Source organism: Hemiscyllium ocellatum, chromosome 17 (assembly GCF_020745735.1).
Source record: "Hemiscyllium ocellatum isolate sHemOce1 chromosome 17, sHemOce1.pat.X.cur, whole genome shotgun sequence".
Classification (NCBI taxonomy): domain Eukaryota; kingdom Metazoa; phylum Chordata; class Chondrichthyes; order Orectolobiformes; family Hemiscylliidae; genus Hemiscyllium; species Hemiscyllium ocellatum.
The window spans coordinates 48,136,450-48,280,628 of record NC_083417.1 but is presented as its reverse complement, the minus strand read 5'-3'; the positions used below and the strand labels follow the sequence as shown (position 1 = coordinate 48,280,628).

The 144,179-nt window shown below is 39.4% G+C and overlaps 1 long non-coding RNA gene across 1 annotated transcript; it reads right to left on the bottom strand.

Moving 5' to 3' along the window:
- Positions 1 to 42,183: 42,183 nt before the first annotated feature.
- On the bottom strand, positions 42,184 to 125,426 carry LOC132823731 (uncharacterized). Its single transcript, XR_009645579.1, has 3 exons — positions 125,402 to 125,426; positions 43,036 to 43,143; positions 42,184 to 42,405 (listed from the first exon to the last, which is right to left on the bottom strand). It is a non-coding gene; the product is annotated as an uncharacterized LOC132823731 (long non-coding RNA).
- Between the last annotated feature and the right edge of the window lie 18,753 nt (positions 125,427 to 144,179).

Sequence of the window (144,179 nt, the reverse complement as noted above, 5' to 3'; positions counted from 1 at the left end):
CCTCTATTTGTCGGACAGATAGGAAGTGTAAGCAGCTGCTCTTCCAAATAATTCTTCCTCTTTCATAATCACTGCTCCAGATCCTCCAATCACAAATTCTTTTCCTCCTACTCTTCTTGTTCCTAAAGAGACAGAGTCAATGATAGGAGGAGGAAAAAGGATGAGAGAGGTTAGAGGAATAGAGGACAATTATTCAGCTCTGGCCTGCTGCCACCATCCAGGAGACTTTTGGCTGCGCCATCAGCAACTGTTTCTCAACATCTTCCAGGAGAGTGAGGAGCAGAAGCAGAATGTAAAGAAAGAGGAGCAAGGCTCTGCCTTTGTACGGACGTCATGTGAAACAGGTTCTAATGGGATAGAGGTGATAATGGTGGGCCTGAGTCTTCGTTGAAGAGTGAGATGGGCAATCAACCTCGCGTTACTGGGTCAGAAGGATGTATTCAGCTCGGGAAAGAAAAATAGTGTATGAGCAGTGGAGGTGTCTAAATATTCTGGAATGCCTTATAGATCAACAAATGATTATGCAGAACATTTCCCAGAGAGAAGGGATTGCAGTTGTTTGGGGGCAAGGTGACAGTGGCTGCTGAATGAATGGAGGGTCAGAGCATTTGAAAAAGGGAATTGATCTGTGTATAGCTGTGTGCAACTGAAGGAGTAACTTTTAATTGATATTTTACCTGAAAACAATGCTTGGGATTAATATAATTCATTTTTAATTGTTGGATTTTCAGTTTAAAAATCCAGTCCAGATTCTTCATCTAACTTTGACAAATTCAGTGTCAACTGCAAAAGTTCAGGTTTTTCCAGTGCTTTATTTTGGAAACAAAGAGTGGAAGATTAATTTATCATAAATTAAGAAAATTTTGTAAATTCCAGGTAAAAGGTTTAATAACATGCATTTTTATGATCTTTGACATTTATTATATCTTAAAGAAGATAAGCCTAAATATAATTTAACACATCTACACAAGAGAATCTTATTATATGTCAGCATCACCTTGTTGGTGAGATTGAAATTAAGCCTCTGAAAAATAAAACATAGCCCCATAAATTGAAAAATAATGCTTTGGAAAGTCTCATAAACACCCCTGAAACAGAAACCACACTGCCAACTTAATCAATTTATGTATTTTTTATTATCTTATTATATTTCTGCTGGAGTGTTCTGGTGTGATATCCTAAATTAAAGTTATTATATATGGGTAAACTTTCATTAGTGATGTGCTAATATGTCATATCAATTAGTTCCACCTGTTTTAATGTCCAAATTTTGCTATTATTTACAGTCTGTGCTATAAAGTTATACAGAAAGGATATGTGTTCATATACAACAAGTAATATTAAAACTTCCTCAAATCTCCCATTTATATTGGGAAGTATAATATAAAGCTCAACTATTTTCTGCCTTTTGTGCCTGTATTGTTTGGTTAGGTTTACTGCAGTCATTAGTAAAGCTTTTAGTGAAGACACAGTATAGCATTATTCTTTACAAGACTGCATAATCACAAGTCTGAGCACATTAAACTAAGTAGCAACATATCATCACAGTGATAAAAAAACTCAAAGGTCCTTTGTGAATCATGATGAATAAGATTCAATTTTGCTTTATAACTTTTGCTTCGTAACTTTTGCTTTATAACTTTTGCTTCGTAACAATTTTTCCTTGTCTTATTGTTGGGTAGCTATAATATATACTAGTGATAAATTTGTTGCTTGTCATTCATGGCTACAAATTGTGGTATTGTGACACATCCCTTGCAAGCTTGTACTTTGCTAAAGGCAGGAATCTTGGTATAATGGGATCCAATATTGCTGGACACCCAAACCAGCAGCATGCAGAAATGGTGCACTTGAACAAAGAGAATCAAACTATATTTGCTGTCATGCCTCATGATAATTTAAGATACAATGTGAGCATTAATTATTCTGTAATACTACTTTCCTTGTCAATTTCAGTTGCAGTGAAGCCAATTTGTTAGTTCAAGGCTGAGCCAGTTGAAAGGGCATGGTGAGGGATGGATTAGTAGCAATACAAATTTTTTTTAATGGAGTCAGAAGAAGCATTTCTGCCCCTTCTGATTCAGCAAAAATTGAAATTTTGTGGTGTTAAAGGTCTCCTCTTTCGATGTCCTCCAATGGTCGCTTTAAGATCTGTTGCTTTGGTTGTTCAAGTATCCAAAATGCCAGATAGGCACATGATTGGTTTTTGAGGATGAAAAGATGTTGGTCATGATTGTTAATATAGGGATAAATGATACTTCAGCTTAAACACTCTAGATTAAGTATATCTGCAAACCACTAAAAATACTTCTTGTAGAGTGCCTATTAGGAAACCAATAGACCTGTCTGGGCAGGAGATTTTCTAATGCTCTCCAAATGCCTTTTCATAAAATTAGTAATATTCAATTGTGTCATGAATGTAGCCTTGCTAACTTTGAGTTGTGTTGTATATGGACTAATAGAAGATACATTTACTCTGAAAATAATTCTATTTTAATCAACATGAAAATGAAGTAGAGGTTGAAGATGACTTTCACAGAGTTACAACTGCACTTGTTATAGTAAGGCTTTTGTGATATTTTATAAATGCTGTTAAATTTATACTTTTTTGTGGATACTTTTTTTCAATGTCTGTCCCAATTGCCCTCAAGAGGAACCTGATGAACTGTTGTAGAAAAAGGCAGAGATATGGTTGATTCTCATCGACTTTCAGAGATAACTGTCAACTTTATAAAAGATGGAACTTCTATTTTCCAAAGTAATGCTGGGGGCAGGAGGTGCAGGTGGGACTTTGCACAAAACTTCAGATCACTGAGAAGAGTGAGGCATGCAAGCTTTCAGAAGAGTGTAAGTGAATCCAATAGATAGGTAGGGAACGTGGGGAGGGTTCTGGACTTTGAAGCATGGAAGAGTGTGTGGAACAGTGGGCTGGTCTCCTTTGTTCCCAGTGGCAGCTAAATGCCAGATTTTCTAGATCTTTGCATCAGTGCTGCACCTGCCTGACCCACGCTAGCTATGTGCACATCCGGAAGATCTCAAAGTTCAGTGAGATAAATGCTGGAATGGCATAATTCTAACATAATTACTGGGTCTTCAGATACAGATATATAGGGCCATTATTGTTTTCATTGTTTGCTAATAATTATGCATTATATATTACATGTTGCTGAAAAGAGAAATATTTTATCAAAGCTTCTCATTTTGCACTCATCAGGGAAAACGCAAGAATGACAAATTTCAAATAATCACAATAAGTTATCCGACAGGAGAAAAAGACACTGAATGGTTGACAAGTCAACTTAGCAGTGGTTTTGCCATGAAGAAAGAATCAGGGAAATAGAAGCTTCCAGAGCTCTCAGGTAATTCAGCAAACTGCAAGGCTTGAACTTTTTTTTAATTTCAGAGGATGGGTCCCTGGGTATAAATATATATATTTTCTAGCAAATATAAATGAGCCACATTGCAAGCTCAACTGATCATCTTTGATATTTTCTAAACAACTCATTCAGAGATATTCTTACACATTTCTGGAGCTGGTGAGACTTGAACCCAGGTCATCTGGCTCAGAGGTAGGGACACTTCCATTGCACCACAAGAGCCCAAGTTCAGCTGATCATCATAAATTGGTTGTTAGAATAGTTAATAGTAAACTCAGGATTGTTCAGCACATGCTGCCCAATAACTGAAGTACATGTAACAGTGGAAGCTTTGTTTTATATGTCATATTGTTAATTGCTCCAGTTGTTTTCTTTATTGATATGGAATTTTTTAAAATTAACAATCCATTTATTGAAGACTCCAGTAGAAGCAAATAGTTATATTATATAATACAATATGAATTAAGAATTTGAATCAAAAAATGCTTTTTTTTGTGGAGGCCAAAGCAAACAATAAATGACCATGAGAGCTAGGAGTTAAAATCATTAGCATGCCCAAACACTGTCTTGAAACCAAATCTGGTGGGAACAAAATCAACATTGGCAGATGGAAGTTAAAATTGATGAGCCCTCGGGAAAGATAATAAGATTGTCCTGTCAATGTAAGTAAGTACTTGGGAGGAACGAATGCATCTGCGACTATGATTGTGCTTGAGTATTTGCCAGTGATAGTAGTATGCATGGTGTATGAAGCAACTGTATAGAAGCAACATGACAAGGTAGTATTAGACCTGATCTTGCCACAAGTTTGACTTCACCTTGTTTAATTTCCTCTCTGTCCTCTATGGTGGTGATTTCTTCAATGACCTTTTCTAAGACACTTTGCCACTGCCTATTTCTGCTTTTTGCCATTATATATTGATTTGCTGCAAGCAGAGAAGCAGAATCATAAAACTGTGTGAAATTGTACAAATGGATGCATTATTTTGATAGCTTCTTATGGATGTGAATACTTGAGCATTATGCTTTCAATCACAACCATGATGATGTTTGAAGTAACTTTTTTGGGGAAAGCCCTTTAACGATGTCCATTTGGCAAATGTTATTAATGTAAGTCACAGAAATGAACTATGCTGTCCTGCACAGTGTAACTCATAATGAGTATTGCAAAACTTGTCCAATTGTCTGAGTGGAAGGAAATCCTATATAATATGTCTGTTTTCCCATCTACTTTGTGTAAGTTCATCATGGATGATATTACCTTGCTGATGTTCCAAAATCTCTAAGCATTTGTTTTATTTTACTGTTAGATCTCCTCAATCATAGCAACTGCAATGATGTTGACCTACTAGCTCCTTATTCACTCTATGCAGTTTTTCTGTTGGGGAATGTGAGGCCCCCTTTCCGAAACTCAGTTCTTCCAGGTTGGCAGTTTGTTATTCTAATGCAACAGTAAATTAAAGAGTGTAGCTTGAATCTATTACATCAGTAATTTTAAGCTGGTGAAATTTTAATTCAGCAAAACCTCTACCGTGCAATTTGCTTTTCCAGACAATTTAACCTTGCAGCATCAGATATCCCACGCCACACCCAAAAGTAATATTCCAATAATTGGAATATTGCAGATAAGTGCACGGTGTGCCTGCATAATCTAATTTCATCCCAGAAAAATTGGTAGTGTCAGGTGTATGCTGTAGTAGGCAGGAAAGTGTGTGTGCAAAATCCCTCCTTTCATTATGAAAATCTATTCCTGATTTAGGAATTAAGGAATTCTGCCAATCTTGGGTGAGAATATTCCTACAAGATATTCTTATCATGAGGATAGAGAAATAAAGTTCCAATAAATAGTAAACAAAGCGAGGATTCAGGCTTTGAGAACAATGGAGTTTCTATTTCAACTGTTTCTGAAGTACATCCGAGGTATAATGCCAGAAAGGCAATCAATCTCTTTAAGCTGGATGGATACTTTTGCTATCTTAACTGAGCCAGCTCTGCTTCACCAAGTGACCTCTTTTGTATTTTTAAAACCAAAATTGTTTCCTTTGACCTTTGGACGTTGCATAAGAGTAACTGTGGGAAAATGTGTAACACTGCACCACATGTCATTTGCACTGCCAGGAATAAGAAGAATTTTTGCATATTGACATTGAGTTGTGAACCATGAAAAGTTATAGCTCTGCCAGTTTCCAGTTTGCTCACAGTATTCCCTTCCGTTTCTGGTTAAAGAAGCTTTATAACAAAACCCGATCTGTTTAGCCTGGACAGAAAGCCTTAGCTGTCCTTCCTGTGCGACCACAGAGAGAATGAGAAATGAAGGTTGAAGGCCTAGACAGTTTGCAAGGGGAAATGCACACAAGGTCAGGAAGAAATGAGAACTTGTTCGCTTTGTGCTCCCTGGGTGATATTCAATAACCCTTTCAGCTTTCAAACTGTAAAACACAGATTCATTTGCTCAATTCAGAAAGACAGGAGCAGATTTTGTCAGAAACGTAGCTGGAGTTAAATATGTCAGACCTTTACATAGTCGAAGAAACACTTCCTTTATCTAAGCAACTGGAGGGCATGAAAATGTAAGCACTTGGCAAAAAAACATGAATTCAGTGTTTTTCTGATCTGACCCAGACCGGGTGAAAGGAATGCACCATTTTCCTTTGACGGTCTGATTTCCTGACTGACGTTTGAGAAGTTGTCTAGCCTGGACGCGAAAGTAAGTCTACATCAATTACTTAAAAGGAAGCCAGCCTTGTGTCTGAAAGCTTGGCTGGAGAAGTGGTTATTGTTGAAGTAGAGCTAATGAACTTACTCTTTTTTTCTTGTATTTTCAAGACTCAATTGTTTGACTTAAGGTCACAAGACTCTTAAGAACTTGAAACACAGCCTGCTATGGAGCTGAAGTCTCATTAGGTCAGATAACACACAGCAGGCTCCTTATGGTTTACTATGCAGCTTGCTTTTCTCCAGTTTACCATTTTCCAACTAAAATTATTCTTAATTATAATTAGCTACTTTAATATGGTTCTCATAAAATCTCACCTTCACAACCTGCAACTGACAGTTTTGTCTCATGAGTAGGGATGACATTTATTCCCCTAAACATACACAATTGCTGCTGTATGATGGAGAGTTTATAAAGTGTATATCTCCTGCCACCACACTGGTACAGGAAATTGATGCTTGTGTTCATTGATGTGTACCTGGAACTGGAAGTTGGCATCCACTGCATGTGCTTTGCCACTGACATTATCATTATGTTTGCACAGCCACTCGCTGCCCAGCCCCACTCAACACTCGATTAGCTGTCCTGATCCTCGGTGCTTGATTCACCAGCCAGCTACACTTTGGCACCTGTCTTGCCACCCTGCTATCCGTGTGGCTCACTGCCTCTCCCTGGTTCGCTGACCTGCTCATGGACCACTCGCCACTCAGCTCACTGCTCCACCTGGCTCTATAAAAGCTACAGTTCTCAACTTTGATACCAGGCTGGCAGAGGAAGTTCACATAACATTTAAGTCTCTGCACATGAGAAACCTTTGAAAAAGAAGGCATTTTGATTGTTCCACAGTTATTGAAATAGTTTTGAATTGGTCAGTGTTACTGATGACCCTAAACATTGATGCAAGAAACAGCATCTCTGGTATTGATGTCTTGGGCATTGTGCCTGCCTGGGCTGTGAAGTTTTACAAAATTATTTTCATTCATTTTTCCACATTTTGAAAGCGTTGACGGATGAGAATATTTGACAATTTGTGAACAACATATTTCCTGAATGTATATACTGGTCAAACCCAATAAGCGTCTGAAAAGTGTTTTACTTAGATTACTTACAGTGTGGAAACAGGCCACAAGTCCACACTGACCCGCCAAAGCGCAACCCACCCAGGCCCATTCCCCTACATTAATCCCTTCACCAAACACTACGGGCAATTTAGCATGGCCAATTCACCTCACCTGCACATTTTTGGATTGTGGGAGGAAACCGGAGCACCCGGAGGAAACCCACGCAGACACGGGGGAATGTGCAAACTCCACACAGTCAGTCGCCTGAGGCGGGAATTGAACCCGGGTCTCTGGCACTGTGAGGCAGCAGTGCTAACCACTGTGCCACTGTGCCACCCATAAATTCTTTTGAATTTTTTAAAAATTCATTCATGGGATGAGGACATCACTACGGCTAGGCCAGCATTTATTGCCTATCTCTAATTGCACAGCGAGCAGTTTAAGAATCAACCACATTGCTATGGGTCACATGTAAGTCAGAGCAAGTAAGGGTAGCAGTTTCCTTCCCTAAAGGATGTTAGTCAACCAGATGTGTTTTTTCAACAATTGATAATGGATTAATAGTTATCATTAAACTCTTAATTTCAGATTTTTATTGAAACTCCATTATCTGAGGCAGAATTTGAACCCAGGTCCCCAGGACATTACCTAGATCTCTGGGTTAATAGCCTAGCTATAATACCACTAGGCCACAGTGTGCACCACGCAGTTTTGGGTTGAACTTTAATTATATTCTCCCTCATGTTTAGAAGTTGAGAATTTGATGAAAATCAAATCAGTTTCAAAACGTGGTTTATTTTAAAGTCATGTATTTATTGATTTGTGATAATGACCAATAAATATATTTTAAAAATAATGACTTGTATCCCAAAAACTGCAGATAAGTGTAATCTGACCAAGCATCTCACTGAAATAAAGGAGGGGTTATTAAGATATTCATTCAAGTAAAAGATGAGCCAACAAGAAAAGGTTTTCAGGAAGACAGAGAGAAGTGGACAGACAGAGATTTAGAAAGTGAATTTCAGACCTGAGGCTCTAGGTAACTGAAATATGGCTGCCAATAATTTGTAAAGTAATTAGAGGATGAATAAGGGGCCAGAGTTGGAAGAAAACGTAGCATGAAATCTTTGAGGTCCACCTGGAGCTCTTAGAATTCCATGAATATTTATTAACACCACAGCCTGCTAGAATTACACTGATAGGCACAATCTTGTTCGGCGAAAAAGATAAAAATGTTGTTCACAAACTTGATTACATTGAAGCAAAGTAGACTTCATATGGTGAGGAGGATGCAGACTACCAGCTCAACTCAGCTCATGAACAATCTAATTCATAATTGGCCTTTGTTGCTTTCTGTTCTTAACAGTATATGGGATGCAGGCTTTACAGACTGCCCAAGTGAGGCAGCCACACTGATTGATACCTCCAAACCTGAGCAGAGCAGGCATGGGAGGTTCAATAGAAAAGTTATGGAAGGTATGACAAGTATGAGTTAAACTTAAAGAATGTGTTTGTGAATCTTGGGAAATTGAAGTAGGCAACTGGGAGTCAGTGGGGAAAGTCACAATGATAGGGGCATGGGTGACAAGGAAAAGGGGTTGCCCATATTGAAAATAGGGAGACAATAAGGGGTTCCCCAGATTGACAATAGGGATTACAATGAGGTAAGCTGGTGAGTGTGAGGAAGGTGAATTGAAAAAGGAATGATGCAAGGCCAAAACTTGACATATGGATGTATGCTCAGGGGGAAGATCAGGATGGTCATGGGAAATTGTGAATAGGGCCACAGTTATAGGGGAAAATTGAAACAAGGTAGTGGGGACACCAGAGGAAAAGAGAAGAACCTCTACAGTGATGATGGGAGGAGTATAATTTGAAGGGGAAGATTCAGGGTGAAGGAAGCAAAAGAAAAATGCCCTGGCTGAGAATGTGCAGTAGAAATGGGAGGGACTTCCATCAGTGCCTGTTTAGTTCAAATGCCCAAATATGTGTAAAGTAAAACAGAAACCAAAAACAGGTTGTGCACAGTAAAGGATTGTATGTTGAAATGAAGCATTCACTGCACCATCAAGGGAAATCAGCTACTCATAATACCAACATCTCAACAGGTCCCCGACACATTGAACTCCAAGCTGAAGGATTACTCACAGTCAAGAACACAGTGGTAGTGTCATTAGTTTACATGAAGCTTTGTAGGAGCTGAATTTTATGGACATGGGGACAAAATTATCCTGAGTAAGGCTGATTCTAAGGTTTCAATATTGAAATGCAACCACCAACAGTTGTTGGATTTACAACCATTTGGCTGGGAAGAAATGGCTGTGGTTATGGTATAGAAGATTACAGCAGGGCTGAATTTGCTGGACACCGGCTCTTTTCAAATCTCATGAGGCATCTCTGAATCAGCCAAACACAAGTGAATTCGTAAGTTAAAAGATGGTATTCTGAGGAAAGCACATTTATCTGTTCACATGGTCCCAGAGAGCCAAGTTACCTGAGTCACTGGATTTGCCTCATTTACTGGGTTCCCTAAGATTTGAGAGACTATCAAGAGCATATGTGCTCAGAGCTCCCTAGCAACATCCAGTTTCTGCCCAGCTGGTTTATGAGCATTCATCCTTTTGCAACACTGGATCCAGATTCTCCTTAGCTACTCATGACTGCTGTAGTGCGAATTCAATAAGATTTTATGAAGTACTATAAAGACATATTTGATAAGGCATGAATCTTCGTGCCCTAATTGTCTGCATCAGAAATGATGGAGGGGAACCTTGTACATTCTAAAGCCTATATCTAGCTTGAGAGCAGATTAGAATATAAACAGACTCCTGTAGACAGGACAAGAGAAAGACCTGAAGTAGGAGATTTCTGTTTATTGTAAAAGAATGAAATGTAATCAATACATTTCTATAAAGTTTGATACTTTTCTTTATGTATTGCACAGGCATCAGACCAGGATGGGACAGAGGTGGAATAAAGTCAGGCAGAGATAGGACAAGGTATTAGACAGAATTCTGTTTAAATTGAGATTGTTTGGATAAACATGAAGTTAACCTGCACCCTTGAGTTCTCCTGGGGTCTGTTTAAAGAGAATGACCAAAACAAGCACTGACCTCTGTAGCCACACCAGTTCAGTGTGGATGGTTTCCTGTTGCCGTTCCATGGAAAAAGTGTTCCCCTTCTCCTCCAGACAGCCTGCAAGGGAATATTGAGGGAGGCATCCCTGAAACATGGAGCAACTTTTTGTCTGGTGTCAGGCATCTTTTGAGGTGGGTGAGGCAATTTGCAGAAAATGAAGTGCTATCCTAGTGTCTTTTGAAAATGGTGCGCAAAAGGTAGAGTCCAGTACCCCAAGGCCTTCCGAGCTTCCTGGCTGCCTATATAAGATTTCATGTTCCACTCATGGAGGAATACACAATGAGCTGAGAAGAACATACTCATGTGAGGCAACCTGACTTGTCCCCAAGCAGAAGTAACTCCCACTTTTCTGCACCATACTAAAACCTAGTTTCTAAAATAGATTCCATGCATTTTTTGTTTTTTGGGGTAGAATGCGGGTTATGTGTAGAGTTTGAAGATATAGAGGAAGAAAGAGAGAGAGAGAGAGATGGGGAAATTGAACGAGTATGTGATTCTGATTTGAAGGCAAGAGGGAATGAAGAGCCATTGTAGGTCAGTACAGAGAGAGGTAAAATATACCAGGATAAAAACTCCATCTTTGGATGAATGTCATTCATGAAAGGTGAGTTTATGAATGCAGCTGGCCTCGGAAACACTGGAATAATTAAGGCTGAAAGTGGAAAAGGCTGCACATAGATTGAGATAATATTAGAGATGGTCTTCGTGATATATAGATTATGGAGCTCAGTTCGGTGCCAGCCAGTTGACTTCAGTCTGAAAGAATGACCAATGACGGGGATAAAATCCGAATGATAGAGTTTGTGGCAAGGGCTTGAGAATTCCCACTATTTAACTGGAAGAAATTGTAGCTCAGTCACCCAGAATTTGAAGTTGGACAAGCAGGTTAACAACACAGCAAGGTTCAAAAGAGGAAATGGAGATGTAGCACTGGATTTCCTCAGCTTATATGTGGAATGAGATACCATGAGCAGTATGTAGCTGATAAACAACCAAGGACCAAGGATATATATTTGAAGTACCCACTGGTAACAGTGTAGAGACCAGGAAAAGGAAGTCATTGCAGCAGATAGTCTGGCTATGATTGGATAGTTAGGAACTAGAACCAAGTGAGGACAGCCCCACTGAGCTGGACCTTAAAGAAGAGATGAGGAAGTTGGAACAAATGGGACCTTTAATAAATAATGCCTTTGAGATTAAGTTTGGAACTCTTACAAATGGTAGGCATAATATAAGGCCATCTAAGCAAAAGAAAGGTAAAAACACATAAACTGTCACTAGGTTTCTTGGTTCATACTTCCATGTTGATATTCCTAAATTGATAAGGTAGCATGTATATTCATACCTGCAAGTGTTTTGTAAGAGTGACCAAATTATCCTCAGCATACAGTAAATTAAGCATGACCTCAAGTTAAGTGGTAGTCCAGGAAGAGTCCTCCACAATCAACATTTTGGTACATATCATTGACTAGAAATTCAACTGGACTAGCAGTATAAATAAAGTGGCTACAGGAGTAGGGCAGGAGCTAGGAATTCTGCAGCAAGGAATCCCCAAAGCTTGTCCATCATTTACAAGACACAAGTCAGGAGTGTGATGGAATAATCCCCACTTGCCTGGATGAGTACAGCTCCAAAAACACTCAACCAGAATAAAACAGCCTACTTAAATAAAAACTGAAAGAACTGTGACTGCTGTAAATCAGAAACAAAAACTGAAATTGCTGGAATAGCTCAGAAGGTTTGGCAGCTTCTGAGGAGAGAAATCAGGGTTAATGTTTAGGATCGGTGACCCTTCCTCAGTTTTGACCTGAAATGTTAACCCTGATTTCTCTCCACAGATGCTGCCAAACCTGCTGAGCTTTCACAGCAATTTCTGGTTTTGTTAAACCATCCTGCTTGATTGGCACCACACCCACAAGTGTACTCTCCACTGATGCTCAGTAGCAGCAATATGTACCAGCTACAAGCTGCACCACTGACATTTGGTAAAGATTCTGAGGCGGCTCCTTCCAAACCCACAACCACTTCCATCTAAATGGTCAGGGGCAACAGATACATGCAAGCTCCCCTCCAAGCCACTCACCATCCTGACTTGAAAATATACTGTTGTTCTTTCACTGTTGCTGGGTTAAAATCCTGGAATTCCCTCCCAAACAGTATTTTGGATCGACCTACAGCACATGGACTGCAGTGGTTCAAGAAGCTAGTTTGCTATCACCTTCTCAAGGGCAATAAGTGATAGGCAATAAATGCTGGCCCAGCCAGCGGTGCCCACATTCCATGCATGAATGAGGAAAAAAGGTGACCATCCTTATACCTTCAGTATTTATCCTGTAGTCATTAGTTAGAAAAGTTCAAACGTAACGGTAAACTATCAGTTCCTAAGGTAAACAGTGAGTCCCTAGAAATAAAGTATATTAAATGACCATCTGGCAGCTATCTTCGGGTGGAAAAAGGCCAGGGAAGATGGAGGAAGATTGGTGCAGGTGTGGGGAGAAATCTCTAACATTTTGGCTTGAGAGCAGATTACCATTAAAACAAGCTACCATGGCATATATTGTGCCAACCATTCATTTATTCTCTGGGACCAATCAACCGTTGTCAATGATCAGGGGTCATTAACTATTCCTGTCTGCTTACCTAAGTGCCATATCTAAGTTGTTGCTTCTTAATAAATGTAATAAACTACCTTAACAATTCTTACAAATTCTCAACTTCCCACATTGTGGCTTTGGAAAGAAAAGATTTACAAAATATTCGAGAAGGATGATGCAGTCAGTTAATTGTATCAAAAACTGAAAAAAGTTTTATAAAGAGAAGGAAAGATGAATCACCAAACTTGCAAATTATAAAATTCCTGACTTTGTTTATATATCTTTCTGTGAGTGGCAAGGTGGAAACCTAATTGGAAACATTCAACCAGGATACTTAACAAGATTGACATGGATTTGAGGTGACAATGCATTTAAGAAATTTAGAGAGAGAATGTTGGAGATGGACTGGTATTTTAAGAGGAGGTGGATGGACAGCACATTCATAAAACAATCGATGTGAATTTAACAGTTAGATGAACATTGATCAAGGCTATTTTCTGAGAAAAATATTTTGGTGTGTTAACATGCTCATACACCCTCAGCATGAACCTTCCTTCATAATTCAAATCTCTGACTCCGCAAATCCTTCATGAGTAACAGGCTTAGATTTTCAGAAATTTGAGCTAAGCACATTCAGTGCTCATGGGCACTGTTGCTGGGAAGAAACAGGGGTAAACCCCTAACCATGGTATAGTTTGAAATATTGGTCTGAATTTTATCTGTCTCTGGGTGGCAGAAATAGAGATGGGGACACAAAATAGTTTCAATAAGATTAAAAATTTTGCAAATAAATTCGGGAGGGACTGAGAAGTGGTTTGGATTAGAGATGATGAATTTAACGTTAAATGCAAAAGAGAAATAAAGGGAGCAAGAGAAAGAGATATGGTTGGTTTAAGAAAGTGTTTGAAAAAGTCAAAATTGACATGGTAAAATTCTCCTGAAACAATTCACAAACCTGAACATGAGGGATTGATTGGCGATCATTACCCTTTTAACAACATGATAACTGTTTCTTGCACTGTTATTAGATGTAATGTTGTATGGCTTGTTTAATGGGTAATGAAAATCATGGGGAGGTTAACCACAAGTTCTCGTTTTCACAAAGCTAATGGCGGAGTACAACATAAATGGTCCGCCAACTCATGGTGATTCACAGTTGAAACAATTTCATCTTTGCCACAATTGCTGGCCATTTTGCATGTAATAACAGTGTATATTGTTCAGACACTTAATTTTTAAACAAAACTTGCCCCCCCCACTTTGTTTGATTTAGTCTTCTTTCATCCTTATTGCATTCACTATCGCACTTTCAATTTAAAAAAAAATAAGGTGAGAACCTGGAAGGGTCGTAAGAGTGCTGTATAAATCTGTAAAAATGGACTGTCATCATGAGCATAAAGGATGAATCATTCAGTGTACATTGTCTCTATCATTTGGTGGTTTAATGGTGTTTGGAAACAAAAGCATATGAAGACTGAGGACTGCTTCATCTCTCATGAGTAATTTGCTGTATTTTCAGTTTGAGACCTCATTTGTAGCATAGTTCTGACCTTTGGTTCCTGTAGTCTCAACAAGCACTTAGATACTTTCTCACAGAAGATGTTTCGGTATATTGAACATCATTTTCTGTAATGATTTGGTGCACAGTCAGTACTTTATGTCATTTTATCTGATGTCTTTATAGTATAGTTCACAAAGTAGGAGTGCAACAAGCTGAAACACTTATACAATAAAGTCAATGACATATATATCCCTTTGACAGTTTCAAAATAATATCTCGGTCAGATATACATATTTTCTTAGATTTTTAATATATTCTTTCCATGAAATCACTGCTTATAACAGCAGTTTGCATTTATAGAGTTCCACTGACCTTGCTTTTCTCAAACTGTTTCAATACTAGGCATAAGAGAAATGGATGTCCCACCAAGAGAATAGATTAAGAGTATGACTGAAAGCTTTGTTAAAGAAATGGATTTTGACAAAGGTTTTTGAAAATTGTAGGTAGATTCAGGAATATTTAAGGAGGGAGTGCCATAGATCAGGGCCAGTGGGGCTATGGGTGGAGGAATATACTTCAGGAAATGAAAAAAGTCTATGTATTTTTTGCAGTTGCAGTTTGCCAAGAAAAGTGGGGCAATACTATATGGGGTGTGGTGCCCTTTGGATGAAGACAAGAAATTGAAATTTAATGTATTGGAAAACAGGAAGACAATGTAGGTCAGAAGAATGTATCAGGAGGTAGCATGACTCAGCCTGAGATCCGGTAGGAGAAAGTGAGGACTGCAGATGCTAGAGATCAGAGTCAAAACATGTAGCGCTGGAAAAGCACAGCTGGTAAGGCAGCAACTGAGGAGCAGGAGAATTGATGTTTCAAGCATAAGCTCTTCATCAGGAATGACATTCCTAATGAAAAGTTTATGCTGGAAATGTTAACCCTCCTGCTTCTCGGATGTTGCCTGACCTGTTGTGCTTTTCCAGCGTGACACCTTTTGACTCAGCCTGACATCAGCCAGTAGAATTTTACAGATTGTCTTGTTTCAGAGTAAACAATTGCTCACAAACGTTTATAAGAATATAAGAACATGAAAACATAAGAACTAGGAGCAGGAATAGGCCATCCTTGGCCCCTCAAGCTTGCTGCGCCATTCAGTAAGATCATGGCTGATCTTTTTTTGGACTCAGCTCCACTTCCCCGCCTAATGACCACAGCCCTTAATTCCTTTACTGTTCAAAAATTGCTATCGGTGTCAGTCCATGATCAGTGAACAGTTGTTAAGATTCAAAGGTGCATCTGCCATTGCTGACTCCAAGTAACTCACTTGGATTTCATATGGTGCTTCATCCACAAATCCAAAAGCAAATGTGAAAACTCAGTAGTGTTTTTTTGATATAACAATATATCAAATATATGTAGCAATATGTAATTTTATTTATATAGAGGAGAACAAATGTAGATCATACTTCAAATCCAAAATGCCTGGGTTTAAGTTTTAAATTAGTATTTGACTTCAGTATTTTTCAGTAGTTGTAAACTTATTGAACAGTGGTCTTTTATTCCTGTAGATCTCTACAAGTGCACCTTTCTTTTAGTTCTTAACTATGCTTCACTTTCAGACTTTTTCTACTGATCAAAGGTGTGAAATTTCTAAATATTGAGTCCAAAAACACACAGTTTCAGTATTGAAGAATAAAGACTGTGACAACTGACAGAATTTAAATAATGCCTTAAATTAAATGCCTAATAAATAAATAGAAGGTTTACAATATGCAGCTGTTGTCAACGTGAAGTATTTTGTATACTAGAAAGAATGTAAGAAACATGGCCAAACAATATAACCACAGTCGGTTAAAGGGCTGTCTAGTCTCTATGGATTCTTCATGCTGCTCATTGTCTGAGCTTATTTTTTCCCTCCAATTCATTTGCATTTGAGGGACAAAGACCTTCTGTTAGAGACCCACAGCAGCTCTTCACATTTTATCTTTCAATAAACATTGGTATCCATAGGGTGGGGAGTTTTCATTACTTCACTCCTTAAGAGTCTACAGGAACCAATACAAATCTGCCTTTTAACACAACTAACAGCACAAAAGTGGTGCTTTCTCCAAGAATAAAGCTGATGGTTTGAAAGGCTGCATCAAGAATAGAAGCCTTTACTGTGAAGGGTTGAGATAGGAAGAATGATCAGGATGGTCAGATTGCTTACACAAACAAGATTGTTAGGGGGTCTATTCAGACTGTCTGCTCTTTAGTTTATACTGTAAGGAAGTTGTGACTTCTGGAATGACAACAGAGGATTCCCAGCTTCCGATGCTTACATGTGTTTTGGGTCTCTGAATTATGTATGTGACTTTTATTAATACTCAGCAACAAGCCGCATGCTAAGCATATCTTGTATTGGCAACCTATTAAGTAGCAAATACATTAGCTTTTAACACTTGTGAATGGACAGAATTAGATGTTTATCCATTGAGTAGCTTTAAAATAGTTGCTAGAAATGTGAAATCAACACTTTTTCTTTGTTGATGGGCTTTAGCTGCAAAAAGTATTCTAATTGCTTCATACAAGTTGCACCATAACACAATAAATTAAACTGGCGTCCACTGCTAGTCTGGAATACCTCTAAACTGCATATGGATTCTACTCGAAATCTTGAACTCATACCATAAAAGAAATGACCACTAAGATGTTATTTAAGTATCAAATTACAATCTGTTTTTCCTAATGTGCTGTGGTAAATTTCCATTATGGCCTTATTCTTGGAATTCATTGTTGCTTCGGAATTATACCAACAGAGGAACACTTCTTTTTAGTGTTTTTCAGGCAGTTTCTGATCTGTGTTAGCAGACCTTCCAACCTGATAGTAGTAACCTTTATCAGGGTAATGTCCACTGGTTGTTGAAGATATGAAGGATAAAGTGAGGACTGCAGATGCTGGAGATCAGAGCTGAAAATGTGTTGCTGGAAAAGCGCAACAGGTCAGGCAGCATCCAAGGAACAGGAAATTCGACATTTCGGGCATAAGCCCTTCATCAGGAAAGATGAAGGACTTATGCCCAAAACGTCGAATTTCCTGTTCCTTGGAGGCTGCCTGACCTGCTGCGCTTTTCCAGCAACACATTTTCAGATATGAAGGATAACCAAATTTGATGATGTTCCAGAGAGTAGAATAGGATCACAGAAAGTTTGATTTTTTTTTGTTTAATGCAAAATGAAGCAGAAAACTAAGTAACACATGTATTTGCAAACAAAATGGGCAGTTTGTTCAGAAATCAAGATTATTAGTGATTTTAATGGAATCATTGATGATTCCTCTTGGGCCATACTTTTACTTAAATTCTTATGATGTCACCTAAAAACAGGCAAGAACTTTGACACTCACACAGCATGAAGCTACTTAAATCAGGGCCTCATATACAGGACCCTGCTGCCTGCAAAATGGCTCTAATGGCATTATCTCTGGGCCTGAGGAGCAAGCTGCATAACAAAACTCTAAACACTCTCTAATGTGGAAAAGTAAAGCTAATCCCTGACAGTATAACCAAATTGCCTCTTTCTCTGCTCTCAAGCACCTTTAGGATTGAGCAAACAAAAAATTGAAAATATTGCAGAGCTGCAGCATAATGTATGTAAGCATTTCAAAGAGAAGAATAATTTAAAACTTGTGCATACCATTAACGTCATCTGCATAGCATTTCCAAACAACCTGTCTCATAGTAAAAAGCAAACCTTTATATTTTTCTCAAAATTAGCACAACTAAGAGATATCCTTCAGAGATTCAATTTCATAGTTTAAAAGTTTAAACCTAATTCCAAAATATTAAGTAATTAGTCAGTGAGTTTCAAACATGTTTTATGTTGAAGTATATGCACCATATAGTTTCTTAGTAATTACTCATAATTTATCAAGGCTTGTACAATCTTGTGTGTTCATATCAAAGCAGATATTTTTAAAAAGCAGGTTTACTTGCAGTATCCACCGCATTTCTTATGACCTCAGCAATAAAATTTTATTGAGTATCCACCTGACCTCAAATTGGAAATTTGTGTTGGAACCAACCTAACCAACTATTATGACTCTCCACTGTTGTTAATTTTACATTTGCCTAATAAAACACAGCAGGAGTTACAGTAGTTCCCTGTAACAGGCAACTTTAACACAGATTGTCTTGGGCTATTTTCTGAACTTATTACTCTCACTTCTTGAGAAGCAAATTAAAAAATACCCTCAGCTGCTTGATTATAATTTATTATATCTATTTTTTCTGTTTTGATAAAAGCAGAAAAATGTGTTCGTGGTGCATGCTAAGATTACTGTGTAGCTTGGAATGCAGTTTCAGAGTCCAACGGAAAAACATCATACAAGGAATGTAGAAAGATTTTATTTTATACCCTTTCAGAACTGTCTGCTTGTTTCCATAAGGTGAAATCAAACACAACATTTTCATTCTAATCAATTAGATCAGAGCTAAGGATACACCACAGGTATTAATTTGTGATTTGATAATGTCTCATAAAGCCAAAAACTCAGATAAATATGACAATTAATTCAATCAAAACAAGCAACTTTTTATAAGACCAGAAATTACACACTTTTTGGCATAAACAATTTCATGTCAGTGTTTCAACTAGTTGATTGTCATTCTTATTCAAATTCAAAAGCATAGTACTTTAGTACTATTGTACTTTTTCTCTCAAAGCTACATGAAGTTTGGACATTTGAAAACTTGTACAGTATTATTTCTCTATAAATTAAATGTATAGTAAAATGTATTGAGACTTCAGAGGATTCTACTTGCAAATACCAATTTAGTCCTACAATGCAATTGAATGTTAAAGCATTACACTCAAAATGCAATCATAGCTTTTCCTTCTAAAACCAAATGAATGAGATTTTTCATTTGAGTGCAGATTAGCCCTAATTTTTGCAATGCTATAATAATTTGTTTCCCAATAATGACTAATACTTGTTATTCTATACCAGTTCATACAAAGCTCTTTTTTGCTTGATTTGTCTGCTATGTTCCTGAGACATAAACGAAATTATGTCAATGATAATTTTTTTAGGCCATGACTGTAGAAATGAACATAATTTGTAAGTAGCAGAGAACGTCATAATGGATTACAAAGTAAATTAAAACAATCAACAATTCAGAATAAAGATCTAAAAATTGTAAAGTAATTTTGTTCTCTACCTGTTCAATTTTTTTTGACTTGTAAATAACCAGAAACATATATTCATAAAGAATTGCCTGAGGATTTTCTTGGCTCAGACAGGATTGATGTGTTTGTGTGCTTAATTTTCATTAACAGTTCTTTATCATTCAACAAATCGAGTACAGGAACAATGATAGCCTTGAGACTTCTCTGGGTTGTTAATGACATAAAATCGCTCACTCAATTTTGTGTGCTTTCTCCTATGAAAACTGATCTCACAGTGAAACACTGATGAAAAAAGTGACCTTGTAATATAATTCAAAATTTCACTATTTATCATCATTAGTGTGTGAAAGCGTCTTTGGATTCAGTTTCCTGATATGAGGAAGAATGCTGTCGGCAGTAAGATGGGGCAACTATCCAATTTAGAGGAAGGCAGATTTGAAGAGAAATGATCCTTAAAGGGATGGGAGAATTAATACCGGATTGGGACACACATTCCATAGTTGAAAGTTTCCCTACTTGTATTTCTGCACGTGGAAGAGCGTTTTAAAGAGAGACAGTTTTTTTTCCAATTCTTGCCACATATTGTCACCATCAATCATGTTCTGTTTGTTGATTGAGCAACATGTTGTCAGTGTTTATTTCATGGATGTGCTAATGGGGGTACAGAACAAAGAGCTCTCCTCCCAGCAGGCATTTGATTTTTACATCTCGCCTTTTGAATTGTTGGTTCTCTTTGTTTCTTGATGATTTTTTTAATGAACTGATATTGATATTTTCATGATTATTTTTGTATTATGGTATTTTTAGACAAACATAAACTGTAAAACAAAAGGATTCTTTTTCATTCATATTTCATTTAGTGTAGTAACTCTTTAGGTAGCAGAAAGGCCCCTCAAAACCAGCTAAGTAGCTTCATAGATATGTTCTCAAGTGCCCTTTCATCATATTTGTAAAAAAAAAGCACTTTTAGATGTCAGCACTGCATGCATGAGATTAGTTCAAATCAGCATCACTTAACTAGTTTCATGGACTGTGTAGAACATTCCACAAAGGAATAGGAGAGGCTGAAAGATGCAAATTTTTTTTAGAAGAATCTTTAGAAAATGTGGCTGGTGAAATTGGAATACCTGTGTGTTCAATATTTTACAGTTAAAGCTCTATGCAGTGAAAGTGATTGTATGGATCCCTATGAATGAAGAAGTTTTTCTGCTCTGAGCTGAGAATAAGGCATTTAAATCCATTAAGAAGGCAGTTAAGTGTTTATAAACAAAAACGGTCAGCTGCTTTGCAACTGATTTGAACAATTTCATGGTAAAATACAAGTAGAAACTGCCATGGGTTATGCATGTGTACCTTTAATATTTGTTCCTAAACATGATTATTTATTACTTTCTTTATTGTTTTAAGAGCCTGGTTTCTTGTAGGATGTGTTGTATCAGGTCAAACATCTCCCCTTCCTCAATTTATCAAGCTTTTGATCTCTTGTCAGTTCTATACATTGGCAAGTCGTAGCTCTAACAGTATGTTTCAGGGTCGCAAAAGGGCACTATTACATCTCAAAACTTACGGGCATCCTGGTGTTGCATCCCCACATAGCTGTACAGATGTGGTTTTGTGTTGCTATTAGGTTGCTCTACCTTGCTGTCCATTATATTTTTATAGGTCTGTTCTGCATTCCTTTGAGTCAACCCCTAGGAGATGGAGGCCTGTTAGTTTATTACTTACATATGTCTGAGACCCTTTACCTCAGCAGGGAAAGACAAAATATGAAGGAGTAACTGTAGATTTGGGACGGTCGACTAATCTTTCTCCACCTTGAACTAATCGACAAGCCTATGTGTTATTGCACTGAATGTTGTTCTGCAGTGCATAGCCAGTGGGGTTTCAATTTGTAGAAGCATAAACAGATACTAAACTAGAAGAAATGGTGCAGTGATTTATTAACAGAGCACAGATCAAATTATCACAGCAATTCCCTGCTGTCAAACCAACAATTGCCTCCTTATTCCAGTTACTGCAGAGTTTTTCTATATTATTGTCTGATTTTCTTCTGTGAGACTAAATCATTTGACCTGTGCACCGGATCATTAAAATTAACTTCAACATTTGTTTCCACTCTTTTCTTCCCTCTCCTTTTTTCAACCCTTGACTTTCTCCCTCTTGTAGTTACATTTGTATGTTTCTTACAGTTCTTCTGGGACTGATTTATCATCATTTGTGAACATATACGTCTCAAAATTTTGGCTTTGATCATGTTGTATTTTATAACCTGTGTCTGTTGTAGGCTTAACCTTCTGATATGCAGTTTTTAACATCCATCTTCTAAGACGTAAGGGAATTATTTAGTTGAAAACAATTAAATTCAGTCTTTAAAAACATCTATTATCCTCATCTCCTACCTCTTTATCTGCTGTTGTCATTCTTGCTGGCATTCTGCTTACATCTTTTTGTCTTCATTGATCTTTAAGTGGCTTAACTCTTGTCACCTACCAACTATTCTTAAATCTTTAAACTTCATACTTCCAATCCCTATCCCTTTTCCAATGCTTACAGCTTGATCCACTGGAACATGATTGGATTCGCTTTGCTGCTGTGGGAAACACAGCTGCTTTGACCGACCTTTTGCTCCAGGATCCAGCCTTTGCATCGTAAAAGGTAAGACACACAGAATAAAAATTCAGCAAGTTGAAGTATGTGGTTGAAATTTACTCCAAAATGTTCAAAAACAATGCATTTCAAAGCTATTTTTAAAAATGTATTTGATATTAGTTGTAAAGGACATTAAATCACTGGCTGAAATGAGTGAGCCTCACAAATTAATATAAAGAAATTATTTATTTCGGTACCAAGATTTTTGTATGCATAATACTAATAAGAGAAATGATACTTCAGCCTTGTGTTGATACTATCTATTTGATGACGATTTGGTAATTCCTGCAATGGATACATTAATAAGTATGGTTAATGAATTTTACATTGACATAATAGACTATGGTTCACAAATGTAGGTTATATATTTTTTAGATCTCCTGCAGTCAAAAGTCAAATTCGAGGTACTTGTGCATGATTGCACAGCTCAGTTCTAAGAATCTCAGCTCCGAAACTTGAATGAACTTGGGGGTGCCAAAAGCTACATTTCCATGGCTACTTACAGTGTGTGAGGTTGATGTGCCAACCATTTTAGTATCAAATTTATCCTCAATCCCATTAATAATCTGAAAACACTGGCATTGCTCTGCTGTGAAGTTGGCAAGTATTTTTATAAGGAATATAAATAGTCATGAATTGTTAACACTGAAGTTGAAGAGAAGAAATATTGGTAGCGAAATGTTTATCGTGAATTATCTGCAACAAAACTAAACTGAATAAAAAGATTATTCTGAAGATTTGTTATAGAAACATAATCTTTAGGTAAAGGAAAAGAAAAGCTGTGTCTCCATTTAATATCAGACAAAAATGATGCATTAAGGCTTTCCAGTGTGATTTACTGGGCTGCTTGTTTGTATACAAATGAAAAGAGGCTTTTCAAACCATTTTTCATGAAGACAGTACCCCTTTAATGTTATAATCAAATGAACAGATAAGGTCTATTTTAAATTATTGTTTGATGAGGGCTGCAGGTGTAGGGATCACGAAGATATCATATTTGTCCAAATAATTTAAGGGACAGACATTTTGATTGCATTTATCTTAAAAAGAACACTTTGAACATGCCGCTTGGTGCAGCTCACTTATGCTTTTGCAAATCAGTAAAGACTCTAGTTAGTAGATAAGGGTTTTTAACCACTAAAGGGCAGATGACTGCCTTTCATCTTCCATTTCAATGTGTAAGTGCAATGTTTGCTCACCCTAGCCTTGGTATCAGAGGAGGGTTTTTAAACTCACCCCAATTGTTTAGCTTTTAGACAGTATGCAAACAAATTATGTGAATTGATGTTAATATTAAGTAAAAATCTCAACATAATATATTTTACTGCATACTTGACCTTTACATATTAAGTAGCATAATAGTTAACACCATAATAGTTAACATCAGTTGCTAATTAGATAAAGGAGGAAAGTTACACTCAAACGTTTTAGTTTATAGAATACATTTCGCTGGGAAACCAATTGTCTTTATGATAACTAAATGAATATTCCTTGTTTTGAACATTTCTTACCTAAGGTAAGTATGTGAATAATGAAATGTTCATTTCTATTTCAACTTTTTGCTCAGTTTGAGATTAAGGGGATGTTTTTAGAACAAGCTATGGGTTGGAAAATATCAGAGAATAAGCAAGAATAAGCATTTGATGCGTTTTTCACAATGAGTGGACAGATATAAATAAAATAGTTGGCAGCAGTTGTGCTAACTGGGTCTTTTTTGTTTTGCCAGAGGAAAATAATGTAATTTCTATGAGCCTAAATTGTGCTGGGCAGCATTATCAGCTGAAAGACCCTATATTTTGACAGGCTGCACTGTATAATGATTAATTACTTCTCAGCTTCATTGGACTTTTCTAATTTCCTTTTGCCATTTGCTGGAGGCTACAAGCGATAACTGCAGCTCTTATTACTTCGTGCAAAAGGGAAATATCTATTACTGCCCTTATTCTACAAGTGATCAGAATGAAAAGTTGGCCAATCAGAGGTTACTGTGTTAAGTGCTCCTAACAGTGTTTATATGCCCTCCATCCTTGATCATCTCTTCCACATATAAGATCAAGTTTATGAACTCAAATGAAAGTTGGCATATACAAGCTTTGAAATCTTTACCTGATTCAAAGAGAACAATTCAGTTTACTGCTCAGGGACGCTGTTCAGAAGTAAAGTATCTTCCAATACTCCCTCACATTATAAATTTCATTAGGAATCTGGTAAAAGCAGCATTTTTCTAAATGTTATCATTCATTACAATGTGGAATGTATGAATTAAAGAACAAGGGTATTAAGTATTTACTGTAATCATTCTTGCAGCGTTAATTTCTTTTTCTTAATAGCATCCATTATTTTGAATTTCTTAGTGCATTAAATGTTGCCAGGTCGATTAAATGTCAATTTCAGTTTCAAATTTGAAGTTATTGGGTAGTTTCCTGTCTTTTATTTGGAAACGGAGAGGCTTCATGTCGGTGTCAAAGTGAAAATATGTTACATACTGAGCCAATCAAAGAAAGCAAAATGGACTTCAAATTAGTGTAACATTAACAGATTTTTTCCAGTCTATAATTTAATCCCATATAATTAAGATCATGTTTAATAAAATCTTAAATAAATGATTTAATTAAGAAAATAGCTTTAAAACATTTTCATGAAAGGTAAGTTGTCTACTTTGTTAGTAAGTCTTCGAATTTTAATTGTACCAAATTACAAAATTTGAATAGTCTTATAATTGCAGTAACAGATTTTAGAAATTGCCGTAGCATTGACTTAACTTATGTCAATAAGATGCACATGTGCAATGTCTTAAAAGTGCGGTTTCAAATGTAAAACCCAGTAAATAAGGATGCATTTATTCCAGTGCCTCCCTTTTCAACCCCCACATTCATTTTCTAGCCAAGTTACGATGGATACAACATTGCATTATACTATAGAACAAAAACATTCCACTTAAGAAAATGACCCATGTAGCTTAACGACAAGATTAGGAAGCATTGTATAAATCCAGCTACCTTATAATTATTATCAGCTGTGTTAAAACTTTTATTTGAAAGATCCACAAAAGAAGAACAAGCTCTACATTTATAGTTCAAAATGTGCAGCTGATTGTATAACTTGTTGGCCCAATTTGCAGTAGGAAGATCCACAGCTAGTGTTACTACACTGATTGCAGATATCAGATATAGATATGATCATCATATCAATATTCCAACTCAGGAAGAACCTGACACATAAGATGAAAATTGTAAATGTTGCAATGTCTATAATAAAAACAGAAACTGTTGTGAGTACAAGTGGTCAATCAGCATCTGAAGGTCTTAGTCTTTTGTTGACTGAATGCTTGATCAAGGAGAGAACTACACTTGATAAAATGTTAGTTAATCAAAGGAAAAATATCTAATAATTTCTATTATTCCATTTATTTTGCAAGTATAATCAACACTTAAAATTCACAGTTGATTTGTACAATATGGATGACAGTAGGTATGGTACAGTTTTCAGTGTTTAAATGTTACAGGTTTTGTTACTTTGCATATGTTTGAGAGCTTTAGGGAAGCAACTCTTACAGTTTCAGTGGCAGATGGTGATTCTGTATGGCCTTGCAGTGGAGCTGCTTTAGGTTAATCAGTTGTCAGTGTGGTGCTGGTTTCCATGGAGTTTGGGATATGCAGTGATCTTTGAAAAGGGCTGCTGGGAAAAAAAGGCAACTTTGGTTTACTGCTTCAGGAGTATATGCATGACAGAGGAAGCAGCAACGTATTTTCCCCTTATGAGTTCTTGTCTTTGTGGTTGCTAAGGCTGTTTTAGGAAACAAAGCACTGGTGAGACTGAATTTAGACATTTTTTAAGGCTTACTGAACTACCTGCATGAAAATTATGCTGCACATTGGATGGCCTGGAGTGTCATTCCATGGATCAGTTCCACACACAATGTAAGTGGTTGATCTTTAACTATTAACAAACATTTTATAGACTGTTTGGAGTATTATTTAGAAAACACAGACTATTTTCCTTTTCCCATGGAAAATTAGGTACTTTAAACAATAATATACTTCAATGATAATGGTTCCTAGTGGAACATTTACTAGGAAACCCAGTCATAAAGATGTACAGCACGGAAACAGTCCCTTCGGTCCAACTCGTCCATGCCCACCAGATATCCTAAATTAATCTAGTCCCATTTGCCAGCACTTGGCCCATATCCCTCTAAACCCTTCATATTAATATAGCCATCCAGATACCTTTTAAATGTTGTAATTGTACCATCACTTCCTCTGGCAGCTCATTCTATATATGCACCACACTCTGTGTGAAAATGTTGCCCCATAGTACCCTTTTTTAATCTTTCCCCTCTCACCCTAAACCTATGCCCTCCAGTTCTATTTGTCTATTTACTCTATCCATGTCCCTCATGATTTTATAAACCTCTATAAGGTCACCCCTCAGCCTCTGACGCTCCATGGAAAACAGCCCCAGTCTATTTTGTAAGTGCTGTTGCAATGATTCTATATCGATTGCTGAGGAAAGTCCACTGAGTATGAAAATCTGTTTTGCAGCATTGTTCTAGTCTATATTCCTCTGTTTTCCTCCCAAACTATTTTGTGAAAATTTGGGCTTGTAGTGACAGTTTGAGTCAGTGTTATCACGATGTAATTCAATTGCCAATTTAATCCTTTCAGCTGAAATCTACAGAAACAAGTTACTTTTTCATGCTGGAAAGACTCCATTAATTAGTCTGTAATGGTGTCAACAGTCACAACTATCAGAACACTTCTGGATCTTATGCAATAGAATTTAGCATTTTACATAAAAGCAGAAAAGTATGTTTTGAAAATATTCTGATCCAAAGAATCCCATGTTTGGATATCGTGTAAAACTAATCACATGATGTAAATTTTTGATGCATCAAAAATAATGTTTGTGGCTATGGTAGAATAGTGATTACATGACTGGATGAGTAAATCAGAGGTCTGGATTAATAATCTGGATACATGATTTTCAATCCCATCATGGCAGTTCATTAACTTGAATGCAGTTAATTACATAAAACTGAAAATAAGAGGCTAATGTCTGAAATGCTAAACACACTGACATTGTACTGTCATAATAACCTAACTGGTTCACTCATACACTCTACAGCAGGGTATCTACCACCTTATCAAATTTGTTCTACACATGACTCCACATGCAGTTATTTTTAACTGCCCTCTGAAATGATCCAGCACACCATTCAGATTTATATCAGCTGAATAGAGTCATAGAGTCATAGAGATGTACAGCATGGAAACAGACCCTCCGGTCCAACTCATTCATGCTGACTAGTTATCCTAACCTAATCTAGTCCCATTTGCCAGTATTTGGCCCAAATTCCTCTAAACCCTTCCTATTCATCCAGATGCCTTTTAAATAATGCAATTGTACCAGCCTCCAACACTTCCTCTGGCAGCTCATTCCATACACACACCACCCTCTGTATGGAAAAGTTGCCCCCTAGGTCCCTTTTATACATTTCCCCTTTCACCCTAAACCTATGCCCTCTAGTTCTGGACTTCCCTACCCCAGGGAAAAGACTTTTTCTATTTATCCTTTCCATGCCCCTCATGATTTTATAAACCTCCATGAGTTCACCCCTCAGTCTTTGACATTCCAGAGAAAACAGCCCCAGCCTATTCAGCCTCTCCCTATAACTCAAATCCCCCAACCCAGCAACATCCTTGTAAATCTTTTCTGAACCCTTTCTAGTTTCACAACATCCGATAGGAAGGAGACCAGAATTGTATGCAACACTCAAAAAGAGGCCTAACCAATATCCTGTACAGCCACAACATGACCTCCTAACTCCTGTACTCAATGCTCTAACCAATAAAGGAAAACATACCAAAAACCCTCTACACTATCCTATCTACCTGCAAATCTACTTTCAAGGAGCTATGAACCTGCGCTCCAAGGTTTCTTTGTTCAGTAACACTCACTCGGATTTTACCATTAAGTGTATAAGACCTGCTAAGATTTGCTTTCCCAAAATGCAACATCTCACATTTACCTAAATTAAACTCCATCTGCCACTCCTCAGCCCATTGCCCAACTGATCAAGATCCCTTTGTAGTCTGAGGTAACCTTCTTTGTTGTCCATTACACCTCCAATTTTGGTGTCATCTGCAAACTTGCTAACTATATCTCCTATGTTCACATTCAAATCATCTATATAAATGACAAAAGGTAGCTGACCCAGCACTGATCCTTGTGGCACTCCGCTGGTCACAGGCCTCCAGTCTGAGAAACAACCCTTCAACACCACCCTCTGTCTTCTACCTTCAAGCCAGTTCTGTATCCAAATGGTTTGTTCTCCCTGTATTCCATGAGACCTAACCTTGCTAACCAGTCTCCCATGCGGAACCTTGTCAAATGCCTTACTGAAGTCCATGTAAATCATGTCAATGGCTCTACTCTCATCAATCCTTTTTGATACTTGCTCAAAAATCTCAATCAAGTTTGTGAGACCTGATTTCCCATGAAAAGGCCCACCACTTGTCTTGTTCAGCCAAAACAAAATTACCCATTTTTACCCACCCTCTGTTTCCTATTAGCCAACCAATCCTCTATCCATGTAATATGTTCCTCCCTACACCACAAGCTCTCATTTTACTAAATAACCTTTAATGTGGTACTTTGTCAAATTCCTCTGAAAATCTAAGTGCAGTACATCTGCCAGTTCCTCATTAGTTACATTTCTTGTTACTTTCTCAAAGTGGGTTTCTCCAGAGCTTGGAGGCAGATGTGTAGACCACCAGCTACATGCCTCATATACAGAGTCAGATTTGTGAATGCATGTACTTCCCATTTTTGGCTAACACAGTCACGCCCATGAACTTAATTCCAATAGGCTGGGATATTAAAGTGTTTTCATGACATGCCAATGAATGCAAAATAGATTCCTCATCATGAACATTCGTAAAAGATGACCCAACCAAAAGTTTTTGAGAATTTCATAGCAAAACTTCAACCCTTTTTTGCCTCCTACCCAATTAGGTTCCCTTAGGCAGCCTTCTATAAGCTCTGAATGAGCCCAGAAGATTCCCTGCCTTAACTGGGAACATTCTGTAGTTGAACTCACCATCTGTTTTATGACCACACGTTCACCCTGCTTACAGACCACTTGTGCCCAGTGACTCGCCATATACAAAACATAACTTTATAAACAACCCACAACTTTATATCACCCTCGAAAGCTCACATAGCAGAAAAATCTGAGCTGGTGCCTATGTGTTTTTTTTCAGCTGAAGTGACAGAGTTTCTTCCTCAATGAGGTACTGGTGCTCTCCTTTCAGACTGAGAGTGCAGTGGTAGATGGACATCCATTCTTGGATGTCTATCTGAAAGCAGTACACAGAAAATGATGGTTGGGGGGGGCGGGGGGGAGATGAAGAGATAATGGGAAGCAAAAGACTCAGCTTCATGATTTGGAGTTTGCACTGCATTGCCACACAACAGCATGAGAGTGTGTTGGAAATTGTAAAGGGCATTTAAGACAGGGACATTGTCATCCTTACTGTTCTCAACAACACCCCTCTGTCACAGTGGGGCCCATGATGTAGGGCATAATTTTTATATGACCTAGAAGATGCACATATGACTGTCCCACAACATTTCTGCTTAGCTCCCTGTGATTGTGTGAGACCTTACCATGCAGGAGAGGAGAAAGAATATCAGCAATCTTTGTTGCATTGCATTAAGGTGACCTGTCTACCTTTGCTGTATAGTGGTATAATTGTGGATACTAAGAGATGTATGTAGGAGGCTTGCATCACTGGAAAGTGTTTGGAGGTGATGTTTAGTATCTGGATGTTAAGGCCTAAGTCTCACTTGCCAAAGAATGCTGATCAGTGAATGATTTAAATATGGTGGTTTGAGTAGCATAAAAGCTTGGTGGTGCAGTAAATAGTAAGAATGCCAAATATTATTTCACTTTAGTTCCTTTTTGTTTGTCTTGACAACTGCAGTGGCCCATATTGTTTCCTTTAGCAACAGAATGTTTCTTTGGTACCCCACCTTCCAGATTCTAACAGAGATTAAGCTGCTGTCCATCCAAATGTGGACTTTGCTCAGGACCTCTGACATGATCCAAATAAAGGAGATTGATAGTCCCCATGTAGCTTAACAAGCTAGCAGCTATCGGAATGGGAACGCCCAACTCAGAAGACTTTCCACTGGCCCCGTTAATTTACTTGACTTTATAGAAGTTCTGCCATCTCCAGATCAGATCATACACTGACAGAAACATCAGGATCTATCAGAACTCTGCCTATCTTGTTCAGTGGGGAGTTTGGCTGATCTCCCACTGATTAATGAAAAGGTAAGAATGAAATCTCCATGCATTTTCAGGCACACCATTTATGAAATAGCAAAATGTACTGCAGCAGGAGAATGCTGTAATGAATAAATTTTATATGCTTTTCAATGAGTGCCAAAAATAGTGTGCTCTATTTTAGGAAGTGTTATAGCAGCATACAGCAGGAATACAAAATAGTAATTGGATGCTAAATTTCCACAGGGGCTGTCTTGATTTTCTGTGCTGACTGCTGAAGTTCTGGCAAGTGGTTGGAAGAATTCTTGGAGAATTTCAGAGGCTTACATTTGGGTCCTAAAGGTTTTGAAGACTTGTACCATGTGTTTGCAGATTTCAAACACTAACTTGCAGTTTGTACAGACAGTGATGTGACTTGAGGGAAAACTGGAATGTTTTCAATGTTTTATAATCTCCATGATAGCATGGATAGAACAAAAATGCAACTTTTGAAAGAGTTGTTAACATCAGAAAAAAGCAACAAATAACTTTTTTTCACTATTTCATCTCTTAATCCTTTTTAAATCATTTTATTAGATACCCAAAGTTACTTCAGTAGCTGGGGAGTTGCAATTGGTGCTGGGCATTGGGTAATCAGCAGCAAACATTCTGGCTTCTCACCTTAGGAGGGAAGATTATTAATGAAGCATTGAAGATGGTGGGTCAAGAACACTACTGTGAGGAACTTATGTAGTTATATCCTGTAGCTGAAATGATTGACCTTCAACAGCCACAACTACCTTTCTTTAGGTTGGGTGTAACTCCACAGTGAGTGGAGCTTTCCTGGATAACCACGGACTCCAGTTCTGCTTAGGCTCCTTTATGTCACACTAAATCAAAGGAAGCCTTGATGTCATGAACAATCACTGGCAACTGACCTCTGCAAATCAGTTATTTTGTCCATGGATCAGGGCTGTAATGAGATCAGGACTTCAGAAACTCTGGTGGAATTCAAGCTGAATATCAGTGAGCAGATTATTGCTGAGTAGATGCTGCATTGTAGAACAATGGACAATCCCTTTCAGCATTTTGTTATGATCAAAGGAATACTAAAGACAGTATTTGGCCAGTTCCTAATTTTTGCAGATAGGGCATCCCTGGGCAATTTTCCTTGTTTCCACATTGCTAGTGTTGTAGCTGTACTGGAATAGCTAGCTAGCTTTTGCACAAATATTCAGCTCTGTTATTTAGAGAGTGTTGCAGTACCAAGAGGCCAGATGATTTGGTGACCTGTTCAAAGAAACTGAGGCTGCAGTTGGAGTGTCTCTGAATCTGAAACCTGTTGCTCTTCCAGAACAAAGAGCTGACCTCGGCTGAATGTTGCCGACTGGCACATGCCAAGGCCCATGGCTGCATGCTGAGGGACACACTAAAGCTTGGGGCAGCTGCCACCAAGATACAGTGGGGAGAAAGCACTGTCTAAGGTCTTCCTGCCAAAGTTAATTGAAGATTTGTTCAGTCATCAGACTCTTCTGGTGCATTAAATGCACGTAAATATTGTCTGGTTCAAGTAAGAGATGCCATTGGTTTGTTTGGATAGAGTCCAATTCCAGTGTTTGTTTGTTTCTTTGATATGCTACTGTACAGAACTGAACTGTTTGTAACTATGTATATGTAAAGTTTTTTATGAATAAAATATATTTTTGAAATAAAAAAAGTCTCTAAATCTGCAACACAGCAGAGAGATCGACCAGAGGCTGTAGAGAAAGCAAAGCAAACTTGGTGTGGTGTCCGTCAAGTTAGAGCCTGACTCTTCCATTTGCCTTGACAGTAAAAGGAAATTGTCAAGTAGACCATCAATTTTACCCAGAATCGCAATGTGTATCCTCATTAACATTCCCCTGTATGCCAGCCATCCATTGAAGTCTTCACCTGAATCCCCTGTAACTGAACTTAATTGCAACTTCACCCTCTGGCAAGTTTACACACAAACCTCTTTGCCTCTGACCTCGCTGCAGATTCCAATTCTATAGTAACCTCTAAGATACATGTAGGGCCATTATCTGAGCTGTTGACTGAAAATCACAGATCAATGTGGTATTGTTGTCTTTCCCCATGGTAAATTTTCTGAGACAAAGAGCAGATTTATGGTACCTAAAAACTAGAACTCAGAAAAAGGTAAGTTGATGTGAGGAAAGGGTTGATTTGGAAAACCAAACACCCATGCTCATACCTTCTGCAACTGCTCATCATGTCAAGATGAAAGAGATTTGGGGCACAAGACTCAGGCATATTATCTTTTTCCCTGTTCCTAACACCACCAAGTACCATGGACTCTCTGCAGCTATGTCCATGACATGGAAGATTAGTTCCCATAAAGAGTTTAAGAGTTGCCATTGGCCTTCTCCTCCACCAATTCTGTTCTGTTTCTATGTGGGCTTCCTAGTCTTGCAGGTGAGAGGGAGATCTCTAGCATTGTGTTTGGATATTTTACCCGAAATTAGTTGAATAGTTAAAGGTATGCATAAAGTGTAAGATTTTGCAGTCAGCTGCCATCTTTGGAATATGTGCGAAGGTGAGGTGAATTATCTGAATGGTACACACAAGCCATGAAAGCCAGGGGCTGATGGCCACATAATGAGCCTGTGGTACATCGAACATTGAGTGATGCCACATGAACATGCATTCACAGAATTTTACTGTCCACATAAGACCATTAGATTTTGTGTAGCACTGCTGCCAGGTCCTTGAGGGCCAACCCTTGAAGTTTACTTGTATGACTACCTGTTCCCATTCCTTTCTGAAAGTAGTGCTTATGTGCCTCATATTGTGCTGTGGAGCCATGACATATTTCTACTTATGTATTAACGAGGGACATTTTCCATGAACAGATACTCTATTTCCCTTCAAGAGTTTGAACCACATGCAGTCTCGTGTGATCTGGTGCAGCTTCACTTTAAAGTGAGACCACCATGAGGAAGAGCAGATTCTCTGTATTTCATGCCTTGTGCAAATGCTGTTAGACACCCTGCTAGATGCGCAAACAAAGAGCTGGCTCCATTCAAACCAATGTTACGATTGGACAAATGAAGACGAAGCACCAAATTTGTACACTGCAATCATTATAGATCGATTAATTCATAAACATTCTACACTTCACAGGTTCTTCTCAGCAGTTTACCATATCTCCCAATTTGATATTGCAGAATATTTTGATAACAGTGTTTCCATTGCACCTCCAAATTATGATTGCCTGTTGGAAATAGGAACTGTAGCAACTACTTCTGGGGCACAACAATAAATAATCTCAACAATCTAAAAAAATTAAATGTTTGGATTTCGAGAGTTTGCTCTGTTTCTTTGGAGTTGTGCTATGTAAGTTAGGACAAGCACTGCAGGAATTTGGGACACATATCCAATGTATTTGTGCACCAAGAACATAATGGATCCACTGTTAACCACACATTGGCTGTCGCTTATGAAAATCTTCCTCTTGTGTGTATATTTATATTTAAAATGTTAAGAAATAAATTATGAGTTTTCATTCACATATTGCCTCTATGATTATTAAGGATCAGTAGTAGCTATATGCCAACCATCTATTATTTTACAGAGATATTCAATGGGATGTTACCCCAGGTGTTACAGGAATGATTGAGAATGTGTTATGGCAAACAAAGTTGATGGTTGAAAGCACAAATAGACTCAATTTATTTCTGCAACCCAAGGAGCAAATGTTTACCATTTTTATAGCTCAGAAGTTTCAGTTCACATTTGTTTTTCTTTTCATATTCTTGAGCTGAACCAAATAAAATATATGGTAAATTTCCATGTTTTGAAAGTGCTTTGTGATATCAGGAGGTTTTATTTACTCTGCTGTCCAGTGTAATGATGTCATTAAACAATCATGCCATTTACTAACAAGTGACAAGTCACAATGAACATTTTAACTGAAGGGGCAGATACACTGCAATCAAGCAAGGTTGAGAAATAGCTAATTGGACAATTAAAGAACAAACCATTACACTTTCCAGGAAAGATGTGATATACATGGTTTATGTTTTATCAAATCAACCTAATTGTGGTTGATTCAAAGGAATGCATCGCATGCACATTTATGTCTACATAAATTGTGCAAGACAATAGAAGGTCAATTTACTGATGATGTCAAAATACATAATTAGAAAGACTGTGACTGAAACTCTTGTGAATAGTAAGATGTCTACAAAATATTACTCGAGGAATTAATCTTTTGTTCAGTTACAACATTTTGTGTTTATCCGTCAGGTCAAGAGTGTAAATATTGATCAACGTAGTACATTAAAACATGTATTTTTAATCTTTGATTTAAATTATGTTCAGAATGTGCTCCAACCAAGTTAACATGCTGATGTCAAAAAAATTCTAACATTTTGATCAACATCTCTCCATTGCAGAACATAATTATTTTGTTTCAGCAGCCATGATATGGAGGTGGTGGGATTGGACTGGGGTGGACAAAGTCAGAAGTCACACGGCACCAACTTATAGCCCAACAGATTTATTTGAAATCGAAAGCTTTAGGAGCGCTGCTCCTTTATCAGATGAAGGAGCAGTCTCCGGTTGCTTTCATTTCAAATAAACTTGTTGGATTATAACCTAGTGTCATGTGATTTCTGACTGTTTCAGTAGATTTCTTTATTTTAAAAATAGTGTTTTTTTTAAATATTTCACTGTCCGCAATAGTTTAGAATAAACTTTCAACTTCCTTTCACAGATGCTTTTGATAGAACTTTTGATTCCAACTGTATAGTGAAAGGAAATTTTACCTTTTATACTCTTAAGTTGTTTAACATTGACAGGACAATCATAACCTACATTTGAGACACGAGGACTGATCATTAATACATTCAAAGAATCAACTCTTCCTCATGACTTCAAATTTAAATTTCTATATCCTTGAGGACAGTCTTGTACTGTTGGAGTGCTAAGTGTTGAAGTAGGGTCAAGACAGATTTCAAATGTCACATAACATGAAATACTGCAAATGATTACAACTGTCTGCATTTAAATAATGAAATTAATGTATGAACACAAGAAAATAACAGAAAAAGATCTATTGGTCAACCCACCCTGTCACACCCAGTTATAATACCTTGTTCATCATGATACATATGCTCCCTCCACCCAGAGTAACATCTTCCAGCTAACATGAAAGAACATCAAAACTTAGGTTCCATGCATCAGGTGAGCTAAAGTAGGAGACTGCATTTGCTCTGATTTACATTACCCTTTTGTGGGGAGGTCATCACCTTTGAAAGAAGCAGACCTTACTCTTTCTTGAAGAAAGATACTGAATCCAAGTTCATTGCACATCAGCCATCTATTCCAACGATTCACTATTCAATTAATGTTTGTGAAAAGGGATCATTCAAAATAACATTGTCTTCATTGGAGAATAACGATGTAATGCAATTGGCATACTAATGCATTTCAACTTAATTTACATTGAATCATATCTGTGTTATTTCAGTTTAATTTAAGTTAGGTGCCCACAAAATAGACTACTGTACTAACCTTACCAGCTGTCCATTTTCATGTAGTATTTGTTTAGAAAAAACAGAGGGATATTTAAATAGATAAGTTCCTCCTCAATAATAGTCCTTCTCTTTAAGTACCATTAGTTTATCTTCAAAATATTGTTTAGGTTTTTTTTGTTTCTAGTTAAAATGCTTTTTTAAAAATTGAATGTCAGTGGATTTCATTAAATGCTATTATGGTTTCCTTTTCTCAGTCCAGATCAATTTTCTTATCTCCAAACTCATTGAGAGCTTAATTAATTTCCTCTACTCAGGAATTGACTTTTTCAATTTCACAAACACTCTCATCCACAAAGTAACTCCGAAACTTAGGCAAACCTTAGGTAACAATCCCATATTCATTTTGAAGACGTTACTTATCTCGGGATTTCAAGTCTTTCTGTGAGCTGAGTATTCCTTTATTTACTGGGTTAGAGGTCTTTGCAACCTCATTCTTGCTCCCTGCCTCCCATGCAGCCTCTCTCTTATCCTCCCGTGCAGCCTCTCCTGCAGCTCCCTCCTCCCGAAAAGCTTGTGGCAGAAAGCATGACAGTATCTCCCAAACCCTGTCAACCTCAATCCTCAGACCTGACTCACCTCACCCCAATCCCCACTCTTAGACAATAGCAAATTCCAGACCCCAGGTCTGACCAACAGCAACATTCTCAATCTTACCATATCAGCTGATCCTCCAATTACAAACTGATTCTCTCCCACATTTGTTGGTGACAGGCTCACTAGTGGAGGAAACAGCCTACAATTGAAAGATTATGAGACAGACTGAACCTGTGGTAGGAAGAGCCACTCTTCACTGATTTTGTCTCTCTCACAGGGGAATGGCCTTTCTCCTGTTTCTTGGGTGTTTTACATTTTGGATGCTTTCAGGGACAAATTCACCCACTACCCCTAATATCAATGTGATGAACGTATCATTTCTCTGATGTCTAGTGCAAGAAACTTTGATGTCCCCTGTTCATTTTTAAGCATCCACATCTGAAGGTAGCTTAATGGGTAAGAAGCAGAGAAATGCCAGGCTTAAGCCCATATTCAAAATATTGCTTCACCTCTGCAACAGCCTCCACTTGCTCACCCACCATTGCATGCTTCATTGCGTGCTCCCTCCTTAACCTTATGATTCCACTTGTTGGTCTCCAGTCAAAGTCTACTCCAAGACGTTCCCCAGAATATGATTAGAATTATTTACTTGTTTTTCCATGTTATAATTTCTATAAATTTCAAAATATGTAATGTTTCAATTGCTTCCTACTTAATTGAAATTCAGACTATCATCAAGTTTCATATTCTGCATTTTGATATTCTGTTGCTGGAAGACACTGCACATTTGCTTATTCATTTCAGGAAACTGCTTTTGAATAGTTATGAATCATTTAATCGTGTGAATACTGTAAAAATAACATTTGCTTAGATAGCAAAATTTTCAAAATAACTTGCATGCAAGAAATTGCATTCACTATTCAAAGTTGCATGAAATTGTTTCAAATGTTATGTAAAAATATAACATGTAATTTCCAAAGAGCAAGGTGCAAAAACAAAAAAATCTGGTTAAATTAACTTTTTGTGGTAATATTTCTTGTTTATATGGTAGCATTACAAAAGCAATGACTGGGAATTTGGAAAGTATAGTTATGATGAATGCAATTTAGTGATTCCCCCAGGACTAGAGAGAATAGAGCCCCTCAAAGATCAGCAGGCGGCATTTGTGTGGAGCCACAGAAAATGGGGGAGACACTAAATGAATACTTTGCATCAGTATTTACTGTGGAAAAGGATATGGAAGTTATAGACTGTAGGGAAATAGATGGTGACATCTTGCAAAATGTCCAGGTTACAGAGGAGGATGTGCTGGATGTCTTGAAACTGGTAAAGGTGGATAAATCCCCAGAACCTGATCAGGTGTACCTGAGAACTCAGTGGGAAGTCAGAGAAGTGATTGCTGAGCCTTTTGCTGAGATAGTTGTATCATCAATAGTCACTAGTGAGGTGCCGGAAAACTGGAGGTTGGCAAATGTGGCGCCACTGTTTAAGAAGGGCAGTAAAGATAAGCCAGGGAACTATAGTCTGGTGAGCCTGACCTTGGTGGTGGGCAGGTTGTTTGAGGGAATCCTGAGGGACAGGATGTACATGTATTTGGAAAGGCAAGGACTGATTAGGGATAGTCAACATGGCGTTGTGCGTGGGAAATCATGTCTCACAAACTTGATTGAGTTTTTTGAAGAAGTAACAAAGAGGATTGATGAGGGCAGAGCGGTTGATGTGATCTATATGAACCAGTAAGGCGTTCAACAAGGTTGCCCATGGGAGACTGTTGAACAAGATTAGATCTCATGGAATACAGGGAGAACTAGCTATTTGGATACAGAACTGGCTCAAAGATAGAAGACAGAGGGTGGTGGTGGAAGGTTGTTTTTCAGACTGGAGGCCTGTGACCAGTGGAGTGCCACAAGGATCGGTGCTGGGTCCACTACTTTCCATCATTTGCATAAAAGATTTGGATGCGAGCATAAGAGGTACAGTTAGTAAGGTTGCAGATGGTACCAAAATTAGAGGTATAGTGGACAGCGAAGAGGGTTACCTCAGATTACAACAGGATCTTGACCAGATGAGCCAATGGGCTGAGAAGTGGCAGATGGAGTTTAATTCAGATAAATGCAAGGTGCTGCATTTTGGGAAAGCAAATTTTAGCAGGACTAATACATTTAATGGTAAGGTCCTAGGGAGTGTTGCTGAACAAAGAGACCTTGGAGTGCAGGTTCATAACTCCTTGAAAGTGGAGTCGCAGGTAGATAGGATAGTGAAGATGGTGTTTGGTATGCTTTCCTTTATTGGTCAGAGTGTTGAGTACAGGAGTTGGGAGGTCATGTTGCGGCTGTACAGGACATTGGTTAGGCCACTGTTGGAATATTGCATGCAATTCTGGTCGCCTTCCTATCGGAAAGATGTTGTGAAACTTGAAAGGGTTCAGAAAAGATGTACAAGGATGTTACCAGGGCTGGAGGATTTGAGCTATAGGGGAAGGCTGAGCAGGCTGAGGCTGTTTTCCCTGAGCATCGGAGGCAGAGGGGTGACCTTATAGAGGTTTACAAAATTATGAGGGGCATGGATAGGATAAATAGGCAAAGTCTTTTTTTCTGGGGTAGGGGAGTCCAGAACTAGAGGGCATAGGTTTAACGTGAGAGGGGAAAGATATAAAAGAGACCTAAGGGGCAGAGGGTGGTACATGTATGGAATGATCTGCCAGAGGAAGTGATGGAGGCTTGTACAATTGCAACATTTAAGAGGCATTTGGATGGGTATATGAATAGGAAGGGTTTGGAGAGATATGGGCCGGGTGCTGGAAGGTGGGACTAGATTGGGTTGGGATATCTGGTCAGCATGGACGGGTTGGACCAAAGGGTCTCTTTCCATGCTGTACTTCTCTATTACTCTATAACTCTATGGAGGTGGAGGAGGATGTATAAGGGAAAGGGAAAGCCCAACATTGAAGATTTGTCATCTTCGAGACTCACTCCCACTCCACTTAAGTCCAAGACAGGAAGAACTGAGAATGTTCTTTCCTCAGGAAGTCAGTCAAAACTCTTAAGTGGTCGTTTTAAACTACATTGTATCGCCACTTGTATTTAATCTGAGATAGATCGGGTCTCTCCATTTTGGGAAATTGCAAATGAGCTCAGACAGGCATGCCTGAGGTTGGTAGGAAAGAGGGGTTGCTTCCTGTCAGGCACCTTCACCTCAACCTCATCACTACCCCACTAACCAACCCCAGAAAGCTGCAGTTAGATATAGACAGGTTAAGTGAGTAGGCAACTAGGTGGTAGTTGGAGAATAAAGTGTGGAAGCGTGAGGTTATTCACTTGAGCCATAAGAATTGATAATCAAAATGGTTTTCAAAACTTGTGAAATGTTGAAATTTTGATGTTTAGAGGAACTTGGAAGTTTTTATGCAGCAATAAGCCAGCGCATTGGAAATCAAGCTCCGGTATTCCCAGAGTAATCACAAACATTGAAGATTTTAAACTGTATGCAGAATTCCCCAATTTATCTGTCTTCTAGACCCAAAATGACAGAAAACAATAGACGAGTATATTTATTTGTAATAGACACTACTGCCCATAAACAATTATGAACTACCGACGTACTCTACTATTCAAAATTTTAACGCACACACACACAAAATCAATCTGGGTGGATGAAATGATTGCAAAGGCAGTTCAGTGGTCTCTGTTCACAGGTTCATTGAAATGGTCCATTTGATTTTTTTTAAGACCTACTGATCCTCGAATCTCTCTCTGTCTCTCTTTCTCTCTCTCTCCAGATACTTTCATGTGCTTGCAAATTCATATTTTAAAGTCTCTGGCTTCCTGTTAAGAGCCACAGCTTACAATAACTTCTGAGGGAAAAATAAACTGCCCCTCTTCAGTCTTTACTGCACAGATTAAACATAGCTCCATCCCTTCCAGAGCTCCAATTGTTCCTGCACTAACGTTCACACCTCTAAACTGTTCAGCTACCTGGGAGCTGAAAATGTGTTGCTGGCGAAGTGCAGCAAGTCAGGCAGCATCCAAAGAGCAGGAGAATCGATGTTTCGGGCATGAGCCCTTCTTCAGGAAATACTGGGAGCCAACTATATAGTTGTTGGCAGGTAGGAGGCCTTTGTTTTCAATAACTGGTATGCATCCAAATGCCAATTTGTGGCCAGTCAAATCTCTCTTCATAACCAGCCATTGGTTCCAGATTATCTGCAAACTAGGCTTCCAGTCCTGCTTGAACAAGCAGCTGTGTAAACAGCACTTACAATCAGTGTCAAGTTATTTGATTTTAAAAGTGCAGCAATCCTTAGAGAATCCTTAGAATTTAAACCAGTCCTTTACCCAATTCAGTTCACAATCAAAAATACAGAAAACTAGAAAGATGAAAGGAACACAGAAGACTACCATTGTATTTAACAAGCAATTCAGAAGATAAATGGCACATTGACCTTTATTGGAAGACGATTAAAGTGTAAGAATAAACAGGTCTTGCTACAATTGTTCAAGGTTTTGATGAAACCATAGTTGGACTACAATGTGCATTTTGGACTCCATATTTAAAAAAGTTACCGTGAGGAGGTTACTGCTTTTTTTAATCTCCTCATCTGAGGCATGATGACCCTCATGTTAAAACACTACCGGTCATTTCTCTCTCTCTCTCTCTCTCTCTCTCTCTCTAAAATGAAAGAGCAGCCCTCTGATTCAGTAGGACTATGGAAACTTTACCTTTTTATTTAAAGTAGGATGTACATGTGTTGTGTAGGCACTGTAATTTTAATATCCCTTGGAGAACTTGACTTTGAAGGATTGTGGAAAAGGGAGTTTCTTTCATGTATATATCTATTTGGACATATCTGATGTATTTTCTTTTTAAATAAATCACTGAAAGTTAACTATGCACATTGGAGATTTTTTAAAACAACGTTCCTCAAATTCACATGACATGTTTGTTTTGCTGCAATCTCTGTTGAGGCTGCTTTGAACAGCGACTGCCTTGTTTTATTTGGTTCAGTTGGAAGAAGCCTGCTTTGAACCCAACTGAGCTGAAAAAAAGCTCATCAAGAACAAGCTGCCCAGCTGAGCTCTCTTACTTCTGCGAAGAAAACCCTTTCCATCAGTTCAGGATGAAACTCTCTTTCTTTTGGAATAATAATTGAGAGAATGAATTTCCTGATTAAGCTGTGTTTGCAAGACTTAAGAGAGAACCAGAGACAGATCTGCAGTGTCAATGATTTGTGACATGACCCCATATGTGCAAGAACATCCAACAACAGACTCTGGAATATCCTGCATGTCATTCATATGCCTTCAAGAATAGCCCTTTGGCCAAGATGTTTTTTTTTCCCCAGAAAGCTAAGCTCTAAGGAGAATTTTTTAAATGCTTTTCCTGAAGAGAGTGAATGTGTTTGTGTGTGTTTTGGGAGTATTGTGAAGGATAAGCACTTAAACGTCTGTCATACTGAGTTTTATGTTAAACAATTGTTGCATCTTTACTGAATTAGTTCTGTTTTGATAATAAACCCATAGTTGTTTAAAATCTGATATAGATAAGGTATTTAATTGGTCATTAGGGACCTGGTAATATTTTTATAGTAGGCTGTGACCTTTGGAGTAATGGGACAAGAGCAACAATGCACTCCTTCAGCCTCTGTTGTAACATTAAATTGGTCCATGGGATGAGAGAGATGGCCTATGATGAGAGACTGAGCAAATGAGTCTGTACTCTCTGGCATTTAGAACAATGACAGCTGACCTCATTTGAACGTTCGCAGTTCTGACGGAGCTTTCCAGGGTATCCACTGATAGATTGTTACTCCTTGCAAGAGAATCTGGAACATAGGACATAATTTCAAGTTAAGTATTTAGAACCAAGATGAGAAGAAACTTTTCACTCGAAGTGTTGTGAGTTTTTGGAGTCCTGTCTGCAAAGGGTTGTGGATGCTTCATAATTGAATAAAGTTAAGGCTGAGATGGCTAGGCTTTTGGTGTCTCGGGGAATTAAGGGATGTGGGAAGCTGGCAGGAAAGTGGAGATGAATCTAAAGACCAGCCAAGATCGTATTGAATGATGCTACATGTGTTGTATGGTCTGCTTGCTACTCATATTTCTTATCTTCTTCAACATAGGCATGAGAGCCTGATACGTCAAGCGTGTTGTTTAGATGACCGTGTTTTTGTTGGTTAGGTTGAAATTAGGTTTTGTGTCTATATTTCTGTGGGTGTTTTTTTATTTGTTGAAATGTGGAATGGTGTTGTTTGAAGGGTTTGTTTTTCATATGGAGATGACTTCAGATAATAACACAAAGGGATGACTTAGATAAAAAATTGACTGTCAATTTCAGGGAGATTCATGAAGAGTTTCTCTCTGTAAGCTCTAACAAGTTTTCTCGTACAATTCCCTGCTGTTTACCATACTATGTATGCACTCGATAGAGCCACTCTCATTCCTTGTACACTCACCAATGACAGAAGTATTCATCCCTGCCAGGAGGTTCAGGTATTTCCACCCTCAGCACTATGTTTAGAACTCAGCTGTGCTCCAGATCGATTACTGCCACTGTAAGTGTCCTTTCATAGTACATGTAATGGAAGAGAATGAAAAGGAAAAGCTATTGAGGGTACAAACGTGGCACAATTGATATTTCATTGGAAATAAAAACTCACAATCATAACTGTATTGCCTCTTTATATCACCACCCGTCAGATTTACCGTTGTAATAACTGCAGCTAAAAGAATGAAGTGACAGAGGTCACCCATCCTTAATGCCTTACCATGTCAGAACCGTGTCTGAAGGAGTACTACTCTTTCTCTAGCATCCTGTATAATATAAATAAACGAAATATTTTCCCTGGGGTGGGGGAGTCCAGAACTAGATGGCATAGGTTCAGGGTGAGAGGGGAAAGATATAAAAGAGACCTAATGGGCAACTTTTTCATGCAGAGGGTGGTATGTGAATGGAATGAGCTGCCAGAGGAAGTGGTGGAGGCTAGTACAATTGCAACAATTAAAAGTTACTTGGATGGGGATATGAAGAGGAAGGGTTTGGAGGGATGTGGGCCGGGTGCTGGCAGGTAGGGCTAGATTGGGGGTTGGGATATCTGATTGGCATGTTCAAGTTGGACCGTTGGGTCTGTTTCTGTGCAGTACATCTCTATGACTCTATAACAATAGCCATTGTTCAATGTAGAAACATCACATGCTGGAAAACCTTCAAACAGTTGTTAACATTAACTTTAATTGAAAAGGAAAAGTGAAGGAGAAACAAATAAAAGAACTGCATTTGTTGCCAGGCATAAACAGGAGCTGCTTGCCTTACAAACAATATATGAACAGTCAATCAATGATGACTTCACCTAATTCACATCAATTGCAAGCGAGTATCAATTTAGCCCTATCTGACTTGTTGCGCCTAACACTACACTGCTCTATCAAAGGGAAAGTGATGGTTCTCCTGCTCAATGTCCTCCTCTTTTTCCTCCCAAGATTGCAGCCACTCTCCCAGCTCTTCAGCACGTTCACATTCACACTTTGCTTGCTGCAATTATGTAGAGAACAGCATACAAAGATTATGCAGCACATTCTGGAATTTACTGCTCTACAACTCCCTTACCCCGATCGCAGATTGATCCAAATGGGAGGTCTGCTGCCTACTCCAGGGTGCCCCTGGTGGAAGAATCGGCTGCATTTTATTTACATTCAGCCTCAGTTGGGGGTCGCACATCTAAGTTATTAGCCACGTTGAGTGTAGATTTTCCTTTATCTCCTAACAGCCACCCTTGTCAGGCACCCTTAAGATGAAGCAGGAACCTAAGAGTTCTCAAGGATATAGCCACTGTGGCAGCTTCCAGGGTACTTGGCGTAGACCTCTAAGATGTTTTACAGATGATCACAGATAACTTGTATATAAACTGAATGGAACCTTTTTCTATTAGTCTGTCATGTTATGATAACGGCTATCTCAATGCAATGTGTGTACAGCTTATCGCAGTCTGCACCTGAGGGATTTTAGGGGAGCAGAAACAAGGAAGTCTTAGTACAGCCGTTTAGAGCCTTGATGAGACCACACTTGGAGCATTTTGTGCAGTTTGGTTTCCTTATTGTAAGAAAATACATACTTTTCATAGCGAGCCTGCAGCAAGGATTCATCAGACTGATTCCTGGGATGGCATGTTTGTCATAAGAGGAGAGGATGTCTTATTGAAATATATAAAATGCAGAATGGGCTGGACAGACTGGATGCATGATAATGATTTCTGTGATTGGATGGGTCCAGAACAAGGGAGCACAGTCTCAGAGTAATGCGCTAGGCCATTTCAGAGTGAGGTGAGGAGACATTTCTCAGAGGCTGTTTCTACACCTGGGCAGCAGCACTAACCTCATCACAGAGAATGAGATGAAGTAAAATAATCTGGAAACAATTGCACTGGTAAAAGCCTTGATACATTTGTGTGTTGAGAATGTGAGATCCCACACAGGTCCAGTGGATCAGCCGTGACATAAATCTTTTAAAAACAATGCAGCTGTCGCCTTGCCTGCCACCTGATAGTAAGGCCTCACACCCCTTCTGTTCACAAGCCCTGATCCAGCAGATGACACAGTTCTGTGATGGTGTCCTATGACTTCACTCATCTGGAGGAAATCGCATCAAGGACAATAAATTCTAGGCCTCCAATAGCTCCACTTCATCCTGACTTTGCATCACACACAAATAACAGCTTAGCATAGTCTTTCATAGAGTGGGACATGGAGGACTGTGTGTGTGTGTGTGTGTGTGTGTGTGTGTGTGTTTGTATGTGTGTTTGTATGTGTGTGTGTTTCTCCACAAAATGGCCTCGCAGCAGCATTCCAATACAGGAGGTTGGTGTGCTCAATAGTGCACTACTTTTCACATTATTAAAGTAATGAACTGTATACTAAGTAAAATAAAAGAAAAAAAACTTCAGATGCTGGAGTTGAGGTGTGCCATGATGGTGTGTGCCTAATGCCAGTCTCCATGGATGAAGGATGCAAGCACTTGCTGCCAGTAGGGTGTGCCCTTTGATATTGGGGATTGTTGGCTGTTATAGAGGAGCAAAAGAGCAAGCATCTAGGTACTTACTCAGACTTTTATATTGGAATTATCACCACCTAGTCTCTCTCTATTGCTTGGTAAAAATAGCAAACGACATATAAATGGAGCGAGATTAAGAAATAAAGAATGTTCCTGCATGCAAATAGGCCACGTTACTCACTAATTTCTTGTCTTACAGGTAATATCGTGGGTGGAAAATCAGACATTTTGTGTCTCAATGTCGCAAATCTCATTTTAACCAATCCCATCAAGTTTTCCCAACTGACTTGCCATGCCCATGTAATTCAGGGCTTAGGAAGATTTTGCCCAGAATATCTGCAATTTACAATGACCCCATGATAGGTGGCATCACTTATGAGAGTTTCTTATTATTATGCTGGTCATTTTGTAGATGAAATTAGAAGTGCTGGTTGCAGTTGACGTATTTTGTGATTAACTTGTATCATCTTGGATGGGAACACCTTCATCAAATGAAAATTGTTATATTGTATAAATTGAATAGTTCCAAGTCTTTTAGAATGAATTCTCTCTCCTATACAAAATAGATATATCATTTGACTTACAAGGCTTGTACTTATTTGGGAACAGCCTGGCAGTATTGACAAAACTATGGCAGAAACATGGGATTTTACATAACTCACAATTGTGTTATTATTGTTCTTAAAATAAAATGAGAAAACCATAGGGTACTGACCTTTACCTCATATTTAAAACCCTTGCTTTAGCAGAAATTCATTTTCAATTTATTTTTCAATCATATAAAAGCAAAGTAAAAATTACTACACTGAACCCTTTTAGCTCGCAAAAGGTTACAATAAGATACACTTGAGGCTTTCTAGGGAGTAACCATGATTGTCCCTATGGAACAACCTTAATCAAATAAACTAATCTTTGCTATGGAGATTAACTGGATGGGTTCAGCAGTGTAATATGCCCAGAATGCTAAGTAAGATCAGCACCATCACATGCTGGAAGCAGTGGGAAAGCCTCCCTGTTGGGCCCACCCTACTGATCCTGCAAATTTGGTAAACTTCATCAAAATTTAATAAGTCCTGCTGCTTTGTGTTTATCTGCAAAGCAAACAGCCTGCAAAAACAGCACATATGATACAATTTACAAACATTTTGGAGGCTATGGTAGTTTTAGAAGCCTGGGGCCTGTGCAACTTAATCCAGAGTATGTACATCTAAAAGGCAAATAATATTTGAAACTAAATTTATCTGCAGGATTTCAACCCTTTTATACATAAACAGTATTTGTTTTCAAAAGCAGATGTATCTAAGTGTCTTTCAGTGATGTAGACTAGTTTTTTTTTATTTTTTGACATCAATCCTCGCATGTCCGGTGGCAACAGCATTCATTTGCTCCTTATATCTGTCCAAATGAAACACACAATGGTTGAGATAATTGGACACTGTCAACAAATGGCCACTAATACACCTTCTTGAAACTTAACACAATGGACAGCAGACAGACCTTGCCTAATTAATAAGATCTTGAGTTATTTGATTAATGAGAAGGCAGAGGAGGAAGTAGCAAAAATGAGTAACTAGAAAAGTAGAGGAGGCGATGTAGGGATTGATATTAAGAGCACATGGAAAAATAAAGCCAAAGACTTTTATCTTTAATATGAATTAATATAGTTTGAGAAACCTCTTCTCTTTTCCTCTAACTTTTTCTTTAATTTTGGTTTCCAGCTGCCTTTCCATTTCAAACTCTTCATCATCCCTGAATCACCTAAAGCTAAGCCTATTCTGTATCCCAGTCATGCAGCACTGCATTTGTATGTCTATGGTTAAAAAGATTGGAAGGTGTTTAGTTGCTTTAATTTCATCCTTGAAATTCATGATTGCTAACAGGACAACTTTTTTATTTGCTCTATTGTCTCGAATCCCATAGCTGACAATCTGTTCCATGAGGTAGGCTTTTTAATCAATCAACTAGATAATCAAATGTCACTGGCTATCTGCTCCATGTAATTACTTTTGCAATTAAACATCAACCTCTAGTTGCCTCATCTAATTAGAGGGATGGGCAGATTTTCATCAAGATTGATTTTTTAATAAATATTGACTTAAAATATCATGATCTCATCATATTCCTTCATTTCTTTGTACTAAAAATCAAACAAATGGTCAATTTAACAAGGAGAGAGATATCTGGGACATCATAGACTTTTCTCAGTTCAGCATACAAAATTGTAGAGAATAGAAGCATAGCCAATATGATAATACTTAAGTGCTCCCATTATTTTATGAGAGAAAGAGAATGACAATAAAGTGAATGGCAGATCAAATGCTCATTTTGAAATGCACAAAGAGAATTGAAAATTGTGCATCATTCTTCAATAAGCAAGAAATGTAATTTTGATCATCCCATAATTTTGATAAATCTCAAGTGATGCATATAGTCACTAAAGCTAAATATTACCAATGTCTGTTCAGGCAAAAATAAATTAATTACATTAACTGTATATAAGATAAGGTCATCCTACTCTCACCTGGAACAGAGCTCTCACTAGCATGCTTTGCTGTGAGCTCACTGAAGTCGCAAACCACTGTCAAGACCAAGTATGAGCACTCAGTATTGCCCAGGTACTTTGTCATGATACAGGTAACAACTGTAACCACATGAGGCCTGACTTTAAGGTGACTAGCTTTAAATTGCAATATGTTTTTAGAATGATGACTGTCTCCCATTTCCACATTTTAAGTTGACTTAGTGTGTGATTTTAGTTGTATTGAATTATGTTGATTTTATTGTGCGGCACATTATAAGTTTCATGTCAAATAGATGCTTTAAATGTTACTACTAGGTGTTGTATTTTTTGATCATTTTCTTTAGTGCAAGGGTTAATAGGCAATGATAAACTTGCAAAAAAATGTTGATGTAAACCATAGTTGAGGTGATGTGTGCAGGTTCCAGCATCAGATTGTATTAAAGCTACAGAAAATGTGAGTGTGGATCCACAACAATGGTGCCAGGGATCAGAAACTGTCATTATGAAGGTATTGACTCAGTCGCAATAAAGCACAGAAGGTTAAGAAGAAACATAATAGAAGTTTAAAACGTATTGAGGGAAAGGGAAAAGTCTATTTTCAATGGCTGAGGAGGTGTTGGCAAGGAGCATTGATTTAAAATTTGTCCTGAGAAAAGTGAGAAAATATTTAGGAGAAATATCATTATTCAGCTTGCCACTGGAGAACAAACTGTTTTACTACACTATAGGACAGAGTTGAGTTAGAGCTCTGCATCTTTGAATTTAAAATTGAATAAATGTTTGAAACAAATAAGTGATGACATAGCATTTGGGAGACGGTGGTATAGTGGGGATTGTCTGAATTAGGCTGACTAAATATCTGTGGACACATCATGGATTAAATACAACAGCACACTCATGGTGTACCTTATTTTATCATCCAATCTCCTACCTAAGATCAGAAAGAACAACGGTTTGCCAATCACAACCATGCCTCTCACCCTCTTGATTTATATGATTCCTCTTGCCCCATAGGTCTCTTTTATATCTTTCCCCTCTCACCCTAAACCTATGCACTCTAGTTCTGGACTCCCCGACCCCAGGTAAAAGACTTTGCCTATTTACCTTATCCACGCCCCTCATAATTTTGTAAACCTCTATAAGGTCACCCCTCAGCCTCCGACACTCCAGGGAAAACAGCCCAAGCCTATTCAGCCTCTGCCGATAGCTCAAATTTTCCAACCCTGGCAACATCCTTGTAAATCTTTTCTGAACCCTTTCAAGTTTTACAACATCTTTCCGATAGGAAGGAGACCAGAATTGCACACAAATTCCAACAGTGGCCTAACCAATATCCTGTGCAGCCACAACATGACCTCCCAACTCCTGTACTCAATACTCTGACCAATAAAAGAAAGCATACCAAACGCCTTCTTCACTATCCTATCTACCTGTGACTCCACTTTCAAGGAGCTATGAATCTGAACTCCAAGTTCTCTTTGTTCAGCAACATTCCCTTGGACCTTACCATTAAGTTTATAAGTCCCGCTAAGATTTACTTTCCCAAAATGCAGCACCTCGTATTTATCTGAATTAAACTCCATCTGCCACTTCTCAGCCCATTGGCCCATCTGGTCCAGATCCTGTTGTAATCTGAGGTAACCCTTTTAGTTGTCCACTACACCTCCAATTTTGGTGTCATCTGCAAACTTACTAACTGTACCTCTTATGCTCACATCCAAGTCTTTTATGTAAATGACATAAAGTAGAGGTCCCAGCACCAAGCTTTTTGGCGCTCCACTGGTCACAGGCCTCCATTCTAAAAAGCAACCCTCCACCACTGCCCTCTGTCTTCTATCTTTGAGCCAGTTCAGTGTCCAAATGGCTAGTTCTCCCTGTATTCCATGAGATCTAACCTTGCTAATCAGTCTCCCATGGGAAACCTTGTCGAACACCTTACTGAAGTCCACATAGATCACATCTATCGCTCTGCCCTCATCAATCCTCTTTGTTACTTCTTCAAAAAACTCAATCAAGTTTTTGAGCCATGATTTCCCACACACAAAGCCATATTGACTATCCCTAATCGGTCCTTGCCTTTCCAAATACATATACATCCTGTCCCTCAAGATTGCCCACCACCAACATCAGGCTCACTGGTCTTTAGTTCCCTGGCTTGTCCTTACCACCCTTCTTAAACAGTGGCACCATGTTAGCCAACTTCCAGTCTTCCAGCACCTCACCTGTGACTATCGATGATACAAATATCTCAGCAAGAGGCCCAGCAATCACTTCTCTAGCTTCTCACAGAGTTCTTTTTAGATTCCCTACAGTTGGAAACAGGCCATTCATCCAACTAGTCCACACCAACCCTACAAAGAGCAATCCACCCAGAGCCATTCCCCTACACCTAACACTATGGACAATTTAGCATGGCCAATTCGCCTAACCTGCGCATCTTTGACTGTAGGAGGAAACCGGAGCACCTGGAGGAAACCCACGGAGACATGGGGAGAATGTGCAAACTCCATACAGACAGTTTCCCGAGGCGGGAATTGAACCCGGGTCCCTGGCACTGTGAGGCAGTAGTGCTAACCACTGAGCCATACATTCTAGGGTACACCTGGTCAGGTCCTGGGGATTTATCCACTTTTATGATTTCAAGACATCCAGCACTTCCTCCTTTGTAATATGGGCATCTTACAAGATGTCACCATCTATTTCCCTACATTCTATAACTTCCATATCCTTTTCCACAGTAAATACTGATGCAAAATACTCGTTTAGTATCTCCCCCATTTTCTGCGGCTCCTCACAAAGGCTGCCTTGCTGATCTTTGAGGGACCCTATTCTCTCCTTAGTTACCCTTTTGTCTTTAATGTATTTGTAAAACGTTTGGATTCTCCTTAATTCTATTTGCCAAAGCTATCTCATGTCCCCTTTTTGCCCTCCTGATTTCCCTCTTAAGTATGCTCCTACTTCCTTTATACACTTCTAAGGATTCACTCGATCTATCCTGTCTATACCTAATATATGCTTCCTTCGTTTTCTTAACCAAGCCCTCAATTTCTTTAGTCATCCAGCATTCCCTATATCTATCAGCCTTTTCTTTCACCCTAACAGGAATATACTTTCTATGGATTCTCGTTATCTCATTTCTGAAGGCTTCCCATTTTCCAGCCGTCCCTTTACCTGCAAACATCTGTCCCCAATCAGCTTTCAAAAGTTCTTGCCTATTACCATCAAAATTGGCCTTTCTCCAATTTAGAATTTCAACTTTTAGATCTGGTCTATCTTTTTCCATCACTATTTTAAATGTAATAGGTGGAGGCCTGCAACATATAGAAGGGGCTGTGTGGGCCAGCTCTTTGGTGAGTTTAACACATACTTTTGATGCACCTTGCTGCAGAAACTACAGATGCTAGATTGCAATTTGCTGAAATTTCTGAAAGCGTTATCCATTAGTCTCATTCCACTGCACTTTCTCCATTCAATGTTACTGTTGAATTTGTTACCACAATCCATCTATACAATGCATTTCCCCAGATCATCATAACACAGTGCTGGAAGAATAAAACTTTTTAATAATCATTTTAAATCTGCACCTCCTGCTGAACAATCCACCTGCCAGGAGAAACCATTTCTTCCTAGCAGTATTAAAACCTGTCACAGTTTGTAGCCACACCAGTTTAAAACTAAAAAGCAAATATTTGGTCCATATTTGCTAAACTAGCCTTCCTACCTCTTTCGAACCTGTCTTCAACCTTTGACATGGTTAATCACACTTATTTGTTGACTGAGTGTTTATATTGCTGGTAAAACCAACATTTATCCCACACCCTTAACTGCCCTCGAGCTATCTTGCCAAGACACTGCAGTCAGTTTGGTGAAAGTTTTCCAAAAGTATTGTTAGCAAGAACAGTTTCAGGTCTTTGACTGGTCAAAAAAGAAACCCTGCTGCTGCATCTCACCTTGAAAAAGGTGTGCTCTCCACATGTAATACACTGATTCTAGATGGAATGGCTGTAATTGGTCAAAGGATGTTAATCAAGTGGGCAGTTTTTGCCATGTCTGATGTCAACTGCCTTGTGTGCTGTCACCACTGCCAAATTTCCAGCCTTTTTTTGCCCTTGTATCCATGAGATTTATGTGTCTCTTCCAGCAAAGTCACTGGTCAGTAGTGATTTCCTCTTTTGTTGTTGGTGGAAGAATCTTACTTCGATTTCCTCTTCTAGGATATTGTCATTGCCTCGCAGATGTGTGTGACATAAATGTCATTTGGTAATTATCCACAAAGTGCATATTGACCCGGTCTTGCTCTGTGAAACACTGCCTTATTGTTTGAAGAATTGGAAATGAAAATAACCAGTGTAATTGTCAGTGTATACCTGTACAGGTACTTCTGAACCGATGGTGAAAGGCAAGTCATTGTAAAAGAGTTATAAACCTTTTGCCTAGGCAGTGCCTAGAAGAATTCCTGTAGTGATGTCCTAAGACTGAAACAATTGGCCTCCAACAACTACTACTGGGTATGGCTCTGGTCCTTGAACAGTTTTCTGAAAATTCTCATCACCTTCAATTTTACTAATGTTATTTCAGTCAACAGCTCCCTTCATGCTAAGGGTAGGTACTTTCACTTAGTTTTAGACTTCAGCTCTTTTATCCAAATTTGGACATAGGTTGTAATGAGACTGAGAGTTGGGTGTTCTTGGAGGAACCCAAACTGGGTATAAGTGAGTGAGCAGGTTATTAATGCATAATTGTTTCTTAAAATCGCTAGCAGCAACATCTTCTATTACTTTTCTGGTGATTGAGTGTAGACTGGTTGTTACTGATTGGCTGGATTGGATCTGATCTGATGTTTGTGAATAGAAGTACCTCTTCACTCACATCAAATTGTGTAGGATTGCATTTGCCTACCCTTGTATCTATAAGTCACAGCCAGTAAAATCATTTGTATTGGTTTGTCTTGCCATTCCTCTGGTGTTTTGCAAGAATTTATCTTTAGCTTCCTTCTATTTCTCATCTACATACTGATGCTTGCACAGAACATTCTTTAACAGTGCCATTTTCCACATGCACACATCCAGGTCTACCACCCCACCATATTTATTGACCCTGCCACTGTTTCTAAGGTGTCAGACTGCTTGCCCACATCCAGTGTTTAGCAGAAATTTCCTCTTAATGAACATTAGGGAGACTGAACCCCTTGTCTTCAGTCTCCACAAATTCCTTTCCCTAGCTGCTGTTTTTGTCTTCCTTCTGAGAAATTGACATTGAACCAGACTGTCCACAGCCTTCTATGTTATATTTGACCCCATCATGAGCTTCTGATCACATTTCCATGCCTTCACTACAACCATGTGTTTCCAACTCAGTGATACCATCTATTTCTGTTTCTATTTAGCTAACCAGCTGCTAAACCCCTTATTCATACCTCAAGGTATATCTAGACTTGACTATTCCAAAATACCTGACTGGCCATCCATGCTCTATCCCTTTGATGACATTCAAAACTATTGCCCATCTGCTAACTTGTACCAACCCCCACTCACCTACACCCCCCCCCCCCCCCCCCCCCCCCCCCCCGTACTCTTTGAGCTACATTGATTCCTGGTTAAGAAACATATCAGTGTTAACAGACTCATACCTATTGTCAAGACTTTCTCAGGCCTCACTCTCCTTACGGCTGTATATTCCTTCAGCCTCACAACTCTGAGGTAAGTGTGTTCCTCTGATTTGGCCTCCTGTGTATATCTGTTTTTAATTGCTGTATGAGTAGCAGCTTTATGTCTGCTACCAAGGCCGCCAGCTCTGGAATTTGCTTCCTAAACCTCTCTCTACTCCTTTAAAATTATCTTCAAAACCACATCTTTGACCAAACTTTTGAATGGCTGCTCAAATATATCCTTGTGTGGATTGATGTCAAAATGCTTCTGTGATATTTTACAATTCTAAAGGCTTTATTATAAGGGCAACTTGTCAGAGCAATAGATAACTTTGAGTGGTCCTCTTCCCCATTCAGTAAAGAAGTCACTGATAAGAGAAGGGAATGAAGATTGCATCTGCTACCTATGGAGACCATTTGGTTCCTAAGTACTGTGAAAAGATTCAATTGCCAGGATCTCTTCAGGATATTTGCATTGGATATTGCACTGTGGTTATTATTATCCTTCCTGAGATTGCATCACTACACTGCATTTGGATTTGCATCAATGATGTCAAACCTCCCCAGTGGGAGTGAAATTGCTCACATAACGCATAGATTCCACGCTGTCTCAAACTTGTATTTTTCTGGGCTTACATTGTAGCTCAGGTTCCCAGAAGGTTCAAGTGCTGCTGGTGACTGTCTTGTCAGAGTCCCAAAAGGAAGGCCTTATCAGTCAGTTGTCTAGATATACAGGTACAGGTTCCCAGGAGCCACTCCACCACTGACAGACATTTATTAAACATAAGGGAAGTGTACATAAGGCCAAAAGGGAACACTTTGTATCAGTAAAGCAGTTCTTCCAAGTTGAACCAATGATATTTTCTGAGACATTTTCTTAATCTTTTGTGACCATATCCATCATTGAGGTTGGTACCTGTAAGCTGGTCTCCTGGGTACACAGTTAGATAATCTGTAAAGTAGCTACTATCTTAAACACTTGCTTGAAAAGGAAGGAAATGACTGTGATTTTTGAGCCTGAAATGTAAGGTAATTTTCTGTTGGTCATTAATATTAAATAAAAGTAATATGATTGTGAACATTTGAGGATTGATGCAATTATCATATCTGTATCTCAGTGAGGAATAGTGGCCAGATTCTTATCAAAGCCTGGATCAGAAGTGGCACATCATAACCGGCACGGATGTTCAGTGGGAGGCTTTTACTTGCAATGGTCCACTTTTGCCAGGGCAGCTATTCAATTGAGGATGGTGACCCACCTCAGAGTAGGCAGCCCAAACAAAAGACCAGCAGCTTGGTAGGCTAGGCAATGCCACTTGAAAGAAAAGTAATCTTTTTTAATTGTGTATGCTGGGACCAAGCAAGTGGTCCCTGCAATCAGACGGGGCAATCCTTCAGTCTTGGCACTGTAGCTGCAGAGCTGTCATTGTGACCAGGGACCCTCTCCATGAGCCATTGTAGCTCAGGTTCCCAGAAGGTTCAAGTGCTGCTGGTGACTGTCTTTTCAGAGTCCCAAAAGGAAGGCCTTATCAGTCAGTTGTCTAGATGTATAGGATCCCAGGAACCCACTTGTGGAAAAAAGGCTACCACAGTTTTAGGAGAAGATACCATCACAGTCTCTACAAGTGATTGTAGCCTCTCCTAATAGTGGTAAAATGCTGACTAGGCAAGGAAATTATAGATAATTTACCTGTGATGTGATTCAATTTGCTATCTTCTTCAGGTCAGTCAGTGACCGTGTCACTGAGGTTCCTAATCTTGACAGTATCCTGTGGCAGTGGGAATTCATCAGCTCCCTTCCAGTCATTGTTTTGTTGCCAGCATTTTATGAACCCTCCTGCCTCCCAGTTTTGCTTTAGAGGAGTGGTGAAACAAGCCTAATGTGTAGGTTATATGCAGCTCAGTAACGATGCTTTCACTGCAACCTGCTGCCTGCTGCAACTACACCCTGCTGCAGGATGTCATATTGCATTGTTTTCCAGATGTCACATATGAACTTTGCTCTGTTTGGCAACAAAATGGATTTCTTTCCATCAGAATTCAGCCTATAAGTTACCATGTGCAAGCTTCATGCTGGATATTACCAATATCCTGAGACCAGTAATGATGCCTCATTCTGTGGCAGCCAATTGTATTTAAAGAACATGCTAATCCAAAGAGTGGCAAACCAAAGGCAATTGACAGCTCTCTGCTTAGAACAAGACTGATGACTTCATTGAGCATTATATGTGTACATGCTCACATCCCTGTGAAAGCCATATTACCATGTAACTCATGATAAAACCCATGCTGCAAAAACGCTTCACTTTGTATGTTCTGGAAGTGCAATGATGTTTAGTAGAGCTGATGTCAAAATTCGTGGTGGTCTGTTACACATCATGAAAGGCAGAAGTGGGTACTACAGATGCTGAAGATTAGAGTCAAGATTAGAGTGGTCCTGGAATAGTACAGCAGGTCAGGCAGCATCCGAGGAGCAGGAAAATTGACATTTCGGGCAAAGCCCTTCACCAGGAAAGCCCTACATGTCATGCAGTCTTACTGTCATAAGGTCACAATCCCAATTTCCAATTGTACTTGAGCAGCTCAGAAGCGGGACCAAAAGGAGAAGGAGGAAAAGAAAGGCAAACACTTAGCCTTTTTCTGGGTAGGCTGTCCATGAAAACTGAACCAAGTGTGACATCAATAACAATAGCTCCAGTCACTCTTCCATCAATAGCCCTACACCTCACCTATCTTCTGTAATCAATGATCACAACACCCATATGGTTGTAATACTAAATTAAAAGCCAGCTCAAGATGAACATTTCAAACCAAATTTATGAATTAAAACTTGTCACTATGCATAGAAAAGTCAACTAATTACTCTTGTGCATTCTTTTAGTGCAAAATCATTCAAGTGCCATCACCTGTCTTCCACTCCACAGTGGCTGCCACAGGTTTGGTGGATGTTTGTTGACCTGGAGAGGAGGAGATGACTCATGACCCTGAGGGATGACCTTGAGCTAGAGTGGCCTTAGTTCTAAAAGGGTCCAGCTGTAGACTGCATTATCTCAGGATGGGGTGCAGCAATCTGACAAGTGGACTAGTAGGCAATAGCACAGCTACAATGGAGTTGCAGAGTTAGAAGCACAAAAGTCATTGCTTTTCCTATGGAGTGGTGCATCAGTTATCCTATAATCAATTGGGGAATAGGTAGATAACTGGCGAAGAATTTTCCCTGAACAGTGTAGATATAGGTGAAAAGTTTGAGAAAATGGTGTGAGATCAGCTTCCTGGTGTTGAGGGCAAAAAACTTCTCATTTCCAACCAAGTGTTGAATGTCATAATGAAGTTCTCACGAGTGAATAGCAAGATGACTTTGCATGTATTAGTATGCATTAATATCCTCATTATTACACCATCCTGCCACATTGATATACAGTTTCTCATTTTCCCAAGTCACATAGAGACTATATGGCAACAATTCTCAGTGTGAAAGACAAAGTGATTTCAGCTCACTGCTTGATCCTCCAGACCTCCATCAGTCACAAGGTTCTCAGGGCATGCTCCATAGACAGTGACCACTGCTGCCCTTATCCACCAGGACTTTAGCAACGCTTGGAGCTAATTACGCTCTCTCTGACATGGCCAGGACAAATATAGCGAATGGTTCAGGGCTACTGCAGGCTGTCAGCATTTGACCTGGTGCTTGGCTGGGCTTTGAAGGTGGTGCCAACACCAAGAATCCCAGAAGGTGCTGGCAGTGGTCAATACTTCCTCTTCTGGTGGGTGGGCGAAAATGTTGAGCAGGGAAATATGGGGTCATGGTGCATAGTTAGTGAGGTGAGTTTGGGAAGATTGCATCAGAAAATGGATGAGAATTTGCAGAGAGAAACACTTCATGAAAATTGACAATTAGTGAAATTCAGGTAGGTTTCAACCCCTGGTATCTGCAGCCATGATGGCAGCAATGAGAGCTTATGAAGCATCAAACTGACTTTTACATGACTCTAGTCTGAGCTTCCCCAACAGCATTCAAACTTATGGTGACACCCTTTCTGTTCAGTGAAAGCTGAAACATCAAGTAGTAATAATAGTTGAGTCCACAAATTTGAAAATGGAGTTGTCATCATTTCCATGCAGGAAAAGAAAGGCTGCAAACTTGCACAGAGCTTTGTGCCAAGTTATTGCCAAACTCCTCCACATTTTTTGACATGACCCCAGGATGTTTGGCAGTCTTCACAGTGCAGCAGAAATGTTGTCATCTATATTCATGAGCTGCCTTCTCTGTATTGCCCCATCAAAGACGTCTTTAGACTCCTTTACGACGGAACTCACATGTGACCTCACATGCAGTAAGCTGGAATGACCCATTCTTTCCCTTTACCCTGATGACAGGTCATTCATGTCCAATTTATTGCATCATGTAGATCCAACCTTCTTGCCATTCCTCAAAAATTACACACACTACCAGTATCAGAGCTGGTCCCTGTGCATGTAAAACAAGTGACAATACTCTGTTGTTAACATGACCGTCTTGTTGGGAAAGGTAGAAGATTAAGGTCATAGTGTGGAGAAGGTAAGAGGAATAACTCTTTTATGATCCGTTAAATCAAATTTAATCAAGAGAAATCAAATAAGTAAAATGAAACCAACTTATAATGTACCAGTGCATTAAAGACTGTAACAGAAATCAGGGTTGCAAACTTAAATTGACAATATTTCAAATTTAAAATGTCATTTTGAAAGTGCAATCCAGCAGTGCCCAACAGCCACAGGAGGCCTTCACTGTGCAGACACTGCATATTCCCTCTCCACAGACATAAACCTGTGTTTAAGAGGGGCAGGCAACTGGGCTGAATAGCCCACTTAACCACCCAATGCCTACACCTGTTTATGGCCACTTGGCCAAGCCCAGGAACAGACCCGTGAGAAACCACTTCTACCTTTTAAGAGTGCAGGATCCTTTAAGTAAGGCAGGCTAACTTTAGACACATACAAACTGGTGGATGAGGAGCAGGAATAGGCCATTCACCTCCCCTCAAGCCTGCTCCATCATATGATCTTATCAAAGATTATGGTTGACCTGATTGTGGCATCAACTCCAAATTCTTTTCTATTTCCAACACCCCTCTCTCTTGTCAATCAAGACTCTATTTAACTCAGAGTGGTTTAATCAAAGCTAGCAACTTGGGATAATTGGCCTACTGTTCAGAAATCCAGTCAGTCAACAGTAAGGTAACAGCAACCAGTACAAGGTTAGCATGCTGCTTAGAGTGCAGTCAACAGATGTGACCCAGTTGGGCATTGTGGTCCACACATTCAGTTTGGTAGCTATCTAATTGACCCCAATATCTTAGAGAAAATTAAGACATTCTTTTCACTTTACTGTTTCTGTAATCATTTACCCAACTTTGTGTTTGGACAGTTCCTTCTAAAATTCAAAGACATCCCTGGCTGCAAATGGAAAAAAGTTCTAAATAATAATTTCTTTAATGAAAAATTTGTGAAGTTACCTTTTCATCTATTCCTTTTCCACATTAATACCATGCAGTAATCTACTGCTTTGGACATCAAACCTGTCTTTGTACAGATGCTTCCAAACCTGCTGAGTTTCTCCAACAATTTCTGTTTTTGTTTCAGATTTTCCACATCAGTAGTTCTTTATTTTCTTCCAATAACAGTTGCTGTTGTCCCCTGAGATGCAGCATCGAAGTCCAGAGGCTTCTTAGAAGCTGGCACATGTTGAATGCCAATGTTCATAGATGTGGGCACATATGAGTGCGCACTGAGAAGTTGGTGCCTAGTATCCAATATGAAGGTCCTTTGGAGCAAGTGGTAAGCTGAAGTTGCCAGGTACCCATTCTAATTCCATGTTGAGAATCTTCATGGAATCATGCAATTCTACCATATTTCTCATGATAACCTGCATCATTCGCGTCCCCATAAGATTACGTCCCAAAAATATTGAACCAATTTACGTCGACTCTTATTATAGAATGACCCTCTCATTCTAGGAACAAATTTTGTGGATTTTTTTTACGTGTTGCCTAATATGTAAGTAAATCCATCGTTAGAAATGGAGGCCAGATTTCACATGTACACCATTTGTGGGGTCACCAAAGCCCTAAACAATTGTAGCAAGATGTCCAAATTCTTGCACCCCATATAGCCATGCAATGAAACTAAGTATTCAGATTTTCAAAAATGCAATATAGTGTTCAATTTTATCAGAAATATAGCACAAATATCACTTCTTAATGTTAACATTTTATAATAAAGCACTGGAGTTCTTCTTACAATTTAGAATTCAATAAGAAAATAATGTTCTTATCTGAGATCCCTACATATTAAAATTGAGATCTGCGAATCGAAGTAGAGGTCCAATTATCATATTATATGAGAGAAATGCGAATGTGGACATTGCTTTCTGTATGACACAGTAAATGTTATAATTTTGGTTTTTGCATTGTTTTGCTGCAAAGCTAAAAGAAAGCTAATTTCAGCCAGTAGCAGAGTGGGTTCCACTTCACAGCAATGGTGAAATGTGTATTTAAACCGATATTGTATGTAACAATGTGACTGCTAATTTGACCAGAACATGGAAAGCAAAACACAAATTGCAACTGTACATGCCAAGCCACCTAACCACAATCTTCTAAAGTTGATTTTGAAAAACTTCACAGAACTGTCAAGGGACAATCTTGTAGCATCATGGCATCAAACTGTCTTCAAAATAATTTCAAAGTCAGAAGCATCATTGGTTTGGAAAATAAACAGTGTAGATTACCTCTTCACCACACAATAAACTCATGAGTGATTCATTATACCCTTTGAGAGTTAAACATTTACAATGTAAGTGACATTATTTGGCAGTTTTCTTCATGTTCCATGATTTATATTAATTTGAATTTTATATATTAGTATTTACTCAAAATAAATAGGAGAGGTCTTGCTTATTAAATTTTAAAAACTCGAGCAAAATGCAAGTTTCTATTTCGCTGAGTTTTGGAGTAGCTAATAGCATATTTTAAGTGAACTCAAGCAGGATCATTCAGATTACAAATAATGATATTGATTTCTGTGCTGAAAATTATTTTTAATATCAGTTTTTCGTACAATTAATTAGTTCCAGCAGGCCATCAAACTTCCCAACGTAACCATTGTAAAATAGAGTGTGGAAATTTCCTACTTGCGCCTACATTACACTGATGATCTTATTGCTCTACTTTTATCAGTGACCTAACCATTATCTCTTGACCAGTAAATTGACTGCATTGCTTAACTCTTAAAATTTGTCCTGTTAGTTTGCTTATATCAGGCTGCTATTGTGACCTCACACAAAAGAAAGAAATCATGACTGTTACCTGGAAACCAAGGTCTGAATATTTTTGTGCCTGTGACCCTGTCAGAATGGAAGTGGGAGCTTTAAAAATGGTGACCAGGCCCCAATTTGGGTATTCCTGTCCCCATTCCAGGCAACCCCAGCTTTTGCTTGCTTAAGCTAACATTGGGGATAGTGAATAATCAAGATAAGGTTCGAGGTAAGTCAAGTAGAAGTTCGCTGTGTATATAAATTATGGGTACAAGCCTTTTCTTTCTCTTCTTAAGTGCTTGCAAGCAGGTTACCTTAAACGCTCGATGACATCTCACTGTGCCCTTGCCTTGTGCACCCTGACAAGATCCACAAATGTCGGAAAATCACAGCACTAGCTGTTAAAGCCAGAATGAAAGGTTAACTTGCCACTCAATTGCCATTTAACATATTTAAATATCTGACCCGACATCTTCAAGAGGGGTTCCCTCTTGTTTCCAGACTTCCCTGTCAAATACAGAAGAAAGCGAGAATGTCAGGGCCCCATGTGCTGTCATATCTCAAGTCTTTAACCCTCTGCATGCAGCTGAAATATAACCCTGAATAAAATTCCATTCATAGAGGTTCAGAGCTGAATGAACTTTGGCAGCCATTTGTGAGGCCTTGCCAATCCTAGGGTGTGGCTGCGGTTTAGGTTGAGGCAATGCCGAAGTGCTGCTTCTGAGATGCAAAATCTTAATCTCCACATTTTATTGCTTGGATAAGCCCAGGTAAAACTGCTGGTGAGCTGATTCCACTCCTGGAGCAACCTGATCTAACTGGCATCTCCACATTTTTTCTTCTTCTTTCTACAAGTAGCAACTCCGGGAGATTCCCAGTGGCCACACATTCTGGTTGCTTTCCTCAGTCGAGATCACCAAATAAAACTTGCAAAAGTCCATTTTTATATATAAAAACACATGAATGACACTACCAGACTGTACCTTTAAAGAGCTCCATAAACAAACACAAACACATATCAGCCTTCAATGGACGTTCTTATCTGACAAGAATTTAGCAGCAATGTGCTTTTTATTTAAGGTGGGAAAATGTCATCAATATGTAAATTATGTCATATTATGTTGTAATGAAGCTCTTGCCTATTTCTGCTGAAAGCTTCTTTTGCTGCAGTAGAAATGCACATGATATATTATGTGTGAAGATTGAATGCAACTGATCTCCATCTGTATTTCTGTCCTGTTACGCCCAATTGCGCTCATTTATGGGGTGTAGCAGAAACTAAAAGTGGGCGATATACTCTCCCATTATTAGTACCTTTTGATATTCAGTTTGTTCAGATTGGTAATTGCGATTGTAAGTGACCCATAGTTTGATAGTGAGAAAGCAGGAGAGCAGTACTGATGAAAACCATAGTGGTGACAGTGGAAGTTATCATGAGGAATGATATTTAACAAGAGAGATTATTTTAGGTGATTACTTTCAACAAATGCATACTCTGATTGTGGGAAACCTTCTTGTTTCCCTTTTGGGGACTGGAGAATCGTTATCTATTGTTAAGGTTGTTAAGATAATGATTTTCTCGCCCTCCATGCTGTAGCCTGTGAAGCCAGACATTATATCATTGGCCTCCTGATTACATTAGTGAGGCATTACTACAGGTTCAAGTTGCACATGAGGTTAACATTCTGTCTTCTTAAGTCTCTTCCAGTTTACAAAGAACAATTTTGAAAAACTGTTCATGTTAACCCCAGACAAAATAATTTTATTCTAATTAGTTTTGATTAAGGTTGTAAATGATTTAGTGTAATTACAAAATTATGTAGACTATTGTAAAATTACCACACAATGCCTTCAGTCTGAGGCAGCAAGCAGAATGGGACAGTGTCAGATGAAACACGAGACAAAAGCTATATTATGATCCTGGTGAGTGCTTAAATGGTTAAATCAATAATCAGGTAATCTATGATTGTAGTACAAATGCAAGATTGGATTTGCCTACCTATGATTTATTTTAAATGGTGCTAGATGAATATAAGTTACCTCATCTTGTAAAAAGCACTTTGTTCCTTGGTGGCCTAAGTCTTTTTGTTTTCTCCTTTAGCTCACCCTGCTATGATATACAAGTCATTGTCCACTAAACCAAATCAATTACATCTTGTCCTTTCTCTTTTTTTCTGTTTCCCTCTTTGGTGCCTGCATCTACAATGGTGTTTGGAAAACTACTAATCCTTTCACAATGTGCTCCTAGGACTTCAACTCTGTAAGTACCAGTGGGATAAAGCATTGACCCAGTAAAACCTCCCTCTGAGACTAACTCAGCTAACCTGATTGTTGTAAGAGGGCAGTCAGGATGTTCATATGTCTGAATATATGGGGTATTTTATTTCAGAATGAATCTGTGTTTTAACATTTTTTTACTTGATCCAGGAAGACCATTAAAATGTAACTGAGAGTTCCAAGATGCTCTTTTGCCTGAAGACCATTCTGGGAGAGGGGAATGCTCAAAGATGGCACTGTAAAAATTTGTTCATTCTAACCCCAGACAAAATAGTTTTATTAGTGGCCCCATCAGGAAAAAAGTAAACTCAGTTTTGGGGGGTTTGGAAATCAGTAGCTGGGTTGATGTGCATCTTTAACAGCTATTTACAAAGTATAATTAATAGCAAGCAAGGAAACTGTCACCATTTCTCCCCTGGAAGGGGAAGAGGCTGAAAGACAGGAGATAGCAAATGTGGTGTAACAGTGTAGAATGAAAATGCACTTGAGACAGCCATACAAATGTGTTTGGTAACTTTGCTTAGGGTGATGTGTGACCAGAATGAAAGCCAGAGTGAAGGGAATTGACTGGATATGTTAAGAGACATGAATGTGTAGACTGGACACATGGTTAGGTGAGGGAGATCTAAATATAGGCTTTGTAAGGAACTGACTGGGGAATAATTAGTGTTTTGTAAGAGTATGAAAATGTGTTGCTGGAAAAGCGCAGCAGGTCAGGCAGCATCCAAGGAACAGGATATTCGACGTTTCGGGCATAAGCCCTTCATCAGGAATTCCTGATGAAGGGCTTATGCCCGAAACGTCGAATTTCCTGTTCCTTGGATGCTGCCTGACCTGCTGTGCTTTTCCAGCAACACATTTTCAGCTCTGATACTCCAGCATCTGCAGACCTCACTTTCTTCTTTTTTAAGAGTATACCTAATGTCCCTAACTGATTTTACTTTGAATGGACAAATTGATGCATTATTTTGTTCATTGCCTTACAAGTCAGAAAAGCAGCATAAAGTCATACCATACTCAAAATGTTAACTCTATTTTTCTCTCTCCACAGATGCTGCCAGACCTGCTGAGTTGCTCCAGCATTCTTTACGCTTGCTTCAGATTTCCAGCATCTGCAGTATAATGCTTTTATTCACATATTTTTCCACTGTATTGATATAGCAGAGTTTTATATCAGAGTAATTAAGACAATGGCTCATTTTCTGTGCTGTACAAATGGCTGCAGATAGATGGTAATGTGCTTTCTGTACTGTTGCCATCTTTTACGGAAACACCAGGGAGATTTTAAGGACAAATCCACGGTTGAGAGTTGCCCAAGCAACCAGATCCAATTGACATAAACATTAAAAAAAGCTATCTCTGATTATCTTTATAATAAATCAGATAAAACAGGAATGATTACATAATGATAGCCCCCTCTGGGGCAGCACGGTGGCTAAGTGGTTAGCACTGTTGCCTCACAGCACCAGGGTCCCAGGTTCAATTCCAGCTTCGGGTGGCTTTCTGTGTGGAGTTTGCACATTCTCCCCATGTCTACGTGGGTTTCCTCTAGGTGCTCCGGTTTCCTCACACAGTCTAAAGCTGTGCAGGTCAGGTGAATTGGCCATGCTAAATTGCCCATAGAGTTAGGTGCATTAGTCAGAGGGAAATGGGTCTGGGTGGTTTACTCTTCGGAGGATCGGTGTGGACTGGATGGGCCGAAGGGCTGTTTCCATACTGAAGGGAATCTAGTCTAATCAATGAGGAATTCCGAAGGCAATGGCATAAACCACAAGAATACAGTTTGTACCAAAACCAGAAATTGTTGGAAAAGCTCAGTAGGTCTGGCAGCATCTATGGAGAGAAATCAGAGTTAACGTTTCGGGTAGAGTGATCCTTCCTCAGTTCTAAAGTTTGTGTAGTTTCAACTTTGACCCACTGCACATTTTTGATCTTATTCTCCTCAAACATTAGCAGCTACAACTTAAGATGTTGAGGCTTTAAGTTCTGAAATCCCCACCCACAGTGGTTCAGGTTTTCTGGCTGCTCACTCCTCCTTTTAAGTTGCTTCTTAAAATCCACGTCTTTGAGTAAACTTTTGCTGGTCTGCCCGAGCTGACTACCAATACACTCCATTTTGTTGCAGTATCATTCTTGTAGGACTTACCATTTGTAACAGAATCGGTGAAATATATCAAGAGAAATTCTACAGCTGGCTGCTAGGAAATCTCAAACTTAAAATTAAACTCATTTTGTGTGAGTCATGGGCAATGTTCCCTATCAGCTATGTGACTGTGTGGCCATGCAGCAATCTTCACAAACAGCATAAAAGTCAAAAATCACACAACACCAGATTGTAGTCCAACCGGTTTAATTGAAAGCACTATCTTTCAGAGCGACCTCCTTCATCAGGTGGTTGTGGAATACACAATTGTAAGACACAGGATTTATAGCAAACGTTTACAGTGTAAAGTAACTGAAATTATACATTGAAAAATACCTTGATTATTTGTTAAGTCTCTCATCTGTTAGAGTGACCAAGATAGTTTCACTTCTTTCATATGTAAATCACAAAACTCTTTTTATAAAATTACATTCTCAGGTTAACTGTAACAAATGGTGTCAGGCCAACATTTTATCTGCGCTGACACCAATTGTTACAGTTAACCTGAGAATGTAACATTTAAAAAGAGTTTTGTGATTTACATATGAAAGAAGTGAAACTATCTTGGTCACTCTAACAGATGAGAAGTATTTTTCAATGTATAATTTCAGTTACATCACACTGTAAATTTTTGCTATAAATTCTGTGTCTTACAATTGTGTATTCCACAACCATCTGATGAAGGAGCAGCGCTCCGAAAGCTAGTGCTTCCAATTAAAACTGTTGAACTATAACCTGGTGTCGTGTGATTTTTAACTTGGTACATCCCAGTCCAACACTGGCATCTCCAAATCACAACATACAAGTCAGCCTCATTTGAGCTACTATGCATGTGTGATGGCATACTTAACTAATTGCGTTTCAGCTTTGATTCAGTTGTAGCACTCTTGACTCAATCACAAGGCTCTGGCTTTAACACCCACCATAGAGTTTGTACACAAAATTCAAGACTGACTGTCCAATGCAGTATTAAACCAGGCCCCAATGACCTGCTCGGGTGAATTTAAAAGATCTCATGGTACTATTTCAAAGAACACCAGTAGGATTATGCCCAATGTCAAAGCCAATATTTATCCCTCGATTAACCTCACAAAATTAATTGATCATTATCAAATTGTTGTTTATGGGAGTTTGCTGTGTACATATTGGCTATCACATTTCCTATATTATAGAAGTAACTACAACTCAAAAGTGCTTTGAGATGTCTTGTATTTATGAAAATGCTATATAAATGAAAAATCTTTATTCTACCTGTGCACTCCAAAAGCTACTTAGAGGGTACATTGGTAATCAGCCCTCACATTGGTATTATTTTTCCTCATTTCCCCTTTTTATGCAGTGGGTAATGACAAATTGGAAACAAAAGCTACATCAAAATAAACACATTTATCAAATCACAAGGCTAGAAAGCTGACTATATCTAAGTCACTTTTTAAATAAAGTGGTAAATGTGATTGTATTCAGGATAGGACCCAAGTTAAATGCAAAATCATAAGGAGTAATTGAAGTGCTTGCTTGTGTTTATTTGTGTGTAATAGCACTCATTAAAACTAAATATGAAATAAATAATCCAAATTAATGTAAAATTAATGATGAGACAGTGTTTTAGTGACAGTGTGGAGAGCAATGGGGGGGGGGGTGGTGGGAATCTTAGTTTGAATTTTCAATTACAAGGCAGGCTATAATTTAGTTTTGAAAATAAAATTCAGGTTTGATTTCTTCAAAAATATTACAAAACCATTAAAAACACAGCATCTACAATATTAATGTAGAAAAAATTCCCAAGGTGCTTCACAGAAGTGGAATCAGACAAACAATTGACTCCCTGCCAAAGGTGAAGTTATTCAAAGAGGTGATTAAAAGCTTGGTCGAAGAGGTGGGTTTTCAGGGTCTTAGAAGGGGAAAGAGATTTGAAGGAAGAGAGATTTAGAGAACTAATCAACATTTAGAGAGAAAATACCAAAACATAAACCTAGATTAGATCCTTGAAGCCTGATATACATTTCTTTAATATAAAATATATCTATCTTTTCTCAGCATATACTGTGTGGTCAAAATGAAATCACTGAATGGAAAATTATCGGAAATGCATGCATGTTTTTTTGAACTATGTTGTGACTTCAGGTTAAAGATAATCTGTGCCATTGTTTACCTCCCTGTGTGACTGGAGTATTTTTTTTAAAAGCTAGAAAGTGTTTTGTTTTGAAATAGTAGAATAGCCTCACCAAGTTACTGAGTACCTGTACGAGCAGTATCTTCTTTTTCGTCTTCCCCATCCCTCTTTCTGAAGTTTCAGGAATTTCAGGGTGCAGATCTCTAGGCAACTGTAGTATTACAGTCTGCCTTCTACAACCAGCCATGCTTACATGGGTGTGTCTGTGTTGTGAGTGTCGGTAGGCTATTCCATCACAGCAGCATCTTACTTTTAATTTGCTACCCAGACACAAGCACTTGCAACAGGCTTCAAAGCATGTTGATAAAGAAAGGGAGTGCTGGCTAATGTACTCTGCTCTAGTGACAAGTGCCGAGGTCAATTGTCTTGCTGTCTGCCGCCACTCTGGCTGAAGTGAGCTCATTCAACATAAACAGAGAATCAAATGTGTGACCTTCCCAGTTTGTAAGGCTCGGTTTGCTAAACAGCTGCACAAAGAACTCAGCAAAATATTTGTGCATGTTATTTTAATTGATACTTGTTTGAAACAGCATTTGTAACAAGGCACTGTTTTACTAGCCTGTCAATAATGTTCCAAAACCATGAGAGACTCTATTCAGTTGTCCTATAAACAGACCATTGTTACTTTTCAAATATTTAGTCCAGATTCTGTTTGCAACCTTGTAGGCCAAAACATTACCTGACGTGCTATTAAGCCATTTAGCAGAGAGGGATTGAGATTTAATTTCTAGTTTTCATTGCTGTTCAACCCTGGTTCAGCTTACACAGTTTGGATGCTCAGGGGCCCTCAATTGGGAAAGGGAACAAATAGCCAAGACACTCTCTTCTGATCACTATTGAGTGACCACTACTGAAAAATATCCATATGTCAGCATTAACTTAAAACCTTTATTACCCTACGGTAGACTTACCATTTGAGAAAGCTGCAAATGCACTCCAAACTGCATCGGTAACAGTTAGTGGGAAGGGGTAAGAAACTGGAGGAAGGGAGTTAATAATTAATTGAATGGAAAAAAATTCAAAATCTGGTATATCTCACGGGATGTTAAAAGAAATAATGTCAAGAGTTGGATTTCTCTTCACAAACCCCACCCATACCCCCATCACTTCCACCACCATTTATTCAAATGAATCTATTTATAATAGTTTAATGATCCTGTTCTGAAAGATTTGTAATACAGTATTGGAGACTCAAACAGAGAGCCTTCATTACAAATGATAATTGACAAACGTCTCTTTCTTTGCATCCAGGTCAATGAGAGAAATTTCAAAATAAATGATACGAACATTTTTTTCTGACTTCATGATTATGACCCAGTCTCAGTTTAAGAATAAATGGCATATTGTTCTGTGAGCACTCCCTTAGGAGCCAGTCAGTTTTCTATGAAATAAATACACAGTGCTAAACCTATATGTGAAGCTGTTACCAATCCTTCCAGGAGCGTGAGTGAGTGAAGTTGATCCTTTGTCGTTGAAATTCAATCAAGGGCATTAAAGTGTAAACCAGTTGGAAAAACAAAGTGCTTAGGGAAATCAGATGCGTAAACAACAACAAACATGTACTTTGTAATCTTCTTAGAGAAATTAATGAAGGGAAAAACCCCTGTGCTTGGAAGGATAATGATCCGCTGCGATCATATAGCAGCCCTGGGAGGATCAGTCTGGAGGTGAGAATGAAGCAGACTAGATTAAAGTAAACCCCCACAGGAATAAAAAAAATTAGGAGTAAGGATCAGAGCCAACCCATGCACAAATCCAAAATGATTTTCTCAATGTGGAAAGAGAGGTCTCAGTTTATTTTAGGGGAATTCACGCAAATTGAAACATTATTACTTCCAGTGTCACAATTTTCACTTGATCAGCCTTTTTAAAACCCAAATCTTTTCTATAAGTTGTAGGCAACAAAATCTAAAATCACACTCAATATAAATATTTTCTGCTGTCAAGATTAGGCCTTCCCCTGAGAAAGTACTTATTTTCATAGAAATTTCCTTTGTGTTTGCTCCACCCCAATTGCATATTCCTGACATCCCATGATCTCCCACTCCTTGATGGACAACTGTGGCTGTGATGCAGAATCTTCCACAAACAAATCGCGTAAACAAAGGGGGTAAGTCTTGTTTATCTAATGATGATGTCTTTAATCTGGCTATTGATCTAATAGGCTGCATCCTGAAAGTTTGAAATGGGCCAGTGGAAGTGCGGAAAGATCGGTGTTACAAGGAAATAAATGTTGATTTGATTGTAATGCCTCTGATAAGAAGCAGTAGTTGTTTTTCAAGAGGCCTTTAGAAGAAGCTCTTCATTAGTGCTGGTTATCAATGATTGTTTCAATCCCTCACAAATAATTTACAGATGAACCTCATTCATTTCTGTCAGCCAAAATGCATTTAACCATGAGAAGTCAAGATTGGCCAAATAAAGTCAAACGGTTAAGTGCAGTTCAAACTGTTTTCCCTGCACTTCTGAAATGACTAATGTGCATTTGGAATCAAAGATCATCATTCATCTTTTTGTTTGGCCAACCAAAGGTTAGCAAGTGTGCAAAATATTCAGGCAAAATGGTCCTTAGGTTTTGTTCTTCAGGCATTTTTCTACTGAAGCAAACTATATTAACACCAACAAATATGAACCTTGTAAAGACCATATGGGCAAAAAGCTACATGATGTGGCTACCACTGCCCTGCTTGTCATCCCCAATCATGTTTAGTATAATCCTTGTTTTAATTTACTTTGCTTGTATGGCACCAGTCTTGCCAGTGCATTCCTCCGGGTCCCTTCATTCCTGCCATTTATGACAAGGAATATGCAAAGGCACAATTATTCATCCGCTAAGGTGACAGAGAACCGCTCTGCCTGGGAATATGTTTTCAGTGGCTCAGCATCTTAATGTCAGTTGCTAAAACACTTTGCAGTTATGAGCAATACTTCAGAGACCTTTTTTATTAATATGTTGATCTGAGAAGCGATTAGGCTTGGTATACATGCGTAGGTATATTTATTTCAGGAGAGATAATCTTCAGCATTTCAAATTGATGACATGAATAGGACCTTACATATAATGCTATTCAGTATATTACTGGCATGCTGTCTTTATTTAACTATTTTGTTTTATTTGGAGTTGATTTCCCTGACTTGGATTTATTTATAGATTCTATTTTTAGTTTATTTCACACAGCAAAGTAATGTGCAGTAAGAAAATGCAAGAAGTCTCAAGTGCGGCATTCAGTTTCTTCATGCCATGATGTATTGCATTCGCCACGGTCAGAGCAGTTTTAACAATGGCTTTCATTTTCTTCTGCTCTGAAACCATTTTCTTTTTGCAAGGCCTATTCTCCGACACTTCTCTTGCCTTTTCAGGGAATCATTTGCAATTTAAAGCTCACCTGGTGTGTTCAGTAACAATGGGTTTCAGCATGAAATGGTTCAAGGCCCTGCCTGCATGCCTAATGAGGTTGATGTTGAGCTATTTAGCTCTTTGTCCCACCATAATATCTACTTAATGCAACTCAATGGGAGTGGATTGTTAGAAGCGTTAAAGATTCTATTAAGTCTTTACAAAAGCCACTCTATTCTGTTTCCATCTCTATAGTGGTGGCAGCATAAAATTTAAGAACGCAAGAGTGGGAACAAGTGGTTCAAATGTGCCCACATAAAGAAAATCTGTTGGAAATTTTAAAGAAAGTTTGTTACAAAATAGTAAGACCCTTCAGTTACAAGATTATTGCAATTGTTCTTCACTTAGTACGCAACTTGTGACAGTCAGAGTTTTATTCAGCAACTTTAAAGTTAAACACTATTATATGCATTAGCCCTTCAACCCCTTTCATTATTTGCACTTCACTTTAAATGTTTTTAAATCTGATGAGGTCAAAGGACAGTAGCAAATCAACAATAAAACAATATAGATTAATTCACAAGCCAGACTCCACCTGTTATTCTTGCAGGAGATTATTTAAACCATGCCCTCTTGGAATAACACTAAACACAAGAAAAAGTATTTATTCAGCCCTTTTTATTTTTTCCTTGTGGGATTTTATCAGACATGCATGGTGCTAGCCACCAGCTATGAAAAGCAGAGTGTAGTAGGGCCAGGATTTCACACAGTTGGCATTGACTTGGCTTGAAGAAGAGAGCACTAAGCTTTCTTTTCAGACATGGTAAACCCTCCATCTGGCCACCCTAAACTCTCAGTTAGCTTGTTCAACTTGCTGTCAGCTGATTGGGCTTCCTGAAGCAGAAGTAACAACATCAATAGTGTAAACCCTTGCCACTTGAGAGTATTACATTTCATTTCATGCTTGACTTAATCAAAACTGGGGAAATGAAATTTACACCTTTTTGATGTTCTTTTCCCTGCTGTTTAAGAGAAAAAATCTTAACCCTTTTGATCTTCACAAGGACCTACTAAATGACCAAATATGCCAAACTGCCAGGAGCAGACGGCTGGCAGTTGCCAAATTATGTCAGGTCAACATTCAGGCGCTTGCTACCACACTGTTTCAGCAGAAGCCCCAAAATGGAAAATGACAGTTGCAGTAGAAATACTGGTTTAATTACTCATTGGTGTGATGAGCCCTCAAATCAAGCCAGGCTCAGGGATAAATCTGCATCTTGCTGGCTGTGTTCTGCAATCCAGCATCACTGTGCACTGTTTGCTCCTCTTAATGAAACTAGGGTTGTTAAAGCAGTTGGCAGTGTCCTGCTGCTCATGGCACTGTGGCTGATCGTGACAAACACATGCAAGGGAAAAGAAAATGTTTTTTTTCTCTCTCTCGGAAGCTTCCAGTGGCTCGGACGCTCTCCTGCAGGCTTTCCGCCTTTTTCTCACCCTTACTAAAGCCTCCATTTGTGACTTGATGAAAACATTTGTGATAGATAATCAGATGCCTGTGTCTTGCAGGGAACAACGTCGTGTTTGTTAAATATAAATTACCATTAACGCAGATAGCATTGCAGAAGGCAAAGGGTTTTGACACGTTTTCAATGAAGCAGGCTGGGCTTCGATGAAGGGAGCCAAGTGCCTGTAAAGAAACTTGTCTGGGACCGTGATGTTCGGACAGTTTTTGTGTGACAAGATACATAGTTTCTATTCAGCTATGGGGAGATTATTGGTTACTATAGTTTCACTAATGCTCAATTGAAGCTGATGGCTAAGCTGAACAGAATAGGTTAAAAGGTGCCGATGTTCAGACCCACGAAACCACATGTTGAGAGTCAGGGACCAAACAAAACAAAGAGCCCATCTCTGTGTTCTTTGATGTCTTCTCTGAGGGTTGTAGAGTGAGAAAAAGAGAATACTCTGCCCTCAGATTGGATGGCTTGATGGGACCTGTGACAATACTTTAGTGCAAAGAAACAATCTAATGGTCCAAACAAAATAGGGCAATAAAAAGCATTCACTGCCATGCGTATTTATTTTGAATTTATTTCTCATAACTTTTGAACTAATATATTTTCGCTCCTCTACCTTGCCTTACCAAAATAAAATGCTTTACGTGACCTGGCCTATTGGGATCACTTCACATTTACTGGATGAATTGTCTGCAACGTTACATAAATCAGTTTGTAAGTATGAGAAATTAGTATTTTTTTAATGTTTATTGAGGTCTTGTTGTCAAATAAATGGCATGTTACATTGTGCATCAGCTAAGATTTAATATTTGAAAAAAACAACTGCATCATCTTAAGGCAGAATGCACTTCTGCTTACACTGGTGCCCTGAACGTCACTTTATATTTGATACTGCTGTAAAGTGGAGGAGTGCCTAGGGCATGTAATATTTTTATATGGCTTCTGACATAAATCAATACTGGTGTTAGAGAGGAACGGTTTGAGATAAAACTGGAAAATTAAGGATCCACTACACATTTTTAGATTTTACTCTTCTAAGCATTTTGAAGCAAAGAACACAGACAAAATGCTTATGGTCTTGCATTAATCAGTAATTATCTCTATACTGAAAGTTAGAAGCAAAGCTCCTGGATGATTCCATTAACTTCTTAGTATTATTTTGACAGCATTAAGAAATTTCGATAGCAGGACAAAATTTTAATTTTACTATGGCACTATTAAGTCACATACCACATACAGCAGAAGTGAATCACAAGCTATTAAATGCACTATAAAGAGAAAGCATTACATTATATTCAGGATATTTTGGAATGCAAATATTCATTTGTGCTGAAGTCTCAGACAATAAGCAATTACCACCAGAGCTAACATATATTAAATCATGCTCATTGCCTCTTAGTTCATGTTTAATTTATATGCAGCAAGCTCTAAGTCATGGTTTTCATATGAGTATGTAATTTGTACTTACTGTGCTCGCCAAGTAAACACTTTAAGAAAATTCAGTCCTTACAGAAAAAAAGTCATTAAACAATAGCATTGGGATCACTGTCCTTGAATTTGAGTCTTTAGTGATGCATCAGTGGGTTTACAATATGCAGAATTACCAAGCATATTAATGACCAGATGCAGTACCAGCTCATTCTCCTCGCTGAAATCTTCTTATGCAAATACCCCATGAATCCAGTTCAAAGGAATGGTTTCAAAATGAGCTACTACACACATTCAGATGAGCCCTTTCACTGCCTGGGAGAGGCCCTGTAAAAAAGACTGACATGAGAGAAGTTTGGACACTTGTTTTTATAACTGAACATGATCCTGTTATCATAATCTTATACTAGTTTCTTGCTCAGTTTGGTTTTTGATTTCTAAGTATTTAACAGAGGGGGATAATCTCAGCTTTTGTACCACTATGTACTAAATTTGGCTCTCAATTGAGAAATTGTTGTGTATGGCTGCATGTTTAAACTATCTTTTCAGTGAAGAAGGGGTATAGCGCTGAATTGAATGGTCGTTTGGATTTGAAAACTGCTTGCATTTTGCATTAGAATGTAAGGGAGACTTTCCAGGCAAATTAATTAAAAGCACTTAGAAGTTACGGTTGGTAAAAACATTTTGTTGTAATTTATGTTTTTCTGAAACATAGATGAAAATTCAACAAATAATTTTGCATTATATTATTTGAAAATCTTGAATTTGCTGCTGATAAAAAAGTTGATAAAAGAAATTTTGAGTCTATTATTTTTGTTTTGTTGATGATGCTATGTAGAACTGGCTGCTAAATATACTTCTGAATTTCCAATTGATTTGAATTTTACGCTTAATTATTTAGATGTTAATTTTCCAAAATAAAACTAGTTTGTTTTTACTTTACTACTATCACAAGCTGCTTTAAAAAAGACATTGAAATATAATTCATAGCAATAATATTAATTCTCATGTCAAATAAGTACATTTTCTTTGTATTTTAAGTATTCAAATATATTGTGAGTAGATAAAGAATTCCACTAGATCGTTTGCCTGAACATATTTAGTTTGTTTTATACCTTGTGATTAAAAAGAACTAATCTTATATTGTTACCATGCAGCTTCCTGTTGAATGCTGAATTTAGTAAATGATTACATGGATTTATTCTTGCTTTAAACATTTTAGAACCAGTTTCTGAAATATTTAAAAAAGGAAATAAATTGAATAACGTTATAAATCTTTTGAAAATTCTCATATCAAACTAATGATCACATTTCTGAAGGCAGCAGAGAGTGTGAATAATATTTAGACTGCATTGTGCAGTCTCGGTATAATTGCCATTTTAGATCTCCTACACTCATATGAAAGTTAATGACTCAGTGGCCACTGGCGGCAGCACTTCACAAAGCATTTGCAGTCCGTCTTTCATTAGCTGGTTAATAGGCAAATGTTACTGTAATCATACTGAAGTAGGTGGCATTACTTGACAGCCCAAATAAAAAGATACATTTTACTGCTGCAAAATTGAATCTCTATAGGAAGTAATGACTATTAAAACAGTATTTGTGACAGAAGTGTCTTAAGAAACTATAAAGCTACAGACAGAGCTGAAATCCTGCTCATTGAAAATACATTCATTGTATTCTGTATATAAGGAAAAGCAGCATAATAGGAATCTGCACAACAAAAGTTTGGACTTAACAAAGGTATAAAACTAATTTTCATTTGAATCCTGGAGATGTCACATCTTATAGTGTCTCAGAAAATATAAATGCACACAATACATTTATTAAGAAGAGACAATAAAATTGAAGATATGGCAATTTTAAGTTATGGCCGGATGCAAAGCAAGCTTATTGTGTTTTTGTGTTTGTTTGCAGTTTTTTTTTGCAAGCTCCCATATAAATTGAAGTGGGTATGCAGCCAGCACAATGTATAGGACACCAAATAAGTGAGTTAAGGAGTTCATGAAACTGTCGTTAATCTGTCTTACTTAATCCTTCTCAATTGATTCCAGTGTGTGTAGGTTTTGAGAATTGATTCCCAAGGAAGATGTCAGTCCACTGTGCTGCTCTTGGTTGATGGCCATGACTTGCTGATCAAATTTCGTCTACGGGGGAATACTAAACTTTATTTCCAAGGGCCTTTCCCCCCGACTCACCAACCCTTTTTGACTGGCACACTTTATTTCACAATGTTTGCAAGATTGTGATTTGTTGTAATAATGACTACAATATTGCTGATTTAACTTGGCAACATTTTTGCAGGTTATCAAGGAGCCGTTAAGGTAGAGCAATGATCACAGAATTAATTAATAACAGGATTATTTTGAGTTTAGCCATTCTTTATTCTATCCTTCTTCAATTAATGGACTATCATAAATAATCTCCCTTTCGCAATATTCATTCATGCTCCAAGAAACAAGCCAACCATTTCTTTGTACAGACACACAATTGCAAATGTTGAGTTATGCTTTGATATTTATGCTTCTAGAGAGCAAAGGTTTTCGACCATGTTGAAGATAGGTTCAATGCCACAGTTTTCTCAAACACAAGGCCATTAAATAGTTTCTTCAAAGATATTGTTATATAAGCTAATTAATCTTCAATTGATCATGACCAAAAAACATTGTGACTAAAAATTGGTCAGCATAAATATTTTGGGATGACCTGCCTGCTGATCCTATTGAGTATACAAATGTTGTGCTGTCTTCTCATTTGCTTGATTGCAGGATAAATATAAGGAAATAAAAAATGCAAGCAGAAGGAGGCCAGCTGGCCTCTCGATCCTGCCATGTGATATGCAATATGATTACTGATCTTCAGCCTCAAGTCAAATTTTTTGCCTTCTCCCCATATGCTTGATTTCCTAATATCTTTAAAAATGGTGCATTCACTACTTTTTGAGGTAAAAATCTCAAAAGATTCTCTTTAAGTCTATTATCTGGAGTGTTCTAGGTTTTCCAGTCAGGAAAAACATTTTTTCAGTGTCTACCCTGTCAAGCTCTTTCACATAATCTTTTATATTTTTGTAAGATCATCTCTCCTTCTAAACCCCAAACAGAATAGGTGCAATTTACATTGTCTCTTATCACAGGACCAACTGTCTCATGCCAGTAAGTGATTTAGTGAACTTTTGCAGCACCGTCTGCAATGTAAGCAATGCTTAAAATTCACAGAGATGGTAGGCAATTGACCCCAAAGATCCCCAAATTACTCGGGAATATTCACTTCAAGGTGATGATCATAGCTAATCAAAGAAAGATCATCCCCTCCAATACAATAGATGGAAATGGTGAGAATTTACTGTTGCACTGATCACAGGCTGCTTCTCTCCCATCCTTGCTGCAGGTAGGCTCATAGTGAGCCTATCACAGCAAATGCAGGAGAGAAGCAGCCTATGATTGGAGCAGCAAGATTAATGGCAGCAGTCAGCAAGGCTGGAGGTAGCCATGAAGCTTGGGAAACGAGAAGGAAAGCAGCTAGCCTGAGAAAGGAGACTGAATAGGGAGGAAGGGGCACTAGTCCAGGCCTGGGCAGTGAAGCTAAGGGGTAAAAATGGAGCAGTGTGATCAATGAATAATGATAAAGGCTGAGCCAAGGTGACAGGATGGAGGCCAAAACTGGAGCCTCAGCAGTGGAGCTGAGAAGCAAGGATGGAGACCAAAACTTGGGCAGCAGCTGTGGAGCATGGTTTGGGACCAAGGCCAAAGAGTGAGGAATGGAGAAGAGGGCAGAGACTGTGGCATATGAAGTGAGACCAGACACCAAGGAGTGGAGATGATGAGGATGCTGTGATGCTGGGGAGAGAGGCCAGTGAGTCAAAGGGTAGGGATTCTGGCTGAAGGAGAAGTGAGGCTGAGACTTGTATACTCAATAGGACCAGCAGATAGGTCATCCCAAAATATTAGTGCTTACCAGTTTTTAGTCACAATGTTTTTTGGTCATGATCAATTGAAGATTAATTAACTTATATTAGAATACTATTAGAAGTTACTTAAGGTTGAGGGAGTGAGAGACCACAAAATCGGAGGTGATAAGTGAGTGCTACAAAGGTTGGAAAGGGGTCAAAGGTGAGAAAGAGAGACTGGAAAAGTGGAATAAACAATTTTAAGCTGTTCAACAAATGAATCAGCTAACTGAGAACAGGAACACTGAGGAGTGAATCCCTGGCACATTAATGTAGAGTTTCTAGACCTGCAAGAGTTCTGCAGCTGTTATGTGGGGAGAAATGTAATAAATGCTATTGTAATTCACGCTGTGCTAATTGTTTTTGTGGTAGTACAGAACTCAAGTGCTGATGTATGCAAGTCAAAAAGCTTTAAGACCATAAGACCATAAGACATAGGAGTGGAAGTAAGGCCATTCGGCTCATCGAGTCCACTCCGCCATACAATCATGGCTGATGGGTATTTCAACTCCACTTACCCGCATTCTCCCCGACAACATGTATCTTTTTCAGCAATAATCAAAACCTGTGTTAATTGTATAACTTAAAATTGAAAAGTTTTCTGTCATAAATATTTGTATTTATATGCTATCAAATCTCAAAACATCTTCCTTACTCTGAATTAATTGAGGTGCTATTCTGAATTAATTGAGGTGCAGTGGCTACGTTCAAAAAAAACATTCACCAATTTAGCTGTCACTTCACCAGTATGTGGAAAGCATGTTTAGCGTGATGGCTTTTTTATGTATAGAAGTGGTGTCAGTTCCTTTTTTGAAAAAAAACATTTGTAGTTAACTCATGCCTTTTGTCATCTACTTAGTAAAGTTGTGTTGTAGCCTGCAATTGTGTTTAGGGAATTAATGTTTTCCTTGTGTATTATACTTTCAAGTTGAATGGAGCTGAGATGATTATGGGGGATATTGATGAATTCTTCTAATTGCCTTCCTAATGACCCCAAATCCTGCATGTATCAATGTGAATATGGCAGATGTTGTCACTGACTATCACCTAATGAAGTAATTAGTGAGACTGGAAAAGGAACCCTAAAAATCAAAAAAGCAGCCCTTTAACATCAAAAAGTAGCCTTAAGAAATCTCCAGAACATCTCTTGAATAAAATATTGGAGCCTTGAATCCAAGTATTGTATATTCTTCCAGAAATATGAAGACCAAAACCACACACAGTATTCCATATGTGGTCTCACCAAAGTCTTGTAAAATTGTAGCAAGCTTTTTTTATTCATGTATACCAATACTCTTCCAAAAAGGCCAACATGTTGTTTTCCTTTCTAATTGCTTCTTGAGCCCACACACATTTTGTTTTGCATTTTTGTACATCGACACCAAGTACCTCTCAGTATCAACATTTTCAAGTTCCACACCTTTTTAAGAAATACTCTGTTTTTCTGCTCTTACTACCAAGATGAATAATCTTACAATTTCCCACATTTTATTTCATGTGTTGCCCACTCACTTGTTTATATTTGTTTGCAACCCTTTGAGTCCCCTTTGCATTATGTATTCCCACCCACTTTATATTATCAGCAAACATTAAGACAATACTGTACTTTTACATCTGTCATTGACATAGATTGTAAATAGCTGAGACACCAGTACTGACTTGTGGCATTCAGCTTGCCATCTTGAAAATGCCCCATTTCTCCCTGCTCTTTGCTTCCTGTCTATTACCCAATCATCCATACATGTCAATATATTACCCCAGTTCCGTTATTTTCCTGAACTGATAATTTAACCTTGTGTCTAATACCTTATCATCTGTCTTTTCTAAATCCAAGTATATTACGTCCACTGATTCAACTATTTACATCCTCAAAAAATCTCCAATAAATTTGAGAACTATGCTCTGGAGGGAAAAGTTAGTAGAAATTCGAAATTAATGTACCGATTGTAGTGGATCTCCATTTTGAATAGTACAAGATGAGGGAGATTGTGCATCATTTGCCATTTTAGTTAGGTTTCCTTTGTTTCTCTTTTGTCTGATCATTCTAGGATTTTCTAAGTACTCTGCTAAGACTTCCTGCATAATGGGTTCCAGTATTTTCCAAAAGACTAATGTGAGATGAGTTAGCTTGTAGTTCCCTGGTCTCTTTTTCCTTGCATTATCCCTTGAATAGTGGTGTTACATTTTTGACTTCCAATCTGCTGGACAATTCAAGAAGCTTGGGAATTTTGGAAAAATCATAACGAGAACAAGCACTATTTAATTTAGAGCTCTGGAAAGTAGATAACAAAACCTTGGGGATTTGTTGGATTTTAGTCCCTGAAGATTTTCTAATCTATTTTCTCTGATACGGATTACCTTGATTTTCTCACTCTAAATCCCCAGGTTACATTCTATTTATGGTATGTAATTTAAATTCCACAGTGAAGACAACACACAATATTGACTCAATATCTGCCATTTCCATACCCCAACACTCCACCTCCATGGCTGATCTGATTGCAGTCTCAACCTTACATCCCCTCACTACTCCTGTAAACATTAATTCCCTTGTTTGTTAGGAATCCATCTATTTCTGCCTTTAAAATATTCAAATACGCTGTCTTCATTGTGCTGAGGAAGAAAATTCCAAAGAGTCTCAACCATCAGAGACAAAAAATCTTATCTGTTTTAAAGGATAGAACTTGCTTTTAACTGGTGATCCTAAATTCTAAACTATCTCTCATGGACCAATACCTACATTAGCTACAATCCTCAGCTCTTACAGTCTTCTTTCACATTCCTGGCTTGATCACTCTCATTATTACTTTTCTTTTTAATCAACATTTTGCTGGTTTGTTGTCTTATTAAAAAAAAATCTCACTCCTCAGGCGTAATACTACCCTTGCAACGTTATAAGTTTCTTTTTTTAAAACAATTCTTAACTTCCTCAGCAAACTATGGATGGATATTACTTGCTAAGTTTTTGTTTTATATTGGAATTATCTTTGTTTAACATTTTGAATTGCTTCTTTAAATATTTCCCATCGTTTATTTTTTACTAAACCTTTTAGTCTATTAACCCAGTCAAACTGAACCAGCTCTTCCCTCATACTTAAATAATTGGCTTGTCTAATGTTGAGATGAACTGCGCTACTGGTGAGCTACATTCTCAATAATATGCCAACATTGCTACTGTCTTGCCTTGCCATTTAGCAAGGTACAAAGCCTGAAAGCTTGCCTTGCTTGTCAGGAGCCGTCAGTCCAGTTAAGGGGATAACCTTTAAGCAGGGAATCCCAGCGCAGTAAGCCAATCACAGCACCTGATATCAGTCCAGGCCCTGCCCGGCATAGTCAGAGTCAGAATTCTCTATTCATAAGGGGTGAGGAGTTGAATGAGAGGCTGCACACCACCCACCTTGACTCTTTCTGTGCTATTGTGGGCTGTTTTGCTCATGAAATGAGAGATAGGCAAGTACTAAAGAGGGCACAGCTATTACTTTAGTCCAGGTGGGGTGGTGTCCCACACAAGTGAGTAGGCAATGCAGAGATTGCACAGGGTTAGTGGTGTCACAGTTTGGGTTAGGTGAGTGAGAAAGATGTTACAGGCAATAGGGAGGGTGGGAGAGCATGAGCCTTGGTGGGTGATGGGTACAGACAGAGTGAGTGTGATGTCATAGAGTCATAGAGGAGTACAGCATGGAAACAGACCCTTTGGTCCATATCTTCCATATTGACCAGATATCCCAACCCAATCTAGTGCCACCTGCCAGCACACAGCCCATATCTCTCTAAATCCTTCCTATTCATATAACCATCCAAATGCCTTTTAAATAATGCAATTGTACTAGGTCTTACCACTTCCTCTAGCAACTCATTCCATACACGTATCACTGTCTGCCTGAAAAAGTTGCCCCTTAAGTCTCTTTTATATCTTCCCCTTTCACTCTAAACCTATGCCCTCTAGTTCTGGACTCCCCGACCCCAGGGAAAAGACTTTGTCTATTTATTCTATCCATGCCCCTCATGATTTTGTAAACCTCTATAAGGTCACCCTCAGCATCTGACTCCAGGGAAAACAGCCCTAGCCTGTTCAATCTCTCCCTATAGCTCAAATCCTCCGACCCTGGCAATATCCTTGTAAAACTTTTCTGAACCCTTACAAGTTTCACAACATCTTTCCGATAGGAAGGAGACCAGCATTGCATGCAATATTCCAACAATGACCTAACCAATGTCCTGTACAGCCACAACATGGCCTCCCAATTCCTGTATTCAATATTCTGACCAATTAAGAAAAGTATACCAAACGCCTTCTTTGCCATCCTATCTACCTGTGATTCCAGTTTCAAGGAGCTATGAAACTGCACTCCAAGGTCTCTCAACACTCCCGAGGACCTTACCATTCAGTGTATAAGTCCTGCTAAGATTTGCTTTCCCAAAGTGCAGTACCTCACGTTTATCTAAATTCAACTCCATCTGCCACCTCTCAGCCCATTGGCCCATCTGATCAAGATCCCGTTGTAATCTGAGGTAACCTTCTTTGCTGTCCACTACACCTCCAATTTTGGTGTCATCTGCAAACTTACTAACTATACCTCTTATGCTCACATTCAAATCACTTATATAAATGATGAAAAGTAATAGACCCAGCACAGTATTGGAGAGAAGATGATGCCATTTACAATACTGAAATGGAGAAGGACCTTGATCTTTTTTCCCCAGATGGCTGACACTGCTTTAATGTAGGTAGCTACGTTAGAGCAGGGTGGTATGATCTGGTGTCATGGCCTCTACTGCTGGTCTTTGAGGAAGAAGTCATCCTAACTATGCATCACCCTGTCCAGCAGGATCTCCAGGACTAGGCCCACAATACAGGGATCGAATACTCCACTTGTCTTCCATATCTGAGGGAAATGTCAGGAGTGGTGCAGGGAGCTCCAGATTGATGGCATTTATCTGTGTGTATAATGTTTTTTAAAGATGGCCCCACAGCCAGGGATGCTGGTCAATTCCAGCACCAACAGTGAGTGATGAATCACTCTGGGAACAGCACAAGGTAAGATGGGATGGAAATAGTGCATGATTCTCACTGCAAAGGATCAAATGTTAATTAATCCAACAAGTTTGGAAAAATAACAATGACAAAACTCACTCAGTTTCGAAATGAGTATTACTCCAACAACCTCAGCATAACTTAGTCAAAAAAATGCTAAGATTTTGCCTCCCTGTTCTTGCAGTAATCAAAGAGGCAGTCTGTACCAATGAGATGTGCTGAGTTGGCCAGTGCAGCAAAAATATGTTGCTGTGCAAATGTGTAATGGGAGCCAAGGTGATGGTGATGGTCTGAATGTGGCCAAATGAAGCAGTGTTTGAATTAAGTAAATGGGAGGAACATGAAGAATGGGCTTGGAGAGATGCCAGGTCATTGGAATGAATCTGGACACTTGAAGTATCAATGTTCTGAAGAAGAGTCAAAACATAAATTACCATTTTTTTCTCCACAGTGGCTGCCAGATCTGCTGGATATCTCCAACATTTTCAGTTTTTATTTCAGATCGCCAGCATTTACAGTATTTTGCTTTAATTCAAGTTGATCATGAAAGATATAACTTCACAACTCCAGATTTCCTTGAAGCTTTGCGTGAATCATTTCACTGCTAAATGGGCTGACTCTCAGTTCAAAGTTGTGTCCCCTTGTTCTGGATTCCTCCATAGGAGAAAATAATATCTTCTTTATCAAATCCTACCATTATTTAAAAAACTTAAATTAAATAATAACCCTCAATCTTCTAAGTTTAAGGGAATACAAGTCAAATTTACATATGATTTAAACTTTTAAGCTCTGGTGGCCTGTATCACTTCATCATTATCTTCTCAAGGGCAATTAAGTGCAAGCAATAAATGCTAACCAAGCCAATGATGCCCACATTCTGTGAATGAATGGAAATGATGCCCAAACCCAGATATTTTCCATTTCTTGCTTTGTATAGACATGGACTGCTTCCACGTCAGAGAGGTCACAAATGTGCTGAGTGTTGTGCAATCATAAGAAAACATCCCCTTTTCTGACCTTGGAACGTCTTGATGAGGTAGCTGAAGATGGTTTAGTCTAGGACACTACCTTGAGAAAGTCCTGCAGAGATGTCCTAGGGTGGAGATGACTGATCTCCAAAAAAACACAATCATGTTCCTTTGTGCTATGCATGATGCCAACCAGCAGAGATCTTTCCTCTTGACTCCCCCTGACTTTAGTTTTGCTAGGTTTCCTTGAGGTTGTCCTTGGTCAATTCCTGCCTTATTATCAAGGACAACCACTCTCATCTCACCTCTGGAATTCATCTCTTTTGTCTATCTTTGGTCCAGGGCAATAATGAGGCTAGGACCTACGTTTGTGGAATCTCTTAGCCCTATACATCACATCCTGCATATGCCTTTTTGGTATGAATGGAGCCCTGTATGATAGCTTCGCCAGTTGACACTTCATTTTTTGGTGTACCTGGTAATGTTTCTGGTCACCCTTTTTGTACCATGGTTGGTTACCTGGCTTTACAGTGATGGGAAAGTGAGGTATGAGGTATGAGATTACAATCTGTGGTTGAATGCTTTCACTGATATTACCTGCAGTTTTGCTGTTTTCTGTGTGTGAATTCGGACAGTTTCTCCTGTACAGTTTGGCCACCAATGCAAATAGAGCAGCAATAAATCCTCTGAATAACCTGTGAGCCTCAATCAGGAGGCACTTCACCACATGAAATTACATAGCAACAATAAAACAAGCTAATTACTCACCCAATTGTTACAGAATTTAGTCATGTTTACAGAACTACCAAGGAGCTGCATGCCCTTCTGGAGGAGCTTTGAACAATGGACTCATGCTTCTTCCTCAAATATTTCCTGCTTCCTTCGCCACAGCGTTGCCTGAAGCAACCAATGTACCCAGCATGGGGTGGGGGGGGGGGGGAGTGGTGGTGCGAGGAAGCAAAAACACCAATCACCACAATTATGCAACATGTCAGCATTTATATCTTGATAGAAGTCAAGATGTACTCTTGATTTTAATATTGTGCTGAATACTTAGCTGCCATTGGTCACAATATAGCAAGAGACTAATATCTGCAGTCACCCTTATACCTCAGTGGCAGAAAATTGGCTGGTACTTCCCTTCCGTAATCTGGAATATGCCTGTGGTATGAAATGTCAGAGTTGCAATTATCTTTGCAGCCCCTGTTCATGCTGCTTCAGTATTTGAAGTTGTTTGTTGGTCTTTGTGAATCAGATGCAATAACTGTGTGAAAGCCTCTCTGGTAAACCGAAACAGCTGACAGGTATGCCTAGGGCTGTAGAGTCAATAGGTGGGATAGCAGCATGCCTAGAGAGTGCACCTCTAGTTCACTCTAACATCCCTGGCAGACCTTTTGATTTACTTTTCCAACAGTAGCCACTGGCACAGTGCTGTATGCCAGCTGTAATTTGTAGGTTTTGATTATGGTGAATCGCGACTGGTTATCAATAGAAGAAAACTATCCATGACCTTATGATGCAATTGCAAACATTAAAATTTCTAACACAGCACATAAATTACTATGAATAATTTGCAAAATAAACCATTTTGAAAATGGCTTTGAACAAGCCTACTCAGAGATAGCTCAATGCGGAAGTCCTAATTTTCAGTATTAAGATTATATTGAGACCTGCAACTCTGTAGGGGTCTAAATTCAACTGTTCAACATCATTTGCAGCTGCTAACCTTTCCTTGTTTGAGTCCAAAATCTTGTACCTCAGCCACGAGTGCCCATTGAAACTACAGGAGTTGCCTGGATCTCTGACTTACAACAACCTAGATGATATCTGATGCTTATTTCATTGCACAACAGAGGCATTACATTAAAGCATCAATTTATAGTGCTTCTCACCTTCAGTGTCTGTCAGAACAGTTTCATATTCCAAAAATGTTATCACACAATATGTATTTGAAAGCACAACACATGCTGAAATGTCTAATAAACAATTTTGTAACAGTTTCTCCAGGGGTGAAGGGCACACGATATCTAATTTCAGAAATTGCTAGCTCATACTACTTGGTTATAATTTACAATGCAACATTTGCACTGGAGTTTGCAGGCTACACTGCTGCCAAATTAATTGAGGGAACCGATGAGGCAGGGTTACTGAAACAGTGCGAGGGAAGTGAATTAACATCATTACAGTACAGGTACCATCATTACTTCTGTATCATTTAACAACATAATTTCAAATGTATGTATTAATTCAACTTGTTTTTACTGTTGGCTTCTGAAAAGCTTCCAAACCAATTGCCCTAAGTTATTTTCAAAATTTACAATTTCATAAAACATTTGCAAAAGAAGTTGCAACCATAAGTTTCTATAATCTTTTTGAAGGTATTATTTGCTTTGTTAACCATTGTTCCTCTCTTAATTAGACATGATTTATCCATGTAGTAAATTACAACTTTTTCTTCCAAGTTGTGATGGAGCAAATATTGTTATATTGTGGATAAGTTATGGTTTTCAAATTGAATACAGTTAAAATCTAATTTTCAACAACAAATTAAAGAAACATAAATGTTTCTCAGTCAGTTGGATCAATCACTGTTTGCTTACTGTCCTCGATGTTTTCAGCAAAATAACATTAGAGTTTTAAATTAATGCTTAAGAACTGTCAGTGTAAAGCATAATATCAGTGGCAATTGAACAATAGGTGCAGTAAAATCAAGCATGCTGTCATGTGTTCATGTACTATAGTTTTCCCAGCCTTGGAGTTATTGAAAGATGCAAACCGAATGTGAATATTAATGTGCCCAGATGTTGTAATCCAGTAATTAAGGGTCAAGGAATATATTGAAAGGGACAGAAGTTCACAACATATTGCTTCAGGAATAATTACAGATTCGTCACCTGCAGATCATTGAATCAGAGAATTTTACAGAAGAAAGCCTTTCAGCCCATTGTGCCAATGGTGTCATTTTAAAAGAGCCATTCAGTTAGTCCTACTGTTCTACTGTTTCCCCAGTAACCTACAAATTTTTCACCTCATCAAATAATTATGAATTTTACAAAATTCCCATAATTTAGAAAAAGTTCAATCAGCGTGGAAATCTTGCAAGTATAACCCGCTATTCAAGAAAAGAGGTTGGCAGAAAACAGGAAACTATAGGCCAGTTAGCTAATGTCTGGTGTGGGGAAGGTGTTGAAATTCATATTTAAAGATTTATTGGATACAAATTTATTAGAGTGCTTTAAAGAATAGCACATACTGTGGATAAAGGGGAGCCTATAGACTTTTTATACTTGGATCTCCAGATGGCACTTAATGATGTGTCACATCAAAAATTAGTGTGGAAAATAAACATTCATGGTGTAGGTGGTAACATATTAGAATGGATAGAAGATTGTATGGTTGCAGAAAACTGAGAGTGTGTGCAAATGGGTCTTTAATGGTTGGCAAGATGTGATGAGTGGAGTCCTGCAGAACTTGGGCATCAATGTTTACAATTTAGATCAGTGGCTGAGATGAAAAAGTGAAGGCACGTCAGTTAAATTTGCAGATGGCACCAAGACAGGGAAGTGAGGAACACAAAAGAATGTTACAGACATATTTAGATAGGTTCATGGACCAGACAAAAGTCTGGCAGTTGGAGTATAATGGGAAAATATAAAATCATTCACTTTGGCAGGAAGAATGAAAAAGCAGAACATTACTTAAATGGAGAATGAGTTCGGAATTCCAAAATCAAGTGGGATTTTGTTGTTCTCGTTCATGATTCACAAAAGACAGGAACAGCACATAATCAAGAAGGCTAATGATATGCTGCCCTTTATTATGAGAGGAGTTGAGCATAAAAGTGAGGATGTTATGCTTCGGGTATAGAGGGTATTGGTGGGGCCACATTTTGAATACTGTGTACAGTTTTGGTCTCCTTATTTAAGGCACGATAGAAATGCATTCTGATGAGGTCTGCTAAATTGACGCCTGGAATAAGTGAGTTATTTTAAGAGGGAAGGTTGGACAAGAATGAGCTTGTTTTAACTGGAGTTTAGAAGAGTTTAAAGGAGTGGTTTGATTGAGTGTATAAGACCCTGAAAGGTCTTGGCAAGGTGGATGTGGAAAGGATATTTCCTCTTGTTGGACAATCAAATGAGGAGAATTTTTTTTCTCTCTTAAGGTGGTTTGGCATGGACACTCGAAGATGGTGAATGTAGGATCATTGAATATTTTGAAGGCAGAGGTAGGTACAGTGGATGCTTGTTAGCAAGATAATTGGAGGACATTGGGAGTAGGTGGGAATTTGGAATTCAGAAAATAACCAGACCAGCCATGATCTTATTGAATGGGAAAGCAGGCACAAGGGACTAAATGGTCTACTTCTGCTTCTGTTCTGTATGCTTGTGTGTTATCCATAGAGCAAAACTTAACTTAAAGTAGATTCTTTCTAGGCTAGTGTCTACCACTTCTGCCTCACAGCACTAGGGACCTGGGTTCAATTTCAGCCTTGAGCGACTGTGGAGTTGCACATTCTCCCCATGTCAGCGTGTCTTTCCTCCAGGTGATCCGGTTTCCTCCCACAGTCCAAAGATATGCAGGTTAGGTGAATTGGCCGTGCTAAATTGCCCATAACCCTGAGGGCTATGTAGGTGAGGTGCTTTAGTCAGGGGAATAGGTCTGGGTGGGTTACAGTTTGGAGGGTCAGTGTGGACTTGTTGGGCCAAATGGCCTGTTTCCACTCTGCAGGGATTCTGTGATACTAATGGGATTGCAGTGGTATTGGCCATGGTACTGAAAGAGCTCAAGAATGTAAAAGGAGCACACATGATGTTAAATGACGTCTCGCTGTGATATTCCACTAAACTGCATGTCTCCCCCATACTAGCCATAGCTACTTGATCACATTTGAGATTTGCCTTTGGATAAAGAGGTTCAACAGCATATTCCTTCACAATACTGATCATGAGCCTTCATGCATTATCACCTACAGAACTTTATCCCTGTATCAGCATCACAGCAGATTATCTGGCCATTATCAGTTGCTGTTTTTGGGAATCTTTGCAAGTTGAGTGGCCCATTTCCTGCATTGCATCAGTATCTACATTGATACTGCTTCTTTCTTATATCACCAGTCTGAGCAAATTACTTTTACGGAGATGGCTCAAATGCCCAAATCTACTTCATGATAGAGCAATCCAAGGAGGTATCAATAATCTTTTTGTGATCTGAAGTGGACGTTTGTCTCAATCACATATACAACATCAATCTCTCAAGTTGACTCTGTTATCATTTGTTGAGGTGAAGCATGCTGCAAATCATTAATCTGTTTTATTTTGAAATGAGTCAACTTGGGGATCAACCATTGTAACTGAAACAAATTGCCGAAGAAACTCAGTGAGTCTGGCAGCATTTGTGAGAAGTAAGCAGAGTTAACGTTTGAATTTTTGTGATTCTTCATCAGAATAATTGCAATCAACTTTTATTTATTTAGCTGGTACAATTTACTTCTGTTGAATGATATAAAACAAAAAAGAGACCACCCTTCCCAACATCAGCAGGTTGTCTTACATAATAGAAATAAAATAATTCCTTTGCGTGCTGGCCTTTACATATGAGTAAAACATTCACATACTGTATGGTTTTTGATCTTTTCTGCCCCTTTTGCTTCCCCCTCTCCCATCCCCACTATTCCATCACCAAATGCACTCACAGGTAGAGTCCAACAGTCTAACTTGGCAATGATTCCTGCTGTGTTCAAATAAATAGAGTTGTCGTAACAGCAATGATTGTGAATGATCACTCAAATGTTAAGCTATCTTTCATTGTTTACAGCACACTGATTCAGACATCCCATCGGAGTTCTAATTTACATTTCCCAGACCTGCTGTCCTGTGACAATAAGAACCAATGATAAATATATACTCAGCACAGAGTTCCAGTCATGTACTGGGGATTTATTTCTTTTATTGTGTAATGTGTAAATCTTGACTGCTTGAGTTGGCATGGTTCTGCCCCTTGCTGATTGTGCTTTGTTTTAAATTGTGGAATCTAACCTGCCACTCTTAAGTGATTGTCTTGTGGAAAGAGTAAATGAGCTGGCTGATTGCAGATTTTCCAACCGACAGCCATTGGATTTTTGGTAACTCTAGACCTCCCTGAGCTGTGTATGACAAGAACAATGCAATGAGTCACCAATCTGAGACATTTGGTTGCTTCAAGTTTTATGCTGTTCTCTGTGCACCAGGTATTTTGAAGGACATGAGTCTCTCAAATGGTCGGCCCCGTTTTGGTATATCCAGGCAGAGAAAAGATTTTAGGTTGCAAAGCCTTAGAAGAGCCGTTGGCATGAGGACAAGAAAGGAGTATGGAGTAATGTGTCCTTTGAGCCCCTCTCATCCAATAAAGAATGCAAAATTTACCTTGAGCATTAACAAAAACAAAAACTAAATGATGTATATGCAACATTAAACCAACCTCCATTGACACTGAAGAGCATTATCACCGCTGAATTCCCAACCATTGGCATCCTAGGAGTAACTATTGACTGGAAGCTTAGTCGCTGGACTAGCTATGTGTATACCATGATTGCAAGAACAGAGATTCAAAACTCTGTGACAATTAACTCACTTCTTTACTTCAAACAATTATAAGATACAAATCAGTTTGGAATACTCCTCTTGGCTGGTTGCACTTCCAACAACAATCAGGAATTTCAATGCCATTTAGGCAAAATAAACTCATTCGATTCATCCCATACCATATCTTTTTACTGTCTCCACCAACTATATACTGCTGCTGCAATCTGGAACATCTACAAGATGTACAGCATCTTGCCAAAACCTTTCAAACAGCCTAGAAGGGCAAGCACAATAGTTGTTTGAGAATCCCACCACATACATATTCCTGTCCAAGTCGCACTTCATTCTGACTTGAAGACATTACCCAGTTCCTTCATTGTCACAGGTCAAAATTCTGGAACTCTGTCCCTAATGGGATGGTATCGTCACTACGCAGACCGTATAGATCAAGAACACGTCGCACTACTACTTTCTCAAGGACAATGAGGGATGGACCATAGGTGTTGGCCTAGCAAAACCCATATTCTATGAATGAAGAAGAAAAGCATCCACTGGTTTTTTGAAATGATTTTAACCTCATAACAGAAGAATAAACACAAACTGATTCTTCAGCCTGTCAGTCTAAATATTTGCCTACCTAACAATGAAATAGAAGAGATAGATGGAGACTACCTGTTCCTTTCAACCTCAAAAGAAAAAAAGGAAATATTATAAATAATTGTCTTTTCAATTATTCTATACATATAAATGATAGTACCTTGCAAAATGCTGTTTGGATTATGAAACTTTTCCATGACATTTGGCAGGAATTGTAAATCTGTCAGTTCATCACTTGATGGTCTTGCTCCAATTTTCTGCAATGTATAATTTGTAAAACTTACTTCAATCACAATCTGCTACTGGACTTGCTTAACTCTATTCTTGTGCCCCACAGGAGGACATCCTGGGACCTGCTTCTTCCTGATAAGTGCCTCTGATTCCCAAGTTCGTAGTGAAGGTCACCCCCGAAAAGTCATAAAAAACACCAAACACTTGTAGAATGAAAGCAAGACAGAAGAAATCAGCAACTATATGTGTAAGTAGTAAATGATCTCTTTAATTCACCTTTTTTTTCCTAATTACGATGTTCAGAGATGTTATAATACACTGTTGGAGCAGATGGGGTTTGAACCCAAGCCTCCTGCTTTAGAGGTACGAACACTCCCACTGCGCCACAAGAGGGCTGTCTTTAAATAATTCTGATTGTGGTGGGGTGTGGCGGGGAGAGGGGTTTTCATTCCCACTGTTGAACAGATGTTCAACTGCACATGGTTAACAGAAGGTATTGAATTCCAAAATGTTCGTGTTCATGTTAAATCAGTATTGCACACTGATATCATGAATGGAATGTGCTTGCTTGCAGTATAAAATTCTAGTTGCCCTTCGCTGTACTAATATGTCAATGTCTACCAATCTGATGTCCTGTGAATGTCATAGATATCATTCTGGACATCTAATGGCATTAAACAAACAACTCATAGATATTTTGTTTAATGGCATTAAACAAACAACTCATAGATATTTTTATTTGTCATAAGCTTCTTCATGGTTTCAGTTTAGCTTCCATGTTCTTACTTGGAATAGAAATTTTTTTGATTGTCCTCCCATTTGACTTACATTGATTGCCTTTTCGAGTAAATTTTCTTTCCTCTACAGCACATTCACTGAAAGCTTAATGTCAGAATTATAATCATGCCTTTTTCACTGGCTATCAGGACCCCAGAGCATGGAACATAGAACGTTACAGCGCAGCACACACCCTTCGGCCCTTGATGTTGCGCCGACCTGTGGAATAAATCTGAAGCCTATCTATCCTCCACTATTCCAAGTTCATCCATATGTTTATCGAGTGACCATTTAAATGCCTTTAAGGTTGTCGGGTCTACTACTGTTGCCGGCAGTGTGTTCCACACCCCAATACTGTCTGAGTAAAGAAACTACTTCTGACATCTGTCATCTCGTGCTAGCCATCACCGTCCGAAGAAAAAGGCTCTCACTTCTTATATGTCTCAATTAAGTCACCTCTCAACCTTCTTCTCTCTAATGAAATCAGCCTCAAGTCCTTCAGCCATTCCTCGTAAGGCCTTCCCTCCATACCAGGCAACAGCCTCATAAATCTCCTCCGCACCCTTTCCAAATCTTCCACATCCCTCCTATAATGAGGTAACCAGAACTGCATGCAATACTCCAAGTGCAGCTGCACCAGGGTTTTGTACAGATGCAGCATGATCTCGTGGCTCCGAAACTCAATCCCTCTACCAATAAAAGTTAACACACTTGTTAACAACCCTATCAACCTGGGTGGCAACTTTCAGGGATCTATCTACGTGGACACCAAGATCTCTGCTCATCTACACTACCAAGAATCTTACCATTATCCCAATACTCTTTTTTCCTGATGCTCCTTCCAAAGTGAATCACCTCACACTTTTCTGCATTCAGCTCCATTTGCCAACTCTCAGCTCAGCTCCACAGCTTATCCATGCCCCTCCGAAACCTCCAACATCCTTCAGCACTAACTACAACTCCACCGACCTTATTGTCATCCGCAAATTTACTAAGCCATCCTTCTATGCCCTCATCCAGGTCATTCATAAAAATGACAAACAGCAATAGCCCCAAAACAGTTCCTTGCAGTACACCACTAGCATCTGAACTCCAGAATGAACATTTCCCATCAACCTCCACCGTCTGTCTTTTTTCAGCTAGTGAATTTCTCATTCAAACCGTTAAATTACCCTCAATCCCATGCCTTCATATTTTGTGCAATAGTCTACCTGGGAAACCTTATCAAACGCCCATCTGAAATCCATATATACCACATCAACCACTTCGCCCGTATCCACCAGTTTTGTCGCCATCTCAAAAAACTCAATCACATTTGTGAGGCATGACCTACCCTTCACAAAACCATGTTGACTACCCCAATCAATTTATTCCTATTGAGATGATTATATATCCTATCTCTTATAACCTTTCCAACACTTTACTCACAACCGAAGTATGGCTCACTGGTCTATAATTACCAGGGTTGTCTCTACTTCTTTTCTTGAGCAAAGGGACGTTTGCTATCCTCTAGTCTTCTGACATTATTCCTGTAGACAATGATGACTTAAAGATCAAAGCCAAAAGCTCTGAAGTCTCCACTGTGGCTTCCCAGAGAATCCTAGGATAAATCCCATCCGGCCCAGGGGATTTATCTATTTTCACACTTTCCACAATTGCTAACATCTCCTCCTTGTGAACCGCAATCCCATCTAATCTAGTAGCCTGTATCTCAGTATTCTCCTTGATAACATTATCTTTTTCCTGTGTGAATACTGATGAAAAATATTCATTTAGTGTTTCCCCTATTTCCTCGGACTCCACGCACAACTTCCCACAATTATCTTTTACTGGCCCTAATCTTTCTCTAGTCATTGTTTTATTCCTGATAGACCTATAGAAGGCCTGAGGGTTTCCTTGATCCTAACTGCCAATGACTTCTCATGTCCCTTCCTGGCTCTTCTTAGCTCTCTCTTTAGTCTTTCTGGCGAATTTGTAACTCTCAAGCACCCTAACTGAGCCGCCGCCTTCTTCTTGACAAGAAATTCAACTTCTTCAATAAACCACTTCTGTCATAAATCTAGTTTACATTAGAGCATGGATTGGAGATAGCAGGGGGATTCATGTTTATAAGGTAACTATTAACTTTACACCACATCAACTATCTACTCTGTGTATGGTTAGCAATGCTGCCTCACAACACCAGAGACCCGGGTTCGATCCCAGCCTTGAGTGACTGTTTGTGTGGAGTTTGCACATTCTCCCCATGTATGCGTGGGTTTCCTCCAGGTGCTCTGGTTTCTTCCCACAGTCCAAAGATGTGCAGGTTAGGTGAATTGGCCATGCTAAGTAACCCATAACATTCAGGGATGTGTAGGCTAGGTATATTAGTCTGGGGAAATATAGAGTAATTGGAAGTTGGAGCATCTTCTGAGGGTTGATGTGGACTTTTTGGGCCAAATGGCCTGTTTCCACACTGTAGGCACTCTATGATGAAATTAATCCTTGGGCTGAATCTTGCATTTTTGACTGAGTAATAGTTCATCACACTTCATGAACAATTTCTCTCTGTAAGCCCGAATATGTTTTCCTCTGCTACCTGACCAAATTTATTTCATTATCTATCTAATACATCCATATGGAACTTCTCCCATCTGATGCCAACCCATTTCTCCCACCCGCTGAAACTAAAACATGCTGCTACCAGATGCCCTGAACAGACTGGTTTCCCTGATGTTTGCACCAACTCTTAAAAAGCCATGTATCCCTGGTCAGGTACTGTCAATTTGGGGTTGTCCTGCACAATTTGTACCATTTGCCCCAGATGTGACAGATAAGGAGAAATTAGTACCCCACTTTGCAGACTTGCCATCCTAGTGAATGGCCGGTGCAGGGCAGGATGCTGTCTTTCCCCATGACTAGCAGAGGAAGCCACACCATCAAACACTGCCAGGCTGGTCGAAGATTGCAATCCAGGTCATTGTGGTCACAGCCATCTGAAGAAATATTCAGCAGTGAAGGAAGAAAGTGACATTTTTGCTCAGCCAGGGTAAGTGGCATCACCTTCTGTTGGCTACCTCACATTTATTCGATCCCTGCTACTGTAGCCACCTCCTGCTAAGGTTCTTGCTTTACTCTGCTTGGTTGTGTGCAGGAAAGTTCCCCATTCTCACTCATTCATCCAATTTATTCACACTACATTAGGAACTAGAAGGAGGAATAGGTCATTTGGCCATTCAAGCCTGTTCTGCCAATCAATAGCATATGGCTGATCCTCTATCTCAATGTCCCCTTCTTGGTTTCTGTCCATACCTCTTAATGTCTTTCGACTGTATGTATTTCTTTCTTGAATATATTCAGTGATTTGACTCTATAGTTCTTTTGTGGTGAGGACTTTGGAGATTCACCTTTGAGTGAAGAAAGCTTTCCGCATCTCAGCCCTAAATGATTTACCCCATTATCCTGAGACCGTGTCCTTGGTTTTACAGTCTCCAACTAAGGAAAATGTCCTCCCTGTCTTTAATCTGTCCAGCCACTGTGAGAATTTTACACTTTAGAATCAGATCTCCTCTCACCTTTCTAAACCCTAATGATTATAGTTTGGTTGAACTAATTTCTCCTCACTGGATTCTCCTGCATCCCCGGTATCTGATTAGTGAACCTCTGCTGTTCTCCCTCTAGAGAATTCTATCCTCTTAGATTGGGAGATCAAATCTGTACACTATACTCAAGGTGTGGTCTCACCAAGACCTTGCACAATTGCAGTAAGACATTCCTACTAACCCTGCATGGCCTCTGTGCTTCTTTATCGATCTTTCTGTCACCTGTAACAGCACTAGCAGCTGTATCACCAACTTTTGTCTCTCTTAATACCTCTCTCATTCCAGGATAAAACAACCCCCAGTAAGGGAAGAATAAGCCAAAATAGGTTGTGTGCTATCTTACATTCAGCTCCTCACCCCTTACGAGGCAAGGATCCTGACCATGAAACCCTTTCCCCACCCTGTCCCTGAACAGCTAACTGACCATGCTCAAGCTCAACATGTATCGGGGACTAACCTTGACTTACTGTACCAGGCCTCCAGGTAGAAATGTGTGTTCCTTGACTTAACTAAATGACTGGTGATGTCCATGACAAACTTGTAGGCTTTATGTTTGGACAAAACAACAAAGCCTGATGTAAGTACTTTGAGACTGGTAGCTCTGACTGAATACTTCAAAAATGCAGGGCAATGGAAGCCAAGATTCTATGAGCTCCAGGTACGCTCAAGGTGAATGAGGCAGCAAGCAAGCAGCCCTGAAATGCAGCCTGGTCCAGTCAGTGACCTGGATACCTGTCCCTGTACTTATCATCTTCTTTGGGCAGCATTGCAGTGATAGTTGCTATTGCACTTAACATGACAGTGCAGAAGCACACAGGAGGTGGAGTCGAGATGTATCATGTGAGGATGATGGTGTGAGGAGGCTGGCACGTGATGGATGCTAGAATATGTGGATGTGGGACACGTGCAGCTGCTGTCCATGAAATGTGCCCTGAGATGTTGATGCTGAATATCCAGAAGAGAAGTAGCAAGGTGAAGTCTCCAGATTCCCACTCTGACTTTCATGTTGATAACTGTCAACATCCAGTTTCCTTTTGGTAGTTGGTAGGATAGGTAAGTGTATATCAGTGAGGCAAGGTTTGTAGTTAATATGGATTATAGAGATGTACAGCACAGAAACAGAATCTTCAGTCCAACTCATCCATCGGTGAAAGTGAGGACTACAGATGCTGGAAACCAGAGATTAGATTAGCGTGGTGGTGGAAAAGCACAGCAGGTTAGGCAGCATCCGAGGACCAGGAAAATCGACGTTTTCCGATGATTCCTGATGAAGGGTTTTTGCCCGAAACGTCGATTTTCTTGCTCCTTGGATGCTGCCTGACCTGCTGTGCTTTTCCAGCACCACTCTAATCCCAACTCATCCATGCCCACCAGATATCCTAAACTAATCTAGTCCCATTTGCCAATACTTGGCCCATATCTCCCTTACCCCTTCCTATTCATATACCGATCCAGATGCCCTTTAAATGTTGTAATAGTACCAGCCTCCACCACTTTCTCTGGCAGCTCATTCCATACACTCACAATGCTCTGTGTGAAAAAGTAGTCTCTTAGGTCCCTTTTAAAGGTTTTCCCTAAACCTATGCCCTCTAGTTCTGGACTCCCCCAACCCAGGGAAAAGACCTTGTCTATTTACCCTATCCATGCCCCTCATGATTTTATAAACCTCGATAAGGTCACCATTCAGCTTCTGACTCTCCAGGGAAAACAGCCCCAGCCTATTCAGCCTCTCCCGTAGCTCAAATCCTCCAACCCTGACAACATCCTTATAAATCTTTTCTGAACCCTTTCAAGTTTCACAATATCCTTCCAATAAGAGGGAGACCAGAATTGCACAAAATATTCCCAAAGTGGCCTAATCAATGTCCAATACAGCTGCAACATGATTTCTCAACTCCAATACTCAATACTCTGACCAAGAAAGGAAAGTGTCCCAAGGAAAGCCTTCTTCACTATCCTATCTACCTGCGACTCCACTTTCAAGGAACTATGAACCTGTATTCCAAGGTCTCTTTATTCAGCAACACTCCCCAGGACCTTACCATTAAATGTATAAGTGAGCTTTGAGAAGATTTGTAGCTCAGATTAAAGTTCTGGATGTAAGTTTGCTCACTGAGCTAGAAGGTTCATTTCCAGATGTTTTGTCACCCTAATAGGTAACATCTTCGGTGGGCCTCCAGGCGAAGCACTGTTGATAATTCCTGCTTTCTATTTATACGTTTGGGTTGGGGTTGTCATTTCCTGTTGTGATATCATTGTCTGTGGTGATGTCATTTCCTGTTCTTTTTCTCAGGGTGTGGTAGATGGAGTCTAACTCGTTATGTTTGTTGATAGTTTTCCAGTTGGAATGCCATGCTTCTAGGAATTCTCGTGCATGTCTCTGTTTGGCTGTCCTAGGATGGATGTATTGTTCCAGTTGAAGTGGTGTCCTTCCTCATCTGTTTGTAAGGATACTAGTGAGAGAGGGTCATGTCGTTTCGAGGCTAGTTGGTGTTCATGTATCCTGGTGGCTAGTTTTCTGCCTGTTGATCCAATGTAGTGTTTGTAACAGCCCTAACCACTCTCCCCTACATCAAAGGCATCTTGGAAATGACTGCCAGACTACTCAGACCTCTTGGCATCATGGTAGCCCACAAACCCACCAACACATTAAAACAGCAGCTAATGAACTTGAAAGACCCTATACGGACAACAAGCAAAACTAATGTTATTTACAAAATACTGTGTATGGACTGTAACAAACACTATGTTGGACAAACAGGCAGAAAACTAGCCACCAGGATACATGAACATCAACTAGCCACAAAACGACATGACTCTCTCTCATTAGTGTCCCTTAACATACAGATGAGGAAGGACACCACTTCGTCTGGGACAATACATCCATCCTAGGACAAGCCAAACAGAGACATGCTCGAGAACTCCTAGAAGCATGGCATTCCAACCAGAAAACTATCAACAAATATATCAAGTTAGACCCTGTCTACTACCCCATGAGAAAAAGAACAGGAAATGACGTCACCACAGGAGATGGCCCATCACCGACCCAAAGAACCCCAAATAAATAAATAGAAAACAGGAATTATCAACAGTTCTTCGCCCGGAGGCCCACTGAAGATGTGACCTAGTAGGGTGACGCAACATCTGGAAATGAACCTTCAGCTCAGCGAGCACACCTACATCCAAATGTATAAATCCTGACCTGATTTGCCTTTCCAAATGCAGCATCTCACATTTATCTGAATTAAGCTCCACCTGCCGCTCCTTGGCCCATTAATCCATCTGAACAAGATCCTGTTGTACTCTGAGGTAACCTTCTTTGCTGTCCACTAGTCCTCCAAGTTTGGTGTCATCTGCAATAAGGCTGATAACAAGCAATAATCCCCATTAATAGGCATCTCAGTGTTACCTTGACAGAGTCTCATCTCTTCTCACTGAACTCTACTTGAAAATGCAATGAATTGCTCATAACATTGAAAAAGGCTCCGCCTAATTTTTCACCGTTGCTCATGTCATTCAGGGCCCTATAAGATGCTGCCCCCACCTTTATTTTTTTAGTGAGCTATCCTGTCTTTACAAAATGTCCTCAGGAAATGTCCTCGACAATGATTATTTTCTTGAATAGCAAGTAAGCTAAATTCTTTCCCACATTTACAATTATAATCTTGTCAGTTCTTCTTAAATGTTGACACATGTTTTCCAGTAGTGCAAATTGAGTTGTAAATTCTTCCCATCAGAGGTCACAAGCTGTTCTTATTGGAACGGAATTGAGACACTATCCCCTGTGGGGACGGAAGGAAATTCATAACGTAAGTAGCTTCAGACTGCTCTGCTACTTCATGCAGCACTTAGAAGGCACTGTTAATGGTGGACTATCGTAGCTTCTTGTATGCCATCTTTGTCCAGGGAAATGGCATGAAATTGCAAGCAAAAGAGGAAAAACTCAATCAATATTCTATACACCTTACTTCCAGCATGACTGGAATATATACATGCCACATGATATTTTGGAATCCTTCAGTACCTCAGAGGTGTACAATTAAATTTCTGGAGCAAAATCTTAATTGTCTTGCCAGCAATTAGCTATGATAAACAGCTACTTTATTGAAGGTCTGGCATCTTTATGTCTTCGTTCGTTGGAACTGTTGGACTGCATGCAGGATTCCTCTGCATCACATTAAAAATAACCTTGTCATTTGCCTTTTGCACTATTAAGTGTTGTTTGCAGTTTAAATATCTAAACAATGTATGTGAGTGCGATTGTCATATGTGTGCTTGTCTGTCTCATAGAGACAGAGAAACGTTTAAAGGGAAATAGAAGGAAAGGAGTTTGAAATGGAAGACATGAAAAGCAATGGTCACAGGAAGAGACAAACTTAATTTCTCTGGTCCATGCAAATCAAAAGGCCAATAAGTGAAGGCAACCATTAAAAAACATCTGTTCATAGAAACCTATAGTCTCTATCAGGACATTAAATTGCATTGTGAATAATGTCAGAGGTTTACCTCCATTGCCATACTTTGAAGATAAATATATGTATTAATTACTGTTTGCAGGAAGAAATGGTAGGTGCCATCAGTTTTATTCTCTTAGCTGTTTATACTCTTGACCCCTTGCCCATCTACTGACTGAGCTGACTTCATTGTTATATATGGATCTGTGTTGCCAAAGTAATCTTGGTCTGCCTAAGTGGATGGATTGAGAGCAAGATGGTTGATGGTCGAAAATAAAACCATGCCAGTGAAGTGATGAATACTTAGTCCGCAAGCGACGAATTGTTTCAAATCAGTCTCATATGCCCACAACTTTACAACTGTATTGCTGGAGGCAAACATGTCTCCCTGTTTTTTACATAATCCATCTTTTGTGAAGCACTGATTTTCTTCTTTTGATCACAGTATTCTTTTCTCTCTTTGATCACATAGGTAGAATATGCAATTGCTTAATACTGAATAATGGATAGCCCAGAACATTTACAGTATAGACATCTAATCAAGACTTTCAGATAGCATCATTTGCTATCAGCTGATCCCCAGTATTATATTACACTTTCAAAATCATTTTCTGGTATTTGTTAATGCTTGTAATGAGTGCTGTTTGATTTTACACATTTGCGTATATTGGAGTAGGGACTAATTCTTTGTTTTTCTCAAGATTTTTGCTGTAAGTGCGCTTGAGACCTTTCTTGCATGATGTCTTCCACACACACATGACTGGTGATTAATAAAATCATTGCTGCAGGTTTATATAAAAAACTGCAGTTCGTTACCAGAAATTATTTCGCAGTACATTTTGTACATAGAATGGCACCAGGATTGTGGTTTATCAGACAGTAGCATACATGAGGAGACTGAAATGATATCTAAACTCCGAAAACAAATCTCAAGCAGATTTTGAATATTATATGAAGCTTGAAATAGAAACATAGAAAATTTACAATACAGAAGAGCACCCAAAGGTCCATCATGCTTTGGCCAGCTGTGAAAAAGCATTTCTGCTTTATCCCACTTTCCAGCTCTTGATCTGTAGTCCCTTAGGATACAACATTTCAAGTGCATATGAGTATTTTGAGGATTTCTGCCTCAACCAGCCATTAATGTGGTGAGTTCCAACCCCAGCACTGTTTGGTAAAAACATTTCTCAACAATTCCCAATCTGCCAATTACTTTAAATTTATACTCTAGTTATTGACCTTGCTGCTAAGGGAAATAGGTCCTTCCTATCCATAACATCCAGTCCCTCAAGAACTTTGCATGCCTCAATTGAATGCCTCCTCAGCCTTCTCTATTCCAAAGAAAATAATCCCATCCAATCTTCATAGCTAGAAGTCCCCATTTGTTGCAGCATCCTAAGAAATGCTCTCTGTACCCTCTCTAGTGCAAACACATCCTTCCTGCAATATGTTTGCTAGAACAGCCCACAGTATTTTAGGTCAACCACACAACCACTTTGTATACCATTAGTAAATGTCTTAATTACACACCCTAAATCTAATTTAAATCTATTCATTGACTAATGTTTCAAATATCAAAAGAAAGCCTAGCACCGAGCCTGTGGAATTCCCTGGAAGTAGTTTTCCAGACACAAAACACTGATTGACAATACCACGTTGCTTCCTTTGTATCCCACAAGCTGCTATGTTTCTGGTCAACTATTACATGTGACCTTGCCAAAAACATTGCTAAATTCCAGGAAGATGATACCAAATATCCTATCCTCATGGACTTCTGTTTTTATCTCCACAAAGAATTCATCAACTTAGTCAGATATGGCCTTCCCTTAACTTGCCTATATCAACTGTCCTTAATTAATTTGTTACCAAAGTAAGTGATCTTGGTCTGCCTAAATCGATGGAATTAAAAATCACACAACACCAGGTTGTAGTCCAACAGGTTTAATTGGAAGCACTAGCTTTTGGAGCACTGCTCCTTAATCAGGTGGTTGTGGAGTACAACAGCCTGATGAAGATACTCCATAACCACCTGATGAAGGAGCAGCACTCTGAAAGCTAGTACTTCCAATTAAACTTGTTGGACTATAACCTGGTGTTGTGTGATTTTTAACTTTGTACACCCCAGTCCAACACCAGCACCTTCCAATCATAAATCAATGGATTAAGACCAAGGTTGTTAATGGTTAAAATAAAACCATACCAGTTGAGTGATGACTCTGTGCTTTTCTAAGTGATAAACTCTGTACCTCAGAATGTTTTCCAGTGATTTTTTTTTCAAAATAGACTATAAGGTACAAGAGTAAATTTGCCAGGAACACACAACCTGATTGTAAAAGTTTTGAAAGGTATGAAAAAAGAAAAAGATTTGTGAAGATAAATGTAGGTTCTTACCATCAGAAATAGGTGAAGTTATAATGGGGTTAAGAGATGACTGATCAATTAAATACATACTTTGATTCTGTCTTCACAAAGCAAGAAAAGAAAGAGGTGAAAACAGTGGGAGGATTGTACAGAGTCAGCCTGGATTTATGAAAGGGAAATTATGCTTGGCAAATCTCATGGAATTTTTCAAGAATGTAACTAGTAGAGCTGATAAAGGGGAGCCAGTAGATGTGGTTTATTTGGACTTCAGAAGATTTTTGACAAGGCCCCACATAAGTGATGAGCTTGTAAAATGAAAGTGCAGAGGACTGAGGGTCGTGTACTGATACGAATTGGTAAACAAGAAACAAACAAGGTTAAACTGTTTTTTTTCTGAATGGCAGACAGTGAATAGTGGGGCACTGCAGGGATCTCAGTTATTCACAATTTATATTAATGATATAGATGAGGGAACCAAATGTAATATCTCCAGGTTTACAGAGCTTACAAAGATGGCTGGGAGGGTGAACTGTGAGGAGGAGGCAGAGAAGCTTCAGCTTTGGGAAAGTTGATTAAGTGGGGAATAGCATAACAGATAAGGTGTAGTGTGGATAAATGTGTGATTATCGACTTTGACAACAAAAACAGGAAGGCTATCATCTGAATAATGATAGATCGGAAAAGGAGGGGGTGCGACGAGACCTGAGCGTCCTTGTACACCAGTCACTGAAAGTAAGCACATAGAGGCAGCAGCCAGTTAAAAAAAGAAAAATGATATTTTGGCCTTCACAGAGAGAGGATTTGAATACAGGAGCAGGGATGTGTTGCTGCAATTGCATAGGGTCTTGGTAAGGCTACATTTGGATGATTGTGTGTAGTTTTGGTCCCTTAGCCAGAACATCCTTCCTCAGCTATGGAGGCCACAAAGGTCTATCTACCAGACTAATTCCTGGGATGGCAGGACTGACATACGAAGAGAGACAGGACTGGTTTGGACTAGAATGGGGATGGGTGGGGTGAACTTCATAGAAGTGTATACAATTCAAACAGGACCAACAGAGCGAGTGCAGGAAGAATGTTCCTAGTGACTAGGGAGTCCAGAACCAAGGGTTACAGTTTAAGTGTACAAGGTAGGCCATTGAAGACTGAGATGAGCAATTTCTTGCAAGTGGTGAGCCTATGGAATTCTCTGCCACAGAAATTGGGTGATATCAAAAAAACATTTTACAGTATGGAAACCAAACTGTTAGGATTCATTCCTCAAGGCTAGTTAGCAGTGATTAAACACTACACAATCTGAACAAATCATAGACAGTGATGAAGCACCATGCACTTCGTATATATATGGTGAACAACTATGAGGACTGGTTGAAGACTGATTGAATATGCACAAAATGATACTGAGATGCAGGACAAGGCTTTAAGCTTCAGAAGATATTGATCAAAGGTTGGTATAAAATAACAAAAATGCCAGAAAGTTCAGTGATTGATGGAATTCCACCATTATAGGGAGAACACAGGAAGCCAAATACAAACATTGATTAAATATGCATGATAAGAATCAGGTGGTAAGATCTCTGAATTGGCAAAATGAGATAATGACGTGGAAGGCCAGAACATGTAGTTTGAGGTCTGAAAGGGCATCTGGTAGTGAACATGGCTCTAGAAAACACCATAGATTTGAAAAGGGATTCTGATCCCAGAATAAGGTAGGAGGATGGGAGAGGTTGTAGTGTGACAGGAATCAGTGTTATGGAACAGCTTGGAACCATGAGAAACAGAGGTCCTTATGGTTGAGAGATTTGAGTGGCTGCAAATTTGAAGGTGAGTTAATCAGAGATGCCAAACAATGAGAGCTGAACAGCTGAAAAGAATTTTGTATATACACTGAGGTACCAAAACAACAGTCAGCTAGCCTTCTCATACAGATGAAAATGCAAAGTAGAAGTGCTGACAAATGGGTCATTTAAGGTTAAATTCTGGATTAGTGGTGCTGGAAGAGCACAGCAGTTCAGGCAGCATCCAAGGAGCAGATGCTGCCTGAACTGCTGTGCTCTTCCAGCACCACTAATCCAGAATCTGGTTTCCAGCATCTGCAGTCATTGTTTTTACCTCATTTAAGATTAAAGTCAGGCTAGGAATTGCAAAGAGAAACTTGCAAGCTGTTAGAGTAGATTTACAGACTGCAAGAAAAGTGTTCTTGAAGATTTTCTTGGCTACTTCAGCAAAATACTTCTAGGAATGTAAGTCAATCAATATAAAATCTGTGTGAGGGTTATTCCCAATTATAAGGTAAAGGCATGCAAAATTTAAAGGGAATGGACAATTAAAGGCATAAAAAATTGGCAAGATTTAGAAATTATTAAAAGGCAGCTTATTCCATTAGTGGACTTTGTCAAGACTAAAGAGAAAAGGAAGTAAGAAGTTATTGTCAAATAAATAAAGAGGAAATTTGAGGTGCAGGCTCCAAGTATTGGTGCAGTCCATTATCTATCATCCTGTCTTGTGTTGGCTGATGGACTGCATGAGGTGCCACAAGAAGAGCTGTTTGTACTGGGACATAGTTCTATGTGTGCAATCGATTGTGCAACTTGGAGGAAGTTCAAAGAGGTTTCAGTGGTGGAGAACTGTTGGTCTAAGAATGTCATTAAATATGTGCTGTATTAGAGCAAAGGAAGAATTTTGTTTTATCTGATTAAATGGGAAAGACAATATGACAAAATATGCATGTGCTCGTGTGTATACTTCAAACATTCTAATTGGTGCCTTTGATCCCTAATGTTGTAATAATAAACGTGAATAAATAAATGCCTTTTGGATTATACTAATGGTGGTGTCTTTATTCTGCTATGAACTAATGGGCAAGTGCTTAACAGATGCTTAAGCACAAACCTACTGTGCCTTGTTCATTTTGTATATGCTTAGACTGCGCCATGCTTAAAACTATGGAGACCGATAAAGCTGACAATTCCCTTGAGCTAACAGGATGATAATCTAACAAAAATGCTTGCTTTGTGTTTGGTCTTCAGAATGCATTGGATGAGTCAAGAATTTGTAAGCACTGATGGGTAACCTGCCATTTTATGGCAGTGTCAAATTCAACAGGCCAGCTGCAGAGCCCAGACCTGCAGCAATCAGTTAAGGCAGGAGGGCTGAAATCAGAGCTTTGGGCTTGGAGAGCATTACTAAAGGAATGAAGCATTATCAATAAGAAAAAGAGAAATCAATGAAGTCATCCTGAAGCCAAACAACTGTCAATAAAAGACTTAAGACTTGCTTCCAATGATACCTATAAGTGATGCTGGTTTCATTTGTTTCCCACAATGTTATGCATGGACTTACTACTGGACTCATGTTCTGCTAAAAGCCAAAGAAATGGCATGAGAGTTCAATATCACTGGACCCAATAAAAAAAACAAAGCTCTCACCTGTTTTGATATAAGCACTGCCATAGCACCCTATTCACCACAACTCAATACCTGTGCCTTTTTCATATGTCACATGACCTGCACAAACTGCATGGGCATGTGCCAATCATGTATTTATGTACTGACACTTTTTCGCCAATTTTTCACTCAGTGGTGAATTGTGTCCGCTGGTTAGGGAGTCTAGAACGGGACAATGAGCTGAAAACAATTGAGGACAGAGATAATTCATAGTTTTTTTTCTGGAATGATCTACTTCAGAGAGCTGTTGAAACTTAGTCATTGAATATGTTTAAAGTAGAGACTATTGTTTTCTAAATAACAATGACATGAAGAGATATGGAGATATTGTGAATAATTTAACATGATCGTATTGAATGGCAGAAGAGGCATGATAGGCTGAATGGCCTACTCCTGTTCCTATGCAAATGTTACTGTTGTTATAAGTCATCCTTGAGTGAGGCTTCCTAATTTATTGTGGTTCTGGGTGAGATATATCAAGATGGCGAGGGAGTAGGATTCCTGAGCCAGAACTCATCGGCCCAGGCGCCTTTCCTTTCTCTTTTCTCACTTTTTTTTCCTTTTTTTAAAATTTACTAGTTTGTTTCTGTTCACCATAATTTCTGGTGGAAGTTCAGGCATGGAGGCAGCAGCGATGGCAAGCAGCTGAGGGCCCAGAGCAGGTCTTTGGCAGGAGGTGGCTGGTGTGATGCCACTACAGCTTCTTTGAGATCCGAAGTGAGGAAGCGACTTGGAGATTCAGTGTTGTATCAGATTGGGATTCTGGTGATCTGTAGCAAGGAGCCTGGATGGTGGTCAGTGGCGAAGTGCCAGCTGGGTTGGGCTGGACTGTAGTGGTCAGCAGCAAGAAGGCATCACAAAGTACTACATGCCCAATGCAGGGGACACCAGTCTATGCAGGGGAGAGATTGAGCTCAGCATAGAAGAGAGCGAGGCCTTATAGGGAAGCCCAACATGGAACGTCTGCAGTAACATGGCTAAAGCATAACTGGAACTCTTTATTTTTCTACTTGATACTAAGAAGGACTGTAATGCTTAAGTTTTAACTTTTTTTTCTCACTTTGTACCTAAGATTTTGTACCTAGGTACCTTATACCTAAGATAGCATGAGGATGGTGAATTTGTACACTCTTGGCTGTACTCCTGTACTCTTGGACTTGAGTCCACATGGCAATAAAATTAATTCTATCCTAATTTAAATTGTCAAAGCCCTTGGGTGAAGGCTGAACTGGCTCCCCTTCTTTATTCACCCACTCCCTCAATTATTTATAACAAAGTCAGAAGTCACACAACACCAAGTTATAGTTCAACAGAATTCACAAGCTTTCAGAGTGCTGCTTCTTCCATAGGTGAAGTCACTTCTGACCCGGGCACCTCTATATCATGTTTACAAGGTAAATTTGAAAAAGGTCCCTTCATTTGTGGATGCCTTTCTCCCAGAACAAATTAATTTATGTTTTTAAAAGAGCCAATTTAATTAGATTTTATTGAGTTTATGCTATAAGGAGTGGTATCTAGTCCCTAAATATCTCCATCGCTACAGGAGGTCACAGTCCAGTCTGTTTTGACCTTCCTTTCTGCCTTTCGAAGGGCTTCTATTCCCTTGGCACTTTTTAGGTGTAACATTCAAAGATATCTCTCCATCCAATTGCTTTACAAACAGAAATTTACTTTCATAAAATGGCTGTACATACGTTGCAATTTAAAGTTCAATATGACCATGTGTACTTTGCACTTATGGTACATCATCATAACACTACAGCCCTAATGTTTGTTTTGATTGCCTTGATTTTCAGCTTGAACAGGGTATGAGTTTAGCATTGCAAAATAATACTTACCACTGACTTATTACCCCAGGTTCTTTATTTAGGTGGCCAGTGCCTATTTTTTGAGGTGCACTTAGTACCACAAAGTGAGCACGAATGTAGAAATTAGGGAAAGGGATAAGGAAATTAAGCGTCAGCTTGGCAAAGGTCAAGATGATTTTTTTTTCCCCAGTAGCAGTCTGGAGAAGTAGTACATGCAACTATCAACAGGCAGTCACCTTGACAGGCACAGAAAATGTCTCTTGCTCTACTTTGAGTTGTGGCTAGAGCAATTGGTAACTTTCAGTCATGGTAACCCCTGAAGTATAGATATTTGAATCACTGGGCCTTGTTGAAGTTGAGGAAAAGAAGACCCTTAACAGTAAAGAATCATTCTCCCACTCTGTCCTCTTTTGATAACACATCATACATTCATAGCATTGTACACAGCATAGAAACAGATTCTTTAGTCCAATTCATCCATGCTGACCAGATATCCTAACTTAAATTAGGAGAAAGTGAGGACTGCAGATGCTGGAGACCAGAGTTGAAAAATGTGGTGCTGGAAAAACACAGCAGGCCAGGCAGCATTTGAGGAGCAGGAGAATCAGCATTTCGGGCATAAGCCCTTCTTCAGGAATGAGGCTAGTGTGCCAAGCGGGCTGAGATAAAAGGTAGGGGGGAGAGAATTTTGGGGATGGGTGCTGGGAATACGATAGGTGGAAGGAGGTGTGGGTGAAGGTGATAGGCCGAAGAGGGGGTAAGGGCGGAGAGGTTGGGAAGAAGATTGCAGGTCAAGAGGGCAGTGCTGAATCTGGGGGTTGGGACTGAGATAAGGTGGGGGGAGGGGAAATGAGGAAGCTGAGGAAATCTACATTCATCCCATGTGGTTGGAGGGTTCCTAGGCGGAAGATGAGACGCTCTTCCTCCAGGTGTCGTGTGGTCAGGGTCGGGCAATGGAGGAGGCCAAGGACCTGCATGTCCTTGGCAGAGTGGGAGGGGGAGTTAACATGTTCAGCCACGGGGTGGTTGGATTGGTTGGTGAGGGTGTCCCAGAGGTGTTCTCTGAAATGTTCCGCAAATAGGCGACCTGTCTCCCCAATGTAGAGGAGACCACATCGGGTGCAGCGGATGCAGTAAATGATGTGTGTGGAGGTGCAGGTGAATTTGCGACAGATATGGATGAATCCATTGGGGCCTTGGAGGGAGGTGAGGAGTGAGGTGTGGGCACAAGTTTTGCACTTCTTGCGGTTGCCGGGGAAGGTGCCTGGAGTGGAGGTTGGGTTGGTGAGGTTGTGGACCTGACGAGGGAATCGCAGAGGGAGTGGTCTCTCCGGAATGCTGATAGGGGTGGGGAGGGAAATATATCCCTGGTGGTAGGGTCTGTTTGGAGGTGGCGGAAATGACGGGGGATGATACGATGTATGTGGAGGTTGGTGGGGTGGAAGGTGAGGACCAGTGGGGTTCTGTCCTGGTGACGATTGGCGGGGCGGGATTCAAGGGCAGAGGTGTGGGAAGTGGAGGAGATGTGATGGAGAGCATCGTCGACCAGGTCGGAGGGGAAATTGTGGTCTTTGAAGAAGGAGGCCATTTGGGTATTTCAGTAGTGGAATTGGTCCTCCTGGGAGCAGATGCGGCAGAGGCGAAGGAATTAGAAATATGGGTGGCATTTTTACAGGAGGCAGGGTGGGAGGAGGTGTAATCTAGGTAGCTGTGGGATTCGGTGGATTTGTAGTAAATGTCTGTGTTGAGTCGGTCGCCCGAGATAGAAATGGAGAGGTCTAGGAAGGGGAGGGATGAGTCTTGAGATGGTCCAGGTAAATTTGAGGTCGGGGTGGGAGGTGTTAGTAAAGTGGATGAACTGTTCAACCTCCTCAGTGGGAGCACGAGGTAGTGCCAATACAATCATCGATGTAGCGGAGGAAAAAGTGGGGGATGGTGCCTGTGTAGCTGCGGAAGATGGACTGTTCCATATATCCGACGAAGAGGCAGGCATAGCTGGGGCCCATGCGGGTACCCATGGCTACTCCTTTGGTTTGGAGGAAGTGGGAGGATTGGAAGGTGAAGTTGGTAAGAGTGAGGACCAGTTCAGTCAGTCGAAGGAGGGTGTCAGTGGAAGGGTACTGGTTGGGTCGACGGGAGAGAAAGAAGGGGAGGGCTTGGAGGCCTTCATGATGGGGGATGGAAGTGTATAGGGACTAGATGTATAGGCATTGGGGGCCGGAGAAGCAAAAATCATGGAGAAGGTGGAGGGCGTGGGTGGTGTCCCGGACATCAGTGGGGTGTTCTTGGATTAAGGGGGACAGGACAGTGTCAAGGTATGCAGAGATGAGTTCAGTGGAGCAGGAACAGGCTGAGACAATGGGTCGGCTGGGGCAGTCGGGTTTGTGGATTTTGGGCAGGAGGTAGAAACGGGCGGTGCGGGGTTGTGGGACTGAGGTTGGAGACGGTGGATGGGAGATCTCCTGAGGTGATGAGGTTATGGATGGTCTGGGAATGATGGTTTGGTGGTGGGAGGTGGGGTCATGGTCAAGGGGGCAGTAGGAGGAGGTGTCCGCGAGTTGGCATCGAGCTTCAGCGGTGTAAAGTTCGGTGTGCCAAGCTACCACTTAAATTAGCCACATTTTCCAGCATTTGTCCTACAGCCCTTTAAGCCCTTCCTATTCATATACCATCCAGATGCCTCTTAAATGTCGTATTTGTACCAGTCTCCACCACTTCCTCTAGCAGCTCATTTCATACACGCACTGTTCACCTCTTACTTTTAAACCTATGCCTTCTAGTTTTGGATTCCCCTGGTCAGTTAAAAAGACGTTGGCTATTCATCTTATCCATGCCCTTTATGATTTTATAAACCTCTATAAGGTCAGGCCTCAGCCTCCAACACTCCAGGGAAAATAGCACCAACTTTTTCAGCCTCTCCCTCCAACCCTGGCAACATTCTTGTAAATTTTTTCTGCACCCTTTCAAGTTTAACAACGTCTTTCCTTTAGAGGGGATACCAGAATCGAATGTAGTATTCCAGAAGTGGCCTAACCAATGTCCTGTATGTCCTACAATGCAAGATTTTTCTTCATTTTCCAGGTACGTTCAGTTCCCAGATGAAGCCATACTCGGTCACCCCATGTCTGGAAACAATTTGTTGCAGCATAAGCTTTGAAATTTAAAACTAGTACCTCAGTACCAACCCATCCCTATCTGTAGACTATTGAAACTTTGGCCAAATATAGGAAAGTTCCACAAATCTGTACAGCAGCCAGCGGAAGTAATCCAACAACTAATCTGTAATGAGTTCATGCTTCCTTGTTATACATGATAGAAACTGGGGAAAAGAATCTCATGATTTTATTCTTTTGCCCACTTACTTTAAACCCTTCATAGTTACGGATAGGAAACGATATCAGACAAAAATAAAATGCACAATAAATATTTTGAACAAATTAGTTCACTTGCTTCAGCTTCTCCTTTCTGGAATATTTGCATTTGAATTAATTATAATTAATATTTGAATTATCATTTATTAACATTCTAGCTGAGCTATTCAGTTGATGTAACAATGTGCCTCACACAGGCACAATTTGATGCTAGAAGCTCTGCATGAGACATACAGATAAGTGAACAAATATATAACATTGAAATTAATTCTGTTTATTATGAATTTTTTTCCCAAGTAATTGATGTTATGGCAGACAGTAATTTGAGATATTCTTCTTGTACCTTGTTGAAATGCTTATTGTGACATCTTAACGCCTACAGTATTTTAACAATTTATAACAAGTATCACAAATCATAGCAATTACGCAAAACCTTCAAAACGCTTGTAACTAAATTCCACAGATAAAGTCAACTACATTGTATGGAACTTTAGTTAGATAATACACCACAATATTATACTTCTCTCCTGAATATAGTTTGGAACTAGGAATACTCACCTGTCTATAAGGAAGGCTTTCCTAACTCCAGCTGTCATAAGGATGGTTAGTTTTCACAGAGGTCAATTCTAGGTTTATGTATTCAAGCTGCTGACCTATGCACTTTGCCCCTTGACCCCTGCCAATCACAGATGCAAAACTAAGGGGCAAAGTGTGTAGATCGGCAGTGTAGCCACATCAACTGTACCATATTGAAGTTGACCTCCGCAACTAATTCTGCGCCACTGGGAAATCTTCTAATTGAACGAACAGGGATGGATCTTTAAGATAAAATGTCATTTAATCATAATATTTTTTAAAATGTCTGTTCCGATTTTAATGTTTATTCATGGTTTGGGTGCCTCTTTAAGCATACATTATTTCTCTGTTAGTAAAGCAGTTTAAAAATAGTGAGACCTTTGTGAGAATTGCAATAGAGTGACTCAGCTATATCAACAGCTTACATTTGTGTAGCACCTTTAATGGTGTAAGATTGAAACACATCCCAAGAGGAAAACATTATGACCAGTATGAAAACATAGTGTTAAAATTCCAGTGGAGGCAATCTAATAGCATCGGTGCTCTTGCCCTTGTAAATGTTTATTTTCCTGCCATACGCATAAGCTTCTGTTAATCCCCACGGGGAAGAGTGAGAAGACTATTTGCTTTCCTGAGAGCCCAGGATTTCTCTTGGGAGAATCCTAGCCAGATGTTCCACTCAAAGGACTCATGCAGAATCAGAAGGTGAGCAGTTTCATTCCATTAGCATGGTCCAACAGCATAATATTAGTTTCTGGGATATCTGGCCCTTCTGAAAGATGTAATGAACTGTTCCTATTCTAGGAAATGCTCACTGAAAGCTAGAATACCCCTTTCTCACTTGCTTTAGTACTCAAAAGAAGCAGTGGGATAACTAGTTATGGAACTTCTTCACACGTTGTCACCTCGGTTTGGTCTGGGCCCAGAAATGGTAGATTACACAGCAAATATGTTTTTCACATAATCAATTTCATCATTTGCAGTTAAACAGATTACATATGTTTCCTTTGTGTTGTTAGGCCTTTGTGCTTGAGCATATTCTTGGTTAGTGAGTTATAGTAAGGACCTATAAAGTTACGCAGTGTGACAGTGGGGTGTGATGCAGGAATATCTTAGAGTCATTTAATTTTCATTGTGTATGTTACACATTCCTAGAAACTGCACAGGTAATCTTCCATCCTGCACCTGCGAGGATCAGTGTTGCAATCTCTGTGAAGACCAATAATGTTTAAAGTGAAATTCAAACTTCCAGTTAATAACTGAAAAAATGATTTTGAGAGTTTGTTTTAGAACTTCAACTTGTAGTAAATTAGTTAAAAAGGTACCAATAACTAAACTCTCTTTCCACTTTGTCAGCAACCTCTGCTTTAAAGTACAGAATGGAATGTTCCTGTTTATACTTACCACACATTGCAATTTCCACAAAATTACAGTCCTTATAACAAACAGAACACAATTGCTCTCAGCTTCCAATGGATTCACATTTCCCCATTTTGCCGAGAAGTAGCTTTGAGTCCTGAAATTAGGTCCCACCCACCGTTTTTGAATGACTCCAGAATCATTCCAAAAAAATTCAAGCCTCAGAGTTTACCTATTGTAAGTGCAGAGACTGTTGCATAGTCACCACTGTCAACTGTGAACACCTTACTCCATTGCACAGTGACACCACCTAGAACTCCTTTAAGTGCCCCAGACCTGTTGTCAAGCAAAATTGTGAACACATGAATCACTTTATTTTAAACTACTCAAAGACATGCTGTTGAATTATACCGAAAACTGGCTAATTGTCATTTTTGACAAATTTCATGGAGGGTTTCACTCTCTGAGGCCTAATGTGGTTTCTCATGCTCTGATCCCAAGCTCACCTCATTGATTATGTCCATGTCCCTATAAAGTCCACTCACTGTAGGCAGAGGTTACTCAACACTGCTGGGATATTCCAGGATTCCTGTTGCCAGCATCAACTTTAAAAAGCTATTGGGCACTGGGTCAGATACAGGGAGTCAGGAGCTGCCCTGTACATTTAACTAGCCCCAGACATGGCAGGTACAGAGTGCAACATCTTCCACTGCATCACCCCATTCACGAGGATATGCAGGTTCCTGTCTACAGAGCCTGGTGCCAATTCTCTGTACCTGCCATGTCTGGGGCTAGTTAAATGTACGGAGCAGCTCCTGACCCCCTGTATCTGACCCAGTGCCCAATAGCTTTTTAAAGTTGATGCTGGCAACAGGAATCCTGGAATATCCCAGCAGTGTTGAGTAACCTCTGCCTACAGTGAGTGGACTTTATAGGGACATGGACATAATCAATGAGGTGAGCTTGGGATCAGAGCATGAGAAAACTCATTAGGCCTCATAGAATGAAACCCTCCATGAAATTTGTCAAAAATGACAATTAGCCAGTTTTCAGTATAATTCAACAGCATGTCTTTGAGTAGGTTAAAATAAAGTGATTCATGTGTTCATAAGTCTGCTTGACAACAGGTCTGGGGCATATAGGTGCTGTCACTGTTCAATGGAATAAGGTGTTCACTGTTGACAGTGGTGACTATGGCAACAGTCTCTGCATTTATAATAGGTAAACTCTGAGGCTTGAATTTTCTTGGAATGATTCTAGAGTCATTCAAAAATGGTGGGTGGGACGTTATCTGACCCACCGCAGATGACAAACAGTTCATGGCCTCTAAGCCACCTATTGACTAGGGAAACCTCACCACCTCTCCTCCATCTGCACAGGCATGACCAGCTGTACCATGCTTTTTGGTCTCACTGAATTCCTCCCTTTGTATCTCTGCAGGAGAAAACAGCCTATAATAGGATTGAGAGACCCAAGATGGGTGGCAGGGTGTGCAACTTTCTGTTCCCCACCCCCTACAAAGAGAGGATCTGGCAATGACACACTCAGACTGGCACTGTTCCTGTGGGGATGCCAAAACCTCCAGGTCCTGGCAACCAAGTAAGAAGCATTGTACATTGCTGTGCTGCTCTCCCATTACCACCTCTGAGAATGTACCCTTAGCATACCCGAACATCGAACTCTGTTTTGTTTCCTGCAGAAAGCAATGGAATCAGGCATCCAGTTCTCCACTGCAGAGGAAGTCAGCACAGATCCCTCAGAAAGTATTCCAGTAAGGTTGCCTCCTGTGCTCTTCTCCAGCTCAGATACTGGTGCCATGCTAGTTATTTTATGTTAATTGGGTTCAGGAGGACCGGCTTGTCAGAAATGTTGGATCAGCCATGATTCTATTGAATGGCAGAGCAGGCTTGAGGGGCTGAATGATCTCCTGTTCCTATTTTTTATGGTCTTGTGGCTCACAGAATGAAACACTAACCCCACCCACTCGAGATGGGATTGTAGCCATTTTCAGCTCTATTGCACACTTGTGATTTACAGCACAATGAAAGGAAACAGAGGTGAGGATCTCAGAGTCATTCTCTTTGCCTTAGTGAATTTTCAAATGTACACATTCCCTTCTTGGTAATCAACTCTTTGAACTTCTCATGTTCCCTCCCAAACTGTCTAAATCATCACTTCTCTACTTTGGTCTCATCCCCAAAATATTGAGTCCACACATGAGATACAGTAGTCCACTGTGCCCCTCTCCGTGCTTCCCCCCAAAGCTAGCATGTTATTGATTGTCAGTAATTCCCCTTTTCTCATTGCCCTTTTCGTTTCAATGTCATATTGCCTCCCCTCCTTATATATATTGAGTTGCCCACTTCATAACTGTTATTCCCTCAGCATCCCAGCATGCTCCCTCACATTACTACAATTGAGTTCCTCCAATCCTGTCCCACATCAGTATCCCCTGATAACATCCTCTTGACTTTCAGTGGATGGATCCCCAGGACTGACCATAGCCCAACTCTTTGACCCTCTCAGATGGACAGCCTCAAAGAATGAGTGTACAGATCCCAGACCAATCTCAGTGTAGCTCTCCGACTGAAAGTGGCCAATTTCCCGGACTTCAGAAGAACAACCCTCCCCCCCAACTCCAGCATTGTCCCCATCACTGCACCCCCTTCCCCTCTAGATGTGACTGCCCAAACTGCAAACTGACTGTGCCCAACTCCTGGACTGATATTGGAGGCTGCCAATGACTTAATCTGCTTAGAATCTCTGACAACAGCCTGCCTTGATGTGACTGGGCCCCTTAGACCCTATGCCCAGTTGATGACCATGCTGTGTGTGTTTGCTACATATGGTGCAGATGTGATATTGATGTAGTACTATGCCACATGGCAATAGGGCTACCCTTTTGACTGATCACCGCAGACAGCCATGACCAGCTGCCTGGCTTTGTGTCTGCACTAAGAGGCAAGTCAAGACAGAAGAACCTTGAGCCCTTAAGCTTTAGCTGAGGGGGCAAAGCAAAAAAAAAGCAAGGCAAGGCATGGAGGCTCTGAGCATCAAGCCAGCACAAATTGAGTGTGTGCTGATAACAAGCCAGAATCCCTGGCTTCCTGTCCAATCCATGTGTTTTGTGCCTGTCCCAATGCAGAAAGTGCTTTAGCACCAGCATTCCAATGAAAGTTGCTGATGTGCTCCAAACTGCAACATTAAAGCACAGAACTGTATTAGGTGTAGACTGGAGATGTCTTGTGATGGTGGAGTGGGACTGGCATATGTCGAATGCCAAAGTCCGTAGATACAAGGGCATAAGTGTGCTCACTGTCCCTAGGGTATTCCCAGAGATGTTGGTGTCTGGTGACCAAGATGGAGGTCCAGACGAGCAAGCAGCAAGCTGAATTTGCAGATACCCACTCTGACTTTCATGTTGGGAATTCTTGACATTTAGTTTCTATCTATTGTGTGAAAATGGGAAGCTTCACATTTGTGTGATGAGGTTAATACATTCTAATGCATGCAAACAAGCCATCATTGCTTACTAATAAGAATCTTGTCTCACCATTCAACACTTGAGGCTTTTTATCCTTGACATCGAGAAGTACCAGCTTTCTCATGCAATTTTCCCAACTTTCTGACCATGACCGGCATTGTTCACAATTTGAGAAAATTCTGCCCACAGTTTTAAAACATATCGATCTTATAACCATCATAATTGTAAAGTATCTCTCTATGGAACAGAGACAGATGTTTTATCGCAATAGATTATATGGACAGCATCTTATGGGTTTTCATAAGCTGATAGTTTTCATTGGACTAGCCATCCTGCAAACTAGTGGGCGGCACGGTGGCACAGTGGTTAGCACTGCTGTCTCACAGCGCCTGAGACCTGGGTTCAATTCTCGACTCAGGCGACTGACTGTGTGGAGTTTGCACGTTCTCCCCATGTGCGGGTCAGGTGAATTGGCCATGCTAAATTGCCCGTAGTGTTAGGTAAGGGGTAAATGTAGGGGTCTGGGTGGGTTGTGCTTCGGCGGGTCGGTGTAGACTTGTTGGGCCGAAGGGCCTGTTTCCACACTGTAAGTAATCTAGCTAGAATAACAATGAAATAGCTAGAATGGCCACAGGGATCATTTGAAGTGACCCTGGGCTACCCAAGGAAAGCTTCAAATGTTAAACTAAATCAACTCCCTCCCACGTTGACATGAGAGGAGGACCACCTTTGTCCTGTCTCCCTTTAACAACATAGAGCAGCCAATTATATCTCCTTCAATATTGCTCTTCAGCTTGCACCTTACCAGACACACAAAAATTGAAAAACATGTTTAAACACCAAGAAGTTTGAGATCAGGAAAGAGTAGGATGGCTTATGTTTACTTTAGAACTTGCGTTAAAGGAGAATGTGCTTTTGTCAGTTCTATTATTCATGGGAATCAGAGATTTGCAAGAAAGAGCATGTTGATGACTGACTTAATCTGGGGATTATTATTGCCATGGTCATGTAATGACAAAGAGGTATGATGTTTATGGAAGGCTACAGATTCAGGATGAGTATTAAAAGATCAGTACTTTATTTGAAAATGGGAGAATGAGTTAACGTAACGATGACTAAGACAGACTGTATTAAATATGAGCATATGGACAAGATACCCTTTTGACCCTGCTCTAGCATTTAATATGATTGTGGATGACTTGATTGTAATGACAAATCCACATTCCAGTCTATCCCTTTATAATTTTTCACCTATTTGTTTACAAAGAATCTATCCACCTCCACGTAAAAAAATTATCAATGACTGTGTTTCACCATCAATTCACCAAGGGACTTTCAAGACTCACAACCCTCTGTAAGAAAAATGATTTAGTCACATTTTGGATTTAAATGGATGATCACTTAGTTTATAACTGTGATTCCTAGTTCTCGATTCCCACGTAACAGAAAAGATCCTCTACACAGCTTCCCTGTCAATACCCCTTTGGATCTTATATGTTTTAATCAAGTCACCTATTATTCTTCTGAACTCCAGCAGATTTAAGCCCAGACTTGTCCAATCTTTCCTCATTCCATGCCCATTCCAGTTAATCTGGTAAACCTTCTATGGACTGTTTCCAATATATTATTCCAACATTTCCTTCTTCAAATAACATGGCCAATACTGTACACAGCTCTCTAGAAGTGGCCTCACAAGTGCCCTGTATAACTAAAGGATAACCTCTCTACTTTTTTCTTCAACTTTCCTCACAGTAAATGATAATATTTCATTAGATTTCCTGATTACTTGTTATATATGCAAGTTAGTCTGTTGTGATGCATGCATTAGGATGCCTAGATCTCTCTGCATCAGCATTCCCTCTCATTTTGTTATGGCTCCATGAGCCTGTGAGGGCCTGAACTGGAATGCTTGGGGCATTGGAGTAGACAGTCATGTGGTTTGGGGGAAAGCTGCTCTGTATCTCAGAGCACTGGAATCTCCATTTAGATAACATGTTTCTTTTTATTAATCTTTCCAAAATGGACTACTTCACATTTTCCAACATTATACTTCATTTGCCACATCTTTACCCCCTCACTTCGTCTACCAATATCTTTTTGTAGCCTCCTGACGTTTCTTACCACAGGTTATTTTCCTCCCTGCCTTTAGATCATCAGCGAATTTTGCAACCATACCTTCTGTCCCTTCATTCAAGTCAGTCATGTAAATTGGAGACAATTGAGGTCCATCACCAATCTCTGTGGCACAATATTTGTGCATCTTGCCATGCAGAAAAAGACGTATTTATACCTACACTCTGCTTCATAGTTAACCAGCCAATCTTCTTTCTATGTTAAATGACACTCTCTATACCATGAGCTTTTGTTTTCTTTAATATCCTTTGATGTGGCACTTTATCAAATACCGTCTTGGAAATCTAAGTACATCTACAGTTGTCCTTTATCTACAACATGTTACTTCCTCATGGTTAAGCATGATTTCACATTCACAAAGCTATATTGATGCTGCCTTAAACATGTCCGAGTACCTTGCTATAACTTCTTTAATAATGATATGCTACATTTTCCCAATTACAAATGATAAGCTAACTGACCTATATTTCTGTTTTCAGTTTCTCTCCTTTTTTTTTGAATCAAGAAGCTGTATTTGCTATTCCCCAAACCTAGAGTGTTTCAGAAATTGGGGCGGCACGGTGGCTCTGTGGTTAGCACTGCTGCCTCACTGCGCCAGAGACCTGGGTTCAATTCCCGCCTGCGGAAACTGTCTGTGTGGAGTTTGCACATTCTCCCTGTGTTTTCTCCGGATGCTCTGGTTTCCTCCCATGATCCAAAGATGTGCAGGTTAGGTGAATTGGCCATGCTAAATTGCCTGTAGTGTTAGGTGCATTAGACAGGGGTGAATGTAGGAGGGTGGGTTGCGCTTCGGCGAGTCGGTGTGGACTTGTTCGGCTGAAGGGCCTGTTTCCACACTGTAGGTAATCTAATCTAAATTAAAGCCAATGTACCAACTTGCTAGCTACTTATTTTAAGACCCTTGGACGAAGCCCATCAGGCCCAGGCACTTGTCAGCCTGCAGCTCCAATAATTTACTCACTAGAACGTCTCTGGTGGTTATGATTTTCCTGAGTTCCACTTCCTTTCTATTTTGTGATGTATTGTTGTTTCTGGAATGTTATTTTATATCTATGCAAAATGTCTGCTCAATTCATCCACACTTAATGTTCCATTATTAAATCTCCAGACTCAGTTTCAATGTGAACAACAGTTATTTTGTTAACTCTACTCCTTAAATACTAATAGAAATTCTTACTATTAGATTTGTATATTCCTGGCAAGCTTTCTGTCGTATTTCCCTCCTTATTAATCTTTTGGTCATAGAGTCATAGAGATGTACAGCAGGGAAACAAATCCTTCGATCCAACTTATCCATGCTAACCAGATATCCCAACTCAATCTAGTCCCATTTGCCAGCACCAGGCCCATGTCCCTCTGAACCCTTCCTATTCATATACCCAGCCAGATGCCTTTTAAATGCTGCAATTGTACCAGCCTCCATCACTTCCTCTGGCAGCTCATTCCATACACACCATCCTCTGCATGAAAAAGTTGCCCCTTAGATCCCTTTTATATCTTTCCCTTCTCACCCTGAAGCTATGCCCTCTAGTTCTGGACTTCCTCACCCAGGGAAAAGACTTTGTCTGTTTATCCTATCCATGCCCCTCATGATTTTATAGACCTCTACAAGGTCACCCCTCAGCCTCCAATGCTCCAGGGAAAACAGCCCCAGCCTGTTCAGCCTCTCCCTATAGCTCAAATCCGCCAACCCGGGCAACATCCTTGTAAATCTTTTCTGAACCTTTTCAAGTTTCACAACGTCCTTCTGATAGGAGGGAGACCAGAATTGCACACAATATTCCAACAGTGGCCTAACTAATGTCCTGTACAGCTGCAACATGACCTCCCAACTCCTGTACTCAATATTCTGACCAATAAAAAAGAAGCATACCAAACGCCTTCTTCACTATCCTATCTCCTTACTTTTTTTTCTTAAATTCTGTCCAGTGTTTGACCCTGCCACTTGTCTTTGCACAATGTTATGGGTTTTTTTTAAGTTTGCTGGAATCTTTAGCCTTCACACAACTGACCAGATCCTGACCTCTATCTGACTGACAATTTGCGATTTCCTGACTGCTGCAACTGGCCCTGCAAGGCTGACCATTGCCCACTGTCCTAGACTGTAGTCAGACAGATCCCTGATGGTGTGCATTACAAGATGATTACTGACCTTGGCCAAGCCCATGGATTGTACAGACCGTGCTTTTATCTGTTGATAACTGACTGACAGCACCCCCCCTTTAAATGGACTCAGGATCAGCTCCCACCCACTTTACAACATGACCATTTGGTTACTGTGCAGGTAGGTGGAACACGCCATAGATGTTAGATTAACACCTCACAGTGCCATATAGCAAGATGTCCCCATCACCCAAGGCAGATACCTACTGTCAAGCATGACAAGGTAAATATGTCTGGAAATCCTTCAATAGTCAAGGAGGGTGAAAATCATTAAGAAGCAGCATCGGAGAGCATTATTGGCCATGGGAAGGGGTTTATTGGCAGTGACTACAACCATGACCTTCATATGGGGAGCATTAAGGTGTAAAGTCAGAGCTCAGAAAGCAGGGATATTGGATGTGAAGTTCAATGTGTTGTGTCAACAAGTTGGGGACGAAATGGGTTGTCTGGGTAGTGCAACGTGGTAGGGACAAGGAGGCTCTGTGTATTAGTGGAGTTGGTGGTGCCTGGCTAACAGGCAGAACCCAGTGCTGACAGTGTCCAGCATGAGTTGTGTTTCCTGTTATCATTTGCTGTTTTCTGGATGCAGAATGCAACTGGAAAGTGGCTAGGGCAGTACTCAGGCTGGATGGAGTTCGTGACAATTTGATGGGTGAAAGTACAAGATCCATGTCTGTTGGATGTTAGGGCATTGGAGGTGCAATCCATGAAGCATCCATTTGCAAACTCCAGCCACATTTCGTTTGCAAACATTTCTTCACACATGCGCCATACAGAGTGAATATGCTGCCGTGTCAAATGTTGGTCAAAGATGGATTACTCCATGCCATTAGTTAAACTAACATTGTTGTCTTAGTGATGCACAAGTTAGTGACATTAACTTAAAAAGAGCTATGGGAGATGGTGATCAATTCCCATATTGTATGCCATGCGAGTATAACAAAGAATTCAATTGCCTTCAGTGAAAAGTTGAATGACTGATGTCAGAAGAGATTCAGAATGCAGCAGGCAGTCCCTGTCATCCGTCCTGACACCAAGTTGGTTCACCCACTGTGACCAGGAGCAAGCAAAAGGGCTGCTGAAGATACAGTTTCACAGCTTCGAGTGGCGGAGGGCTGACCTCCAGGAGCATTTGGATGGAGTGTGCTGCACCAGCTTAGCTTGCTCTGGTCTGTACAATTGGAGCAGACAACAAAGTAATGTGATATATTAGATTACTTACAGTGTGGAAACAGGCCCTTCGGCCCAACAAGTCCACACCAACCCTCCGAAGATCAGCCCACCCAGACCCATTCCTCTACATTTACCCCTTCACCTACACTACAGGCAATTTAGCACGGCCAATTCACCTAACCTGCATATCTTTGGACTGTGGGAGGAAACCGGAGCACCCGGAGGAAACCCACGCAGACACGGGGAGAATGTCCAAACACCACACAGACAGTTGCCTGAGGGGGAATTGAACCCGGGTCTCTGGCCCTATGAGGCAGCAGTGCTAACCACTGTGCTGCCCAGATTCTGAGAAGCTTAGGGAAAGAGAGCAATTGTCAAAGAAGAAGGATGAGGGTGTTGAACTGCAGAAAGGTTTCCTTGTGTATGTCAGAACTCAGCTGCATTGGGTGATACAAGGAAGACTGGGCCTGATGACACCTAGTTCCAGTAAATGTTAGCTGGTACAAAAGACCATCATGAACTGTCATGGTTATCGTGCCAGCATTTGGTCTGCATTATGGACATGAACTGCAGCCTTTGTTAATTTCCATTGTGTTCCTTTTTTTCTGGCTATCAATAAAGATTCATGTTTGATATTGTACAAATATTTAGATGTTTGTGATGTTCCTCTACTGGACAGTGACAAGATGTAAGTTTCCAGTGGCCACTGGGGAAAATGTAGCACCAACGTAGAGAGGTTTGCTGAGCTGGGATGTAGAGCTGAAAATGTGTTGCTGGTTAAAGCGCAGCAGGTCAGGCAGCATCCAAGGAACAGGAAATTCGACATTTCGGGCCAGAGCCCTTCATCAGGAATGATTCCTGATGAAGGGCTCTGGCCCGAAATGTCGAATTTCCTGTTCCTTGGATGCTGCCTGACCTGCTGTGCTTTAACCAGCAACACATTTTCAGCTCTGATCTCTAGCATCTGCAGACCTCACTTTTTACTCGTGAGTTGGGATGTAGCTCAGTACAGGTAAAGTGTGCAGCCTGATAGTTAAACAGTGACTAATATGAGTGACTGCGGTTGTATGTGTAAGGAACATATATGTGTCAGGCCATATATGTGTCATCAGCAATGTGATTGCTGTACCATTACATTGCTGTTGAATGGCAGCAGTGGCTTGCCAATGTTTGTCTGGTTGCACAGCAGCCTTTCAAATATGGCATGGATGCAAAGGATGCCAGCTTTTCTGACAGATATCTGCTGAGTGGCAAGGTGTTTTGGGAATGGCATGTAGTATGATGGAACTAGGACCTGTCATGAGGGACTCACAGGCAGGATGGGATAGTTAATGAGGCTGTTAATAAGGTTTTTGGTAAGATACTCTGAGAAATCTTGCTGGGGCATCTTTGGAGAAAATTTCTCTCAAAAAAAAACTCAACACAACTCACATTTAGCTAAAGAAACATAAGATTCAGCTCAAAGTCAGTAACTTCGGAGGGACTGGGGAATCTGGCTACCTCCTGCTAGGCTAATTATTGCAGCTATTCAGAAAAAGAGCAAACATTTAGCTGAGTTGTCAATCGGGATGATCTATCGCCTGATTGGCTGCTTTGAATACTGGTGATCAAGATTGATGAGTTACTTAGCTAATGAGCCTATGTCTTCTAGAAGCACATGCATTGGTGATTTAAACCATTTGTACCCACCTCTCCCAGACTGTGCCCTCAAGGTCTAAGTGTCACCTTAAACTGGTTACAAGAGAATTGAATGTCTACTTAAAGGACAGTGTAAATTATATCTGAAGTGTGTTCAGTTGTGCTTGAAAGAAAATGTTCTGTTTTATGATTTAAAGTACAATTGGCCAACAAGTAAAATGTTTAGTCAAAGATCTTTACTCTGTTGTTATAGCAAAAGTCTCAAGGTGTGAAATCTTGTCATCCTTTCAGTTATTAACTGATTTCTTTTTAAATGTTATTGACATGTTACAGCAATTGTGAAAATCTATGTGTACTTCTGCAAATGTCTAAAAACTGGGTCTTCATTTACTCCCAGTTCTGACTTGCTCTGCCATTCTTTTTGTTATTTCTTTTCAGTCTTAAGAGCAAGAGAGTTATAATAGATAAGAGATGGTATAATCAAAGTCCGAATTTGTAAAGAGGCTTTTTGAGGAAGATGAGGGAATAAGACAGAAAACTTTGGGAATAAAATTGCCATTTAGGTGATTGTTGACTGACAGCTATGCATCCTCAGGCAGAGTGGTGTAAAGAAAGGTAAAAGAGCATTAGGTTGGAGATAGTTGGACTAGTGGGAACGTAGATATAAACAAAGAACTGTGGATGTTAGAAATCTGAAACAAATAAAACCGTAAAGTGCTGGAGAATCTCAAGCTCAGCCAGCAACTGTACAGAGAAAAGCAGAGTCAACATTTTGAGTCCGGTGACCCTTTGTCAGCATTCTATTTCCAGCTTCCAGCTTCCGTGAGCAAACCTACATGCAGCCTTGTTTTTCTGTCTATGGATGCAACCAAGCCTTCTGAGTTTCTGCAAAGCTCTCTGGTTTTGTTTAAGAAGGGGTAATGGCATAAACAAAGTAGTCAAGGCCGTGGAAGGCTTTGTAAATGAGGCTAGAAATTTGAAAATATTTTGGAACAGGAGTGCCAGTAGTTAAACCATTATGATGGAATGATGTACTAAAATGAAGGTTGCACAGTATTTGATGAATTAAAATTTCTGTTGAGTTGAACTTGGTAGATTTGTGTGAAAAATGTTGGCAGTCAGACTGCGCAAATAAAGGCCTAACAGTGTGGTCAGGGCAAGTTAAGATCCTAGGCAGATAATACTGAAATGTGAATTTTGTGATCTTAATAATAGTTAGGATATGGGACCTGTGGTCATTCATTTGATTCAATTTCAATGATAGATTTTTGTTGCCAGAAACCAAAAACAATTTGGGTCTCAAGAGCAGCAGTAGATATGCTTATCATCTTCACCAATATTTTTTCACTTGCAACAAAGTAACAATATTTCATTTTCCTCTCAGGTAAAAGTAATATCATTGTGTTTTTATTGGTCGTAGAGTCATACAGCATGGAAACAGACCCTTTGGTTCAGCCCTTCAGCCTATTTTCATAACTCCAACCCTCCATTCCTGGCACATCCTGGTAAATATTTTCTGAACCCTCTCCAATTTATTAATACCTTTCCCATAGTAGGGTGACCAAAGCTGCAAATACTACTCCAGAGGAGGCCTCACCAACACCCTGTACAACCTCAACATGACAATCTGAGGCGAAATGTTCCAGAATTCTAAGGCATGCAACCCCATTGTACCACACAGAAGCCCTGAAACCTTCTTGAGTATGAAAACAATAACTGTGAACACAGACAACAAAGACCATGTTAGTTAACGAAAGTCATGCAGGCGTATTCATACCAGCAATTAACCCCCTCCTCTGTCTGCTCAGAGTCATGGACCAATAGACATTTTTTTGACAGTGAAATCCTGTGAAAATAGGAAAAATTCATTGTTTCACTATGCAAAGATTTCACCAGCTCTGATGTGTTTTTAGTCTAATGGGCTTTAGACTCGATGAGTATTATTTGCACATACAGAAATAATATTATATAATTTGTCTTGGGAAAATGCTTAAAAGCTTTGTGCCATTTTTCTTAATTTTGCTCATGTATTATCCAAGCCTTTTAACATTAAACGACCATGCTTTAAAGTGTATCCAGCTTCATGTCACCAAATTTCTAGGGAGGACACTGATACAGTACTTATCCAACTCCAAAATCTATACAAACAAAATTAAACTCACCAGTTTTAGTCGTGCTCAGTTAGTTTTATGCATCATCATTTAATCTGTAGAAGGAATTTATAAGAGACAGCAAAAACAATTTAGCCTCCAATTGGCACAATGCAGAATTGATTGATGTGAGTATTTATTTTCTAGAAGGGCATTAGCTTACTAGCGTGCAAATATTGAAACGCAGCAACTGAAACAGTTTCAAAAATATTTGCTTTTTCTGTCAAAGAGTATTTTAACATCTAGCTATACTATAGAAGAAAATTACCTGCATCAATGTGCCACAACACTATTTGTTATACTAGAAGGAAAAATGTCCCAGATTAATTTATGGTGAATTTTAAAAAAATAGACTTTGTTACTGGTTACATGTTCTTTTCAAAGACAATTAAATTGACTTTAAACATCTGAAGTCATTAGACAAAAAGAAAATTAAAATAAAATGAACTAAAATGACTAATTTTAAATGCTCTCTTAGTTTTTTTTATCCCTAATAAATTAGATTCTTACCTTCACAGTCATGTTCAATTAATCCAGTTTAGAATTTGCATCCAGTACAGGTTTATTGATAGTTGTACACAATCTGTAGAGGAAATACTTAACAGGGCAGTTCCGCATTAGTAAAGTGTTGACTGCTGTGGACTAGGTTGAACAGTGTGCTGTCATGTGTTTCAGTAAATTGATAAGAGTTCCAAAAAGGTTTTATGTAAGTGACACATTTTCCTTAGCATAAAATTTGTCCCTTAGTATTTTGTTCTTTGTGGTTTTGCATATGGGTCTCTTCTATGTAAAAGGGTTGTCCTCGTCACCTGCCATTTTCACAGCCTGTTTGACACCCTAGGGCTTCCCAGCAGTGCTCTCCAGCAGGAGCTGTCTCCGAGCTTTTAGCACCACCAAATAATTGAGGTTGTCACATCTCTTGTTCATTGTTTTTCTAGCCTGAAAAAATGCAAATATTTCATTGTAGTCATTAATTTTCCCATCCTTTTCTTAGAGCATTTTGTTGGTTTGATCAGATGAAAAGGCTGAAGGCATTATTGCAAACATGCTGGCATCCAGGTCTGCCTGTAGTGGAGAGAATCTCATCAGATAAAGTCTCAGGGAGGTCATCAATCATTGGTGCTGACAACCATTTTGCCTTCGTTTGTTACAGATGTGAACATGCTTAATTATTTGTAGTGTAATTAGTTCATGAAATGTCAGGAAATGTCAAACTGTGTTCACAGTGCAGATTTCTTCAGCAAAGTGGAATGAGAGCAAGTGTCAATGGGAGACATGCAGGACTGATGAGCAAAACCATGTCTGCAGGCAAATGAGGAGATGGCTTAGGGTGATGAGAGAAGGTCAAAAACTACTTATCTTTAGCCTTCTGGGGTGACATTTTTAGTATATGTAATAAGTATGGGAAAAAAATAAAAATGAACAGTGTTGAGAGATTAAAGAATTTCAGAAGTAAATACTTGTTTCAGTTTCAAGCATTTCTGAATCAATTTAATCAATTTTGTGGCATCACTTTTCATTATTGTTCCATATATAGTAGAAGATGCCTCATTGAGTTCAGCTGCAATTCCAACATGTCTGCTTATAATTACTTTAACAATAATATTGAAAAATAATAGTAAGCTAAGGTACTGATGCCTGATATTGAATTACACCATATCAGGAACTTTACAAAAAAAATCCACCTCAACATTTGAGGTGAAAGCCTTTGTTCTCTGATGACCATAAAAAGTCTTCAGTATTTTAGCATACTCAACCCAGTTCCCAGAGAGTAGAAAACCAAACTGCCCATAATTCAACACCAATTAGGCAGTCTTACTGGGAGAGATGATAAGGATAGTATGGGAAATGAACTATCATGCTAGTACAGGAGGGGATCTTCTCACACTTTTGGTTGGTCAACAATGTGAGAGACCTACACCCAGTAACTCATCACATGCTGCCCTGAACCAAGGGTGTTTATTTCTGTTGCGAAAAGAAAATGTTCCATTCCCTGTTGCTTGAAAATCACAAGTTTTACAAAAAATAATTTTTTGCTAATTTTAGTCTTTTTTTAAAAAACCTAAAACTGAAACAATGCAAAGTAAGATTGGCTCTCAGAAATAAAATCTACAAGCTGATCTTGAAAATTCATATGCATATTAGGAAATCATAATGGATACATACTAATTAATCCCTTGTTGCTAAAACCCCAATTAGTACTATTTTGTTGTCACTAGGTTATCAAGTTAATGTGCAATAATAAAATAATTGTGACCATTTTCTGTGAAATGTCATTTCTTTGTGGAGTTATTAGAAAGAATGAGGCCACAACCATTAGAATACTGTTTATGTTGCCCAACGAAGACCTTTTGTCTAAGATATAATGACAATAAAATGAGCTTTATGCTACAGAAAGTATTTAGTTGGATTATGTGTGAATTTCTTAGACAGCACTTCACTGGGCAGCCAAGCATGGCAAGGAAGACAATCGCCAGAGCTGGCATTGATGTCAATGTTAAATCTGTAAAGTGACTGAGATGTTAAGTGATGTTTGATTGGTCTCTTGAAATCCTAAGCATATTTTCTTCCCCCTCCCCCATTCATGCCTTTGTTCTTTCACCCCCTGCTGGCATACTTTAAAAAAGGCACCTTTCTTCTATTAAACAGACAGGGGCTCTTTATAGTGGTCTTGCTAGACTGTCATTCAGACCTGTCAAATCTGCCATCTTAGCATGCTATTAAACCTGAGTACGGCACTACTGTCAGTTCATTTTAGGAAATTTATTAAAAGTACTTTGAAGACTCTAATATGGCTCGAATATGCATCGGCGAATGCGGTGTAGATGCAGTGAATACATTTTTAAAGAATTAAAATCTAACTGGTTTTGTGTACACAACCACACTGAATAGGTTCATTTTAAGTATAACTGATTTCTGACCAGTTTTAAGTTTTTGTGGTGGGAAATTCATTGACTAATATGTTAATGTGCCATACCATTGATCCAAGAGAAAGTAGAAAAGCTTTTTTTTTGTTTTTTTCAATCATTATAAATTTGGAATTCTAAAGCAATTTTAAGAAAAATTGTTAACATCAGTCAGTCTTAATATCAGATTATACTCCTTCTGACTGAAGAAAAATGACATTTTGTAGAAAATGAATTCTGACACTGGATGGTATAGAGATAGCTATATTTTCAAGTTGCAAAACTAACTGACATTATGGATGGCCATATTGTAGAATTGCCTGACTTGAATTTCTTTAACTCAATGGAACTGAAAATCGGACAGTTTCTATAATGGACTGCCAATCTCAATGCCACATTTATGCCCATATAGCATTGAAAATCTATCCCAAGAGCTCTGAATTAGACCAATTCCTGTCCTTCAAACTTTCAATTATCAGAACTTAAGGTGCAGAAATCCCTAATAATGAAAAATGCCAGTTTTCACATTTATCCCCATTTCCACATATGTTTTTGGTTTAGAGATGGCTTACCTTAGATTCTACCTCATAGTTAAATATTGTGCTAAACTTTAATTCTTACACAAAAAGGGTTTGTTGAATATTTGGCTATATATATGCATTCTTAAATGTAGTATGCAATTTTACTTTAAGTGAATATTTTTAATCTTTGATAAGTATCTTTTTGTAAACCAAAAAACTGTTGATATACATATGTTTACAAAATGTAAAAGATCAATTGTTTGATTAAATTGGCATGTTAATTAAAAAAATGTATGTTATTCAGCAGGGTGTAACAGTCAAGAAAAATAACCCTTTTTTATCAAATTTTATTTATTATGTTATTTGTTGCTTAATCATCTTTATTTTATGATAATTTTTTTGTGTGACAGCACTAGACTGTTCCTCTTTTCGATATAATGGAACCATTTTCACTTCGTCTTGAATTCATTTGCATGTATATAAACTTGCAATGATTACTATATACCATGTTTGAAATAAGTGGTCGACAAATAAAGATTGTAGCTTTATTAATTTTATCCATATATCTTAGCAGATAGCTTATCCTTGATTCTAAATTCACTTGAAATCCTTGAATAATTTTTAATGTGTTGAAAAATGTCAAGAGAATATTACAGAGGCTCAGTTATTGACAGTTTTGAATCCAAGCTATGAAGACTAATAAAATGGATATTGTCAAATATTTTAGCAGAGAAATAATGTAATATTAGTAACATCGAGAAATATCCATTTTAATTTCACAGAATAAATCATTTTGAAATACTCCAACTGTAGCCCTATAAGGTTAGAAGAAACCTTCATATTTGCATTTTTTAGTACTGATTCCCCATAACTGTAGTTTTTCTTCAAGGTGAAATCCGTTCCTTAGTTTATCTTTGCTAGTGCATCCAGGCTTTAATTTCTTTTCTCCAACCTTTTCATTTTCAAATAAATTGAGGCATCCCATTTAAGACCTTTTTTTCCACAGTGTGCCTGAGGCTTGGTTTGCGTTCAAGTCAAATAAAATTGGAATGCTCCATTGCACCTTTTTTCCACTTTTCCACCTTTTGTATGTGAAGTGGCAGACGTGAATTTAATAGAGGAAGAATGCTGTGATTACTTAATGGTTTCCCAGACAGCAATGGCCTGGAGAATTAAATTTCACATCTGCTTTGATTGTGTTAATCTCTCTCTTCACATCCAGGCTGTTATGATGTGCACATGAGAGATAATGTTTAAACTGACTAAAGCAAAGTAAACCAGACAAGTCTGTTATTGGCTTTATAATTACATAATTAACTTTTTGTCTCTAATCGTTATGGAGGTAATGGTGCTGTTAAAATGGGTTTCTGGTGAGCAGAAACTAAATCAAAAATCAATAATCCATAGAATGCCATTAAGGGCTGTAACAGCGCTTGTTTGATTCACTCAAGTTTTTGTACTGCAAATGAATTTCATTATGGTGCAGAATGTTATCTGGCAAGCTGACTTTCAACTGATAGAAGTGAGCAAGAGCATTGTAATCAGCAGTGTGCAGGAAAATGGACAAATGTTGCCATAAATTACACTCTGTTTGAAATGCAGTTATTGTAGAGCGATTGACCTACTTGAAATTAATTCTATTTTCCATGAACCCTCCTTTATTTCTAATTTACATTACGATCATATAGGTCTGAAAAATGATATCATAAAAAAGATTAATGTACTAATTACTTGTCTTCTTATCTCCCCCTCCCTTGGTTCCAACACCTTTGGACCAACTCGCTCAGCATGTAAGTATGTCACTTATTTCATTGTGACAGGGGTAATGTATTTGCAAACTGTGCTATAAATATTGGAATTCAGGGTAGCTATCTCATATTCAGACACCAGCCTTTTGAGCTATGCTTTTCCAAATGAGTTTAGAATTGACAAAGATTTTCAAAGCCAAATTACCTGTATGTCACTGTGAAATTAGGTTCTTGACCCTGCCTCTGATGTATGCTTATTTTCTACATATTTTCTCCCTCAATTTTATGCATCACTATTCACTGTTGGAACTGGTGACATGTCTATCCTGAAAGAGGGTAAGTAATACTTTAATACACCTGTGAAATGAGTCTGCGTTTGTCATGAATATGCTGAATGCCACCAGCGGCTGCAGTCAAATTGTTATTCCAGTGGCTCAGCATGACCTGAGCTTTCTTTCTGTAGGGCAACCCATAAAGATCCTGCTGTCTTAACACTCTTCCAAAATTTTTTAAGAGTTTAAAAGTGTTTTCTGTACTTCTAATTTTAATCCCACTCTACAACACTGCTTCCGTCACCTTTCTTAAAAATCACATGCCGAAAAGGCATTGAGTCTTTTTAAAAACAAATCATAAAATTCTTGCACAATGTGTGCCATCAATTATCATTAATATTATATTCACTGTTGGCAATATTTTTAAGTTATCATGAGGTAAAAAAATATACTTTAAGGACCAGATTTTATTTTTCGGTAAACAAATGCAATGACCACCTCCCTACTGAAAATAAACACAATTATAAAAAAAATTTGAATAAATTTGAGACTGTACTTGAGACCCCTAAAAATATGTTATGAAGGCAAATTATAGTCAGGCAAATATATTAGCTTTGAAATGACTTTTTTTATTTATTCATTCCTGGGAAGTGCACGTTACTTGAAATGCCAATGCTTATTACCTGTATCTATTTGCCCTTGAGAAGGTGGTTGTGAGCAATTCTTGAATCACTTGAGGTTATTATTGTGGTTTGATACTACTTGGTGGCTTACTTGAAAGGCGAAGTCCTGAAATGTTCTTTTGATAATTTTATGGAGGTTTCATGGTAGGTAGTAATGGATAATATGTAAACAATTATTGCTTGGTTTTAAAAAAAAACATACATTTCTTTAAGGCATATGTACCCAGTATAAAAACAAGGGAACTTAAAGATAGTTTATAAAATTGCCAAAGAGTTGTAAGCCTGAGGATTGAGAGCATTTTAGAATTCAACAAAGGAAGACCAAGAAGTTAACTAAGATTGAATAAAATGTCTGTAAAATAGCAAGAAACTTTCAAACAATTTGTAAAAGCTTTAATAGGTTTTTAAAAAGGTCAAGATTAACAAAAATAAATGTAGATCCATTATAAGCAGAGACAGGAGAATTTACAATAGGAAACAGAAAAATGACACAAAAGCTAAATAAAAACTGTAAGTGTTGGAGAAACTATCCGGTCTGGCAGCATCTGTGGGGTGAGAAACAGTTAGTGTTTTGAGTCATATGTGACTCTTCTGAATATGACTCTTCCATTTTAGATTTCCAATATTCGCACTATTCAGCTTTTAACTGAAATAAATTTTGTACCTGTCTTCATGGATGAAGACACAATAAGTCTCACAGAAATAATTAGCATCCAAAGTGTAAGTGTGGAACTAAACAAAATTGGTATTAATAAAGCAATGTTATTTAAAAAAAAAATAGGACTGAAGATTGACAAATTCCTGAGACCCGATGACCTTCACTATAGACTGTTGAAGAGATGATTACAGTAGATGCATTGGTGACTATCTTTGAAAATTCGATTAGTCTTCCAACAGTGCCTGTATATTGGAAGGTTGCAATGTAACCCCACATTGAAGAAAGAACTCAGAGTGAAAATGGGGAACCACAGGCTTGCTAGCCTCTGTCGTAGGGAAAATACAGGAATTTATTATAAAGGATGTGATTGCATGTCTTGGTGGAGATTTGAACTCAAATCTCTGGGTTACAATTTCAGTTACATAACTACCATGCCCTTATTCTTTTAGGCAACCTTACTACACTCCAAATAACACATGTTTGTGCATAAAACAATCATGTTTCCTTAACTTATGTAAAGTATCAAGACTGAAGGGATGCAGGAAACTGTATTGCATGGCGCACATGCCTTTTACACTGGAGTGCACTGTTCACATTCATGCTTCTGTCCATACACTTATACTGACTGACCTATATTGCAATCATCCATTCTGTCACAATCACTTGTTTACAATACAAACCTTGTTTGAATCATCATTGCTGTGAAAACTATTTAATAGTTCAGCTATAGAGATCAGCAAGTGTTGGGGGGGGGTGGGGGGGAACAAGTAGGCATTGTAACCTGCATGTACTTAAAACTTGTGGATATTTAGGAAATAGCCCATCTTATCACCAAGTACAAACTTGGTGAAAAAAAATTAATTGCCTTTTAAGATCAACCTATTTGGGAAAGAAACTGGGTTAATTTTCTTAATATTTGATTCTTTGTAGGTATGCTACTGTCTCAATTAAACTTTTTTTATTTGCTCTTAATGATGTTTTGCACACCCAAAAACATGTTTAGCACTTGACAGTCTTGTAAATCAATGAATTAGCTTGACACACCATTCCCTTAAATTGAGTTCCACTACTCTTTGGGGCTTAAATTTCAGTGAGTTCTTAATTTACGTGAGCAAGATTGCCTTCATTTCTGCAGGCAAGACACCTGGCTCAACTGGAGCCGTAATTCATTTTTAGTGTTTGGGGTGTGATCATCATTCAGATAGGTCTCAGTCTTTGGATGATGGATGGTGAGTAAACTGGAGTCTGATAGGACATAGCCCATGAATCTGTTCTACATCATCAGTTCCTTTGATCACTGGCAGAAGTTCAGAGATGCCTCTGTGCATCTGTCCAAATAAACAAAAGTACCAGTTATATCCTCTGGAGCTGCATTCACAAATGTAGAACTCATCTTCATTCACACTCACCTCCTTCACCAAAATGCCCCCAGTTTAAAATAAATGCCACAGTTCTTTTCTTTGGATGGAACTATTTGAAAGTCCTTAGATAATGACAGATTCTGTAGATAATAGATGACCCATGAAAAATGATAGCTGTGCTGACAGCAGGGGCTGGTTTCAGCATAGCTGCCATGCAACATTAAGGCCTACAGCTGTCATGACAAGAAACTCAAAAGTTACAGCAATGCTATAGCGATTACATCATTTATCTTTTGAAGGCTGAACCCTGATTAGTGTCTTGCATTCATTCTACTCACTGTCGGCGCTCAGCTTGAAGTAACTTTTCAGTTCACTTTCCAAGAATAAATCAAAGGATGTTTGTTTCATAGTCAGGTTGGGTTTAGTGTATGTGGCAGTTGACTCTGCTTAGCTGGACTGTTTAACAAATATTGATCATGTTTTATAAAGAACTTCCTCCATAAATGCCAACTTTTCCTTTGTCTAAAATCTTTGACCTTTCTTTGCTTCATTAATTTTACACATAGCAAAAAAAAGGTGGAAAAGGTTGAAGAGTCTGTGGCCTTTATATATTACATACTGTACATGACTCTGCCTGTCACCAGATTCCAAATTCCTCTTATAGGGATAATGAGGCAACTCTTAAAGTTAATATATATATATATATATAATGTGTCAGGTATTGAAGTGCCTTTCAAATATAAGATGTACCTATTTTTACACTAATGAAGAACAGTTTCCCCTTAAGCATAAATTAGATTTTTTTTTTGCAGAAGTAATATTTAATTTCTTTTTCATGGTAATTTAGGATCCCAGATTACTTTCAGGCAATTTTCATGTTTTTTTTCAGAAGATTCGAAAGTATACATGGCCGAAGTAAGTTATGTGATCTTTTTCAGGAATGAAATACATTAAGTTGTATAGGGGTGACACTCTGTTTCTGTGGACATTTTAATAAAGGTGATATAAAATGGGCATTTTTAAGTTTAGGAATGCATTAGGTTGTCAAAGTACTGGGTCAATAGTTCCTGGGGACAGTTTGACATTAAAATTTATATCACTGTCGGTTCATGTTTTTTTCTCACTGTATCAATATAGTACTGCATCCAGAAGTTGTCATTTCCTCATGTTCAGAATTTTGTTTTCATTGGTGAAATAGCAATCTTATACAATATAATTGACTGAGAATTTAGTGTATTGCACCAATACAGGAATGATAGAAAAACTTAAACAAGAAAAGAAATTGCTGAAAAATCGCAGTAGATCTAGCAGCACCTATGGAGAAAAATCAGAGTTAACATTTCAGGTCCAGCAACCCTACTTCAGAACTGATGGTAGCTAGGAAAGTAGGGTCAGTTGATGGGATAAGGAGTGAATGATAGGAAGATGCCAGAACTCAAAAAGAGAGAAGAACTATTGGACAGACAAAGTAGTGGATAATGGTCAGCCTAGGAGAGTGAAAACTGTTGATGGGGACTATTAGTGGCTAACAATGTTAAAAATCACACAACACCAGGTTATAGTCCAACAGGTTTAATTGGAAGCACACTAGTTTTCGGAGTAACGCTCCTTCATCAGGTGGTTGTCCTGATGAAGGAGCGTCGCTCCGAAAGCTAGTGTGCTTGCAATTAAACATGTTGGACTATAACCTGGTGTTGTGTGATTTTTAACTTTGTACACCCCAGTCCAACACCGGCATCTCCAAATCATGGCTAACAATGGGTTGAGTTAAAAAAGGTTAAAAGAGAAATTGTTCAGGGTGAGGATGAGCTTGGCTCGGCGGAGAAGGTGGTGGTGGATGGGGATGGTTCAGGCCTTTTTCACATGAAGACCCCTAAGACTATCCTGATGGGGGATGGATGTGTAAAGGAAATGCACATCCATGGTGAAGTGGAGCCCGCAAACTGGAAATTCTGAAACTGACATAAAGTGTCAAAGGAGTCATAGATGTAAGCAGGGAGGGACTGGACAAATGGAGAAAAAACTGAATCAAGGTAGGAATAAATGACTTCTGTGGGGCAGAAACAAGAAGTCTGCCTGGGCAGTCCTGTGGACCTTCTGCTGGATGTGGCAGAAATGATGAAGTTGTTAACTCCTCTCACTTCCTCAGATCAAAGGGGTGGCCATGGGTACCTGTGTGTGCCCTAGTTATGCCTGTCTCTTTGTCAGGTACATAGAACATTCCTTATTCCAATCCTACACTGGTCCCCGCCCACAAGTCTTTCTCTAGTATATCGATGACATCATCAGTGCTGCTTTCCTCTCATGCCCAGAACTGGAAAAGTTTATCCATTTTGCTTCCAATTTCCAACCCACTTTCACCTTCACCTGGTCTATCTCTGACTCCTCTCTTCCCTTCCTCAATATCTCTGTTTCCATTTTGTGGCGATAAGCTGGCAACCAATATCAATTCCTCTATCCCTGATGAAGGGCTTTTGACCAAAACGTTGATTTTCCTGCTCCTTGGATACTGCCTGACCTGATATGCTTTTCCAAACATTACTCTAACCTTGACACCAATATTGACTACAGACCAACCAACTCCCACAATTACCTTGACTGTACATCCTTATACCCTGCTTCCTATAAAGACTCACAGTTTCTTTATCTCTGTCACATCTATTCTGATGATGCCAACTTTAACAAGGGAGCTTCTGCAATGTCCACCGTCTTCCTCAACCAAGGATTCCCCAGCACCATGTTTGACAGGGGGCCTCAGCCGGGTTTGACCCATCTCCTGCACTTCGGCCCTCACCCATTCTCTTCCTTCCCGCAACAATGATACAGTCATCCTTGTCCTTACCTACCATCCCACCAGCATCCACATCCAGAGGATGATAAACTGTCATTTCCGCTACCATCCAGCAGAATGCCACCACTATATTCCCCTCCTCTCCTTTGTCCACCCTTCCCTCTGGGACATAGAACATAGAACATAGAAAAATACAGCACAGTACAGGCCCTTCGGCCCTCGATGTTGCGCCGATCCAAGCCCACCTAACCTACAGTAGCCCACTATCCTCTGTATGCCTATCCAATGCCCGTTTAAATGCCCCACAGCACCTTCACCTGCAAATGCACTTACCCATTTACTTACTCCCTCCTCAATATCCAATACCTAAGTACACCTTCCAGGTGAAGCAGCACTTTACCTGTACTTCACTCAATCTAGTCCACTGCATTTGTTGCTCACAATGTGGTCTCCTCTACATTGGGGAAACAAAGCATAGACTTGGTGACTACTTCACACAACAGCTACTTATGTTTCTAAAAAAGACACTGAGCTTCAGTTGCCTATCACTTCAATACATCAATATGTATTGAACATCTATATCTCAGACTTGCTGCAGTTCTCCAGCAAAGCTCAGTGCAAGCTGGAAAAACAACATCTCATTTTCCGCTTGGAAACCTACAGCCTTCTGGACTCAATAAGATTTCGACAATTTAGGGCTTGAAGCTCCTTTTCCCATGTACTTACCCCAATCTCCCACACCAGGCCTTGTTATTGCATGGTGTGCTATTTCACAACCCACTGTCAGCTCCTATAATCCCCATTAGCAGTTATTCATTCTCCTAGGCTGATTGTTATCCCTTCCTTTGTCTGACCAACTGTTCATCGCATACTCCTTACTCCCTCCACCAACCCTACCTTCCTTAAAAAAAACAACTTTTTCCTAGCTACCATCAGTTCTGAAGAAGGGTCACTGGACCTGAAATGTTAACTCTGACTTCTCTCCACAGATGCTGCCAGACCTCCTCCACCATTTTGCCACCTACAATCAGACCCCATCTCCAGACATATATTTCCCTCCCCACCTCTATCCGTATTCTGCAGAGACTATTCCCTCCGTGACTCCCTCATTATGTCCACATCCCCACCAACCCACTTTCCACTCCCAGCACCTTCTCTTGCCACCGCAAGAGGTATAAAACCTGCACCCACACCTCCGTCCTCACCTTGATCCATTGCCCCAAAGGATCCTTCCACATCCAGCAGAGATTTTCCTGCACCTTCAAACACCTCATCTACTGTGTCCGTTGCTCTTGATGTGGTCTCCTCTACATTGGGGAGTCGGGATGCCAACTTGTGGAACATGTCAGAGAACATCTCTAGGACACACGCATCAATCAACCCCACCACCCTGTGGCCAAACACTTCAACTTCCCCTCTCGCTCCACCAAGGACCTGCAAGTTCTTGGCCTCTCCACTGCCAAATTCTAGCCACCCGATGTCTGGAGGAAGAACGCCTCATCTTCCACCTTGGGGCCATACAACCACACAGAATCAACATCAATTTCACCAATTTCCTGATCTCTCCTTCCCCATTTTATCCCTGATTCGGCATCTCCCTCTTGAACTGCCCTACCAGTCCATCTTCCTTCCCACCTATCTGCTCTACCCTCCACTCTGACCTATCACCATCACCCCCAACTTCATCTACCTATCACAATCTCAGCTACAGCTCCTTCCCGCCCCCCCCTTCCGCCAGCCACACACTCCCTCCCATTTATCTCTGAGCCCCCTTGGGCCACCCCCTCATTCCCGATGAAGAACTTATGTTCAGAATGTCGACTCTCCTGCTCATTGGATGGTGCCTGACTGGCTGTGCTTTTCTAGCACCACAGTTTTTGACTCTGATTTCTAGCATCTGCAGTCCTCACTTTCTCCCTACTGAGCTTATCCGGCAATTTCTGTTTTTGTTTCAGTATTCCAGCATTCACAGTTCTTTCAGTTTTCTGCACGGGTAAACCTAAGTCGGTTTTGGCACCGATTTAACTGACAGGGATAAATTTCATATGGCGTTAATTTTCCTACATTGACTGCGGTCTTTGTTTGATTCGAAGATTCTCTTGCTTCTGCTGTTACTTTTCTTCTTCTGTTATTGTTCAGAACAGAAGGATGTTCATAGGGAGGCTTTCCAGTCATTCGATCCTTTTGATCAAGCAGAAGAATTCTCTGACTGATAACCATTTGATGAAACATCATACAGGTTTCAGTAGGAAAAAAATGTCCATAAGTGTTTTAAAAACAGTGATCACACTCTGGAAATCTCAGGTATTTTGGTACCAAGTGAATTCAGGTTGAGCTGCCTTTACATTTTTATATGAAAATCTGATCTAGCACGGGATTAGGTTGGCTTTTGTGATTGGAAACTGTCATCCACAGCTGTTCCTTGATTGGAGGAGGCAACCACTCAGTGTTGCAACTTTCTGCAGTGAGTCTTCATTTGACTGGCCAAGTCAATTTTCCAACAGCAGTGATTTGGACACATGGGGCAGAATATCCCTCAAGATACTGGGACTCAGAGTACAGGATTTGTTTCCTTTGCACGCCTTCTCTGCTGCTGTTTAGACTCGAGGCATGATGCTGCTTGATGGATAAGTTATTGCTATCTTGAATAATTTGGAGCAAGCTCCTCCCGAACATTAATATCAGTGCAATGTGAGCTTCAGATTGTCTTTGTTGCACCTCTGGAATGCCCGCCATTGAGAGTGTCAACAATTGGCAGAGCATTATGGCAGTAAAAAGTGAGGTCTGCAGATGCTGGAGATCAGAGCTGAAAATGTGTTGCTGGTTAAAGCACAGCAGGTTAGGCAGCATCCAAGGAACAAGAAATTCGACGTTTCGGGCCAGAGCCCTTCATCAGCATTATGGCAAAAAAAGCAGGGAAGCAGCAAAAATATTATTTGGGAAATTTGGGCATATTAGTCCTTCAATGTAAAACTGACACAGGTTGAGGGTATTGTATTGGGAAAATTTATATCTCCATGAACCTATCCTTTAAAAATTTCCACTTGCACTTTGAATGTTCAGCCTGTGGACTGCACCGGCAGTTGGGCCAGATGAGCCTTAAGAGGCATTCTGGTTCCCAAGGTACATGCAGAAATACAACGTGATGACTCTTGCATTGTATGTAAAGTTTAAAAATAAAGATTTTAAAGGAAAACTTACCTTTTGTTCTCACTCCACTCACTATCTATGTCTCATCATGTCACTATATGCCCCATACCCTCCCTACTATGAATTTTCATATCTCTTGAGCCACCCTATGCCATGGCTCCTCATACCTCATATGGGTAAAAAATGAGGTCTGCAGATGCTGGAGATCACAGCTGAAAACGTGTTGCTGGTTAAAGCACAACAGGTTAGGCAGCATCCAAGGAACAGGAAATTCGACGTTTCGGGCATAAGCCCTTCATCAGGAATCACTGGCTCATTCCTGATGAAGGGCTTATGCCCGAAACGTCGAATTTCCTGTTCCTTGGATGCTACCTAACCTGCTGTGCTTTAACCAGCAACACATTTTCAGCTCAGACCTCATATGCCTAATCATTGCAATTGCACTTCATATGCTCTATGTCAATAAAATGCTTACTCATCAGTCAACTACCATTATTGGCCTTTGCATCTCCTCAGTAAGTGACCTATTATTCAACATCATGACAGAAAATAAAGGTACTGGTCTGTTGTTTGGATCACTGTTGAACAAGAAACATGCCCTCATTGGTACAAAACAAACATCCACTACAGTGAAATTGACAATAACAATGAAACAATTGCATTTGTGGTTAATACCTATTGTCATTAAATATCTCACTCAAGATTTGAAAAAACTTATGCCAATTAAGTTGAACTTAATTCAATATGCTGCTCAAGCTACCCAGCAATAGACATCCTTTTGTGAAAAGATTGTGGGGGAAATCAGTCATACAGCAGATATACATACGTAACAAGGCACTCTCAAATACCTAGCAGTGAATCGTCCAATATGTGCCAGTCTCTATGAACTTCATGGTTCATCTCCAATCCAGTTACAATACCTTTGAAGGCAATGCAGCCAACTTCATTGGCACCCCATCTAATAGCTGCAATCAAGCAGATTCTTTTGTCCTGCATGACGTTGAGCTTCTTGAATGTTGTCCTAAAAGACATCTGTCAGATACATTCCTCCTTCCCCACAACCTCCAAAGGACCTCTGGCTCCCACCCACATGAGCCTTGGGGCCATATGCACGGGAATACCTCAGCGTTCTGAAGGTGTCCCCTGGCCACCAATAGACTTACTTTTGTCTAATCTCCATTATCCAGGTTCCACACTCCAGGGATTCCAGAATCCTGTATCTATGGAGGCAGCTGGCCACGTCACTGGCCAGCTACCTCTGGAACCACACACCACCCCCAAACCTGCCTCTACAAAAATGACAGAGGCCAGGTTTGAGTGTGGCACTTGTAATTCCAGACACATTCTGGTATTTTCACCACTGCAGGCATTCTCTGAAGTGTTAATAAGTCAGGACTGAAGTATTTACTCTATATGCAAATTTCAGTGAAAATAAACAAATGCCTTTGGCATAAGAGTTATACCAAAACATTCTTGAAAATTTACAGATTATCTTGCGTTATAAATGCATCTGCTACTGGAGCTTATGAGTTGGTCCAAGCGCTGTAATATTTATTTCATTGGCTATCAAGTGACAGAGATTCAATACATTTTACTGGGATCAGCATAGTCTGTGCATTCACATATAGAATGGTGTTCAAGAGATATTGGCTCTGTCTTGCTAAATGGATAACTCTATTAAAGTAGGATCTAATACCTAACTATTTTAGAATAGTTACACTACTATAATTATTCGAGAGGTGTCCAATTATTTATGAACAAAAATAAAGAATGCTGAAAAAACACAGCAGGTATAGCAGCATCTACAGAGAGAAAAACAGTGTTAGTGTTTTGAGTTCAGTCATTTTTCACAATCTAAACCCAAAAGCAATTCCACTAACTTCAGTCAGTAATCTTTCTGTTGTGGAATGGTGGTGCATTTCTCTTCATTAATTGACTAGAGTGCAGACACATTCACTCTTGCTTGAATCCTGTGACCCTGCTAGTCTGCTGAGAACTGGGTTTATACATATTGTCCATGTCCAGGTACAACCACAAAGAGAAAATCATGTCTTCGCATTACATTTTGTGAAAAAATTAAGCCATGCATTCAAATTCTGCATCTTTAACATGCTGGTAAAGTTAAAGATGCTTGGCTGACTCTTAACAGAAAACAGTTATGTCATTTTTGATGAGTTTTATAGAGGGTTTCTCTCCGTGAGTATTAGCAAGTTTTCTTGTGCTGTTGTCTCAAATTTGCCCCTTTACTTATGCATCACGACCCCATTGTGCCCCATCCATCAGACTCTCCCAGTCTTCACAGGCTGAAACATTGGCCACTACCAGGACTTAGTTAGAGACAAAAAAAAACTGCAGATGCTGGAATCCAAAGTAGACAAGCAAGTCCTGGCAGTGTATGAAGGGTTATACCCAAAACATTGGACTTCTCCATCTGCTGATGCTGCCTGGCTTGCTGTACTCTTCCAGCTTCCTGCTTGTCTATTTCAACATTACAACACAGCACTTTAGATCTCATTGACCCCTTACATTACAATAAATGTACAAAAATAGAAACAGAAGCAGACCATTTACTCCTTAAGCCTGCTCCACCATTCATTTAGATCATGCCAGAAAATTTCATGTTCCCCTGCCCTAATAATCCTTGATCCCAAGTGCTATCCATCTCTCTTTTAAAAATATCCAATGACCCTGCCTTCACCATCTTCTGATACAGAGAGTTCCAAAGCACTACCATGAATGCAGGGATCTGAGGAAAGTAAGAGTCCAGAACCAAGGGAGATCAGGAGATTGGGAGGAGGGTGTGGTGGGGTGGGGGGGTGGAATCTATGAGGAGGAAGAATATTTCTGAAGATTAGGATGGCCTGATTTGGGGTGTGGAAGTCAGAGTCCAGAGATCAAGGGCCAGGAAGACAATGGAATCCAGAGCTGTAAGCGATCAGGGAACTTGGAACAGAGGCTAATTCAGTGTATGGATTCAGGCAGTATTGGGGTAGCTGTGGTCAGGATGTGATTGGAGGCCATGGACACAAATAGGTATCTTCAAAAAGAAAACTTAAGAGTTTGCTGTGGACTTGTTGGATGAGGTGGAGGGGTTCCACTTACTCAGATTTTGGGGTGAAACAGCCATGTTGGTTAGAGCAGGTGTGTCAAAAAGCACTTATTCCTGAATCCAGCTGTCTTCAACCCCCATTTCGCATCCTCCCCCAAGCTGTTTTGTTGCAGCTCCTTGAAACCTCACCTGAGCAGTTTGGGGTTAGGGTGGGATTGGAATTCAAATTTATAAAATGTAAATGTGCCATTCCACCCATACCTGCCCATTTTAAGGTTAAGATTCTCCTCCTGTTAATTCAGCAATTCGGTCTAAACAAAAAAACATTGAAAAACTTTGATATTTTCACCAAAAAGTTATTTGATTTCAAGAAGCATTAGATATATTTAAAGAGATCAAAGAGTATGGGGAGAAAGCAGGAGCAGGATACTGAGTTAAAATTATCTGCCATGATTATTTTCAACAGTGGAACAAGCTCGAAGGGCTGAATGGTCTACTCCTGTTGCTATTTTCTAAGTCTATGTTTCTATGATCTTTCCTTTGGTAGCGAAACAACTGGATTTGATTTGATGTGCTAAGCATTTGAGAAGGATTTAATGCTTGCGGCAGGATTTTAGTATTTAAGATTTATACTTGAATTAGATATTCAATACATTTAGAGTGAATGGGACATGATTTAATACACTTGCATCCTGTGCATAAATTTGAATCATTCTTCAATTGGACATGAAACTATCTGTAGTTAATAAAACATTTGCAGTTAATCTAATTGTTTACTGAGGGGTTTTCTCAGTATTTTCAAAGATTTTCATTCATTAGAATTGTATATTCAGCTAGAAACACAGCAATGAATAGTGCGTAGATTTGTTCTTACAGTTGGCCTTGATAGTATTTGGAATTTACATATCTTCCTAATATTTTAAACAACTTTGAGCCCTATTTACCAATAGATCTGTTTGGCTCAACCTCACAACTTACATTGTTTGAAAATCTACAAGTGGATAGAAGTTTTAATGTCATCTGTAAAAAGAAGATATTTTCTCAAGTGATTTTAAAAAAATATTCCTTGTAGTATATAATCTAAAATGCAAATTATCCAAACTGTAGCTTAAATAGGAGTGAGCGTGAGAGTTTTGAAACAATGTTTTCTATCATGCATTTTGTATTTGTAATTCTGTAAGTCAGCTATTGTGTAATTTACATTTGCTGTTTTATAATATGCTGTATTCTGTTGAAATCCTAAAGCTATACTCTATTGCATATAGC